The 130188-nt window shown below is 38.0% G+C and overlaps 1 protein-coding gene and 1 pseudogene across 2 annotated transcripts; one reads left to right on the top strand and one right to left on the bottom strand.

Moving 5' to 3' along the window:
- Positions 1 to 6906: 6906 nt before the first annotated feature.
- On the top strand, positions 6907 to 112870 carry ZNF292 (zinc finger protein 292). Of its 2 annotated transcripts, XM_050788053.1 has the most exons (8): positions 6907 to 7111; positions 65987 to 66141; positions 66336 to 66414; positions 68611 to 68746; positions 83581 to 83783; positions 92012 to 92148; positions 94020 to 94161; positions 103296 to 112870. In XM_050788053.1, exons 1-8 carry the CDS (start codon positions 6944 to 6946, stop codon positions 110448 to 110450), a joined length of 8175 nt encoding a protein of 2724 aa, XP_050644010.1. In that variant the 5' UTR covers positions 6907 to 6943; the 3' UTR covers positions 110451 to 112870. The 2 variants fall into 2 exon arrangements, with proteins under 2 accessions (XP_050644010.1, XP_050644011.1); XM_050788054.1 differs by lacking the exons at positions 6907 to 7111; positions 65987 to 66141; positions 66336 to 66414; positions 68611 to 68746 and adding an exon at positions 73067 to 73154.
- LOC126952233 (DNA-directed RNA polymerase I subunit RPA43-like) lies at positions 24942 to 25930 on the bottom strand (annotated as a pseudogene).
- Positions 112871 to 130188: the final 17318 nt, after the last annotated feature.

A 130188-nucleotide genomic window follows, 5' to 3' on the forward strand; every position in this document is an offset into this window, starting at 1 on the left:
ACATAACCACTATGTGCCAGGCATTGAACTAGGGTTTAGGGTCCAAATGATTCACAAAACAAATGCTTGGGATAATTAGGATGATCTGAAGAAATTATGAAGAGTTAGCTCTAATTGTTTTAAAGTTGTGTATGCCCATTGCTGGATGGAGCCAGAAGGAAGCTATTCAGGCATTTTTTATGAAGTTGGTGAAAGAGACATAAGTTGAAGAAAAAAAAGAGAAGACAGAATTAGACAACCACAGGTCTAGAACTGTATAATCTGAAAGGCCCTGGAGTGATAGTTAGAAATGCAGGTTTCCAATGCCCAACCTCAGTCTACTGAATAAGACTTTCTAGAGGTGTGTCCTGAGAATCTGCATTGAAGTCAAATTGTCTAAGTACACTTTATAAAACTAAGTTTGAGAAGCTCTGCTCTAAGGTTATTTCCACTCTGAAGAATAAGTCCTATCTGGAGATACTCTCCTTATGTTTATTTTCTCCTTAGATTTCTAGGAAGGTGTTAGGGCCCATATTAGGGAGTGAGCTAGATGTTAGGGAAAAAACTCAATCTGTGCTTTTTAAAATTTTGCCATCTCTCTTACATTTTGTCACAATATAGATTTTTAAAATCATCTCAAAGGATTCTAAATTTCCATCCAATTGTTTCCTTAACATGATTATTTTCTCAGTAGCTTCATCATGAGTTTTTCCCTTAAGTTTGTGAAAGAGAAAGCTAGAGACCATGTATTTGCAGTTCATCTGTTATAATGTAATAACTGAGCATACATCTTGTCTTCTTTTGATTTTACTTGTGTTATAAATTTGATTATAGATAATTTTGTTGATAAATCACAGGTCTCCTAAAATATTTGAAAGACTATTATGAATAAGGTCCTAAAGTTTAGAAGGCATCTGATCTCTCTGTAGAGTCTAGATTATTTTAGATAACAATGAGGATAAGTATAAATCAATATATGACTGCCAAGTATAAACAGAATTGAATCTAGTTTAATGTGCATTTATCAATTACTTATTATACTGCAATTTGCCAAAGGATATTAGAGGAGGTAAGCTGGTTATAAGATACAGTTCTACCCTCGAAGGGCTTACAGGATGTTGAACAAGGCTCATCCATAGACTAACTTTAATAAAAGGCAAAATGACAGATTCCAAATAAAAATGCAGTAAGTAGTAAATCTAAACAATAGGAACTTTGGAGAGTGACTATTTGTGGTAACCTAAGGAAAAGCAGAACAAATAAGTCAAATCTACTCTGTTTAGAGGTGTTGCATCCAGATTATACTCCACCAGAGCACACCAGAGAAGACTTCACAGAGGAGCCTGGTTACAGAGAAATTCACAAGGATGAGGATTTGACGAGAGGAACAATGAGTAAGATAATATTTTTGTAAGGCTGGGGGCAGTGGCTCACACCTGTAATCCCAGCACTTTGGGAGGCCGAGTGGGGTGGATCACCTGAGTTCAAGAGTTTCAGGCCAGCCTGGTCAACATGGTGAAACCTGATCTCTACTAAAAATACAAAAATTAGCCCGGCTTGGTGGTGGGCTCCTGTAGTCCCAGTTGCTCGGGAGGCTGGGGCAGGAGAATCGCTTGAACCTGGGAGGCAGAGATTGCAGTGAGCCGAGATGGAGCCACTGCACTCCAGCCTGGGTGACAGAGCGAGACTCCGTGTCAAAAAAAAGAAAGAAAGAAAGAAAGAAAGAAAGAAAGAAAGAAAGAAAGAAAGAAAGAAAGAAAGAAAGAAAGAAAGAAAGAAAGAAAGAGGATATTTTTGTAAAGATGTGATAATGTGATAGAGGGTAAGCACTTGGTGGGAACAACAATTCTGGCCCGATACATGAGTAGAATACTACTCAAAATGATATTATTTACATTATTATTATTGTTGTTACATTGAAGAACATGCCTATAAGAATCACAGAAACCAGCAAAACTAAGAAGGTGATGTCCTAAAATGGGAAGAGACCTGGGAATTTCCAAGTTTGTCACATCTGCACAGTATTATTTATTTAAAAAGCCAAATGCCACAAAAGTCGTATCCTCTAATTTTTTTAATAACCTTGAATTTCTGATGAGGTAAATGAGACACAGTGATTAAAGTTTAGAAATATAGGAAAAGAAAGGCACTTTAAAATATTTCTCTTTGAATCTTCGGAGAAATGCTGTGAACCAACTCCAGGATTCTCTACAGAAACAGGCTGGGCATAGTGGCTCATGCCTGTAATCCCAACACTTTGGGAGGCCAAGGCAGGCTGATCATTTGAGATCAGGAGTTTGAAACTAGCCTGGTCAACATGGTGAAACCCTGTCTCTACTAAAAATACAAAAATTAGCCTGGTATGATGGTGGGTGCCTGTAATCCCAGTTACTTGGGAGGCTGAGGCAGGAGAATCGCTTGAGCCCGGGAGATAGAAGTTGCAGTGAGCAGAGATCGGGCCACTGCACTCCAGCCTAGGGAGACAGAGTGAGACTCCATCTCAAAGAAGAAAAAAAAAAAAAAGGAAAAAAAATGTATACCACATTTATGCTTCCAAGATTTTATTTTGCTTTATTTCACAATTATTTTCATCTTGGTTAAATTAGAAGTTAGGATAATTGAGGCTCTATTAAAAGCATTTTCTTTAAATGTTATTCTCCTTATTTGCATTTGGCTTTTCCTCAAATAGAAAGGAAAAAGATATCCAAATAGACAATTTTTAAAAATCCTTCCTTATTTAATTAACTGTTCATATAAATATATATAAATATATATGCTATCCTTTTTTGTTTTCTGGGAAAAACTCAAGGGCTACAACTAATCCTCTTAAATGTGAGTCCCATGTTTTCTCTGCTTTTGGAATCACTTCAACACGTGGCACAGCACCTGCCTTAATGTTTTTAACATTATATTGACTCCTTTTGCTGTTCCTCTGGAAGAAAATGTCTTCCATGGAAAAGTGTGGTGTCTAACCTATCCCAATAGCGCTTTAACCCATGCTCTTTCTTTTTGCATCTGTGGGCACAGCACTGGTTCCCAGACTCTGGGGATGGGGGTGGGGGGTTTCCACTGGACCAAACCCAGGATAGACTCCGTCCCCCACTTCTGAGATCCAGAGGCTGCTTGTCTGTGGCTGGGCTGCCCAGCCCTTTGGAAGAGAGTAGGCTGATGGAGCCTCCTCGAAATCAGGCAGCAGTGCCCGTGCCACGGCCTCTGCAGGACAGACTCCACCATCCCCGGGGTGGGTTTCCGGAGCCCCGCGCCCCGCCGCGCCCGGGAAAGGCTCCAAAATCTCTCGGCCCGGAGGCCCCACGCGGCCTCTGCTCACAAGCGGGGAGTCGCAGCCACGCTACAGCTGGCTTGATCCTCAGTGCTGGGTGGAGAAACCGCGGCGGCAAACGCCGGGCCTGCAGCTGCTGCGTGTCGGCGTTGCTGGCTCGCGGGCGGCGACGGCTCCCGGACAACAGAGGACGCGAGCAACCCGCGCAGCGCCCAGCAGGGCCTTGGCAGGGTGGAGAGGCGCAGGCTGGGTTAGCAGAGCAGAGCGGACCGATCTGGTGCCCTTCGTGGCCCCAGGCCTGCGGACCTTCTGTGCTCCCCGGCCCAGGGCGAGAGCGGGGGAAGAGACAAACAGTGCCCCGATAGTGGCGCGCGCTCTCCGCCATCCCCGGGCCTCACGCTTTCACCTCGCGTGCTGGGGCGAGGGCGGGGCTGCGTGGTGTACTGGGTCGGGGGTAGGGAGGACCTGCCAGGCCTTAGCCCTGAGCTATCGGTCATCCGCTAACGCCGCGCTTCCTGAATCCCTGGCTTGGACCCGAGGCTCTGCGCCGCTTGTCTGTAGCAGACACAACCCAGCTCCCTTACTGTTCTCAGGCCCTGCTATTTCAAGAATTCCAGAAAAAGAGTGCACCGGCGTGTGCGGGCCGGTGCTGCCCGGAAAACCCGTGAAGCAGGCACGCACGGCCCGGATGCAAGCACATCTGTCCCCTCCCCCAAAGGTCTCCCCAGCTTTATTGATCGCGTGGGTGGGGGGTAGGGATCTAAATTTGTCTCCCAGATTTTCTCTGAAATCGAGTCTCTTGGGAGTGAAGGTCCATATGATTATACCACGTCCATAGCAGTCGCGTTGTGTTCAAAATGGGCATGGGTGCTCGCGGCGCGGATACTGAGTTCCCCAGAGACGCGGAGTCTTTTGCCCCAGGGGCTTATTCTTGTTTTCTCAATGGAACAGGTCTTCGAATTTCCCCAGGAACATCTCAGTAAGTAGGGGTGTGCGTGTTTGTGTGTGTCAGTGTGTGTGTGTAAATGGTTCCTATGAGCTGACAGTTTGGTATTTAAAGAACAAATGGACATAGGCACAGAAGTCATGCCTTTTCCATGGATAAGATTGAGGTTTTCTGAGATTTCCAAGACAAGGTTGACCTGTCACGGGATAGTATTTTCAATCCTTCTCATTTAATTAAAAAAAAAAAAAAAAAAAAAAAAAGCCTGCACTTCTGTAGATTTTTGTTGGACATTCGTGTTAGTATCTTAGATTACTATGATTCTAAGTTGAATATAGGCATGAATTTTCATAATAGAACACTTGTTATATCATATGTATTCCCATTGCAGGTCATTTTCCCACCAAACTGTAAGCTTCTTCAAGGCAGGAAGACCTTTTATTCGCCTCTGACTTGTCCCAAACCAAGTAATGCCTGCAAATATCAAGTACCCAATAAATGAGTGTTAATTACACCACTCACCCCCAATCCTTTCATTTCCTGTAGGCTCTAAATATTTCTGTGTGTGCAAAGGAGTAGCAATGGAGGAATGTGGAGATAGGGTTCACAGATACCAAATAAAAGTAAAAGACATGGCCATCAATGTTGATGGATATTTACCAGATAGTAATGGTGCTCAGAATCAGTTTGCTAATCAAGTCTCCTTAGTTTTAGGGTTGTTATGTGGAAGAGGTAGGAATGACCTACAGTATCAGGCAATTCTCTTAAAAATCAATATCTGGATATATGTCTCTCCCACCCCTCAACCACCATTTTTTCTTCCTTTCTATAGATTAGGTGTGGTGTAAACCATTATACTTACAGTGGAAATGAGCTTGCTAACCTGTGATACCTTACCAGTCCTTGGATTTACTGGTATATTTGGCTAATCTCATATTTCCCTTTTTACATTTTTCACTGGAATCCTAAGATAACATAAACTGGTGAAACCTGGTTTAGGTATCTAAAATACTTAACTTGGGAAAGTGAGCTGCAAATATTAAAAATCATTAGCTGCCTTAATTGTTGCTTTTTCAACTCAGTGATACCATTATATCCTCTCTCCTCAGCCTTTGAACGTACTTCCTAGTCTCTTCCATGAGTAAACATTTGAAGATTAAACATTTGAAGATTCTACCTTGTTAATATGTAATATTAACTGATACTGTTTTTCATAAGGGGTTTAGCTGTGCCTGGTCACCTTATATAATGCTGCTTTAAAAACATCACCATCACTGATGCGTTATAAAACATTTATTCTGGACAACATAGTATGCAGAACACTTTCCATTAATTACTAGAAATCTCTTGAAGAGGACACTGCCCACAATGGGAATTATTTTTATTTTAGATGCTTGTACTAGAAAAATATACTTCACTCAGAGTAAATGATAAGACTGGGTGCCTCATCAATATCATGGTTTCTAAATTTCTGTAGACCATTCAGTTGTTACAGGTCTAATGCTCTAACGGTAACAAAATATTAGTTTTATTAAGAACTTTAGGGTTAAGCTCTTGGATTTTTGTAGCACCTCTTCTACTCTTTTGTTCAAGTGCCAAGTATTAATTCCTTTCAGCTTGTAAGTAAAATGTGGTTCAGAATGCTACCTCTATTTGTAGCATTAGGAAAAAATGCTGTATTTATAATAATTCTCCACAACATTGGTTTATTTTAGCATCAATTTCCTCTCCTCCGTTATGATTTTTAATGGAGTCCTTATTGGTGTTTTTTTTCTTGACCTACTTTCTTTTCAATAGCTTTCATATATAGCCTGTTTTCATTGTTGGTGATTTCTGTAGAGTCTAGTAGAGTCTAAATCACGGTGAAACAGAGTAGTTAGTTATTACTTATTGTAGAAATGTTTTCGTGGTTTAAAAATCATCTGGTCTGTTCATATTCTGACTTCTTTTAAACTATGCTTTTCATGAATTTGCTTCATTCTCCAGACTGAGGATTGAACCTCATTCTGCTCTGACCCAATTGTTCTTTTCCTTTGTTGCCTCCACCCCCTAGAGAATGTGTTTCCAGGGGACAGGCGTTCTTGGGGCTGAAGAGGAGGAGAGTCAAGTGAGACGAGATCTGGTACCTCACGCACTAGATCCCTCCTCTCCGGCCTGGTGAGAAGTCAGAGACAATTTTGACAGTTCATAGTCCTGCCTCGGCTCTCACGCTTGCGGTCCATGGGCGGGTTTTACCTTCTCTCTCTTCCTCTGCTTCTGGCCTGCTTACAGGCCAACAGCAAATGCAGCCATTGCCCGAGGCCACTCAGAACTCTCCCTGTGCCATCCTCTTGGGGAACAGGAGGATATGTCCGTAGAAGACTTCGGGGACTGGGGAAAGCCACGCCGGGATCGGGACGCCGGAGAGGGTCGCCCCTCCCTAGGCTTTTTCCCGTCGCGGCGCCCACGTGACCGAGAGCAGGCCTTCACCAGCCCGCCCCTTTCGGCCGCTACTGCCCACTTCCCGCTCGGGGTAAGTAACCGCGGTTTTCCGCACCGCCCCAACCCCGCCCTTCTCCTTTCCCCTTGCCTTCACCTCCCTCGGGCTCTCTCGCGCCACTCTCCCCACCCCCCTATCTTCCCCATCGGGCCCTTTGTACGTGCTCGGCGGCGTGCAAGCGCGCCTGGCACGTGACCCCGCCGAACGTGGCATTGTGTTATCACGTGACCCAGGTGCGTACGCGACGGAGCGGGGTGTGAAGATGGCGGACGAAGAGGCCGAGCAGGAGAGGTTGAGTCGCGGCGAAGGCGGCTGCGTCGCGGAGCTGCAGCGCCTGGGCGAGCAGCTCCAGGAGCTAGAGCGACAGCTGCGGGAGAGCCGGGTACCGGCCGTGGAAGCGGCCACCGACTACTGTCAGCAGCTGTGCCAGGTGAGGGCGCCCGGTGGTCCCCTCCCCCTTTACCCAGCTATAAGGGGAAGAGGGCGAGCGAGCGCCAGGCGGCCGAGAGGTGGTCGCCGCTTCCTTGGCATCATCGGCGCCTCCGCCCGGGTGGGAGCGGTAGTAGAAGGAAGGCGCCTTTGTGTGGCTGCAGTTGTGGCGGTTGTTGTCGTCTGCAGCTCCTGGCTGGGGGAAGGGAGTTGTGGTCAAGGCGGAAAATCCCCCCTCCCCTTTCCTTCCCTGAACTCGGGACTGCGCGGTCCTCGCGGCTGAGGAAATGTAGACGGTGCGGATTGGAGAGAGTAGGAGGAGAATGGAGGCCAGGTTCTCTTCCTCCTCCTCTTATTGTGCACTGGGGATTACCGCGCCTCCCGCCTCTGCGCCTCTCTGCTTCCCACTCCGACGGGCCTCCGCCCCCACTGGTTTGATTCCTTTGCCTTCCCCTGCTTTCATCCGTCCCGCCCCCAGCCCCGGCCCTGTCCTGGCTGTCTCCGGGCCTTTGTTGTTCGAATTTCGCCTTAGGACTGAAGGGGCCTTTGTTGATGTTCGGAGGAGCAGTCCCCGCCGACCCCTTCTAGTTGAGCTAGACGTTCCGGAGGGGGTGCTTGGCGGAGGTTGTCCCCTCCTGCCCATACTTGCTTGCTTGGTGCACCCATGGTAAAGCTTGATCTCCTTAGTGTGGAGGAGCTGTCCCTGTACATCTGTCTCAGATTGAGTGGCCCTTTGGGACGGCTTTTCCAGAGTCCGTTTCTCATTTGCTTCCACCCTTCGAGGAGTATGATTTCCACTATCCTTTCTCTACCGATCACCCCTTCACCCCTGTTTCTTGGAGTTCTCCCTGTTTGGCTTCCTGATGAAGTGGGAGAAGACAGGTTCATGTGGATCTGTGCTTTGGGTAGTTTCAAATCTTTTCTTTGCTTGCCCAAGGACGCTTCTCACCAGTGACTGCATTCTAATCAGAATTTGGAATGTTAATAACACTGTTTGCTAGTGATGAAAATAATTTCATCCTTGATGAAAATCGGAGAGTTTGGGACTACATTTGGACTTCATTACGAGCCTTGCACTTAGGTTTGAAATTTCAAGGTAGTGTTGCTGGCTCTGGTGAAGACTTTGATTGGATTGTCTTGAGGAGGAAAAAGAAGACACAATTTACACAGGTCATATTTAAACTTGTGAATGTATCTTTACAGAGAATTCGTTTTGGAAAAGTATTGATCTTAACGTAGAACAATGGTTGACCATTTTAGCTGAGTAGATTACATTTTCACTTATTTTTTAGCCTCCAAATATTGAAATCTTTCCATTATAATGTCGGGGATACGTGATCATATACAAAAGAATCTCCGCCGCTGTATGCACTTTATTGTCACAAATTATTTGATGGCTGTTCAAAATCTTAAAAACAGAAACTGTGAGATCAAGTGGTGACTTGTCTAGGAGGATGTGCAATTTGAAAGCTCCCTACTTAGGTAAATAGGTCTGGTGAATACCTGTGGCAAAATTAGAGGCTCATTCCTTTGAATTCTAATATTAAAAAATTGTTGAAATTTCTCAGTTTCTTTACCTTGCAGTACCCACTCATTCTTAATTGGTCTTTAAAGATTTATTTTAGAGAGAAAAAGATTTCTCTAAGATACCTATAATAGGAAGTATTTTATTAGTAAGTCGAGTCAGTTTTTATATAATGATCAGTGAGAACTATTAAAGTCTAGCTTTACTGAAGTCTTTCAGTTTTTCCCCTAATAGTGTCCACTGATAGTTTTAAGGCTAATTACTGTAAATTCTCTTTTGTCAGCAGTATTTTTAAGCAGGATTAATAATTCTGGGAAAATAGAATTTCATGCAAGCTAGACCCCCCCCCTTTTTGTGGGTGTGTGAGGTTGTAAAGTTATCACTTAAAGATTATTTATTTATTTATTTTTGAGAGACGGAGTCTTGCACTGTCACCCGGGCTGGAGTGCAGTGGTGCGATCTCAGCTCACTGCAACCTCCGTCTCCCGGGTTCAAGGGATTCTCCTGCCTCAGCTTCCCAAGTAGCTGGGACTACAGGTGTGCGCCACCATGCCCAGCTAATTTTTGTATTTTTATTAGAGATGGGGTTTGGGGTTTCACTATATGTTGGTCAGGTTGGTCTTGAACTTCTGACCTCAAGTGATCCACCTGCCTCCATCTCCGAAAGTGCTGGGATTTCAGGTGTGAGCCATCTCACCCCGCCAGACTTACAAGAGTTTTTTAAATGAGTGAAACAGCATTTTAAAAATCAGAATGAAAATAACTTCCTACATTAGTTTCATTAAATGATTAGTCTTACACATAAATTGTTATTGATGCTACTGACAAAAAACATCAAACAGTAATGAAACGAAGGCTGGATTTGTGGATTTCAAAAATTATAAAATATTTCATACACTGTAATCTCAGAATAATTTAAGTACACTTAAAAGCAATCTCCATTTGAAACGATACGGAGTGTGTCTAATTTCCTCTGGAACGTTTTCTGGGGTGGGGTTTTTTGTTTTGTTTTTCAGGTAACCTATTTATGTTAGTGATCTTGTCAAATGGAGGTAACTTGAAACCATTGTTTTATTTATGTTTATTTACAGGGGTGGAGGTGGCTCACGCCTTGAATCCCAGCAGTTTGGGAGGCCAAGTTGGGCGGATTGCTTGAGGCTGGGCAACATGGTGTGGCCCCTTCTCTACAAAAAATAGAGAAAACAAAACAAAACAATTAGCCAGGCTCCGTGGCGAGTGCCTGTAGTCCCAGCTACTCGGGAGGCTGAGGTGGGAGGATCATTTGAACCAGGGAGGCTGAGGTTGCAGTGTGCAGAGATTGTGCACTGTGCACCTCCAGCCCAGGTGACAGAGCAAAATTCTGGCTCAGAAAAATAAAAAATAAAAATAAAATTGTATCTTAGCAATTACTACCTAGCATTTTGATACGAAGTTGAGTGAAGCAGTGTTTAACAGTTGTAGAATTTATTGGCACAATCTAAATATAGTGAGTGCCAGGGATACTAGGAGCTAGAAATTATCTGTTAGTTTCTAATCTTGAGATTATTGTTTAACTTTTTCTATTTAAGCTTTTCCTGTAAAACTGGGATAGTCACATGCTTCAAGAAGGCAAAGATGAATAAACGTTTGTCAAAGTTAATGGGCTTCAGAATTAATATTCTGCCAGTGTTGATGCTTAGTGCTTGTGTAACCCTTATTTTTGCATTTACTTTAAAAAATGAATTAGTTTACTTTCTATGTAATGTTTATTAACAAAAGTTAAGTTTCTGGAGAATGTGGTGAAACCCACAGAAATAGGAGTTGCTTATGATCCCTAGTTTATAGAGTTTTATTTTTGAGTGAGGTAGGAGATTAATAGATTTTTTAAATTCTGAGTAGCAGAATAGAAACGAAAGGCATTAAATGCTTTTCTTAACAGTGTTGTTTTGCTCTTTCTGGAAATAAGCCCCACTCTTTGCTTATTTAAATGAGAATTTGCTTAAAGCTTAAGTGGGAGGAGGGAAGAGTAAGTGGAGGATGGGCATGGTAGAGCGCCTGTCATAAATCTTAAATTTTCCTTATTTTATTTTATTTTTTGAGAAATGGGGTCTTGCTACATTGCCCAGGTATGATCTCAACCTCAAACTCTTAGGCTCAAGTGATCCTCCTGTCTCAGCCTTCTTTTTTTTTTTTTTTTTTTTTTTTTGAGTTGGAGTTTAACTCTGTCACCCAGGCTGGTATACAATGGCGCAATTTGGGCTCACCACAACCTCTGCCTCTTGGGTTCAAGCAATTCTCCTGCCTCAGCCTCCCGAGTAGTTGGGATTACAGGCATGTGCCATCATGCCCGACTAATTTTGTATTTTTACTAGAGACAGGGTTTCTCCTTCTTGGTCAGGCTGGTTCCGCCCCCCTCAGCCTCCCAAAGTGTGGGATTACAGACATGAACCACCACGCCTGGCCCTTTCTCAGCCTTCTAAGTAGCTGAGACCTCATACACCACCATGCCCAGCTCTTAAATTTCCTTGTATCTTTTCAAAGTTAGCTTTAATATGGATAATATAACCAACTCAATTTCTTAAAATTGACTTAGAATAAGTATATAGAATAACCAGAAGTAATTTCTTGCATTTACTTGTTTTAGGATTATTACTGTATTTATTATATAAAAAATTGGTTATAATTGGAATCTTTTGGACTGGTTAATTGTATTAGACTGGGCCAGTAGTCAGTCATTCAACATTTCTACTGTATACAGGCTAGGCAAGCATGATCATGGTCCCTGGCTTCAAAGAGTTTATAGTCTCTGGAGGAAGGTAGACAGATAATCGTAAACCGTGATTTATATATTTTATTGCAGAGATGAGTACAGTAAAGAGGAAGGTTATTTGGGAGTTTTAAAAGAAGCATTCCAACAGAGGAGTTGTTCTAAAGAGATTTTAAAATAATGGTTGGAAAAATTGGCCATTGTAATAGTTGATTTGTTGGAGTATGATATTTACCGACAGCACTATATACTGGACTGACTGACTGGTTGATTGTAACTGTTATTGACCATTGATCAGTAGTGATCTGGTGGCTGACAGTTGTTTTAAAGGGTTGAATTGCAGTCGTGTGTGTGTGTGTATAATACACACACACATACACATACATGTGTGTGTATATGTATGTGCAAGGACCTAGGTTTAGATGTTGCAGAGGATATAAGATACAAGAGACTCTAATAAAAAAAAGTATGTGTGTGTGGGTGTGTGTGTGTATATACATATGTACGATGTGTGTGTGTATATACATATATATGAAGTGTGTGTATATATATAAAATTTTCTTAGTTCATATAAGCAGTGCTTCTCAACTGGGCATAGTACTTTCCCTACCTCCAGTTATCTCTTCAAGGGCACTTAGAAATATGTGGGATCAGGCTTTTGGATGTTGCTATGACTAGGGATGTGGTACTGGCATTTAGTGCCCATGACCCTGAATGCTAAATTTTCTGAAGTGATCAGGACAGTCCCAACAAATGGAAACATAATCCCTCTGTCTAAATACCTGCAGTGCCCTTTTCAGAAACATTGAATAGAAAGAAAAATAATATATTTAGACGGGTTTTTTTTGTTTTTTGTTTTGTTTTGTTTTTAGTCCTTATACTCTTTTCATATTGAGATAGTTAAGCTCCAGATATATGGTTAATTTGGAACAGGTTCAGGTAAATTATATTCAACTATATTTAAGTATAATTTGTACTGACCATGAGAGGTCAAGAAGCTTTCTACTTTCTTAGCAGAAATTACAAGCAATTACTTAAACAGTTAGTAAAACAACTCTTACTAAGTTAAAGAAGGCAGCAACTTCAGCATAATTATCCTGATTAAAGCAAAGGTTTGACATTTTGGTGTAACAAATTCCGTACTTTTAAGCATTTATATGCAAGGACCTAGATTTAGATGTTACAGGAAATAAAAGATATGGGCGACTAGTGGGATATAAATTAGTAAGATAATATTTAAATATCACTTCAAAATGACAGCTGAAAAGATGTCAAAAGGCAGTGTATTAACTAACAAATTCATTTTGCTTTATTTTTATTTTATTTATTTATTTTTTTTCTGAGACAGGGTCTCCACTCTGTCACCCAGGCAGGAGTGCAGTGACACAGTCACGGCTCACTACATCCTTAACCAGCTGGGCTTAAGTGATCCTCCTGCCTCAGCGTGCCGGGTAGCTGGGACTACAGGTGCACATCAACATGCCTGACTGACTTTAACATTTTTTGTGGAGACAAGATCTCCCTACGTTGCCCAGGTTGATCTCAGACTCCTGGGCTCAGGCAATCCTCCCACCTTGGTCTCCCAAAGTGCTGGGACTATAGGCATGAGCCTCTGCACCCAGCCTGGTTTTGCTTTTTTGTTGTTTGTTTTGTTTTGTTTTAAATTGAAAATGTACTAATTGAAATGGTTTTTAAAAATTCACCCTGAGAAAGGGCATACAATGAAAACTTGATCTTTTTCCCATTCTAGAGTTCTGGTCTCATTTCCATGAAGACAAATCCCCTAATAGTTTCCAGAACTAGTTTGCTCTTTTTAAGAAAATAAAGATAACTACACTGCATCTTGCTTTCCCTCCCCCCAGAGGCATCTTCTAGCTCATTCCATAGCTGCTCATGTAAGTTTATGGCTTTCTGTTGTATAGTGTATAGTAATTCTAGTCTATGACTGTGTCTGATTAATCAGTTCATTATCAGTGGATATTTGGGAGAGTAAGTTAATTTTATGTATAGTAACTTAAAGAGTTCAAAGTAGGTAGTAAGCACTTCAGGCTGGGGTATCAGGGAAGGCTTTACCAAGAAGGTACTATTTGAGCTAGTCTTCATTACCTTTATTAGCCATTAGTGGTGCCTGATTGGTATAAGAAATAAAAACCAAATTAAAACTGTTAGAGCTACAGAATGTGTAGGTTACATATTTAGACATTTCTTTGTATATTTTATGTCTCATCAGTTTGATACAAGTTGATTCTTTTGTTTATATACATGTTTTGCTTAGCTTTAATTATAACTGCAAGAGCTTTGAAACTAAGCATTTTCCTTAAAAATTAGACTTTTTTTTTTTTTTTGAGACTGAGTCTCGCTCTGTCGCCCAGGCTGGAGTGTAGTGGCCAGATCTCAGCTCACTGCAAGCTCCGCCTCCCGGGTTTACGCCATTCTCCTGCCTCAGCCTCCCAAGTAGCTGGGACTACAGGCGCCCGCCACCTCGCCCGGCTAAGTTTTTGTATTTTTTAGTAGAGACGGGGTTTCACCGTGTCAGCCAGGATGGTCTCGATCTCCTGACCTCGTGATCCGCCCGTCTCGGCCTCCCAAAGTGCTGGGATTACAGGCTTGAGCCACCGCGCCCGGAGGCTATCTTAATTTGTAGGACACTTCAAATCAGAAGAAAAGATAGCTTGCTTGTTAATTAGTGATAATTACTTCAGGTATTGAGGGAGCAATAAGTCATTTAAACTTTTAGAAGTTTAGATAATGCTCAGGGGAAATAATGTTTTAAATGTTCATAATTAGTGTGATTGCATGTTAGAGATAATAAATTCTACTTTGCAGAATATGCTTATATCAATTTTAGCAAAGGGGAAAACTTTACTAAGCTGTGCTTGTCCCCTTCTTATCCTTTTTGGTCCTAAATTAAAATGAGGGAAGAGAACATTCATTCTGCAGATGTACTTCATAACATATAATAACCTGCCAAACAGGATTTTCATAGGTTTTTATCTGTAAAACTGCTGCTGTACTTATTTTCTTGAGCTTCTGTCAAAGATGAGAGGTTACATTATTTTTCCCAACTCCTACAGATAAATTCAGTTTATAAAATTAACCAATCAATGTGAGTATCCTCTTATAGTTGTAAAATGGAAAGTTTGCTTTCATTAGTATGTTTGTCAGCATGCACTGCAACTTTTAACAATGTATTGTTTTCCAGGAGACCCTCTTGATTCATTGTTTTTGTTTTGGCATTGGCAGTTGCACAATGTATCTCAAAAGAAAAATGTTACCTTTTCCCCCTTGACTTACATTTTAAAAAGAAAGACTAAAGGTCTCTAAGTAAATATGTTCAGCTAAGAAGATTTGTTAAAATTCAGTTACATACATAAGGCCTGGCACAGTGGCTCACGCCTGTAATCCCAGCACTTTGGGAGGCCGAGGTGGGCGGATAAGGAGGTCAGGAGATCTAGACCATCCTGGCTAACACGGTGAAACCCCGTCTCAACTAAAAATACAAAAAATTAGCCGGGTGTGGTAGTGGGCACCTGTAGTACCAGCTACTCCAGAGGCTGAGGCAGGAGAATGATGTGAACACGGGAGGCAGAGCTTGCAGTGAGCCTAAATCATGCCACTGCACTCCAGCCTGGGCGACAGATCAAGACTCCGCCTTAAAAAAAAAAAAAAAAAAAAAAAAAAACCCACACATACATTTCAGTTATATATATCTTTTCTTGATTTATTCTAATCAGATGTTTAAATTGCTCTTATGTGGGAACACTAAGGTAGCTATGGAGAATTATGGAGTGGACCTCTACCTTAAAGAGCTTACAAAATCAACAGTGTGTATTAACTGTTAAGTGACAGTATTAGATAGTAAGGCATCTAGCGGTGTAATAAGTATGGATTCAAAGAAGTGTAGAGCATCTTGAAATTATTGTAGCCAAAAATTGAGCAGGAAAGGAAAACACTATTTACATTGGATCTTGAAGGATTTTGGATAACCAAAGAGAAGTGGGAGGGTTGAGAATAAAAGCTTAGATAAATGGACCAACTATTCAAACTGGTGTTTTTGGAGAAAAATGTCAAGTGATAGGATTGAAAGAATAGATTAAAACCAGACTAAGAGTTTAGGATGCCAAGCCAAGAAGTTTTGATAAATCTTGTAAGCATAGATTTATGGTTACATGGCCTAAAGACTCATCCTTCTGTGTTTGAGGCATTGAAATAAAAGTTAAATTCAGAATGTTACAACCCTTGTTTCCCCCACCCCGCCCCCCCAAGTATCCTGTATCAGTTACTGTCATGTTACAGACTATCCAAAAACTTACTGCCTTTAAAAGAACAGCCATTTTTATTATTGTTCGCAAGTCAGTGGGTCGGCTGAGTGGTTCTGCTGTCAGCTGTCAGGTTATCTGGGGCTGAATGGTCCCAGATGGTTTCATTCATATGTCTGGTCGTTGTCAGGCTGGTCTAAAGGCTTCACTTGGGCTGGCTTATTTCTCTCTTCTTAGCCTTCTCTAGTAAGGTAGCCTGGATTTCTTTACATGGTATCAAGAGAGTAAGTTCTTTTCCACACATGCTTTACTTTGTATGCCCCTCCTGGTGTCATATTTATACTGATGTCCTGTTGGCTACTGCCAATTAAGTGGTCAAACTCAGCCTCTTTGTGGGAAGGGGACCACACATGCTATGGGTACAGGGAGATGTGATTCTTTAGGGACCATTTCTGTAACACTCTACTACATGTCCCATTTCCCTTTATTCCCTACTGTAGTGTGAGGCACTTTTATAGGACAAATTTAATTTTTTACTCTCAATTGCTATTGCCTCTGCTTCTTGTCACTCATCTTCTCTAACCACATCTGTGTCCATCTGATTGGCAAAAGTCATTCCCATTCCTGCTTTCTGATCTCAGTCTCTAAATAGAAGAGAGGCATCCTCACCCCATCACTGAGACTTTAGAATATTTGTGGAATGACCTCGTTTTTGTTTTTGTTTTGTTTTTGATATGGAGTCTCACTCTGTCGCCCAGGCTGGAGTGCAATGGGGTGATCTCGACTCACTGCAACCTCCGCCTCCCAGGTTCAAGTGATTCTTTTGCCTCCACCTCCCAAGTAGCTGGGACTACAGGCATGTGCCACCATGCCCATCTAATTTTTTTTTTTTTTTTTTTTTTTTTTTGGTATTATTAGAGATGGGGTTTCACCATGTTAGCCAGGCTGGTCTCGATCTCCTGACCTCTTGATCCGCCCTACTCAGCCTCCCAAAGTGCTGGGATTACAGGCGTGAGCCACCTTGCGTGGCTAGAATGACCTCTTTATTTACCATGGTTCTTTACCTTGATATTAAACCTGGTCTGAATTTGTTGTGTTGCATTATCTCTACCTTGTATAGTCTGATAATGACATCCTAGTTCTTGTCCCAATGAACTTGCTTTTAACATTCCTTTCAGTTTGTGAAATTCTCCAAAGTCCTGCTTTTGTCTTTCTCAGTGGCAGACTACTTCTTGTAACAGTGTTTCTCAAACTTCAGTTTGCAGAAATCAAAGAGAGTAAGTCTGTAGATCTCAGAGTTACAAATTATTCACCTCAGCTTATCCAGGTTCAACATTCCAAATCTGAAATGGTAAACACTCTGGTCCCAAGCATTTTCAGATTAGGGATACTCAACCTGGAGTAAGATGTAACTTTATTTTACTTCACTATTTAGTTGTCACACTGAAACAAAATGACCACAAAACAATACTTATCCTTACTATGTGTGACACATTCTGTTTTTACTTATTTTAAAATGTTACTCTTGATTTTATAATCCACCAATAGGTCATAACCCACAGTTTGAAAAATACTCTTTTAGAGGGTTACTGGGATTTAATTCAGTAGTAAGTAAAAAAGTAGGCAGTCCCTATGTTTAAGCTAGTCTTTTAGTCTAGTTGGCCCAGAACATTCTTTTATTTAGAAGCATCAAAATTAAAATACAGTTTCACATTTCTTTTCTTTTCTTTTTTCTTTTTTTTGAGATAGAGTTTCTCTCTTGTCTGCCAGGCTGGAGTGCAATGGCATGATCTCAGCTCACTGCAACCTCTGCCTCCCTGTTTAAGCGAGTCTCCTGCCTCAGCTTCCCGAGTAGCTGGGACTACAGGCAGGCACCACCAAGTCCGGCTAGTTTTTGTATTTTTAGTAGAGACGGGGTTTTGCCATGTTGCCCAGGCTGGTCTCAAACTCCTGACCTCAGGTGATCTGCCTGCCTTGGCCTCCCAAACTGTTGGGATTACAGGCGTGAGCCCCGTCACCTGGCCAGTTTTACATTTCTTAAAGTGAATGCTAGAAACCCAACATTATGTTCACAGAACCCAATTTGAGAAATACTGATGCGTGGGAAAAAACCTACATTTAAGCATGAACCCAGTGCTCTCCCTCCTACTTTTTTCAGCATTACTTTTTATTATTCTACAGGAACTTTCTGCTCCAAGTCTATTAATTCCTCACAAGCATACCTGTTCATTTTACTGCCTTTGTGACTGCTTAGATAACTTTGCAATGTTACAATAGTGGAAAGCCAAATGGCTTTGAGTTCAACTAACAGCTCCCCCACAATCTGGGAGAAATATTCAGCTCCGTAAGTCATGCTTTCTTTGAAAAAATAAGGCTGAGGTAAGGGATGATAAATGCCCACCCATAGAGGGTAGGAGACACTGGTGAAGGCTCCCAGCACAGTGTCTGGCATAAGGAAGACATCATGAACAAGTAGTTTTTGAGTCATTCTCAACTCTACTTGTACCTTAAAGCCCAGGATGATTACGTGTTTTCCGAGTATACCCTTCTCTGGTCTGCACTTGCTCTGAGAGTTACTTCTGACTTCTGTCATTGACTATGTTATGTTGCTTGTATAGCATGGATTTTTCAGTATGATTTAACTTTATTTTCAATGTTTGAAAATTTGTTCTAACTTTTTCAGTTTTGGTTAGGAAAATATACATGAGTCATAAATATGTGTGCATTTGTTGCCTTTTGTTTCTTTGTTGCATGCTCTATGTCCTCAGTAGATTTTGGATTCCTTCATTGGACATACAATGCTTTGATGTAGTAAGTTCTCCGTAAGTATTTCTTTGAGATTTTTTCTCAGAGCTTTACTTGTCCTCAAATATTAACACTTTTGAGTTTTGATTTGCCCAAGGTGCCAGAGTTAGGATATGGTTAGCCCCCAGGTCCAAATTAAATATATTTTGCTGCCTGTGCCTCCCGTGTTCTTTTGTTAAAAGAGTTACTTGACTCTTCCTGAAATAGGTTATACTGTTTTATTGTAGTAGTGTTAAAAAACTACTTTAATAGTAAAAATACTACTATTTATTTCCATAAACTAGGAAATGAACTGCAGGAAGAATCATTTATTTATTCCATTAGCAGTTACTTGGTGCTTAATTCGTGGCAGACACTGTACTATTGGTATAGGAAAAATTTGCTGTCACTTTAGCAAAAAACTTGCAAAAGTTAAACTTCTGAAGTCAATCCTGAAATCTTTTTTCCCTCAGTACATTTCATTTTCAGTTAAAGTAAAACTGACTCTTGAATCTTCTGTTTTAGGCCGGGTGCAGTGGCTCATGCCTGTAATCCCAGCACTTTGGGAGGATGAGATGAGTGGATCACCTCAAGTCAGGAGTTTTAGACCAGCCTGACCAACATGGTGTAACCCTGTCTCTACTAAAACTACACAAATTAGCTGGGCTTGGTGGCACATGCCTGTAATCCCAGCTACTTGGGAGGCTGAGCCGGGAGAATCGCTTGAACTAGGGAGGCAGTGGTTGCAGTGAGCCAAGATCGCACCATTGCATTCCTGCCTGGTCAACAAGAGTGAAGTGAAACGCCATCTCAGAAACAAAAAACAAAAAACTTCTGTTTCAATGACAACCTTGCTGTTTGTACATTTAGTTTTCCTGAAATACTTTTGAGATTATGAGATTGAGGAGAGCTATGTTTGTTAGATATATTTTGCTGCTCTTTATGTGGTTGAGAAAGTAATTTGAACTAAGATTGTGTAGGAATTCTTGGCTAATTCAGAAAATGCCACCTAACTGGCATTCAAAGTTAAACCAAATGTGATTATCCAGAGTGTAGTCCTTTCTTTACCTGTAAAGGCAGAACCAAAAGGACTCTTAGTGAAGCTTCTCCATTGTCTTGGACTAAAGGCACCCATCCTCACTCAGACTGTCATTGTCCAAAATCAGTAACGTTGTTTTACTTACAAGTTAGGAAATTCAATTACCTAATTTCCATAATCTGCAAATGGGTGGAACCTTGGAGTTAGAGGCAAGACCAACCAGATTGAAGAGACAGGGAATCAGTATTCGGAACAGGCACTGTTAGATGCTTTACTAACGATTAATTGTTTAATCTGAAGGCCTATGAGATCATAGGATTCAAGAACCATTTAGTTTGTTTTAGTATCCAAGTTAATTTAAATTGCCTCCTACGACCTCACCATTACTACTATATAATACTTGCTCAGTGTGACCCAGCGTCATCAAAAATTAAGTGATTATTTAGGAAGACTGAGGCATAGGGTTAAATGGCTAAAACTAAGCAGTGCTTTAAAAAATAAAATTTCAAATACCTGGAAAATGTCTTCATGTGGAACATTTGGCATCCTTATTGATGCCTGATATAGGAGGTGATATATTAGCTTCATAATAGTTTTTTTTGTTTGTTTGTTTTTTTTTTTTTTTTTTTTTTTTTTTTTTTAGGTAGAGTTTTGCTCTTGTCACCCAGGCTAGAGTGCAGTGGCACGATCTCAGCTCACTACAACCTCTGCCTCCTGGGTTCAAGTGATTCTCCTGCCTCAGCCTCCCGAGTAACTGGGATTACAGGCACGCACCACCATACCTGGCTAATTTTTCTATCTTTATTAGAGACGGGGTTTCACCATGTTGGCCAGGGTGGTCCCGAACTCCTGACCTCAGGTGATCCGCCCATCTCAGCCTCCCAAATTGCTGGGATTACAGGTGTGAGCCACCGTGCCCGGCTGATTACAGGTTTTATATTTAGAAAGAGGTTATTAAGTTTAAAGATAGTACAATAATCCCTCGGTATTCATAGACAATTGGCTCCAGGACCCCCCTTGGATTCCAAAATCCCCAGATGCTCAAGTCCCTTAAATGAAATGGCATAGTATTTGCATATAACCTAGCATATCCTCCCAAATGCTTTCTCTGTAGATGTATGTACATAAATAGTTGTTATACGGATTTGGTTTTTTATTTGTATTTTTATTGTTGTATTGTTACTTTTTATTGCTTTTTTTAATTTTTATTTTTTTGAGACAAAATCTTGCTCTATCACCCAGGCTGCAGTGCAGTGGCACTATCTCCATTCACTGCAGCCTCCACCTCCTGGGTTCAAGTGATTCTCGTGACTCAGCCTGCCGAGTAGCTGCAGTTACAGGCGTGCCACCATGCCCGGCTAATTTTTGTATTTTTAGTAAAGACAGGGTTTCACCACGTTGGCCGGGCTAGTCTCGAACTCCTGACCCTGAAGTGATTCGCTCACCTCAGCCTCCCAAATTGCTGGGATTACAGATGTGAGCCACTGTGCCCGGTCTCCTTTTTTTTCTTGTTTTTTTTTTTAAATGTATTTTCCAACGAAGATTGTTGAATCTGTGGATATGGAACCCACGGATACTGAGGGCCCCCTGTAATTAACCGTTGGCTTGGCTCCTCATTGCAGACAGTGTTATACAGATATCAGAAAACTATTTGATACAAATAATCTAAATTAAGTCTAGCACTAATTTTGATTTACTAAAGTTAATTGAAGTAGTTATTTGTGATATTGAGAAAATTATTTCCAGTAAATAGGAATGATTATGCTACTTTTAAAAGATGAGCCATTAGCATTTAGTTGTTTTTTGTTTGTTTGTTTGTTTGGTTTTTTGAGACAGGGTCTCACTGTCACCCAGGCTGGAATGCAGTGACGCCATCAGATCTCACTTCAGCGTCCACCTCCCAGGCTCAAGCGATCCTCCCACCTTAGCCGTCTTGGATAGCTGGGACTACAGATGTGCACTACCATGCCCAGCTAATTTTTGGTATTTTTAGTGGAGACAGTGTTTTGCCATGTTGCCCAGGTTTGTCTTGATCTCCTGGGCTCAAGCAGTTTGCCCATCTCAGACTCCCAGAGTGCTGGGGTTACAGGCATGAGCCACCATGCCCAGGCTAGAATTTGTATATACTCAAAATAGTTTACATTTTGCATTTTTCTATATGAACATGTGCATGTATTGCTGATCTTTCCCTACTTTTTGCAAATGTGATAGATTTCACTATATATAAAACTTAAAACATCACTATACGTTAACTCAAAAGCATTAACATTATATTATGGAATAATGCAAATTTTTAGTTTTTAAAAAACAACTTCTACAAGATTATTATATTATTTTAAAAGACTAAAACATAAAAGACTGATACTTAAGTAGTTTGAATCTGGTGATTTATTCCATGACTTAACCTATTCATATTTGTATAATCTTATTTTAAACCTTGGTTTGGGATTTTTTTTAATTGCCTCCCTAAAATAGGATAGTGCACATTGCATAAAATGACATTGTCAATAAAATTTATATCCTCAAACTGACTATGAAGTTCATCAGCATGAAGATATTTTATAGAAAGCATTTCTGAATGCATGTATTATAAAACTGCTTCTTTAGCAATTAAGAATTAACCCTAGTAAGTGAAGTTGAATATGTTGGCAATAAATTGATCAGTATATCCAGTGTTGTGACTCATTTATGAAGTATTTTTGAAAAGGTTACCTGATGTTGCACATTCTGCCTAAGGAGAAATTATCTTCAACACCAAAAGACCTTTGAGGATTTACCTATAATTCAATGAAAATATTTGTGGTGTGAATTTTTTCCTCCATGAAAACCATCCTCTATAGATCTTGTTTCATTTGACCAAAAGAAACTATATCCTAGATTTTGTCTTCCATGTATAGTTTGCTTGACAGCCCATTAGATACTGTGAATTAAAATCTTGGGATTCTAAGGATGTTGGTTTTATACATACTGTTTATTGTGAGCTTGGCATGCCACTTACAGCATTTCTTTGTTTCTTTATCCTTGAAATGGGGACCTTTTGTGATTGTTATTAGAACTGATGAAAGCCATAAATATTTTAAATGATCGTTGTAATATAAAGTAACATTTTCATTTACACTTAGACTCCTTTGGAAACACTTTGGATGTTTTATGTATGATATGACCTAGCATAATTTTAAAACATTAATAATTCCACTGTTTTCAAAGTTATCCATGATTATCAGTTTTAAAAATAATGTTAAATTACTGATTTATTAATTTGTTTAAAGCCTGCGTTTTGAAGAGGGTAGGATTAGACTTTATAGTACTTTATAAAAGATCCTTTTGCTTGTGTGTGGTGGAGGGTTTGGAGTTAGTTGATGGGAGTGAATGTACTGGGAGAAGATTAGTGGCTTTATAGTTGAAACCTTTCCTTTGTCCAAAATTTTAAACTAGAATTTGAGAGGCTGGGGATGAGAGAGAAGCTGGGATTATACAGTAACTAAAAGAATACATTTTGAACTATGATTTGAATTCCAACTCTGGCACTTCCTGAAGGACTTCAGGGTTGTGTGTGTGTGTGTGTGTGTGTGTGTATGTTTAAATCTCTGTTCTTACTTATAGACTGGAGGTAATAATAATAATACCTGCTTAAAGCTGTTGTGATTAAGGCATAACGTTTGCTGAGTGCTTTGCTTATTATGGTGCTAGAATTACAGAGTAATTGTTAGCTATTAATACATTTAAGAGGAGTAGATCCAAAATGTTCCCTCATAAAAGGATATTAGTTTTAAAAAATTATTTAACCCACTATATCAAAAATGTTGTAATTTCACCAACATAAAAATTGACATAGTTTACAGTCTTTTTTTGTACATCTTCAAAGTCTGGTATGTATTTTATACTGATGACATATGTCAGCTTGGACTAGTTACATTTCAAGGGCTGTATGTATACTCACATGAATCTCAATTGTAATGAAATATACTGGTTTGCACCCTTTCGTTGTCGGCACATCTACTTGTAAACCAGTGTGAATGTCTGCCACTCTCCAACCTCTATATCCTATCATCTAGATTTAAATAAAGATATACCACTAGCGGACCATACTTATTGTTGAACATTAAACTATGAGATTAGCACTATGTCTGGTACTAGTTAAATGGCAACAAATATGCCTGACATGGAGAGTTCAATTCAACCATTTATGTGTTTGCAAATACTAACAAAGGTAACTGTGAATAGGTAATTTCTTTTTCTTCATAGCACCTAGCACAGTTACTAATTTTCTGTAATCTTTTATACTGTGTACTATTTCCCCTATGACACCCGATGAGGAAAGGAACTGCATCCACCTTGTTTGCTACATTTTCTCAGTAAAAGCAGTGAACAGCTGTTTTCTCTTTAGAACAATTTATGATAGCCTACCCCAATCATTAAAAAGTAATCAGGAAATTTCCCAGTAGTCAGAATCACATTTATCCTGCCTTCATCCAACTCCTCCTCCAAGACACAGCGGAATCCGAATGGTTGAGGCACAAATGGACAAGTAACAAGAGAACAGCTCTTTTCATCAACCTCTTAGACTTAAAGAAAAAAGAAAACAATATATATGCACCTGGTGGGAAAGAATAGTGAGTATTGTTCCCCAGGAGTCAGTCAGAGGCATGGTTCATTAGCACCCTGGAGACTAATTAAGCATTCTTTAGAATGTTTAACCATTCTGAGTTAAACAATAGAAGTACCATAGTAGTCATGATAAAGGAAAACCTAATACCAATAAATGCCCTGAGTTTTCCAAAATGCAGACTAAAATAGGACCAGGCATGGTGGCTTATACCTGTAATCGCAGCACTTTGGGAGACCAAGGCGGGTGGCTTACTTGAGCCCAGGTGTTTGAGACCAGCCTGGGCAACATGGCAAAACCTCATCTCTATAAAAAATACAAAATATTAGCTGGGCATGGTGGTACACACCTGTAGTCCCGGCTACTCAGGAGGCTGAGATGAGAGGATCACCTGAGCCTGGGAAGTCAAGGTCTCAGTGATCCAAGATTGCACCACTGCATTCTAGCCTGAGTGACAGAATGAGACTCTGTCTCAAAAAAAAAAAAAAGAAAAATTTAAATTAAAAAATGAAATGGCATGTAATGATTAAAGGTGAAATCTGTTACAAATAAAATTAAAAATCTATATTTAACTCATTCTTTAATATGAATAATATCATAATGTCCTTTTGGTAGTCTTAAGGTTATAGAAATAACTTTATGTAGCATAAAACCTGGAAAGATGGAAGACTTGAGAGTCACAGCAGCTCTTTTTCTATATACAATAAAATGGCACTTTAATAATATTGGAATTCTCCAGATTAATTTATTGTCAGTTTTGTAATTTTGGTCCCCCCCAAAAAAATCCAACTCCTTATCAGGCGTTCCGTTTCGTAAACTGCTGATGTACACTGGCATTCCATGTCATTCAAAACATTCATCTATTGTGTAAGTCAAACTGAATCATATTTAAAAGTCCCTAAAGAAGATAACTTTTTTCTTTTCTGTTTAGGCGAGCATTCCAAAAGTGGGGTAAATTTAGCTTCTTCACTGTGTTTTTTTCTTTTTTTTTCTTCTTTTTATGGTCACTTTGATAACCGCTGGAGTCACTACCTTGGAAAACAGGGTCCTAGTTCTGATGCTTTTTCTTTTTCTTCTTCTTTGGCTCATCTTCCCAGAGGTTATTCTCATTAGCAATCATCCTGTAAGTCTAACTCTTCCTTTGGGGTGACATCTGCAAAATTTGCTAGCTTGTGGTACCATCATCCACTTCATTAATCTCTAGGTGTTTCTGGTTTCTCTTTTTCTTCTTTGGAAGTTTTTCAAAAGCTTCTTCAGTGCTGGTTTATCAGAAACTTCAGAGTTCTTGGATTGTCAACTAGTGGTGGTTTTCCCTAAATGCAGAATATTTCAGCAGCATCTTAATCTAGATGAAACACTTCATATTCTGATTCATCACCCACACATATCTCCAGGGCCTGCCACTGGTCAGCTAACATCTCAGGTTTAGGGATGGACATACTAAAATATTTTTGTACAAAATAGCCAGTCTGACTATAAGACACTTTGTTAACTGTACCTTTTGCCCTGGTTCAGGGCAGAAAATAACAAAATCTACTTCAATGTTAAGATTAATGTGTTCTTGATTATCATAAATATCTCCCAGTTCACCACAACTTTGATGTTATATGCAATGGGGACACCCAAAAGGCTCTCAGAATAGTGCAGGAGCTTCACATTGACCTTCTCTGCAATGCCGGTGTATTTCCTGTTAAGGTAGCAGAGTGATGTGCTTTTGGCTGGGCCACCAGGCAGGAATAGCGACTATTCAATTCACCAGCATCCAAGCAGCAGGATAGGTCGGCAGCTCTAGGAGAGGAAGGACATCTTCAGCCACAGCGCCTCTGAGCAGCCTGCAGCCATGTGGCTTGTCCAAGAACATTAATCTTAGTGTTAATAAAATACTGTTTAGTTTCTTGTCATCTAGATAGTGGTTTTACAGTCGGAAAAAAAAATAGGGAAACTCCCTTTTCTCCCCAGTCTTACCTGATACCTTGATGTATAAAATAGAAAAGTTACTGCTGCAGAACAGTTTGACAAGTAGTACTCTAGAATATAACAGCATTATTGGCAGGGGTCGTGAAGGGAGTTAAAGTGTAGTTCTCTTCTGACAGTATTTTCTTCCTAAACTGGTGTTTTTCCCTCCTATTTCCTCTTTCTACTGCTTTCTTCTCTGTACTAACATAGTGAATGTTCTTAGAAACATAAAAAAGCCATTTCTGAAGAGTTTCATACCTTTGATTTAGTTTTTAAAGACTTATGCTGCTTATTCTTGTCTTACCTACTAAGGCACATTAAACTCATTTTTTTAGTACCTAAGATTTTAAATATATTTCTCTGGAATCACGGCACTGATGTGTATATAGTATGAATAGGGGAATTGTACTTTATCAGAGGAACAATAATATCAAACAGTGAAATTTATACAACTATACTCAGTGCTAATGTTTCTAAAAATTTATTGAGAAGACTGAGGTTATCTTACATGTTTCCCCAAGTCGTCGTCTTAAATTTTCTCTGGACTTTTCATTTCCTTCCTTGGAAACCTAAGGAAGAAGCGGCTGTTCCCTTTCCAAAGTACATCTTTTCATATGTGTACTTGATCCCCACCGCTTCAGAGAACCATCCCACTCTTTTGAATCTTAATCACTTTTCACGCTTCTGTCTTTTAGCGTATAGACGTATACATATCTTTCTCATCTTCTTGTTTCACTGGTCATCTCTCTTCAGATTTTGCCCCTTCCTCTGACTTCTTCTCTCCTTATGTGAAACTTCTTCTTCCTAAAAAAGGTTTTCCTTAATTCTTTTTTTCACCTCATCATTATTGCCAGACTTCTTGGAAAGGTATTGTTTTTATTGCCTTCATTTCTTTACCTTTCATTGCAGTTTGGATTTTACTCCTCACCACACAAAAGGAAATGTTCTCTTTTTTTGAGTTGAGGTCTCACTCTTGCCCAGAAGTGCAGTGGTGCAATCATGGCTCCCTGCAGCCTTGAACTCCTGGGCTCAAGTGATTCTCCTGTCTCAGCTTCCTGAGTAGCTAGGACTACGGGCCCACACCACCATGCCTGGCTAATTTTTAATAACTTTTTTGTAGAGACAGTGTCTCACTATGTTGCCCAGGCTGCTGGCCTCAGGTGATCCTCGGATCCTGGCTTCCCGGAGTGCTAGAAGTACAGATGTATTCCCGGAGTGCTAGAAGTACAGATGTGAGCCACCACTCTTGGCCAAGAAAATGTTCTTTTAATGGTCACTCGGCTTGGCATATCTGCAGTACTTGTAGACCTGCATAGCAACCTAGCAGCTCAAAGACTATGTCATATGCCTGTACATGGTTTTAAAGAAATTTTGTCAGGATTTAAAAAATCATAAACTCATATTGAAATGAGGGTTTAGGGCTTTTGGAAAATCAGAAGATCTGGCAATATTGAACTAATGCCTGGCTCTGGACTGAAATGGCTTGCTGGCCAACCCCTCTTGGCTGTTTAAAATGTTTGTGACACCACCTAGACTTACCTTCAGTTTATTTACACTAGGCTCCTGGTTCTACATTTGTGACTGTTTATTGTCTTTACTCACTCTTCCTTTCACCTTCTGGAAGGTAAATGGTAACTATTATTAATATATTTAAGAGGACTAGATCCAAAAGTTTATAGTATGTGTGTGGTGGGGGGGCTTTCCCTCATAGGGAAGAAAAAGTATTTTTTCCTATCTGTCACTAGGTTCATGGCTGAGTCACCTTTAACAGAATACAGATTAACAAGAGAAAAGAACGCACATTTATTTAATAAAAGTTTTACATGACATGGAAGTTTTCAGAAATGAAGACCCAAAGATACAGGGAAACCTGTGTATTTCAATGCTTAGATTTGATGAAGAATAGACAGTGGTGGGGAAATATGATTGGACAAAGCAGGTAGGATCTAATGGTAATAAACTGGAGGGGAACTTAGCAAGGCCTGTTTGTGCAGATCCTTAATGTTCCTGTGTTTTCAGAGATAAGGACATTCCTTTCCTCAGGGAATAGTGAGGACACCTCTGAAATGAGGGTCTTATGACCTAGTTTAGAGGAAGGTCAGAAAATTGTTTTATGGCCTGTTTCAGGGGAGAAGGGTGGGAGGAGATCAGAAACCTTCCTGTTTCTGCTACTTTCTCAAATGCCAAGGTGCCATATTTTGGAGTAGCATTTCCTGAACCCTATCACCCTCAATGTTTTCTTCTTTCACTCTTCACTGGCAACAGTCAAGCATTTTTTCCCAACTTATCATTATGTCTGAGGCAGGACTTTCTCCTCAGAAAGTGGTTCCTGATGGCCCGGTTGATAATCCATGCTTTACATAATCGTCTTCAGTAGTCATCCACTCTGACAGTATCTCCCATCGCTCACTCTGGATGGGATTTCCAGGTGTCCATTATTTTTATAGACTTTTAGCTCTTGGCTTCCATTTTCAGTCACCTGTGGAACTCCTCCTCGTGGATGTTCAGTAAGTACTTCTAATTAAATATGTCTGAAATGGAACTCATCCACTTTCCCCTCCATCCTCCCACCAATAAGAAAGCCTGTTGCTGCTATTCCTAATGCACCGCCTCCCCGCCCCGCACTCCCTCCCTGCCCCACACACACACTTATGTTTTTAATCCTGTTTAATCCTGGCCAGGCACAGTGGCTCACGCCTGCAATCCTAGCACTTTGGGAGGCTGAGGCTGGTGGATCACTTGAGGTCAGGAGTTCGAGACCAGCCTGCCCAACATGGTGAAACCCTGCCTTTACTAAAAATACAGAATTATCAGCACATGCCTATAATCCCAGCTACTCAGGAGGCTGAGACAGGAGAATCTCTTGAACCTGGGAGGCCGAGGTTGGTGTGAGTTGAGATTGCGCCACTGTACTCCTGGGCGACAAGAGCGAAACTCCATCTCAAAAAAAAAAAAAGTTTTGAATCCTTGAGTCATTTTTAGCTCCTCCTCTCATTTCCACAGGCCAGTTAACCAAGTTTTGTCAATTTTATTCCTGTACTATTTCCTGTATCCCTTGCTGCTTAAATTTGATAAGTCATTACTGGCTACGTAGTTTCTTGCCATAGGAAAGTGTAACAAATATTTATTTTTTCATGAAGGTACTTTTCTGTCCTCCATTCACTTCTTTTTAAATCTGTCTTCTATAGTGTCACTAAGATTATTAGTTATCTTTCCAAAGCACAGATACCATATTTGTTCCTTAAAGATTTTAAAAGACTACATTATGTTGAAGAATTCAAATTCTGGGTTGAACACCATGAGTTAAAATCCCAACTTCACCATTTACTAGTTGTGGGCTCATTTGCTTAATTTCTTTAATAAGGATAATAGTCATGTCTACTTCATAGGTTTGTAAGGATTAAGTGAGGCATCAGTACAGTGCACATCACATTAACAAGCACCATGTAAAATGCTGTTGTTCCATGAAAACGAAAATTCAAGCTCATTAACCTTACATTCAGGAATCTTTCATGCTTCCAGTGCCCCATCCTGACTGATTGGCACCATATCTCTAATTTTTTTGTAGTCTTAGGCCTTTGTAGTCTATTCTTATGCTATAGCTTATGTATTCTCCCTCACTTCTGTGCATTTGCCTTAGCTTTCCCCTTTAGTGTTTTCTTTTTTTAATTGACTTGGTTTTTCCACATCTCTTTGCTTTAGTCTATGGTAAGGCTATTCAAATTCTACATTTTTCATTAGGCCTTCCTATGCTACTAAATGGATTTAATTATGTATTCCTCATTCTTTTTATTGAACTGTGTATGTTTTTCATAGTTTCTTTGTATTGTGATTGTGTTTCTTTCTTCTACCTCCCAAGTTGGTGTTCCTTAAAAAGAGGGACCTTGCCTAGTTTGCTGAATTGTAAGTAAGTAAATCTTGTTGAATGGTTTTCTCCTTGGATAGGTGGTTTCAGTTTTTGGAAGAAAGGTGAATTTTGTGCCTTTAAGAAGCTGTTCTTTACTGAAATTATGTTACTTTTGACTATTCTTATTTCATCTCATTTCTGAATTGGATATCTATATTCAGGGCAAGGATTCAGTGTGATCAAACAGTTCTTATAAAGCAAATGTGAGTGTATGAAAAGTAGTAGTACTCTTACTGGCTTACATTTATTAAAGTTATGTGCCAGGAACTGTTACATTTGTGTGTTGTGTATGTCTGCCTGTGTGTATAAGAGAGAGGGAAATAATTCATTTAGTCCTCAGCACCTCTCTGAAATAGGTGATACTATCCCTATTTATTGATGAGACCATTAAGGCACAGAGATGTAAAATAACTTGCCCAAGTCAAGTAACTAGGAGTTTTTAACAATGCAAGAAAATCAGAACCCAAACTAAATAAAACATTTTATTTGTTTTTTTAGGGACAGTGTGTAGGTGTGATTGTTGAATTTTGCTTTAGGGTACTAAAGGAATTTATAAAAGAAAACTTTAATCTTTTGAAACTAAGTTTCAGGAAAGCAGAATGTGAGCATTTTACCCTTGTGGAGTCTGAGTAATACCCTTATTTAACAATGTGCAGGCCGGGCGCGGTGGCTCAAGCCTGTAATCCCAGCACTCTGGGAGGCCGAGGCGGGCGGATCACGAGGTCAGGAGATCGAGACCATCCTGGCTAACACGGTGAAACCCCGTCTCTACTAAAAAAAATACAAAAAACTAGCCGGGCGAGGTGGCGGGCGCCTGTAGTCCCAGCTATTCGGGAGGCTGAGGCAGGAGAATGGCGTAAACCCGGGAGGCGGAGCTTGCAGTGAGCTGAGATCCGGCCACTGCACTCCAGCCCGGGCAACAGAGCGAGACTCCGTCTCAAAAAAAAAACAAAAAAAAAAACAAAAAAAAAAAAAAAAAAAAAAAAAAAAAACAAACAAAAAAACAATGTGCAAATTAGGGTTCTTTGTTCTATAGTAGTGGGAATTTCATTAGTTTTGAATTTGAGTGATGTGTAGGTCCTTGAAGGGTGAACAATACGTATTTATGAACTATAGTGATAGCAATTTGTTGAAGACATTTTTTCCCAATCTTTACATATTAATATACGATTATTTGTTTTATTGGATTAAACAAAAACAAATCTGTATTTGTGATATATGTGGCTTTGTTTTTTTTTGTTTGTTTGTTTGATTTTTGGAGATGGAGTCTCTGTTGCCTGGGCTGGAGTGCCCTGGCGCCATCTCGGCTCACTGCATCCTCCGCCTCCCAGGTTCAAGAGATTTTCCTGCCTGAGCTTCCCGAGTAGCTGGGATTACAGGTGTGCGCCATCATGCCCAGCTAATTTTTGTATTTTTAGTGGAGACAGGGTTTTACCATGTTAGCCAGGTGGGTCTCGAACTCTCAGCTTTAGGTGATCTGCCCACATCAACCTCCCAAAGTGCTGGGATTACAGGAATGAGCCACCATGCCTGGCCAATGTGGACTCTATATGGTGTAAAGGAGTATGTAAAATCTGTAGAGAGAAATAGGGCTATTTTCTACAGTAGTGGTCTTTAAATTTTTTAATTGGGTACCTTACCAGCAAACATTTGAATAGGAAACTTCAATATAAGTATGTCTAATTATAAATTATAAGTATAAATATATATACTATTTCGGCTTATATAGTTTTTCAAGTCTGTTTATAATATAATTTTATGATTTAGAAGAATTTAATAGAATTTTTTTCCTACTGTACTTCAGTGTACGTCCTCTGTTTGTAAATCCCTAGTTTATAGTGCTATGATTAATGAAGTTTTCTAATAATACATTATTAAATAAGTGCCTGATTTATTTGCCGTTTCCTCCATGTACAGAGAAGTTACAGCAACAGCCCATTCAGATTTTTTTATACTATCTTTTAGTCAAATTTAATTTACTGTGTATTTCTAGTTTATTGCTTCTGCCATGTTTTATTCTTTATGAAGATCCCCGAGTATTGAGTGTGCGAGTTATCAGATTCTCTCCCAGCTCTAAATTACCTCTTCATTACTTGATCTGCAATATTGAAGCCTAACCCTTTAGGCCAGGGGTGTCCAATGTCTTGGCTTCCCTGGGCCACATTGAAAGAATTGTCTTGGGCCACACATAACATACACCAACAATAGCTTATGAACTGAATTGCAAAAAAAAAAAAAAAAACAAACAAAAAAACAGAAACCTCATAATGTTTTAAGAAAGTTTTGACAAATTTGCATTGGCCCACATTCACAGCCATCCAGGGCCACATTTTGAACAAGCTTGCCTTAAGCATTTCTTCTTTGTATGTTAATTTTGTGAGTAGAGAGTGCTGGAAGGACAGTGCACAAAGGTGGGCTTATGGTTTTGTTTCTTACTGTGAATGCACGGCTGCCGGTAGTGTGGCTGTGGATATCCAGGGGTCCTCTGCCCCAGGTCTGTGTCAAGAGCAGACAGACCCTTGTCTAGCTCACAGCCCCAGCCTCAGCTTAGTGACCTCCTCTCTGTAGTTTTCCCAGCATGAGGCTGCACACCCCAGACCTCATGCCTGCCTTCTGGAGAACCAGCTGCCAATACTCCAACTTCCCCTGCATGTCTGCTTACACTCAGGAGAGCTTTCCTTTTGCAGGCCCTGCTGGTAATCAGATTCTCAATGTCCCAACTGACTGTGTGTGCTCAACGCCCAGCCCCTTAAGCCTAGCAACCATACTTCCAATAAGGCCTGAACCCTAGTTTTGGGGAGGGGACCCTCTTCTAAGTTTGTTCCTCCCGTGGATACCCTCACTCAGCCCTTGGGTATTCTTCAGAGTTTTCATTACACATTGATAGTTATTTTCCTATTACAGTTAATAGTTGTAACGAGTTCCCTGATTTCCCTTGCAGGATATGTGACGGGTGTGGCTTACCTGCTTGGTTCCCCACAGCTCAGGCCCCTAGGGGGAGCATGCAGACTGGTAGGTGCAGAGACCAGGTTGAATGCTTTGGGCTCTTGGCCCTATGGTAGTGTCTAGGGGTGAGTGCCTGCACCCACACTGTTCCAAAGCTCTTTGTTTCAGCTTTGCCATCTGCAGATGGCTTTGAGTGTTAATGAGCTCAATGGACCCTCTGCCTTATTGCAAGGAAGAAGGCCATTGTGACAGCCTTCTGCATCCCAAGCTCTTCCCCAGTGTCCCAGATCACACGCAGGCTCGAAGGATGAGTGCAGGGTTTTACTGAATGGTGAAGGTGGCTCTCAGCGAAATGGATGGGGAGCCAGAAGATGGAGGGATGGGGGATATAGTCTTCCCCTGGAGTTCAGCTGTGGTCAGCCGAACTCCTTTCAGCATTCAGGTGCTGCTTCCCTCCTTCTCTGCCGTGCCGCCCTGCTGCTCTCTGCCGCTCTCCACTATTCCTGTTGACATTCAGCAGTTTGTGTGTGTGCCCTCTAAGGTCTTGGGTTAAGTGGGGGCAAGATGGGGGAAGTGGTGGGCCAAAAGGCAACTTTCTGGGCGCAAAAACAGGAATGCCTGCCCTGTTTTAGCGCCACTGGTGTTCAGACTTGAGGGTAGGGCATTTGCTGGGGATCTGTTCTCTTCTACCCAGTATTTCCCTGTCTCCTGTTCATATCATGTGTATTAAACTTTCCCTGTTCAAATTAGGGGGTGGTTCTCTTTTTTTTTTTTTTTTTTTTTTTTTTGAGATGAAGTCTCACTCTGTACCCCAGACTGGAGTGCAGTGGCACTGTCTGGGCTCACTGCAACCTCTGTCTCCTGGGTTCAAGCGATTCTCCTGCCTCAGCCTCCCAAGTGGCTGGGATTACAGGCACGCACCACCACACCCAGCTAGTTTTTTGGTATTTTTAGTAGAGATGGGGTTTCACCATGTTGGCCAGGCTGGTCTTGAACTCCTTACCTCAGGTGATCCTCCCGTCTCGGCATCCCCAAGTGCTGAGATTACAGGTGCCCGGTGGTTCTCATTTTTTTAATTGGATCCTACCAGATGCAGTGGGCTAAAGTGAGTTAAATTACATATTATCTTTGTGCTTGAAAACTGAAGATTAGTACGAATGCTTCCTCCTCCCCCACTGCTCATATACAGGGCATATTTGGGTCACTGCTCGTCCATGGTGACTAGCTTTGTTATTAAAAAATACCATGGTTGTAAATGCAGTTATTCACTCTAGTGGGATATTACTATACAGGAGTAGCCCTTAAAAGTCATTTTGATCCCCAAAATGGTTGAGTTGAGAGAATGGAATAATTGTGTGAGTGTGTTGCCATAGTTAAAAGTCTATTATATTTTAATTTAAACAATTAAGAAACGTCAAATGGGAACTTTTCAATTCTATTACTTTATTGTCATGCTTGGTAGCTTAAAAAATTTCCACCTGGTTATTTCCTTTTGAGTAAATTAGCAAATGGCAGTCATGTAAATTATCTTTGAAAAATTTCCCCAAGTAGAAGGCTGGGTTAAAAGAAAAGCACTCCTACACTTTCAGAGGATGTGGGGTTGGTGAGGCAGAGAGACAGAAGATGAGCTATTGTGACTAATTTATTAGTGCTAACTTGTTACTAATAGATGGTTCATTTGTAGACATCTAAATATGATTGTGTTCGTTTTCATATTTGACTTTTCCTTTGAAGTTATATGTGTAAAAATAGTTGGTGATATGTTTCTAGAAATTGAAAGAAGAATAAAAGCAAATTAACAATCATATTATTGATTCCATAGCATCATGTTAAATTTGCTATATCCAGTAGCCTTTACATTAGTATAGAAGTAATGAGCCTGCATTTTATATTAAGTAAATTACATTATTTTTAATAAATGAGTAAAAGAGCAGGACACCAGAATCTTTTTGAGAGATTTTCTACTTCCTAGTCCTACTGCTTTAACTTCACTGTTTGTGACAACTTTGTGTAGAGAGATATTATTGAAGATAAAACTGATGGCCCTGACTCTGTAGGTGATCTTCCCAATGAAACACTCATGGAGATAGTATTTTACATAAATTTTTAAAAGCAGTGATGACTTCTGTGTAGGAGTCAGTTTTTTTAAACTTAGATTATAAATGACTTTGTTTACAGTGAATGTTGCTGAAAAAGAAAAAATGCTTGCAATAAAGTTACAAATAGTCATTTCCCCCTGCAAGTGAAAGAATGATGCCTCATTCCAGTCTTTGACACCTTAGAGTCAGTAAGGGTGTTAAGTACTAGAGGAAGTTTATAATTACAAAGGGCTGCATCTAATAATATTAAAGGCAAACAGAGTGCTTTGCAACAGTTACAGTAACAGGGAGTAAAATAATTTAAAATACATATTGCTATCAAATACTTTCCTCTTGCAGGCTGGCCCCTGCAGGAAAATGTAACATGAAATTCAAGCATGTTGTATCTAAGAAGTTACTGTTTAAAAAAATAAAATGGTCCCTTCAGTTGGGGTTGGATCATAATTCTAAAAGACATAATCCCGAACACCATAATCCCAAATGTTGAAATCCTGAAAGATTGAAATCCCTAATGTCTAAAATCCCAGAGGATTGAAATTCCATTAATTCTGGAAAAAATAATTTTTAAAAACATTTAAAAAGAGTTTATTTACATTTTAAAGGGGATTTGAGAATCATAAATTACCACAGAACATAAACCACTTTACACCATAAAATAGGCAGTAATGACATACATATTTTTGCAAGTTTAAATAGATATACTAAGGATAGTCACATGGGTATAACAGTTATGAGCAGATAAGCCATATTCGTAAAGAAATAGGTCACAAAGTGAAATGTGTAAATACATATCACTATTGTTGGCAACTGTATACACCCAGTATTATAACTTATATAGTATATAAAGTATATAACTTATAATTTAGATGATCACAGTCATCTAAAATACCGTGATGGACAGCTAAGTCTTTTGATGAGGTCAGCAAAAAACCATAATGATTCACCTCCACATATGCAGTTGCCCAGACAGCCAAGATCTCAAGAGATTTTGTCTTTCACAAATACAGATGTAAAAAAAAGGACATCTCTATTTGTTGAGGAAATTTCAACGTTTTCACGTATACACACGGTGCTTACACACAAAGTTAATGTTGTGATAATATACTTTTGTACAAGAGTCATATTTACTAAAATGCATATGACAAATTAAAACTCTCTAAACCTTTATACAATTTATACCTCCAGTATTGGAAATGATGTGAAGATGAAAGATAGCATAGCTAATTGGCACAATGTGTGAAGGGGCAGAAGTAATTCATGATTGAATAATTTGGCATGAGAGATTTCTCCTACTTTTTGCCTGCATTTTCACTTCTGTGAACTTTTGGAGAGTGGTGTATTCTACACATTTTGTAGGTATATGTTGTCCATTTGGAAGTCTGGTTATTGTTTGGCCATTGCAATTAAGCATTTTTCTGCTTTCACATCACCAATAATAATTAGCTTTTAAACTTCTGTCTTTCACCAGTAAGGAGCTTAGTGTGCTCAACTTACCATAGCTTTTCTTTTTTTTTGGTGGGGGAGGGAACAATTCCGTAGGTGTCTTCCATTGTGTTGTAAGAAATACCATAAGAAGGAGGCCGGGCGCGGTGGCTCAAGCCTGTAATCCCAGCACTTTGGGAGGCCGAGACGGGCGGATCACAAGGTCAGGAGATCGAGACCATCCTGGCTAACACAGTGAAACCCCGTCTCTACTAAAAAAATGCAAAAAAACTAGCCGGGTGGGTTGGCGGGCGCCTGTAGTCCTAGCTACTCGGGAGGCTGAGGTAGGAGAATGGCGTAAACCTGGAAAGCGGAGCTTGCAGTGAGCTGAGATCCGGCCTCTGCACCCCAGCCTGGGCGACAGAGCAAGACTCCGTCTCCAAAAAAAAAAAAAAAAGAAGGAATGGTTGGCTTCTCCAATACTAGGTCTGTATTAGTGTTCTCCAGAGGGAGAACCAATAGGATATGTATATAGATATGTGAGATTTATTAGGAGAATTGACTTAAGAGATTCTGATGGCTGAAGAGTTCCACAATAGGACATCTGCAAGCCAGAGACTCTGGGGTTGCAGTAGCAAAGCTCAGTCCAGTTCCTTAGACCTCAACCAAGGAAACTGGTGGTGTGACCCAGTGGGAGGTTGAAAGCTTCAAGGACCCTGAGGGGCTACTAGTGTATGTCCTGGAGTACAAAGGCCAGTGAGCCTGAAGTTCTCATATCCAAGGAAGCAGAAGAAAAGTCTTTTCCTAACTCTCAGAGACCAATCCATTTTCTGTATTTGCTCTCTTGGCTTTTGGCCAATTGATGGTCCTCATCCACAGTGAGGTCAGATCTTCCCTACCTAGCCCACCCAGACTCACACACTAATGTCCTCTGAAAACATCCTCCCAGACACACCCAAAATAGTGCTTTGACAGGTTTTTAGGTATTCCTTAATCCAGTCAAGTTGACATCTAAAATTAAGTCCATAAGTCTACCCCTTGACCATGTGCCCATATGCATTTCCTTGAACTAATACTTAGTTTCCAAATAAAGACATTAACAAAGTAATAGTTCCACCTAACATGATGCAACTTACATGATGCAAATATCCTGTGTACAACCGAAAAATGCACTAAACTTTTCCCCAGAATTCGACTTTCAGGATTTTGACATTTCAAGATTTTAATCTTTCAGAATTACGATTTTCAGGATTTTAGATTTCTGGGATTTTGATGTTTTGGATTTCAACATTTAGGGTTGTGTGTTTTGGGATTCTGATGAGCACTGCTTTAGTTACCAGCGTCACAATTTAATTAATATAGTAATTTAATTCTGTTGGTTTACCATTTGTATTCTAGAACTTTAAGCATACTTTTTTCTTTCTTTGAGATGAAGTCTTGCTCTGTAACCCAGGCTGGAGTGCAGTGGCACAATCTCACTGCAACCTCCACCTCCTGGGCTCAAGTGATTCCTCCTATTTCAGCGGGGACTACAGGTGCATGCCACCACACCCAGCTAATTTCTTGTATTTTTGATAGAGACAGGGTTTCACCATGTTGCCCAGGCTGGTCTTGAACTCCTGAGCTCAAGCGATCTACCCACCCAAGGGTAGATTACAAAGGTGGTGGGATTACAGGCATGAGCCACCACGCCCGGTCCTCTGTATTTTTCTTATGTTAAAAAAATTTTTTTAAACATTTGCTAGTTTATTATAAAGGATTTTACAAAGGATTGACAGGAACAGACATATAGGACAAGATATGGGGGAAAGGGGCTCAGGGACCTTCCACACCCTGCCCGGGTGCACCTCCCTCCAGAAACCTCATGCACATTTGGCTATCCAGAAATTCCTGAACCCAGTCCTTTTGGGTTTTTATGGAGGTTTCATTACCTAGGCATGATCTGTTAAATAATTGGCCATTGGTGATCAACTTAGTCTTCAGCCCCTCTCCCCTCTCCAAAGGTTGGGGGGCAGGTGGGGATAAAAGTCTCAATCCTCTAGTCATGCTTTGGCCTTTCTGGTGTCCAACCCCTGTCCTGAAGTTACCTATGGGCTGCCAGCCATCAGTCAACTCATTAATATACAAGGAAGCCTTCAGGCATATTTTTCTAGGTTATTAATGGAGGTGAAATTCCCAGACTAGTTACAAAAAGTATTTTTAAAATTCACAGTAAAATTGTAATGTTACTTTATATTCTAGGAACAGGATACTGTGCAGGAAAGACCACTGTCAAATTCAGAGTTTTGTTTTGGGAATGCCTTATCACTTCATTTTCATTCCCTGTTCCTTCCCCAGTCCTCTTTCTCAAGTAGCCAATGTTCTCATATTTCTGTGAGTACACTTTGCATCTTCACTCAAACCTATTCCTTCAATATAGGAGAGCTCAGTTAGCTGCTAAAGAAAATAATATGAACTAATTTATGATACTGTATGAACGTGCCTTAAATAGATACGATTTCAGATAGATAATAAGTATGGGAAAATGGCCAGGTACAGTGGCTCATGCCTGTAATCCCGGCATTTTGGAAGACTGAGGTGGGAGGATCACTTGAGCCCAGGAGATTGAGGCTGCAGTGACCCGTAATTATGCCACGGCATTACAGCCTGGGTGACAGAACAAGACCTGGTCTCAAAAAACAGGCAGAGAAGTACAGGTGATTTGGAGGAAGGATAATTTGGAGTGGAAGGATCTCCAAAGAGGGAAGCCTCCCAGTTGCTCCTGTGTCCAGTCTTTTGTTATAGTTGTTCCTGTATTCCAGAACTTAAAGTTTCTCAACGCGTGAACTGAAAATTTTTCTTCCAACTACTTATATTACATTAGCAGCAAAGGTTCATGGGATAAATGAGGAGGGTAAGACTAGAGCCTTTGGTGCGTATGATTTTCTCAGTTCAGGACTATAGTTGTATATCATCATTCTAGTCTTTTTTAGTTATTAATATGTGAGCTAGTAAATTAATTTTTTCCTCACTTCAGTGACATTATGTTTAATTTCTAATTTTAAGACAAATAGTAATCCAAATTTTTAGAAAAAAGAAATTTCTGCAGTAATTAGAAAATATTATCAGTCTTCTCTGATTTAAATGTATATCAAGTACTACTACTTATGGGTCCAGGTCAGTCATGATAAACATCGGCCGGGCGCGGTGGCTCAAGCCTGTAATCCCAGCACTTTGGGAGGCCGAGACGGGTGGATCACGAGGTTAGGAGATCGAGACCATCCTGGCTAATACAGTGAAACCCCGTCTCTACTAAAAAAAAAAAATACAAAAAACTAGCCGGGCGAGGTGGCGGGCGCCTGTAGTCCCAGCTACTCGGGAGGCTGAGGCAGGAGAATGGCGCAAACCCGGGAGGCGGAGCTTGCAGTGAGCTGAGATCCGGCCACTGCACTCCAGCCTGGGTGACAAAGCGAGACTCTGTCTCAACAAAAAAAAAAAAAAAAAAAAAAAAAATCTTGTTCAGTAACTCACTTTACTAAATGTTAAGGCTTGAAAACATACATATTTACAGCCAGATCTTAAACTGGAGAGTGGCTGGATGAACCCATTCTGTGGTCAAATGTTTGATATTTGGCCAGGTACAGTGGCCCACAACTGTAATCCTAGCACTTTGGGAGGCCAAGGTGGGCGGATCACCTGAGGTCAGGAGTTCGAGACCAGCCTGGCCAACATAGTGAAACCCATCTCTACCAAAAATACAAAAATTAGCCAGGTATGGTGGCGCATGCCTGTAGTCCCAGTTACTAAGGAGACTGAGGTGGGAGGATCACTTGAACCCAAGTGTCGGAGGTTGCAGTGAGCCAAGATTGTGCCATTGCATTCCACCTGGGTAACAGAGTGAGACTCTGTCTCAAAAAAAAAAAAAAGTTTGATATTTACTGTTGACTTAATGTAGTTTGATGCTCTTAGATTAAAAGCTGTGTTTACTACTTAGCTGTTTCACTATATGAGTAGTTGCAACATTAAATGCCTATCGACACCAGGCATGCAAATTAATGACTTGGATAGAGAAAGGACAGTGGGGAACAAGAGAGCTCTCACCGTAATTCACCAACTGCTACCTATCTGCTTATTACTGCTGTATAGGAATGCTGGCTGGTGTTTGCTGAGTCTTTTGATTTTTCAGTGAGAACTAGGTCCAGTTGCTTGTGTATAATGTCTCAATTATGAAATATTGGCAATGATTTCAAAATATCTGGGGGAAAAAGACCCTAAAAGACTGAGCCAAATAAAACATGCCTGGGGAATTTATTCTTAGAGATTTTGAGCATTCTGTAGTTTGCCAGTTGTACATGAAAAACAACTCTCCCATAGTGAGTTTTGATTCTTTAATTCTACCGTGGTCTCTGTGCTTTCATCATTATTCACGTACCTGGAAACTGTACGCTCTGAATGCATTTGGAAATAAGTGTACAAATGGTCAGCATGGCTAGGGAAGGGAAACAACTCAGACTGTTTTGATACCTTTAGCAAAGAGAAATCACTAAGGTAAAGATACCCAACTGACAGATAATATAGAAATCCCTTACTGTCTTCCTGGCCTTATATTTCTATTAGAGGCCTCTATGCTTTGTTTAATTTATCCTGAGATCTCAGATTTTTAACCAGTATTCTAAGCTTCCAGAACTATATAAACATTGTATATATCCAAGAGTGATTTTATGAGTATTTCAGTGGAAGGATAGAGGAGAGCAAATCAGATAACACTAGCTTGTAACCATGTTAACTTGAAAATTGCATGATTATTTAAAGTTCTTACAAGATGCTTATGTTAAAATTAGTTTTAGAATGTCAGTTTTCTTATTTAATTTTCTGCATTGTATTAATTGTACTTTTTATTATAATTTTCTATTGTAATTTTTTTATTAAACAGTTTAATTCACTGTTGTTTTGGCTATTTTTACTTGAAAAACAACAGTGAATTAAGCTTTAATAAAAAAATTACTATGGCTGCCTATATATTAATCTAAATAAGACTTTTAAAATACAATGCAGATAAATTATTAGAGGTTTGAAAATGAACATCATAATGAAGGCTTTTAAAAAGTCTTTTTCAGGCCGGGCGCTGTGGCTCATGCCTGTAGTCCTAGCACTTTGGGAGGCCAAGGCGGGCCAGTCACCTAAGGTCCGGAATTTGGGACCAGCCTGGACAACATGGTAAAACCCCGTCTCTACTAAAAATACTAAAATTAGCCAGGTGTGGTGGCGGGCACTTTTGTAATCGCAGCTACTGGGGAGGCTAAGGCATGAGAATTGTTTGAACCTGGGAGACAGAGGTTGCTGAGCTGCGATCTCACCACTGCACTCCAGCCTGGGCAACAGAGTGAAACTCTGACTCAAAAATAAGTAAATATAAATAAAATAAAAAATAAGTCTTTTTCAAAATAAATTTTTTATTAGAATAGTTTTAAATTTGTAGAAGCATGGGGAAGATAGTATAGTGAGTTCACATATAGCCACAGTTTCCAATTAGTCAGATCCTATATTCACATAGTGTGTGTCACAATTAATGATCCAATATTCATAATATATTATTATTGTTAACTAGGTCCATACTTGGTTCAGATCTCATTAGGTTTTTCTTAATTTTTTTTTTTTCTGTTTCAGGATCCCATCTAGGATATACATTACATTTGTAATGTCTACTTAGGCTGCTCTGAGCATGATTATTTTCCAAACTTTACTTTTAGGAGTAATGGCCATGTAGTATGTAGAATATATTGAATTTGTCTAATGTTTTTCTCATTATTAGACTGGGATTATGTTTTTTTTTATAGGGGTGGGGAGAGGGGAAGAAGACCACAGAGATAAAGTGCCATCATCAAAGATGTATATTCGCAACATGACTTAGCACAGTTGATGGGCTGGTTTAATACTGTTTGTCAGAGTCTACACTGTAAAGTTATTCTTCACCCTTCCCCTTCCATACTGCACTTGGAAGGAAGGAAGCCACTATTTGTAGCCCACACTTAAGAGGTTAGGCTCTGTCTCCTCGAGGGCAGAATCTAGGTAAACTATTTGGGATTCTTCTACATGGGAAATTTTTCTTCTACCACATTATATTTATTCAGTCATTTATATATGTCAGTATAGACTCATGGATATTTGTTTTATACTTTGGTTAATAATCCAACACCACTTTATTTTGTTGCTCAAATTGTTCCAACTTTGGCCACAGGAACTCTTTTACTTGTATATCCCTTTGATATATTCCCTAACCTTTGTGTGTGTATGCATGTATGCATATGTGTGTATTAGAGGGATATTCTAGTCTTTTGATTGAGAAGAAAATTTGTAAGACGTAAGTCTGATATACAGACAACCTTCCATTTTTATATCCTTGCTGACCATAATACCATATAACTAACAAAATGTATTATGTTTATGCTTTACTGCTAGCTTTCTTCATTCAAGTACTTCAGAAGCATTAGGGAACGTTGTCTTAGAAGTGAACCTCGTTAAGAAAGATCCTAGGAGATTTTTAAGTTATTAGAGCAGTGAAGATTACCTATGCTTGCTTACAGGGAAATGTATCAGGAAATGGAGTTCTTAGGCCAGTGAATATGTATTTTCATTTTTAATTTTATATTTATATTTATTTATTTATTTTTGAGATGCAGTCTTGCTGTGTCACCCAGGCTGGAGTGCAGTGGTGCGACCGTGGCTCACTGCAACCTCTGCCTCCTGGGTTTAAGTGATTCTCCTGCCTCAGCCTCTCGAGTAGCTGGGACTACAGATGCATGCCACCATGCCCAGCTAAGTTTTGTATTTTTAGTAGAGATGAGGTTTCGTCATGTTGGCCAGGCTGGTCTGGAACTTTTGACCTCAGGTGATTTGCCCGCCTTAGCCTCCCAGAATATGTATTTTCAAGAAGACTGGAGAAAAATTTCTCCAAAGGAATTAAATAGTTAATAAACATCTTTGAAGCTACCTCTCCGGTACAGAGTATTAATAGTCTTTTTCCATTTTTTTCTTTACTATTTCTTCTTTAGTTATGAATGTAACATTCTTCTTTAAAAATGAAGCAATACAAATGTTATCTTCCTTAAATTGTTCCACTCTTCAGAGGTAACTATACAAAACCTGAGTATTCTTTCTAGACAGTTTCCTTTGCATTCACACAGATATAATTCATTTGTATTTATATGTTTATATTTAAATAGTGGGATCATATAATACATAATATTCTATACCATACTTTTTTTTTAACCTAATGATAAATCTTGGTCATGATTCCATGTCAGTGTATTCAAAGCTACTACATTCTTAAATATAATGTTTCATAATACGGACATTCCATAATGTATTAAACCAGGAGTGTTCAATGTTTTGACTTCTTAGGCCCACACTGGAAGAAGAATTGTCTTGGACCACACACAAAATCCACTAACAGTAACGATAGCTGATGAGATTTAAAAAAAAAAAAAAAATCACAAAAAAACTCATAATTTTAAGAAAATTTACAAATTTCTGTTGGGCCACATTCAAAGTCATCCTAGGCCACGGGTTGGACAAGCTTTTATTAAACAGTCTTCTGTTAGTGACACTTAGATTGTTAACAGTGTTTTGGTTAGAGTTTGTGTCAAGATACCCTTATATTAATATCAATATCTTTACATGTATGTGGCAATACTTGGTTAGAATTGTTTTCTGGAACTAGTATTTTGCATTCCCAAATTGACCTCCAAGAGTCTGCACTGATGAACATTCTACAATACTTGTTTTTGAAGCTATATAATTTTTACCATTTTCTAGGGTGAAATCATGTCTCCTTGTTGCTTTTATTTTATTTATTTATTTTGAGACGGAGTCTCGCTTTGTCGCCCAGGCTGGAGTACAGTGGCGCTATCTCGACTCACTGCAACATCTGCCTCCCGGGTTAAGCGATTCTGGCACAACCTCCCAAGTAGCTGGGGTTACAGGAGTGCCCCCCACGCCCAGCTGATTTTTTTATTTTAGTACAGATGGAGTTTGACCATGTTGGCCAGGCTGGTCTCAAACTCCTGACCTCAAATGATTCACCCCTCCTTGGCCTCCCAAAGTGGTGGGATTACAGGTGTGAGCCACCATGCCTGGCACTTTTAATCTTTATGTGCCTGATACTGGGGAGGTTTGAGAATTTGTTTCTCATAGACGTCTGCTTTGTGATGGAAAAGCCTTTCTAAGGGTAACACAAACTTAGAAATGATTGAAGATTCACTGACAGATTTGACTACAAAAACGTTTATAACCTCTTTATGGTGGGAACCACAAAAGGCAAACAACAGACGGGGAGAAAATGCTTTTAACAGAGATCTTTGTTTTTATGGTTCACGGGTTAATTTATCAGAGATTGAGTTGCAATTTCTCATTGGAACTTTTGTTATGTGTAAGAAGGTCCAATAAAATATCTCAACAGTCTTTCTAGAGCTACTGGAACAATTCTATTATTTTAAAAAGTGAATATAAATCTAGATGCACTGTTTAGGGTGAGGGTGGATTTTTATTTTAACCCTAGTGAAAATAACTTTTTTGGTAAGTTTCTTAGAATTCGACCATTATTTGATAAGTCAGTTATTGTGCTTTCATGCATGTTGCACATTCCAATATACACGTTAATTTTGCACAGGAAGGATGATTTTACATGTTTTTTTTTTTTTTTTTTTTTTTTTAAATCATGGACACTCTTCCACATACCCAAACCCCTCTAGGAAACCCTTATTCACTTAGGTTTGTGCCCTTCCATAATGTTTTAAGGCTCTTGTAATTCTGTACACACACATAGATACATGCACACACATAGAAAATGCCTTTGTCAGTCCTGATTTTTCAAAAATGGAATTATATACTTCATTGCATTTAATTATTAAATAATGGCTCATGTGAATGTTTCCATGAGAATCACAGAGTAACTGTATCACAGTTTATTCATTAATTCTCTACTGATGAATGTTCACTTTTTTGTGAGATCTTGACCATCAGGAACAGTATTGCATTGCACGTCCCTGTATTTTAAGTTCATACATACTGGTACTTTTATTTCAGTGGGCTGGATTTCCAGGGATCTTAATGGATAAGGAATAGATTTGACCAGGAATGAGTTCAGTTACTGTTATATAAAGACTCTTGAAGCAAAAAACATTAAATATAAGGAAATTATTTTCTAAAGAAAGGATTTCATTCCTGTTGCCCCAGCTGGAGTGCGATGGCAACATGGCTTACTGCAGCCTCCACCTTTGGGCTCAAGCAGTTCTCCTGCCCTAGTCTCCAAGTATCGGGGATGAGGGTAATTTTAAGTACAGGTTGAGCTTGTCTAATCTGAGAACCCTAAATTAGAAATGCTCCAAAATCTTAAAATTTTTTAACACCGACATCATGCCACAAGTGGAAAACATACCTGAGCTTATGTGACAGGTCTCAGTTAAAATGCGGCCACACAGCAGGGTGTGGTGGTATGCCTGCAATCCTAGCACTTTGGGAGGCAGAGGCAGACAGATCGCTTGAGCTCAGGAGTTTGAGACCAGCCTGGGAAATATAGCGAAAAATATTTCTATCAAAAATGCAAAAGTTAGCCAGGCGGTGGCACGCCTGTAGTTCCAGCTACTCGGGAGGCTGAGATGGGAGGATTACTTGAGCCTGAGAAATTGAGGCTAGAGTGAACCAAGATCGCACCACTGCACTTCAGCCTGAATGACAAAGTGAGAGAGACCCTCCCTCCAAAAAAAAAAAAAAATGCAGGCACAACACAGTTTATTCTGTGTCCCCAAGGTAAAAAACAACCTGCGCCCTTCAACTGTGATGTATCTTTTCTGCACATACATGCTCAGATTCTCACACAAGTGCGCCCTCCAAGAGTAATAAGACAGCTCAGTGTGCACCTTTGTTTCATGCACAAAGTTATTTAAAAACATTATATAAAATTACCTTCAGGCCAAGTGTAGAGTTTACATGGAACATAAATGAATTTCATGTTTAGACTTGGGTCTCATACTGAAGATATCTCGTTAATGTGTATGTAGATATTCCAGAATTTGAAAAAATCTGAAACACTTCTGATCTCAAGCATTTTATATAAAGGATACTCAGCCTGTACTAATTTAACAAAATCTAGGAACTAAGATGAGGAGAGATAGAGGAGGGAGATAAAACATCTTAAAGGTCGAATAGAGGAAAAGGAAAAACAAGAACAGGGGAAATAGAAGTATTCTAACCCTAGAACCTAAAGGTCTCATCCTTTAGATGGGTAACTAGGGAGAATTGGAGCATGGGAAATTCAGTGTGGAAACTTATTCATGTCATATGTCTAGAAAAGGCACAGCATTCATTATCAGAATGAATTTAGAACTTCTAAATAAGTGTGGAAAACAGAATAAAAACAAACTTGGTAGAACAAATAGGGAAAAGGAAAGGGGAGATTAAATGATAAATATGGAAGGAATAAAATTAAATGTGAATAATTTGAGTTCACTCTTAGACATAAAAATGCTGTTTACAAGGACTTTTTAGTTTAAAAGTGTGAAAAATGAAATTAAACATTTATGTTAAATCAGAAAAAAGAAAAAAGTTGAAATTAATGAAGCAAAAAAATAGAATTAAAAATAAATGAATTCTTTGAAAAAGATTACTCTTTTTCACATCTAAGTGAAAAAAAAGACAGCAGAAGTAGACAAAATCAGGAATAAGGAGACAACTGTGGATCTAGGGGGCAAGAACTAAGTTTGCTGCTCTATAGCACCAAATTTGAAAACAAGAAGAAATGGTGGACTTCCATTTAAAATTCAAACTACTGAAACTGAATCAAGAAAAGTCTGAATGAATACAAGTTCTATTGTTAAAACTGTTATAGGCCATAAATTACTCTTTTCCAGTTTAACTGAAAAGAGTAATTTATGGCCTATAAATCGAAAGCTTCCTAATTTATTTTACAAAGTACTTTAATATAAAAACCTAATAAATAATATTTAAAAAGAAAACTGTAGGCCAGTTTCACATATGAAAGAATATATATGCAAAAGTTTAAATAAAATATTAGGAAATAGAATCCAGCAATATATACAAAAAATCCTTTTAACAAAACAGATGGTATTGCAGGAATTCAGTGCTGGTTCTGTACCTGAAAATATCTATATACTATATTAAATTGAAAAGCTCATTTGAGAAAAAAAAAAAAAAACCTGTATTCAGTAGATGCTACAAATGACCTTCATTAAAATCACCATTCCCAATAAAAACTCCGTAAAATAGGAATACACGGAAATTGTTTAATGTAATAGGGACTAAGTTTTAGAAACTAATGACATAATTTTAAGTGATAAAAACAAAAAAATCTTCTCCATTGTAAACAGGTTACAGATAGGAATCCCTTTTAGTACTATTTTTATTTAACATAGTGTTAGTAGTTTAAGAAAAGTAAAATGTTGAAGAATAGATTAAAATAACTGTGCAAAAGATAGTGAAAGGAAGATTTGCCTTTTCACATTTAGATTATAGCAATACGTAAACATTTAAGGAATAGAAAAGTATATTACTAGAACAAGTAGAGAGTGAAAAAATTCTGGTACAAATTGTGAAGTTAGTGTATAATAACACAGTGTTGAATTTAATGAGAAAAGTTTAATATGAGGATTTTGGTATCAACTGGCTGTCCAAAGATAAAAATGGACCCTCACATCAGATACAAAATTGTTTTTTAGATAAAGATTTAAATACAGGTACTCCTTCATTTGCATGGTGCACTTTGAGGTGTTGCAGAAGTGATGATGAGAGCTGAAACTGCAAAGCAATTTTATTTAATACTTTATCAGTTGGAAATTTTATAGTTTTCCTGTAACTGTTAAAATTTTCATTAAACTATTAAAAATACTCATCACTGGTCATAAATGTATTGGGAAATGGAGGAAAAGAATTAAAATAATACACTAAAAATACAAAAAATAGAAAATAATTATTTAAAATTATCTAAAAATTTGAAACATTAGAAAAATCGAGAACTAGGCAGGATGTGGTGGCTCACGCCTGTAATTTCAGCACTTTTGGGAGGCCAAAGCAGGTGGATTGCCTGAGGTCAGGAGTTTGAGACCAGCCTGGCCAACATGGGGAAACCCCGTCTCTACTAAAAATACAAAAATTAACTGGGCATGGTGGCACATGCCTGTAATCCTTGCTACTCGGGAGGCTGAGGCAGGAGAATCGCTTGAACCTGGGAGGTAGAGGTTGCAGTGAGCCAGTATAGCACCACTGCACTCCAGCCTGGGCAACAGAATGAGACTCCGTCTTGGGGAAAAGAAAAGAAAAGAAAAAAAAAATTGAGAGGATGTTCTATTTGTAAAAAGCTTATCGAGAATAGTTTCAATGGTGCTTGCCTTCTAATTGTATAACTTAAGATATGGAGTAAGCATCTCTTCTGTGCCTTGCTGAATTATCATTTTCTTTTCTAAATTTGTATTAATTTTCAACATTTTATATAGTACTTGGCATTTCCAAAGTCATGAAATATTTCAGAGACTTCTTTTAATGTGAAGTTTTTTTCCTCTGGGATAGCTTCATCTTTTGGTCATAACCAGTTTCCAGTTCCACTTTCAGCATTGCCACTTTTTGTTTCCTTGCTGCACTTCCATTTTTGTTGGTCAGTCCCCTCTTTTGACTGTTTCCTTTTGTAAAATGTCAAGTCAGTGTATCACTGGGAGACAGGAAGACAACACAGTTACACACTTTGCTGTTTGTGCATATACTGAGTATACAAACAGGTACCCAGTAACCAGTTGCTGTCAAATTTTGGGAAAAGTTATGTGATTGCTTACTGATCATGATGCACATCTCTTATTTACTTAGTGATTTGTGGACCAGACATCTAGAAACTGTGCACTTACTCAAAGTTGATACACTGTGGTAACTAAGAGTTGAACCAGGTTGTTGGGGACTATTTAAACTGTGATGACTGGTACCTGTGTATTTCAGAACTGTGCAAAAGCAAAGACTGCTTGTGTACATGACACACAGACACAAAAAAAACTTGAAATATAATCTGAGAGACTACGTATTTAGTCCTTCCTAATGAAGACTTTCTAGTCTTTATATTATTCCCAGAAAGTGTAAAAAGATGGACATATTTCATAACATAAAAATGAATTTAAAATAACAAAGCCAACAGGGAAAACAGTAGATCCAGAAAATTATTTCTAAAACTGGTGATGAACAAAAGGTGAATTTCTGTAATATATAAAATTCTTGCGGTGTGACAAGAAAAGAGACCATCAGTGTGATAGAGCAACAGACAAAACAAATCCAAATGGACAACAAATGAGAAAGGAGGTCAGATTCATTATTATTTAAAGAAGTGCAGATTAGAGAAACTGTAGACTTTAATGGGTTGCATATGATTTCTTGCTAGAGGTAATATAGAGAAAGGCACTCTCAAACTTCGGTGGAAATGAGAAAACAACCTTTTGGGAAAGCAATCTGGCCAGTAAATCTGTCATTAAAACAGCATATCTGTTTGCTTTATCCTAGCAGTTGCTCTTCTGGAAATCCATCCCATAGTAGAAAATTTAGTATTTCATTTAATTGCAGTAGGTTAGATAGTACCATAAATGTTTTTGAAACCAGAGTACAATTTTAGAATATCAGATTTTTAACATTTGGGTTTTTTTTAAAAAAAAGCATTAAGTAAGACTGGGCACAGTGGCTCACGCCTATAGTCCCAGCACTCTGGGAGGCCAAGACGGGTGGATTACCTGAGGTCAGGAGTTCGAGACTAGCCTGGCCAACAGGGTGAAACCCCATCTCTACTAAAAACACAAAAAAATTAACTGAGCCTGGTGGTGGACACCTGTAATCCCAGCTACTCAGAAGACTGAGGCAGGAGAATTGCTTGAACCCTAGAGGCGGAGGTCATGCCACTGCACTCCAGCCTGGGGAACAGAGTGAGACTGTTTCAAAAAAATAAGCATTAAGTAGAGCTAGAGTTAGTTTCAGTTTTTTATCTAAGATGTATCCATTTTAGTTGAAAGATGTACCTTCATTTCTAGCTTTCAACAGTATGTGTTTTCAATCTTTGATTCTGGGTTATGAGGGTGCTACAGTTAAAGGGATTTTTAGATCATTTCTGTTTCAAGAGTATTTATGTATCTTAAGAACAGGTCCCTATGAAATGTAGTTAACTTTTCCTGAAGATAAAAGTAATATGATTTGAATCATTGCTGTTTTAAGCAATGTTTAATAGATACTGATTGGTATTTTCTTTTTTATCAGTTTCAAATTGATTCTATAAATTTGATAAGTTGGAGAGAATATGCGGATAGCTAGAGGTCTGTGTAACAATGACACCAATTAGCTTAAAATTTAAATCCTGACATAACCAAGTCACCATTGCATGTTTATGTATTCCATGTTAGTCATTTTAGAAAATATTAACATTAGAACTACTTTGTAGTTGGGAAATGGATGAGACTTAAAATAGGTTTTATAAGATATGAAGTACTTAAATATATTAGACTTGGGGAAGTTATTAATTCTCTGTGAACTTTGCGATCTTTATCTGAAACTTTGAGCCAGATGTGAATCAGAATTCAGAAATGTTCTGCATTCAAAAAAGAATATGGTGCATATACTGTATTACATAATAACTTCAGAGGTCCTTGGGTTGCATCTCATAAACACAGCAGAATACATAAATATTCTCACTAAATGGGACAAAACCTATCAAACATTTCATTCCTTTTTATTGTTGAAAAATATTCAGCCATATGGATTTATTACATTTTGCTCATCCATTCAAACTATTGATGGACATTTGGCTTGTTCCTAGTTTTAGGCTCTTTTGGCCAACATGCTTATATTTGTTTTGGGTGGATTGCTAGGAGTTGAATTGCTGGTTTGAATAGTAAATTTATGTTTAACTTTTTAAGAAACTGACTATCCAAAGTGACTACCATTTTACAGTCTCCTTAGCAATGTATGAGAGTTCCAGTTTCTCTGTATACTCACCAACACTTGGTATTGTCTTTTTAAAATTATAGCCATTCTAGTGGATGTGGTATCTCATAGTTAAATTCATATTTCCCTAATGGTTAGTAATATTGAACATCTTTTCATGTGCATTTTCAGCCATTTGTTATCTTCTCTGGTGAACTGTCCATTTAAGTCTTTTGCCCATTTTTAAAAACAAGGTTGTCTTTTTATTATAGAGTTGTAGTAGTTCTTTCTGTATTCTGGATATGAGCCCTTTGTTAGATATATCATTTGTCAACATTTTTTTCTCAACCTATGGCTTGGCTCTTCATTTTTTAATGGAGTCTTTGGAAGTGCAGAAGTTTTTTATTTTGATGAGTTGAAGTCCAATTTATGAACTTTATAAAAATAGATCATGTTTGGTGTTCTAAGAACTCTTCAAGAAGTTTTTTAGGGTTAGCTCTTCATTTAAGTATGGTCCATTTTGGGTTTTGTGTATGATGTAAGGTAAGCATCTCATTTCATTTTTATGCATGTGGATATTCAGTTGTTTCAGTACCATTTCCTGTGCTGAGAATGGATCACATGCCCTCTGGTTCAGCCTATATTAGCATTTGTTTCTAGGAAAATGTTTTTAATTTCTTTTTTATCAAAGTCACTTATACAATGAGTATAAATTACTAAGGGAAAACCTATTTCTGTTGAATTTTATTTCTATTCAGAGCAGTTACTAGAGAATATAGAAATTAAAGTAATCAATGACCTTTAAAGCTGGGTTTCCTACCATTGTATTTCATGTCCTAAAGTAAGGATGTATTGTATGTGCCAATTGGCCCATGATAGACATGCACAGTAGACTGTGGCACCCTTTCTGGCTTATCCCCAGCAAGTTGAGATTGAGACTCATGCTATAATTATTTATGGCAGCTAGACTCTCTTTCTTTGAATCTGATTGTGTACATACTGAGCTTGTAGGTCTCTGAAGTTACTAGGGGTTACATTCTATGTAAGGGGTTTACGCTTAAGGATTTTGGACCTCCCACATGATATTTAGCTGTATGTTGGGCTAAAGTCTTCACTTCAGATTTGAGCCATGTATTTACCTTCATTATGACTACTTGACTATGGGAGTCAAAATGTAAAGGTACAGATCAACCAGACATACTATGTTAGCATTTTTGGAAAGTAAGTTTAAAGCCAGAAATACTGTGGAGACTAAGCTGAAGTCAGAAGTATCCTTTTTAGAGTGTTTTTTACAGAGAAACAGTTACATAGCATTGTGAGAATTAATTCAGTGGATGAAACCTAAAAACATTCCATTTCTGTATTATGTACTAGACATTAAAAAAAAAAACCTCTTCTCCCATTAATGTCAGGTTTCTTAGGAATTAGGTTAGCATCAAACATGCTCATGTTTTTCCAAGATTGAAACCCTTTGTGCTAAGGCATCGATGTGTTTGCTTCTGTAAGCCTAGCTTATAGCAAAGAATATACAAGAACAGAGAAATTCTGGGGCATGCCATGTCAGGCTAGGGAATAGGGAAGTTTTGGGATTATAATTGGTTCATGCCATCAAAATGCTACAAAGAGAGTAGGCCCTGGAGCCAGAAGTTTTAGAATTCTCAGAAAGTCTGGAGATTGTGTTACAGCATCCATATTGGAGATTATTTAGGGATTCAAAGCTATCAGAAACTCAGTTTTGCGAATGGTTATTTCATATCCTAGCACTGAGTATATAGGAATGTGAATCATGTTAAATTCATAATTGATTTTCTTTGAAAATGCTCAACTACTACTAAAATAACTACTGCAGTGAGCCATTTGCCAGGGATGGTATACTGAGATATGGGGAAACAAGTGTCTCAACCAGAACAATGGGGAAGTAAGATTATTGGATTTCATCACAAGTAAGTGAGAGTCTCCTGAATTCTTACAATTTGGGAGAGAGATGATATAAAGGCAACACACTCAGAAGAAAAAATAGTGGTGGACAAGCTCAACCTTGAGATTCCGAGGTAGACTTATTTTTATGTTATGAAATTTGTGTTATGCATATGGCACTATGTATTATTTGTGAATATGAGATACAAAATGTCTTCCCAGTTTGTAGCCTTTTATTTGATTTTCTATGGGGTTTTGGTGAAAACAAGTTTTTAATTCTGTTGTAGCTGCAGTTATTGTCTTCCGTTATGGTGTGTATTTTCTGTCTTGTTAAGAAAACCTTCTTTGCCCTAAGGTCTTAAGGTGTTCTCCTATGTTTTCATTCTGAAGTTTTTGTTGTTGTTGTTGTTGTTGTTGTTGTTTTTCTCTTGTGATGGAGTTTCATTCTTGTTGCCCAGACTAGAATCCTATGGCGCGATCTCGGCTCACCACAACCTCTGCCTCCCGGGTTCAAGCAATTCTCCTGCCTCAGCTTCCCAAGTAGCTGGGATTACAGGCATGCACCATCACGCTCAGCTAATTTTTGTATTTTTAGTACAGATGGATTTCTCCATGTTGGTCAGGCTGGTCTTGAACTCCCGACCTCAAGTGATCCGCCTACCTCAGCCTCCCAAAGTGCTGGGATTACAGGCGTGAGCCACCGTGCCCAGCCTCATCCTAAAGTTTTAAAGCATTGCTTTTCACATTCAATTACTTGTCCATATAGTATATAGTTTTGTTGTATGCTGGGAATAGTTATAATTTTTCTTTCCCGTTTAGATGGTTGTTTCAGGTTATTTATGGAATAGTCTGTACTTTCCTCACTGGTTTCTAATGGGACTTTTTTGTATACCATGCTCTCATATATATGTAGTTCTATTTTAAAGCTCTTTCGTTTAACATACATCTAATCAAGAGAAAATACTAAAGCCAAATTGAGGGACATTCTACAAAATGAGTGGCCTATAATAATCTCCAGTGGTGCCAGGGTCCTGAGTCTTTCAAGTCTTATTTAGGGTTTAAGGAGACTAGGACATGACAAACGCAAACTGTACTACTACTGTATCTTTTTCTATAAAAGACGTCATTGGGATAATTTGGCATACGTGAATGTCTGCAGATTAAATAGTAGTAATGTATCAGTGTTTATTGCCTGATTCTGATGGTCATACTGTGGTTATGTGGGAGAGTGTACTTCTGTGTAGGAAATACATACTCTTTGAAGGTAATGAGGCATTAGGTTGGCCACTAACTATCAAATAGCTTAGGAAAAAAATTTCTTTGTAGTGTATCTCCAACTTTTCTGTAACTTTGTGATTGTTTCAAAATATTTTTTTAAAAATTTAAAGTTTATTTATTGTAGGATTTGGTTGGTAACATTTAGGATTTTTTTTTTTTTTTTTTAAGACTAAATCTCAGTCTTATCGCCCAGGCTGGAGTGCAATGGCACAATCTTGGTTCACTGCAACCTCCACCTCATGAGTTCAACCGATTCTCCTGCCTCAGCCTCCCGAATAGCTGGGATGATAGGCACCTTCCACCATGCCCAGCTAATTTTTGTATTTTTAGCAGAGACGGGATTTCGCCATGTTGACCAGGCTGCTCTCGAACTCCTGACCTCAGGCGATCTGCCTGCCTTGGCCTCCCAAAGTGTTGGGATTACAGGCCTGAGCCACTGCGCCTGGCCACATTTAGGATTTTTAAATTGCTGTTTATGTCTGAGATTGGCCTGTGATTATTCCTTTCTCATACCATATGTACTGAGTTTTATTCTCAAGTTTATAGTAGCCTCAAACAATGAATTAGTGAATTTTCCCACTCTTCCTTTCATCCAAAAGCTTCTGTAATAAAGAGATTATCTGTTTCCTAAAGGATTGTTTGCTGGGGTTTTTCCCCCCTTCCCACTGGCCCCAGACACAATATATCTCTCTGTCTTCAGGCTGTAGTGCAGTAGCTCACTACAACCTCGAACTCCTGGGCTCGAGTGATCCTCCAGCTTTAGCCTCCCAAGTAGCTGGGATTACAGGCATGCACCACCATAACTGGCTAATTTTTAAAATCATTGGTAGAGATGAAGTCTCACTGTGTTGCTCTGGCTGGTCTCTAACTCTTGGCCTCATATTGCCCCCCCACCTTGGCTTCCCCAAGTGCTGGCATTACAGACAGGAGACACCATGCCCAGCCTGTTTGCTGGACTTTTCTATAAAAATTGTCTGATAATTCTTTTTTTTTTTTTTCTTAACCTGGATTCAGTTTCTTAATAGGTAAAGGACTATTTTTTTCTATTTCTTTGTGAGATCATTTTAGTAATGTTCTAACCATTCCCATTTTATTCAGATTTTTAAGTTATTTTCAGATAACATGATTCTTACTCAATAATCTTATTTCAAATAAGATTATTCAATATATTTTGATTTTAAAACATCTTTATTGCTTCTCTAGTTATGACTCCTTTCTCATTTCCAGTACTGTTGATTTGTGCTCTTTTTTTCTTGACCAGCTTTGCCAGATGACTAGGTTTAGTTTTGTTGACCCTCTCTGTGTGTTTTCTTATTTTTTTCTTTTTTTAAACATCCTCACCACAATCTGTGCCTTTATTTTTTTTGTCATTTATTTCTCATCTTAGTTTTATTACTTTTACGTTTTTATACTCTTTGACTTTATCCTGTTCTTTTTCCAATTTAAGTTGGCTACTTAGTTATTTTCACCAAATTTTGCATAATAAACTGCAAAAACTTTAATAGCGTTTAACATAAGCATTATTGCTTACTCATCTGAGGTCTGGTTAAGTATCTGTTGATCTTGGCTGGACTGATAGACATGTTTCAGATTGGCTGTTACCTGATACGTGTTGGACTCAACTGGAGCAACAGGATGACATCTGCCTCTCATTACCCTGCTGGGAACAGCAGGCTAATCTGGATGTATCTTCTCATTGTGAGGGCAGAAGCATAAGAGAAAGCAAGATGCTTAAACTTACAGCCGTCCTAATATCGCTTCTGCCCCATTCTCTTGGTCAGAACAAGTCACATGGGTTAGGAAAATATTTTCTACCATTATGAGAAGTACTCCAAAGTCATGTGACGAACGACATGGAAATAAGGAGAGGTGCTAAGAATTCAATCTACCACACATCCCACCCTCAATACTTTGCTTTTCCAAACTCTTTATAACAGAAAAGTTACAAGAATAGTACCATGGGCCGGGCGCGGTGGCTCAAGCCTGTAATCCCAGCACTTTGGGAGGCCGAGACGGGCGGATCACAAGGTCAGGAGATCGAGACCATCCTGGCTAACATGGTGAAACCCCGTCTCTACTAAAAAATACAAAAAACTAGCCGGGCGAGGTGGCGGGCGCCTGTAGTCCCAGCTACTCGGGAGGCTGAGGCAGGAGAATGGCGTGAACCCGGGAGGCGGAGCTTGCAGTGAGCTGAGATCCGGCCACTGCACTCCAGCCTGGGCGGCAGAGCGAGACTCTGTCTCAAAAAAAAAAAAAAAAAAGAATAGTACCATGAATACCCCCATAGCTTTCACCAAGATTCCTCCTTCATTCACATTTTGCCGTATTTGCTTTATCTCACACTTTATTTTCTTGTCTGAATCTTTTAAGAGTTAGCCAGTGTTATGACATTGCCGCCCTTATGTACTTTAAGCATGTATTTCCTAAGGCCAAAGACATTTTTCTGTATACTCACAACACAATCATCACACTCAGGAAATGTAATATTGACACACCACTATTATCTAATTATGATATATATTTAAATTTCTCCATTTGTCCCAATAATATCCTCTTTGGCTATTCTTTATTTTCTCTTTTTTAAATGCAGCCATTTATCAAACAAATATCACAAAACAAATGTGATATTTGTTTTATCACAATATATGAATTCCTAACAATCTCTTTGACATATAAAATTGCACATTAAAGATCCCAGGGCTTATTGAAAAAATGTACTTAAGAGACACAGCATGCAAAAACGTCATCTCACACACACAGAACCTTATTGAAACAGTAGCGCAGTTTTATACCTATTAAGTAGTTAAAAAATGCATAGGTACTTTACCTTGAAAAAGATCTGAAGTTTCTTTGTGGAAGTGAGCACCAGAAGGAAAGTGGGTGTCAGAAGGGATGTAGTTTGTGAGTTAATGTGAATTAGCAGAAGGACAGTTCTCTGAAATTGGATGGAAAGTTGTAACACCACGTGTGATTGGTTATCACTAATAACACTTATGGTGAACTGAGGTAGCTGGTACATGTTTGATTTGCGTGCGTGTGTGCATTTTGCGTATTCTAACAGCTCAGTTCATCTGGGTACAATTCTCTGCTTTCACCTAATGTTTCACACCAAGAAATAGTATATAAGCAAATGAGAAATTCATGTTTTGCTAATGTTGTGTCGGAACAAATGTGTATATATGTATTTTTTAAAGCTGTAACAGAAGTGACAGTATAAACATTTGCATCTAAAACTGCCCCTCTTAAGATTGCTTTAGCTGCATCCTACGAATTTTGATAGGTTGTTTTTGCTATAATTCAAGTGTAAGTATTTTTTGATTTCTATTATGGTTTCTTTTACCCCAGACTGAGAAGTACACTTCGAAATTTCAAGTTTGTGGTTTTCTTTGTTAGGGTATTCTTTTGTTAAGTGTTTAACTTTATTGCATTATATTCAAAGAATGTGGAAAAATGTGGAAAAAATATAAAAAATGTGAACATATTCTTTATTTCATGTGACTGTCTATGTGGCCTAGTTTGTGTTCAATTTTTGTAACTGTTTTACTTGTGTTTGTGAAGAGTGTGCATTTTCTAATTGGAGAGTCCTGTTTCTCTAGACGTAAATTATCGTGTTTTTTTCTTAGCTTAATTTTCTGTGTGTTTATCACTAATTCAATCCAAATTCTCCCTCAATTGTTTAAATCTCCTCTTAAGCTTATTCAAGCACATTGGGTTCTCTATCAATTTCATCTTGAAGAAATTTATCCAAAATCCATCTAATATGCTATAATTATTTTCCAGGTCCATTGCACAACTGTCTTCTTGGACTCTTACTTCATTCATCTCTCTCATGTTAGAGCTCCCTTTCTTCTGTGTATCATTCTGACTCCTTTCCTGGTTTATTTTTCATTTTGGTGAAATTCCTTCTTCGGTAACATCCTGAAAAAATGTGCCTAGAAGGTAAAAAATTTTAGACCACATATGTCCAAAAATGACTTTTTTGTTTTAATAGTTACAATCGTTGGATATAAATAGTTTCCCCATAGCTTTCAATGCAGTGCTTCATTTTCTTTTTGCTTCAGTGTTGCTGTTGAGAAGTCTGCTGCCTCGTCCCCTTCCAATCTTATTTTGATCCTATCTTGTTTTTGAGTTCTGAAATTTTATGAGAAAGTACTTTGGTACAGTTCTATTTTCAGTAATTGTGCTGGACATTCAGTGGGCCTTTTCATTCTTAAAATTCATGTTCTTAGGTTCTAGAAAATTAATTTCAATTAAGTATTTTATTTATTCCCCTCAATTTCTCTATTCTGACTTCCTGGAACTCCTGTTGTTAATTATGGGACCTCTAGCATTATTCTTTAAATTTTAAAATCTTTTTTGTCCTATCCGTAATTTTTATTAGTCTTTTTTCCCATAACTATTTCTTATAACATGGTGTTTTTATTCATAGATGTAATGTGTTTTCTCATATATCCAAGAATATCAATGGTAGTTTCTTGAAATTTTATTTTCTCCCTGCATAGTTTCTATTTATTCAAAATTGCTTTTTTCCTCCTTGTTTTAATTTCTCTCAACGTTAGAAGCTTTTTAAAAATGTCTACTGGTCTTTAAATACCGTATTTAAGGGTATACTGCTAAAAACGTGATTGAGAGCTCCAAGTTCATGTATGACGTTTGTTGTGATTTTCACAAATAAGGGGTCTAGTTTGTTTCATTCCCTGATGAAGGCTTGGTGTCAGATTCTTGGATCTTTTCTTTTTGATTTCCCAGAAAAAGACTCAGCTAGGGACCTGGAAGTTCAGGCAGTGAGTTGGAAAAAAGGGGCTTGCTGTCTATAGGGAGTATGTAAAATTGACTTATTGCCCTGAAAAGTAAGATACTTCTTCTCAACTGTGTCCAAACACCTCTTTTTAAACTTCTTTACTGAGGAAGAGTGGCAGTACCTCGCTTGGATTTTCTAGCTGTGGAGAGTGAGGAGGAAATCAGGGAGGCTTAACTCCTAAAATAGACTTTTCAACCAGTTTTCTCTTTTTTAGCCCCACTTTCACCCCCCATTTTCAGAGGCATCTGGTGCTCCCAGTTCCTGAGCCCTTTGGTGATTATGCAGAGTTAGTAGGTTTTGCTTGTTTGTTTGTTTTTGTTGTTTTTACCTAAAGCCTATTTAGGAGTCACTTTTCTTGGAGTGTCAATCTTACATATGCTTTCCAGCTTTTAAGATTTTATTTCTGTTTGTTCCATTCCCATGTTCCTATTCTTATGGGTTTATGCCACTTTAAAAAAATTACTGTAGTTTCAGTGAGGTTTGGGGAGAAGAGAGTAAGGTGCAAAATAAATGTGTCCAGTCTACCATTTCTACACAAAACCTTAAAATACATTTTAATAACTTAGAAATTTTAAAGAGTATTTCACATTCATCAAAGGCTCTTCAGGGTAAAAGGTCAAAACTGTAAGACATTATTTGCTACCTTTCAGTCGTGTACAGGGAGTTTTCCAAAGATACCTAATGTGTGGTATTGCAGCAGATTAAGTGTATAAACCAATATGAGAAACCCACTCTTTTCTCTTGTCGGACTTTGAAGAGATTTGAAAAATGTGAAACAATGCCTCTTTTCACTTTTTTCAGGAAATGCATTTTTATTAAAAATATCTTATGTGATGGGTTTGTTATTTTAAACTTGTTTATAAATATGTAAAAGTCTCAGTTTTCATATTGAATATGGTAAATGTCAGTAGTTGTAACTCACATAAACAACTCTTTGGGTTCCTCAGTCATTTTTAAGAGGGTAAAGAGTCATGAGATCAAAATGTTTGACAACTTCTGTTCTGGAGAACCCTAGATGTAAATTGGAAGTGGAACATGAATGTAATAATATAAACATAACCAACACTCCACTAGTCTTATCTTTATATAGGACAGTAATGTAATTTAATCCCCATGTTTATTAAATGTAACACCCCTGTGGTTTTATTTCTCTTTTATTTTCCTTCCTAGTAATCCTTAGGGCAACTAAAGGAAGCTACCAGAAGTTAATCTATACTGTTTCTCCCTAAAGCATATATGTTCTAGACTCTGCTGATTTAAATAATGAGAAATCAACTTAAGAGCCAAATGTTAAAGTGTGCATTTTTGTTCTCAAGGGAGTAAAAATTGGCTCTTAAAGAAAAAAGTTGTTTTTTAAATTGTTTGTTACATGTAAACAAATATATAGTTTAATCTGTGGTATCAGAATTTCATTGGGGATGATTAACAATTAGGAAAAAAAGTCAAAGGTCTCCTTAAGAGGGGACAACAATGAAAACCACCGCAAGAAACACTGTGTTAGAGATCTTTTAACCTCTTGCTTATTTCTTCTATCCTAGGCTTGCCCCATAACACACACTATAGAGCAGATGCAGTAGCCACAAATAACTTTGTAGGGATCTAGTAGCTCCCTTAAAGGAGGTGAGGCATGTAGCAACCACAGAGCTTGTGTCTGATCTCAGTGGGAGACCTTAGGTCTCACTCAGCTCTAGCTAGTTGCCATGCTGGAATGTGGGCCCAAAGTTGCCAATTTTTTTTTTTTTTTTAAAGAAAAGCCAGAAACCCAAGTTTTTATGTAAAATATATGACTTCTAAATATTAGAAACTAGTTCAAATATTTTTTGAACAATGTGCACATCAAAACATCCATGAGCCACTAGTTTATGAACAGACACACATACTAGTGTAGTCTCTTCTGGTATGGTGGAGTGTGTCTTTAATGTATGACTCCTTTCAGCATCCTCAACTCTGAATCATCTTGCTCCTCTTTGAAAAACTTCAGTTGATGGGCCACCACCTGTCTCAGGAGACCAACTTGTTCTGTTTTTGGTTTACTCTGATGGTTTGGTAGTTCTGTCTTATCAGAAACAGGAGTGTCTCTTTGAAACTTTAACCTAGTGGTCCTAGTATGACCTGTGAGACACACAGAATAAAATTAACTCCTCTCTTATGTGACAAGCCTCTAGATTTGTGAATTTGGCTAATTTAATGTAATTTAATCCAAATTTTAAAAATTGGATTTACAAGTTAATTTTTATTTCTCCAGAAATGTATCACATAGTAGTTAAGAATGAACACTCTGAAGTCAGACTATGAGGGTTTGAATACCTTCTCTGCCTTTTCCTAGCTCTGTGATCTTATGGCTTGTTATTTCACTACTTTATGCCTTGGTTTGTTAATTTTTAATATAAGCATATTACTATAATTTACCTAATTACTGAATAGGTAGTACATGTAAAGCTCTTAGAACAACACCTAGCCATGTGGTAAGTATTCAGTAAATATTATTTAGTATCCAGATTAAGCATCCCTAGTTCCATCAGTCATTCATCAAAAAACAGTTTTAAATTTTCTCACCCTATTTTGCGTACAGGTTACTCATTAATGGAAGCAATATGGTGCATTGCAGGAAGACGTTTAGGTTTTGTTCCCTGTCTTTTCCCCTCTGTGCCATCTCCCCCCAAACTCATCTTCAAACCAGATTACAGTGACTTTTATCTTTGTCTGTTCATATGTGTATAAATATAAATATATGTGTATAGACAAATTCATTCATTCTTGAAAGAGTGTGGGAACAAAAACCATTGGTTTAATGGGGGAAAAAGTGTAGGACTTTGGTCAGATGCCAGTCGCAAGTACCAGGTCCCCAAGTCTGTCCAACTTGGCTACAAAGTTAGGGGTTCTCACAACCCCCTCCTCAGGGTCAGTAATTTGCTGGAATAACTCACAGAATTCAGGAAAATGCTATACTTATTATTATAAGGTATTATAAAGGATACAAATGAACAGCCAGACGAAGAAGTACCTAGGGTGAGATCTGAAAGGGTTCCAAGCACCAGAGCCTGTCTCTGTGGAGTTGCAATGTGCCACCTTCCCAGCACATGGATGTGTTTTGCAACTCAAAAGCTCTTAGACTACTGTTGTTTAGGAGGTCTTGTGGAGTACATAGACATGATTGATCAAATCATTGGCCATTGGCGATTGGGTTCAATCTCTATGACCTTTTATCACCTCCAAGACTGGGGGGTGGGGCTGCAAGCTCCGTCTCTCTAATCATGGCATGGTCTTTCTAGTGACCAGTCCCTATCTTAAAGCTATCTAGAAGCTCCTCAGCCTAATGTTATCTCATTAACATGAAAAAGATACGTATGTAGATTTCAAGGGTTTCAGGAGCTCTGTGCTAGGAACCTAGGACAAAGATCAGTTATTTTTATTATACCATACTTGTATGCCTGCCAGTGGCACAAACTGAATTCAAAGACTGATCATGAATCTTAACATCCCTTTTGATTGAATGGTTGCATCATTGAATTCCAAATTTTCTTTTTCATGTTGATTCCTAGTTCATGTTGGTTCAACCAGGAACTAATCCCAGGTTTTAATTGCTCTAATCAAAATCACGTGTAAGAGAATGTTTTCATTTCTAGTAGTCCGTAGTTCTCTGTCATTGTCCTCTGAATCATCTAGCTGGTCAGAAGATTGGAGAGTATAACCATTTCAGATCTGTAAGAAATATAAGTTCTTCTTTATTTGATGGATATTTAGAAGAAAGTTAATTCTCCTGGGTAGGGGCCTAAAGAAAACTTCCCCTTCATCCTCTGAAGGTTCACTGAAAATCAACTGACGAACAGCAGATTTGAAATGGCATACAAATTTATTAATGAAAGGGAGGTGGAGAAATGTGGATGATTTTAGAGGAGGGTTGTAAATTATTTTTAGGGGAATTCAGTGGGCTTGAAGAAGATACAGTGGCCTGGGACAAAGTCTGTTGAGCCTGCAAAGCACTCAATGGTTTGTGACAAAAGTTTCTACCCTATGAGTTCAGTTAATAAAAACTCAGGGAGGGAACTGTTAGAAATGCTTGTTCCCAATGCCACAAAGAAATAGCACTCAAACATAAATTTAATTTTCACAGTGAGGCAATTTTTACTTTCTGCAGAAAAGGTGCTCCTCACAGATGGAACAATGGTGAGACCACACCTGGACAGGGGAGGGGAAGGAGTTCTTGTTCCTGATGCAGGTAGCCCCTGCTGCTGTGTTGTTCCCGTATTGGCTAGGGTTGTCCCACACAGTCTGAGCTAATTCCGATTGGCTATTTTAAAAAGAGCAGGGGGTATGAGCCATAGTGGTAGGGTGAGTAGTTTGGTGGGAAGGATGGTTAGGAATAGGTAACTAAAGGTGACTTAGGTCAGAGCAGGTCACCAGGGGTGACTCAGATAAAGCAGGTGACCGGGATGAGTCAGGACCGACCAGGAGACCAGGGAACAAATGTGAACTACTGATGAGGACTGGCGAGAAAGTTGTTTACTGAAACTTAGAAGCAAGGGGGTGAAGAGAACCAGGGAGTTGAACTTTAAAATGGAGAATCAAAGAATAAGAGAGGTGAACATACTGACATACTGATTCTTTGAAGAGAAACTTGGGGTTCACTATATTTAACAGGATCAAAGTTAATTTGATTCTTCTTTGGTGGATCTGGACTTTAGACAGATAAGGAAACTTCACAGAACAACTTCAAACTGTGCTTTGGGAGAAAGAAGATCAAGAGATGGGAAGGAACAGGGGAAGGTCAGAGAGACTCTGAGGCTTCTTCCTCAGCATGTCAGAGTGCCGCAGTTTGGGGTATCAGTTTCTGAGCCCCGACACCTGCAAAAGTGAGTCTCTGATTGGGATTATATGTATAATAGTGACATGATTAGGCAAATAAAAGGCTTTAATTTCTGTGTTTACGTCGAAGCTGAATCATCTTGGGTATAATGTAGGCAGCTTCATCTCATGTTCCATGTTGACCAGCTACAATGTCATTTGTTCGTCATTACATTTAACAATGCCAAGAGGGTACAGAAACACGGATTGCCCTCTTCTCCAGCATCTCTATCCCTGCTTGAACTTAAAAGATCAGGAATAGCTTTACCTTTGGGCTTCATGTGGATTGAGCTAGGGAACTTATCTCTGATTGTTTTTATCCTCACATAGAATCTATTTTGTACCATGGAGGTTTGGGATATAATGGGATTGTGAGGTGAGGTGAAAGTGTGGATGAGAGCAGATTTGTTTCAGCGTTCATCTGGGAAAGATTGGGGTGTTTTTTCCTGGATATCTGAGAAATAAGTTTTTCTACCTCAACTTTACTGGGAAATTTTGCTGTGGAGTTGGTTTTGAACCTAGTTGAGTATCCCCTGACACCCCACCCTACATCCTGCACTGTGGCTGCAGGTTTTCTGTCCTTTCTCTCCCTAGGAATTAGTATTTGCCCTCACTTCTTAGGGGGAAAGGAAAGGAAAGGATTAGTGAGAGCCAAGGTCTGTGAATATGTGGCTACTCAGTAGGTGAGTGGTTGTTTTGTTGCCTTTAGTTTACCAGCTTGCTTTTTCTATTGCTTTCGTCTGATCACTTACTAATTCTGTTAGTTGGAAGTTAGTAGAGAGGACAAGGTAGTAAGTGCTTTGGTAGTAGAATACAATCCCCACCCTCTCCCTTCTCCCTCGTCCCTCTCTCCAGTTTTTAAATCTGCTTCTGTATGCCAGAGGATACAGGCCCTCAGGAAATTTTTTTTTCTTCAATGCCCTATTTTCTAGGAAAAGACACCTGAATTTCCATATGTTTGATTAAATGAGTCTTAAACCCTGAAATGTGGAGAGGACCAATTGTGGCTTCTGTGTTATAAAAACATTTATTTAGAATCTCTCTTCATTTAGCATAACTATAGAACCTTTTAGATAAGAGTCTTAACGTGTGTATTTCTGTGTAACTTCTCTTTCCATTATCTCCCATCTTTATTCAGTAAGATAAATAGCATCTTTTAAAGAAATTCTGATGAGGTAAATTTAAAATATTTACTTAATTAAAAGATGAGAAATATTTTTAATTTAAAAACTATTATAGAAATTACTTAATCTTATAATAATTATTTAATATCTTTAATGTTGATTTTATATGTTGAAAGTCTTTGGATGACTTTTTAAATGCTAGCGCTTGTCAAAAAATTATTAATTTGTATGTACTGTTATTTTTTTATGGACTGAAAAAGGACATGTCTTTGCTTACCATACATGATTCATTTTGTTTTTCAGTATTGAATTTTCTGCTGCTTTACGAAAAATAGAAGACAGATATTATTTGAAATTCTTCACTGCATGACTGGTCAAGTATTACTTGCCCAGATGTCTTTTTAAAATAACTTTTAAAACTTACTAGGGAATAGAGGAGCTACTCTTGCACTATTTAAAACTAGCCTTGATGAAATGATGCTATTGCTGGATGAATTAATACTAATATTTTCTCCTACAGAGAGCTGCCAAAAATATGACTATATTTCATTTAATATTTTAATCAATATAAACTTTTTGTTTTTATAAATAAAAGTTTGTATTTTTCAAAATTTTTCAGAAACACAGCTGATGAGTCAATGTATATTTTGATTTACGTTTTGAATACTTTTTATTATTCCTTCCAAAACAGACACTCCTAGAATATGCAGAGAAATGGAAAACTTCAGAAGATCCTTTACCTTTATTGGAGGTATACACAGTGGCTATCCAAAGTTACGTTAAAGCCCGACCTTATCTTACCTCTGAATGTGAAAATGTAGCCTTGGTTCTGGAACGCTTGGCATTGTGAGTAGACCTTTGAGTAAATAAACTAGATTTAGCTTTAAAAAAGAACACAAAAACATTAAATCTCAAGTCTTATAGTTTAATTTTAAATAGATTAGTTATGGGGAGTCTGCTTATGATATTAGAATTACTGGTTCTATTTTCCTTTGAATTTTAATAATTATTCCTCTCCTTACCAATTTTTTGTTTTTTAGAAGCTGTGTTGAACTTTTACTGTGTCTGCCTGTTGAGTTATCAGATAAACAGTGGGAACAATTTCAGTCACTGGTGCAGGTGAGAATCTTTAGATTTAATATAGGTATATCTTATGTCAGTTTTCCTTACTCTTAAAAAAATTGTTCAGTTAAGTTTTAAGACATCTCAATAATGACAGACATTAATTACTGATCTTATTAATACTAGTGTCTTACATATAGTAGATCTCAACAAGTGTTTGCTAAATAAGATAGATTGAATAATCTTTATGATCAGATAATTAGGGCTTTGTAAGAGCAGCAAGGGAACACAAAAGGAAGTGCCCTCATTTGGATTTAGAAACAGTTAAACTGGTTTCTGAAAGTCTTCAATGTGCTTTATAAGAATTTCACATATATCATTTAATCCTCATGAAAATTTGTGTGGGTAGGTATGGTTTCCCCATTTTAAAGGTGAGGAAACTGAGGCTCATACTCTAAAATAATTATCTGCCCAAACTTGTATAGCTAATATCACATAGTAGTTATTCAAACTAAGGTTCTTTATTCCAAAGCCCATGCTTTTTCTCCGGCCTGAAAACACATGCTTTGTCTCTTTTATTTAGTGTTGTTATTCTGCTTACATGCGATACTACACAATTTAGCAGTTAGTTGTCTTGGAGTATTTTCAAGAATGTTAAATTTTGTTTCAAGCACTAGAGCTGGATGTATTATGGCTTCAATTAAATTTTGATTAATTGGTTAGTTAAAAAGAATGCTCCTGCCAGCTAGTTTCAAAGCTATAGCTCTCTTTCTCCCCATTTCTCTATCCAGAGTTCTTAAAATATCTTTAGGCCTTAAGATTTTCTGTAAGAAATTTGTTAAAGAGGTATAGCCTTAAATTTTAGAAGCATGTAGAATAAGCTATAGTTAAGCAGAGAAATAAACTTTTCTATTTTAATATTAAACGTTAAAATCTACATCAAGTGCAACAGGCCCTTGAAGGTGGAATTCATCTTATTTAATGTCATAGGATTCTGCATAATGTCTTACATATAACAAATGCTTCATAACTGTTTGTTGAAATGAAAGTGTCTTGTCCTGTTTGTCACATTGCAACTAACTTTTTGATCATGCATATTCTACTTCAGATATCCGTAACTTGTATCTTAGGTTTTTTTTCCAGAAAGTATTTTTAGGTAAATTATTTTGAAACTTACCGTTTGCCATTCAGATACACCCTACTACAGACTTAATATGCTTAACCAGAATTCTAAATGCTACTGATTTTGTTTGCCAACATAAGATAAAATTTTACACTTTCCTTTTTGAAACAAAAGGACTAGTTAATACCTTTTTAGATGGATTATGAAGGAAATAACTCTTTACATCCCTCTACATTCAGTTACTTAAAACTTAATAAAGCACCTGAACTTGTTGGAATGGGAATATTTGTATGGCTTTGAGGATTAGACTTTTTGTTTGAAAATAGCATGCAGCTTTGAGTTTCTACAACACTTTGTTCCCATTTCTGAGCTTCCTCAAGCTTAGTTTATGCCTAACAGCATTTATTTTCCCTGTGTTTTAACTATTTAAACATTTCTTTACCCCACTAGAGGACAAACGCCGTAAAGTCAGGGACTAGTTGCTCTCTTCTCTAGAACTTTGTTCATAGAAATTTTCAATATACAGTTTCTGAATTGAATAAAAACTGTTAGTCTTCTGTGGACTGAAGACTATGCCCCTTTCATGAACACTTGGAAACAACTAGCAGGCAAGGTTCATCGTCAGCTTTAATGTGAAACTGCCAGAACTATACAATGAATAAATGAAAAAAATCGTGCATTTAGTTATTTTCTTTTTGTAATTCCCTTTTATTGGAATATGCGTAAGTTGTCACTTAGTTCGTTATGTGAATCTTTTTATTAATGGTAGACTTGGGGGAAAACTTTTTTAAACACAGAGGATATAAAATGTGTAAGTTCTTTTATGCGTATGGATATTCTGATTGCTTCCTTGAGGAATAACGTTACTCCTGGCTTAGATTTTGGGGAAAAGAAAATATAGACTTACTCTGTAAATACATTATATTTATTTAAGATTTGTAAATGATTTATTTCTTATCCTTGAAATTCATCTTTAAATATTAGAAGTAAAGGAATTGAGTACTTTTTAATGTGATGTGAAAGTTTTAAGATAAAAGTCTTTTCAGAAGTTTAGTATTATATTTAAAGCCTGATAAGCTTGCTTTTAAAAATCTGTTGTAATTCTTTGGATGTTTATTTAATATTTATAGGTAGCTCATGAAAAGCTGATGGAGAATGGCAGCTGTGAATTGCATTTTTTAGCTACTCTAGCTCAAGAGACTGGGGTGTGGAAAAACCCGGTACTGTGCACTATTCTTTCCCAGGAACCATTGGATAAGGATAAAGGTAAATTTTCGAGAGAGAGAGAGAGAGAAAAAAAAATAATTAGACTAGAAAAAATAAGTGTTAAAGTTGTTTTGATATAATTTATCTCAAGATATTCCAAAGAAGGACCATTTAATTAAATATCTTCTGAGGTGTGCTTGAGGCCCTGCGCCTTTATTTTATTTTGGGGAAGATGTATTTATACGATTATAGAATCATAGAATAACAGATAAAGTAGAATTTTTTCCCAACATCTTTTTAACAGAGGAATTCCTTCTCTAACTTCTGACAGGTGGCAGTCCAGTTTATATTTGATAATTTATTTGATAGTTGGAGAAACAGAAATAGGGTGATTAAATGCCCTTCCTCAAAATAGAATAAGAAATCAGTGCTAGAACTCTTTAAGTCTTTTGTCTCTGAGATTAATATGCTTTCTCAGTTTATTGCTCAGTCTTATTCTATCCCCTGTGTTTTTCTTATATGAGCTCAGCCTGGTATCCTATTGAAAGTAGGTGGCTAAATTACTTATATGTATAGCGCTTAATGTTTTTTAGAGTTTAAAATTTGTATAGACCCTGAAGAAAAGTACAGTTGTCTTCTAGATACTTTTCTTGAGATTATTTAGGAAAGTGTGCCCAAATATCATCCTAACCTTTCCCAAGGTATTTTGGGAAGTAAATTTTTTAGAATAATTGTAATATATCTAATGGAAAAATCTTGTATTTACCACTGTAAGCTTCTTCCGTCATTTATTGCTGCTTTTCTTGTTGATCAGTGGCAAATTCTAGGAATTTTTGCTATGTGATAGCAAGTTATGAAGGCCATGAGAAGGGAGTGTTAAGTCTATTGCTTGTGAGCTCTTCTGGTACTTTGATATTTGCCCAAAGCCTTCCCAGCCAATCTTCAAACTTCTCTTTAGGTTGGTTATTCCTACTTGATTTCCGTCTCCACCATTTTCTCCATGTTTTCTTGATTGTTCTAGTAGTGTACCTGTTTCTTAGCTTTCACAAGAGGTTTATCTTTATCCCCTGTCTTCATGGATATCCAAAAATTAGCTACAGTGTTCTCAAGACCTTGGAAGGAGATCCTTTCATTACTTAATAATAGTAATTCATTTATTTATTTACTTATTTATTGAGACAGGATCTTGCTCTGTGGCCCAGGCTAGAGTTGAGTGGTGTGATCATGGCTCACCGCAGACTCAACCTTCCAGGCTCAAGTGATCCTCTCAGCCTCCCGAGTAGCTGGGACTACAGGCATATGCCACCACACTCAGCTAATTTTTGTAGAGACATGGTCTCCCTGTGTTACCCAGGCTGGTCTCGAACTCCTGGGCTCAAGCCATCCTCCCACCTCAGCCTTTCAAAGTGTTGGGATTATAGGCATGACCGACCATACCCAGCCTAACAATACATTTAAAAGTTGAGAATCGGCGGGGCGCGGTGGCTCACGCCTGTAATCCCAGCACTTTGGGAGGCCGAGACGGGCAGATCACGAGGTTAGGAGATCGAGACCATCCTGGCTAACCTGGTGAAACCCCGTCTCTACTAAAATTACAAAAAAATTAGCCGGGCGTAGTGGCGGGCGCCTGTAGTCCCAGCTACTTGGGAGGCTGAGGCAGGAGAATGGCGTGAACCCGGGAGGCGGAGCTTGCAGTGAGCCGAAATCGCGCCACCGCACTCCAGCCTGGGCGACTGAGCAAGACTCTGTCTCAAAAAAAAAAAAAAAAGTTGAGAATCTTAGATTTTTTTTTTTTTTTTTTTTTGCCTTGCCATATTAACTTTATTCCCAATAGATTAATACCAGCATGCTTTACTTCTGGCACCAACTTATACTTTCTGATCTTGTCAACTTTTAGAAATATTAGATGTGATATATTAGTAATAATATCAAATTACAAGTTCCTCACAGTTTGGAAAGTGCTTTTATATGCATGGTTTCATTTAACCATCATAGTGAATGCTGTGAAAAAGGTAGGATCTTTATTGTCCCTATTTTTCAGATGAGAAAATAGAGGCTCAGAAAGATGAGTATTTTTTCCATACCACATTACCAGTGATGAGAGGCAGAGCCAGGAATTAAAATCAGACCTCAGCCTCTTCCCATTATGCCCTGTTGTCCCATTGTCAATTTCTGAACAGCATTTTGCTAAATTCACATATTATGCTAAAGTGGGAAAAAGGAACCTTTATCCTAGCAGAGATGTCAACTTTATTTGAAAAGATAATGTGCCTGATTTCTTTACTTGTTTAAATGTGCCTAACATTGTATCTGTTAACCAATGTCTCTGCCCATCTCTGTGCTGCTTTATTTCTTGACCTTCATCTGTCATGCCACTGGAATAATTAGGACTATGCAGCCAGGAGGAGTTTCCACAAATTAGATGGATTGTAGGTAGCCAAACTAATACAATACAGCTCATGAAGCAACCAGAGAGATGTTACATGATTGAGAGATTTGCAGCCATAATCTAGCCTGCAGCAAGTTTGAAGAGAAGAATAAGAGCTCAGAAAATGAGTATACCTCTATAGGTTATACTCATTAGTTTGTTTATAGTGAAGCCTTTTGAAGTTTTGATGTAGTATTTGAACAGTGAATAATCTGATTAATTCTGAGTTATTTTAGTTTATTTTTTTCAATTGACTGATTTTGGAGCTACTAAAGCCCAGCTCAACCAAGAAATACTCTTTAATTTGGGAGAGTAAGGGTGGACAGGACTCAGAGATAGTGGTTTCACTTCAACGTTTGAGTATCCTAGAGTGAGGTAGCTCTAATAACTAAACCAATGCAAGTCAAGTAGATGGTTTTGAATATCAAAGGAACTTTAGGCATACTTAAATATTACTTATGCCTCTCTTTGGTCATAATCTTGGGATTGGAAAGGTACTTAATGCTCAATTATTTGTTACTCAATTTTAATTCCCCTCTAAAACATCACTGATAAATTAGCTTTTGCTCAAACACTTCTAGAGTATGGTACTTATGTAGTTCAGTCTATTCTTAGCCTGCAATTAGAAAATCTTCATTGTGAAAATTCTGAAAACTAATTTTTGGAGTTTCCTTCTTTTGGACCTGGTGCTGCCTCTAGCCATAGTAAAGTATAAATCTCTCTTTCACTTGGTAGCAATTGAGATTTTTAAAGATTGCCATCGTGTCTACACTTAGTCTTCTTTTCTTTAATTTTTAATTTTTGTGGATATATAGTAGGTGTATATATTTATGGGAGTCTTCTTTTGTAGACTAAAAACCTTGATGTGGCTTGATTATAAATCTACAATCGTGATTCCTCCTTTTTGAGTGCATTTTATGTTTTTGTAGTTCTCTTAAATGTGTAAATCTCAGCACTTCATCTGTACTCTAAATATGATCTGGCCAGTTTTGAGGTCACAGGTATCCTCTTTCTCTTCATGCTAACAATTTATACTTAAGTTAATGTAACCTAAGATGACATTACCTTTTTGGGCAGCCATGTAATTCTCACAACTCAATGAGGTTACTAAAATCATTTAAAATTTTTAAAAAATAAATGCTAACTTCTAATTATGTCTTCTCAATCTACATTTGTATACTTTTTCTTTTGGTGTACAAGTGTATTACCTTTTTCTTCCTGTTTAATTTTACTGTATTAGATCCATTCTGTCTCCCCAACTTGTCAAGATTCTTTTTAATCCTGATTTTGTTATTCAAGGATTTTGTCCTTCCCAATTTCCTCTCATTTTGTAGACTTCATTTTCATATACCATATTGGCATCCAGGTTCTTCATCATAACCGTAAAAAGGTCATGTCCAGAAATCAAGCTTCTGGGATACTTACAAAAATCTTTCTGCTTGCCTTTAGTTCTTACATCCATATCCGTTGATTATTATTGTTTTATCAAATATACCTATTTTCCCATAATACTGGCCCATGATTCTCCTTTTCTATCTATAAGGATTTGGTGAAAGACCATAACAAGTGTTTGTGACTGTGAAAAACTGGCTGTGACAGGTTTTCAGACTTTCATTGTTTTTGACAAGTGTTTGCCTAAAGTTCTCTTATGTAAGATTATTCAATACTGAGGTTAGTCTGACCTAATTTGTTTTTTACATAAAATTTTTTATTTTAGAATAGTTTTAAATTTATAGAAAAATTGTGAAGTTTCCGTATACCCTACACCCAGTTTTCATTATCATTAATATCTTTCATTAGTTTGGTACGTTTGTCACAATTAATAAACTAGTATTTATACTTTGTTATTAATTAATTAATCCATACTTTACTCACACTTCCTTAGTTTTTACCTAATGTCCTTTTTCTATTCCAGGATCCCATCCAGGATACCACATTACATTTAGTCGTCATGTCTCCTTAGGCTCCTCTTGGCTGTGACAGTTTTTCAGACTTTCCTTGTTTTTGATGACCTTGACAGTTTTGAGGAGTACTGGTCAGGTATTTTGTAGAGTGTCCCTCATTTGAGATTTGTCTGATGTTGTTCTCATGATTAGACTGGGGTTGTGGGTTTTGAGAAGGAAGACCAGAAAGGTAAAGTACCATTGTCATCACATCATATAAAGCGTATATATTGTCAACATGACTTATTACTGTTTTGAGGTTTTTTGGGTTTTTGGGGTTTTTTTTGTTTTTTTAAGAAAGGGTCTCACTCCATCCCTCAGGCTGGAGTGCAGTGGCACAATCCCAGCTCACTGCAACCTCCAATTCCTGGGTTCAAGCGATTCTCACACCTCAGCCTCCCGAGTAGCTGGGACTACAAGCATGTGCCACCATGCCTAGCTAAACTTCTTTGTATTTTTTGGTAGATACGGGGTTTCACCTTGTTGGCCAGGCTGGTCTCAAGTCCCTGACCTCAAGTGATCCACCTGCCTCGGCCTCCCGAAATGCTGGGATTACAGGCATGAGCCACTACACCCAGCCGACTTATCACTGTTTGTGTGAACCTAGACCACCTAGCTATGGTAGCGTGTGTCAGGTTTCTCCACTATGAAGTTATTCTTTCCTCCCTTTCCATGCTGTATTCTTTAGAATGAAATCACTATGTGCAACCCATACTTGAAGTGGAAAGTTATGCTGCACCTCCTTGAGGAAGCAGTATCTACATGTTATTTGGAATTCTACACAGGAGATTTGTCTCCTCCCTATTTATTTTTTTAAAATCAGTCTTTTATATTAGTATGGCCTTATATATATTTATTTTATACTTTGGTCATAATCTGATGCACTTTATTTTGTTGCTCAATTTCTTCCAGCTTTGGCATGGGAGCTCTTTTCCTTTGACTCTTGTGTCCCTTGTCATGGGTTTTGTTTTTTGTGTGACCACTTCCTTGCTTTCTGGCACCATAATATGCTCCAGGTTCATCTGGTGTATTTCCTGCCTGAGTCCTGGAATCACCCATTTCTCTAGAGAGGACTTGCTCCTTTTATTGGAGAATGGTGTTAGAAACCAAGATCTATATTAAACTAAATATGAATTCTTACTAATGTCTCCAAGTCTAATTCATTAACACAAGGATCATTCTAGCCTCCTTCCCTTGCTAATCTGTAATCCCCCACTTCAACAAAATGTCATATAATTGGAATCATACGGTATGTAGCCTTTCAGACTAACTTCTTCCAGCATTGGCCATCCATTTACTTACTCCTGTTATACCCCTATAGGGAAAAGCTTTATTAATTACAGTACAGTGCTTTTGTACAGTTCTTTTTTACTTTATTCTTACATTCTCCACTCATTTCCAAAGTTAGTTAGGTCAGCACCTTATTTCTCCATTCCTTTCAAAGTGAGGTTGTTTTCATACATTTGTAATACAGTTATTTTGTTACATTCTGTATTCCATCTTGGGCTTCCTGAACCTCCTAAATAATTTTTTTTCAATTTGCATACCTTAAGATTCCCTTTTTGTGTTGTATAGCTTTATAGGTTTTGACAAATGAATAGTGTCATGTGTCCACCATTACAGTATTATACATAGTAGTTTCACTCCCTAAAAAAAAAAATCAACTGTGCTTCACCTATCCAGCTTTCTCCCAAACACCTGACAACTACTCATCTGTTTTCCACCTCTATAGTTTTGCCTTTTTCAGAATGTCATGTAATTAAAGCTTTTCATTTAAGCTTCTTTCACATAGCATTGTATATTTAACATTCATCCAGGGCTTTACGTGTCTGTTAAACCAATGAACTGTTAGCTCATTCCTTTTTATCACTAAATAATTCTCCATTATATGGCTGTACCACAGTATCCATTCACCTGTTAAAGGTGAATGGCTAACAAACTGTGGTACAGCCATGTAATGGATGCTAGTTTTTGATGTATGTGCTGCCAGTTTTTGGTGATTTGAATAAAGCCATTATAAACATTTGCATGCAGGTTTTTGTATGAATGTCAGTTTTCAGATCAGTTGGGTGAAAATACCTAGGAGTATGATGGCTATGTCATATGGTAAGACTGTGTTTGACTTTGAAAAAATAACTGTCTTCTAAAGTGCCTGTACCATTTTGTATTCTCATCAGCAATGAATAATTCCTTTTGCCCCATACCCTTACCAGCAATTGGTATTGTCTGTTTTTGGAATTTTAGCCATTCTAATAGGCATGTGGTGATATCATATTGTTATTTTAATTTGCATTTCTGTAATGACAAATGATTCTGAACATCTTTTCATATGCATATTTGCCATCTGTATATCTTGGGTGAGGCATCTGTTCAGATCTCTTGCCTATTTCTTAATTGGGTTGTTTGTTTTCTTATTGTTGAGTTTTAACAGTTCTTTGTATATTTTGGGTACAAGTTCTTTTTCAGATATGTGTTTTGCAAATCTTTTCTTTCCCTCTTGTGAAAGAATTCTCTTGTGGCTTGTCCTTTCTCTTAAGAGCAACTTACAGAGCAGAAGTTTTACATTTTCATAAAGTCCAACTTCCCAGTTTTTTCTTCCATGGATCATGCTTTTGGTATTTTATCTAAAATCTCATCGCCAAATCCAAGGCCATATAGATTTTTCTATGGTCTTTTCTAGAAATTTTATAATTTCCCATTTTACATATGGGTATATGATCCATTTTGAGATGAATTTCTGTGAAAAGTGTAACTTAATTTATGTTTAGTGAATTCGTCTTGGCTCTTACTAGTCACACTTCTTTTTCTGAACAATCACAACCCATCTTTTTAATATAATTAATTTTTAAACTCTTATTCAGGATTACATCTGTTGCTGTTTCTACAGTTTTGCAAGAAGTACCATCAGCCCCGTTTTGAAAATTACATTTTGCCATCTGTTTTCACTTATTCTATGGTTTGTTCTACTCTTAAATCTTAAGCTTATCAAAGAAGGAGTAGAGTAAGAGTAGAGGAAATATGCTTTTCTTTGCTATCATAAATAGTACATAATCAGACCCAAGTAGCAGACTTTCCCAAGAAGGTCCCACCATGCTCGGTTGTATTGTTCTCAGCTTTTTTGGTGAGTTAGGTATCATCTTGGGTTTTAGCTTTATTAACATTTTGCATAGGTTGTTAGCACCAGGTGTCTGACACTCATGGTGCATCCTTGGTCTTAAACCTGTGTTTCCTTCTTTTGTATGTATTATTTTAAAATCTAAGCTCTGAGACAACTCCCTATTATAGTCACACTGAATTTTTTAGGCACTTTCCCTCTACTTCTATATTGGGTTAATTTGCAATTGCGTAAATTGCATTTTTGTCAGCTTGCCAGTCCTTTCTTGCATCTTGAGCACTGCAGTTCTCTTCCCCCCCCCCCCAGAACTCTTTTGTTTTCAAAGGAAGTTTCTAAAGCTTAAGATTTTCCATGATACTCATAAATCATTCATGGTTTTGTCGGAAATAAGCCCTTATTTTAGTAATAAACTTTGCATTTTAAAGTGTACATGGAGAAATTGCTCTTTGCTAGATATTAGCATACCTAAGATGCAGTAATATTTTAGCAGGAGAGGGGATGGGAGGAGAGAGCTAACGATAACTAATGTTGCCCAGGTAAATAGGGTGAGGTCAGATCTGATTACATGCAGATTATACCCTACTATTTTATAATTAAATATAAGTAATTAATTATGTGACGCAAAGTTTTCATTTTTACTAAAAAGGAGTTTTAAACACATTCTTTGGTTTCTTAAACATCCCAGACTAGTACATTATTTTTTAAATACATATATATACATTTTTTTGAGCTAAGAGTCTCCCTCTGTTGCCCAGGCTGGAGTGCAGTGGTGTGATCTTGGCTCACTGCAACCTCTGCCTCCTGGGTTCAAGCGATTCTCCTCCCTCAGCCTCCCGAGTAGCTGGGACTACAGGCATGCGCCACCATGCCCAGCTAATTTTTTATATTTTTAGTAGAGACTGGGTTTCACCATGTTGGCCAGGCTAGTCTCGAACTCCTGACCTCAGGTGATCCACCTGCCTTGGCTTCCCAGAGTGCTGGGATTGCAGGCGTGTGCCACCATGCCCGGCCTTAATGGGTATATTTTATAATGTCATGTGGAAAAATCTGTCAGAATTTAGTTAAATCTGACACTCATAGTTAAATCTCATTTTGTGAAAAAATTGTGGCATACTGACTAGGTTCATCTATGATATGAAATACTTTCTAATCTTTAAAAGTTAATTCTGTTTCCTGAAAATGTGACATCCTTCTTCAGGAAAGGGGAAGAGGTGGGGTCAAGGTTGATTATCCCTAATTGGTCATTTGGAAGTTACCATGAGCAGTAGTTTCAATCCTGGCTATAATTAGAATTAACTGGGGAGGTTTTAGATAGACCAGTGCCAGGGCCCTACCTCATACCAATTAAATTAGACTCTGTGGGCAACCAGTATTGTAGAGCTTGAAGCATTGTGTTTTATTAAATGTCTTAATTTGGATTTTTTTGGATTAATTAAATGTCTTAATTTGGATTCCAACGATGCTGAATTGTGTTTTTTTAATATATTTTTAATTGTGGTAAAAAAACACAAGGTAAAATGTACCATCTTAACTATTCTTAAGTTTGGTGATGTCAAATACATTCACGTTGCTGTAAACATATTTCAAAACTTTTTGATCTTGAACCCCAAGGTGAAAATTATACCCATTAAACAACAACTCCCCTTTTCCCTTACTCCTCAGTCCCTGGTAACCACTATTCTACTTTTTGTTTCTGTAATTTTGAGTACTTTAGATCCCATATATAAATGTTATACCATATTTTTCTCTTTATGACTGACTTTTTTCACTTAGCATAATGTCCTCAAGATTCATCCCTGTGGTAGCATGTGAAAGGATTTCCTTCCTTTTTAGGGCCAAATAATATTCCATTGTATGTTTATACCACATTTTGCTTATTCATTTATCTGCTGTATTTGGACATTTGGATTGCTTCCACCTCTTGGTTATTGTGAGTAGTGCTACTATAAACATGAGTGTACAAACACTTCTGCAAGACCCTGCTTTCAATTCTTTTGGGTTTCTACCCAGAAGTGGGATAGCTGGATCATATGGTAGCTGTATTTTAAATTTTGGGGGGAACTTCTGTACTGTTTTCCACAGAGGGTACATCATTTTACAATCCTAACAGTATTGTATGAAGTTTCCAGTTAATTCACATCTTCACCAACACTTGTTTTCTGTTTTTTTCATAGTAGTCATCCTAATGGGTGTGAGGTGATATCTCATTGTGGTTTTCATTTGCAGTTCTCTGATGATTTGTGATGTTTCATACGCTTGTTGACAATTTGTATGTTATCTTTTGAGAAATATCTATTCAAGTTATTAGTCCATATTTTAATTGGATTGTTTGTTTTTTGTCATTGTTGAGTTAAAGGAGTTCTTTATATATTCTTGATATTAATCCCTCATCAGAGATATGATTTGCAGATATTTTTATATATTCTTGATATTAATCCCTCATCAGAGATATGATTTGCAGATATTTTCTCTCATTCCTTTTCACTCTGGTGAAAAGGTTGCCTTTTTACTCTGTTGATTGTGTCCTTTGCATAAAAGTTTTTTAAGTGTGATGTAGTTTTATTTTTGCTTTTGTTGCCTATGACATGTTTGGTGTCATAGCCAGGAAATCATTGCCAGTCCGTTGTCATGAAGCTTTTCCCTATGGTTTCTTCTGGGAGTTCTGTAATTTTGAATTTTCTCATTTAAGTCTTTAATCCATTTTGAGTTAATGTTTTTATATGGTGCAGGAATAGGGTCCAGCTACATTCTTTTGCATCTAGGTATCTAATGACTGTTCTTTCCCCATTGAGTCACCTTGGCACCCTTGTCAAAGATCATTTGACCATATATGATAGGGTTTATTTCTGGACTCTTTTCTATTGCATTGGTCCACATGTCTGTCTTTATGCCAGTTATCATCAGTGTTTGATTACTTGAGCTCTGTAATATATCTTGAATCAGGAAGTGTGAGACCTTCAACTTTGTTGTTCTTTGTCAGTTATTTTGACTTAAAGATTCTGTATGAATTTTAGGATGCATTTTTCTATTTCTGCCAAAAACAAAAATGCCATTGAGATTTTTATAGAGATTGTGTTAAGTCTGTAGATTGCTTTGCCTAGTTTGGATATCTTAATATTAAGTCTCATCATTCATGAACACAAGATAACTTTCCAGTTATTTATGCATTTCATTTCTTTTAGCAGTGTTTTATAATCTTTAGTCTACAGGTCTTTTGCCTCCTCCTTGGTTAGCTTTATTCCTATTTTATTGTTTTTGTTGGAATTGTAAATGGAATTATTTTCTTAATTTCCTTTTTGAATTGTTCATTGTTAGTGTATAGATGCAGCTGATATTTATGTGAATTTTTACATCTTGCAACTTTGCCAAACTTATTAGTTGCAGTAGTTTTTAAATGGGGTCTTTAGGACTTTCTACATATAAGATCATGTCATCTGCTAACAGATGATTTTACTTCTTTTCAACTTGATGTCTTTTATTTTTCTTGCCTAATTACTGAATTGTTTCTTTTTTTGAGACTGAGTTTTTGCACTTGTTGCCCAGGCTGGAGTGCAATGGCACAATCTCGGCTCACTGCAACCTCCGCTTCCCGGGTTCAAGCAATTCTCCTCCCTCAGCCTCCCAAGTAGCTAGGATTACAGGCATGCGCCTCCACGCCTGGCTAATTTTGTGTTTTTAGCAGAGGCGGGGTTTCTCCATGTTGGTCAGGCTGGTCTCGAACTCTCGACCTCAGGTGATCTGCCCACCTTGGCCTCCCAAAGTGCTGGGATTACAGGCGTGAGCCTCCGTGCCTGGCCTAATTGCTGAATTATTTCTAAGAGAGAATACAGATTAAGTGTTTTTAAAAGGGGTAAGTGATCCTTGCTTTGAAAGCAAGGGAAAGCCACTAGAAGGTTTTAAACAGGGAAGACAATCAAGTGTGTGCTTTAAAGTAATGCCAAAAGCACCCTGGATTCTAGTGAAGTGATGGAGGTGGTAAGAGTAGATGGAGAAGACTAGCAGATTGCTAGGAAATAGTCTGATTAGTGATTTGGGCTGGGTTGCGTTGGGGGAACAGTGTGGAAGTGGAGATGGAGAAGAGTTAATGGAATTGAGTATTTAGGCATTGGAAGTGACAGAACTAGATGATAGATTGACATCTGGGTAGAAAGGAGGTAGGAGAGAGCATTTTTAAGACAGACTCAGGTTTCTGCTTTGAGCACAACTGAATAGATGGAAATGTGGAGATGACACAAACTGTGGTGTAGAGATTTCGTATGCTGAGTTTGAGATGCTTTTCAAACAGCTAAAGATGCTGCAGAGGAAATCCTGTGCAAATCTGAGCATGAGAATAGGAACCCAGTAAATGAGTTGACCCCACTTTAGGGGGAATCTAGGAGCTAGTGTAACCTGTTGTACATAGTACACAGTTAATTCTTGTGTAATTATTTCTCACAGAAAATCAACTCATATTTTGTATTTAATTATCTTTAATGTAGGAATTAGTAGTTTCCTTTTAATATTATGAAAGTGACATGGCCGGGTGCGGTGGCTCATGCCTGTAATCCCAGCACTTTGGGAGGCCAAGGTGGGCGGATCACGAGGTCAGGAGATCAAGACCATCCTGGCAAACACGCTGAAACCCTGTCTCTACTAAAAGTACAAAAAAATTAGCCGGGCGTGGTGGCGGGCGCCTGTAGTCCCAGCTACTTGGGAGGCTGAGGCAGAAGAATGGCATGAACCAGGGAGGCAGAGCTTGCAGTGAGCTGAGATCGTGCCACTGCACTCCAACCTGGGTGACAAAGCGAGACTCCGTACCAAAAAAAAAAAAAAAAAAAGACAGTGGCATAAAGAAGGCTCTTTTACATTTTTAATCAAATTGGCTAAATATCATTTATTTACATTGCCATGTGAAGTAGCGTTATCTGTGTCACATAGCTCTCTTGATAGGCCCAAATATAGTAAAGCCTGCTTTTCTGTTGAAGTCTGTGAATATGGAGAAAACATGAAAAGGTGCCACATCAGTAAAATTACAAATATTTTATACTTTTGTGGGATGCCGGTGGGAAAAGCAGGCTAGGGAGTGAAATTTGATATGCTGGCTACTTAGAGATAAGTCTGAGAAGCATGAAAACAGTCTTTGTTGCAATATTGTAACATTATAAGGAAAAACATCTTGGATTGCAGAGAAATAGAGAAAGATGCAGGGAAGTGGGGGAAAAAGTAGTGAAGAAGTAGAGGGATAGAAGTGAGCTTTCAATAGGACTGAATTGAGTGTAATCACTTTCGATCCATTTGAATCATGAACTTCAGAATATATAATTATCTTCCTTTAAAGGCTGATGCTACTTCAGAGGTTTTTACTGCTGAAAGCTGCCATTCTAATGAGAAGTAGACCCAGTAGTCAAATAGAAAAAAAAAATTTTTTTCGTATCTCACACTGTATAAAGCTAGAAGTTAGAAGACTCATTCTACTCCTAGTTATGTCATTAACTGGCTTTATGTCCCTAGGAAGTCACTTGCCTTCTCTGAGCCTCAGTTTACTCATCTGCCAAATGATGGAGCAGACAAAATGATCTGTAAATTTCCTTCTACTCAAATATTCTGTGTATTTTTGAAATCCATTTTGCCCTAAGTGTGGCAGTGGTTTCCCATCATTAAGAGACAAACAAAAGCCTATGGTTTTGAAATTTGCAATATTAATATTTTTCTACATTGATTTAATGCAGAAATTACACAATTTGTCATTCTAACTTAAATGCTGCTATTTGAGAATGTAGGGCCTATTTGAGATTGGGACCATCAGTTTTGTTAAATACTTCCCACCTTTAAGTTATTTATTCACCATGATCTTTCAGAGTCTGTTGATTATGACTTTTTTGTGGAAATATTTGCAGTAATTCCCATTGCAGTAATTCCCAGACTTTATATCTCTAGAGTTTCCTTTGGAGAAAATTGTTGAATTAGGAAACTAAAGGTGTTTATAGCCAGAATAACTTTATTATAACTTTGTTTTTTTAAATCTTATAGTTAGCATCTTTTGATTTGTCAGTGAACTAAACTGTAACTGCAATATAATTGTCCTAATAGGATAATGCAACTTTAAAAAAGAAAAGTAATGCCCTTTATCTCATAAAGACATAATAGTCAGAGGCACCAGAAACATATGCTTTATTTATCTGTGCTTATGCTTTATGCCTTTTGATTTAGTGTAATGTAAAGAATAGAGGGTAGCTGGTAAAAAGGTCTAGACTTCAAGAAAAGGATTAGATTTGAGATCTTGTATTATATTGCTTATATGTTTATGGTTTTAATACTGAGGAGCCATGATCATAGCATTTTATAGAAGAATCTTTTCATAGTAGAGTGGAGTACAGTTAGATCTAAAAATAAAAGTACTAGAGGGAAACAAAGGATATTACAAGAAGGAAAGAACATCTTTTCTCATTTTCTATCCTCTAACCTGCAAATTACTTACCAGACGTATCTTTCAGTATGTTAACAAGCAGAGAAGATAGTGTGTTTTATTCATAGGGCATTTTAAATTTTATTACTAAAAGCCTTCCCAAGGTTTCAGGCTAGCCATTGCCAAATAAATTTTTAAACATGATTTCTATTCTGGTAAAGAACACTTAGGGAAAAATTTAAACTTGCACTTGTTAAAACTTAAATTCTCCTTCATAAGTACGAAAAATAAAAATATTAATTCTTATTTGTAGATGACCAAACTAGCACTAGGGGATAGTCAGAGGTTTGAACAAAGTAGAATTGTTTTATAAATAAGTGACTGTTTTGAGTTTGTTCATTGACGTTTTAAAAATAACGACATAAAACCCACAGAAGTTTTATCCTTTGGCAAACTTTTCTCCCATCTTATTTATTTTTCTATAGATATTTTGGTTCATTCTAAAACATCTATTTTTAAAAGTTAGATTTCAGCTTTGTAAAATGGAAAATATACCATCAATATTGAACAAAATATTAGTTGAATCTCTTCTTCTGTAATGTTCCAATAGCTTTTTGTGGTTACTCATCATGTAAGGTTGTAATGCCCTAGCATTACAGATTTTAGGGATGCCAGCTGCTGGTGTTGAAGAATAACTGCTGTAGGAAAAAAATTTAGTGTAATTTTAATAACATTGACTATTAGAATTTAACACAGAATTATTTTCATCATCAAGTTTATTCAGCTCATTCTAAATGATCCCTTATGTAAGGGACCAAAAGTATTTAACTTTTCAAAGTTAGCAGTATAATCTCTTCTTGCTTATAAGGTCAAGTCTTTTGTGATAGCCTTACTAGCAATAATAGAAAATTGAAAAAAAGAAGCATTTTAGTTCCTATGTTTAAAAATATTTCTTATAAATGTTTGTATTGCAAACGAGTTATTACCAAATGTTAATAATCTATTATGTCTTGTTTTTTAAAGTGAATGAATTTTTAGCTTTTGAGGGTCCCATCTTGTTGGATATGAGAATTAAACACCTAATCAAAATACATCAGTTAAGTCAAGCAACTGCTCTAGCAAAGCTGTGTTCTGACCATCCAGAGATTGGTACAAAAGGTAGTTTTAAGCAAACTTACCTTGTCTGTCTTTGTACATCATCACCAAATGAAAAGTTAATTGAAGAGGTGAGTATGTTTTCTTTCATTAGTAATTATTTTTTAAGTTGAGAAATTAATTTTTAATTAGAATGTCTTTGATTTCCTTTTCTCTTAGATAGTGAAGAGATCATTGTCAATCTTACATTTTTGGTATGTTCCTGAGTGGTGGCAACATGATTCTAAGCAACTTTTAGAATTATATGTAAACTGATTGCACCTAGTTTCTGTTTTAAATAATATACATCTGTTAAATGCTTTGGCTAAATTGTTGGGAAGATAGTGGTGGCTTAACAGTTTAGTAGAATATCTAGATTTGTCAGCTTTGGGCCTTAACTTCAATCTTGTCTGACTTCAAGATACTTGAAGATCTTTTAAACTGGCTAATTTAAGTAACTTTGTAGAAATTTTATGACTTATCTCTGGGAATACTTGGAGATAAGTCATATAAATTTTATATTGTATATGCACATCTATGCTATATATAATTTTGAGTACATATTTATTTGCATATTTAATGTAAAACCTTATTTTCTCTTAGACATTGTGTTCTCGCTTCTAGTTTGGTATAAAGCATAGTATTCACATATTTGTATAGTTTATGACTACAAAATTCTGAGAGTGGAATCATGATCCAAATGGGAATTTTGCATTTTGGGGGACTCACAATTTCAAAAGGAAGTTGGAGACAGGGTAGGAGAATTAGAAGTTGTTGATCAAGAAACAGGGTGTGTATATTTTAAAAATTTAGATAAAACTATAGTAGATCGGCCGGGTGTTGTGGCAAGCCTGTAATCCCAGCACTTTGGGAGGCCGAGGCAGGCGGATCACGAGGTCAGGAGTTTGAGACCAGCCTAGCCAACATAGTGAAACTCCATCTCTACTAAAAATACAAAAAATTATCTGGGCATGGTGGTGGGCACCTGTAATCCCAGCTATTTGGTAAGCTGAGGCAGGAAAATTGCTTGAACCTGGGAGGCGGAGGTTGCAGTGAGCCAAGATCACGCCACTGCCCTGCAGCCTGGGCAACAATGTGAGACTCTGTCTGAAAAAAACAAAAACATAAAACAAAAACACCTATAGTAGGTTGATCAGTGTTCAGTGGGCACTGATTGTGTACAAGTGTCTTATATCTCTAATATACATACCCTTTGACTCCAGAGCAATAGAGAGGAAAACAAAGCGATTATAGGCAAAACATAAGGATATGTTAAGGGAAAAGTTGAGATATAAGACAGAGGAGTAAACTAATAGAGCTTGCATGATCCTCTTAGACCGAGAGGTATTGTCATCAGTCTCAAAGCAGAATAGCTCATACAGAAAGCTCAGTGCCACATGAGGTTTGTAATGACGATTGTGTAATATTTTTTTCCTTGAGAATAGACAAGTAGGAAGGCAAGTGGTAGGCTTGGACCAAGATTAGAAATAAACCTGTTGGGTTTCTTATGTGAGGATATTGAGGGTACTGGGAAGAGTAATGTCAGACAGTTTGTAGGCTAGATGGAGTAGAATCATGGTCTGTAGCATAGGATATTATATCATTATTAGTTTGGACTTCGACTAGTCTATATATGTTTTTCTTTATTATTTCTTTTATTACAGGTAATTGACCTTTTAATTGATATTATATATGAGAGCAAAATAGAAGACTGACATTTTCTTATTAGTTCAAAATAACTAGATAAGTTAATTTGCAGATGTATAAAATTTATTGAAATCACCTTTGACATGTGTGTAACTTTTTTTAAAAAAATCATTAGTTATTGTGCTGCTACATCTCATATTTTTCAATGCCATGAAAGCTTTTATTATCAGTTCAGTCCCTGCCCTTAAAGTCTATCTGTCCTCCCTTCCACTTCCACAGATTTGTATTAAGTGAATGATTTTTTCTGTATAAGCATTGGTGGGAAGTTGACGGGAGGTGGGATTTAAAGGTGAATAAGGCATAGGCCCTTCACTAAAGAAGCATATCTCCTATTAGGAAACTGACTGTGTAAACATAGAGTGGATGGGTTAGCTTTGAAGTTGAAGACTATGAATTTGTGTCTCAAGTAAAAATCCAGTAAAAAAAAAGAAAATCTGTATTTCCAGCTCTCTGAATAATCCAGTCTTGCAATACTGAGCCTAAGTTCCTTCTTGGTTTAATTATCCAGAGTTGAGTAACAACAGTCCTGTTGTTTCCTGATGTGATGAGGAAAATTCTCTGTGAAGACCCTGGGTACCTCTAATGTCATGTGTAACTATTTCCCTCCCCCCACTTCTCATGTTAAGCAGGTAGAATTAAGACTTTTCATGTTCGTAAGCAGGGTTCACTAAGGCCTGTATACTCCATCCCAGGAAAAAACTAGATCATATACTGCAGAACAGGACAGATAGGTGTAAGTCTACACATATATAGTAACATTACTTTGTTTAAAGTCCCTTGTTACAAAGTAACAACATTACTTTGTTAAAAATCCTTTTTTGCTTAGAGATTGCTTGCTCTTTTATGTTTCTGTTATAAACACATTAGAAACTTGTTCATTGTTCCATATGAGGTGAGTGAATTAAGATTTATTGATTTATTGTCCCCAACCCAGAGACATTCCCCCCTTTAGAAGAGGTATGCACTGTGTCCTGTCTCACTTGCCCACCCTACTCTTTGTCCACTTCATTAATGTACGTTACTTGCCTTACAAGTATTTGAGGTTTGGTTTTGTTTACGTGTTCCTTAAAGGATAGTGGGAATAGACTGTTAGAAGGAGTCAGCAATGGCCTGGGTTGGTAGTGATCTTTCTGAGATCTTTGTCCAAGTGAGGCAAGGGATTGACTGTTCCCCAGGACCCTTTCAGTGTGATAGAAATAGCAGCTAGTTGATACCCCATAGGTTGTTTTAAAAAAGAACCTATGGGGTATCATAGGTTCTTTAAAAAGAAAAGAAATAGCAGCTAGCCTTGGTAGATGGCAGAGGAATGGGGCTGGGAGAGATGAGTGTTTATCTGGCCTTTCTGGAAGGAATGAACTGGATTCTTGGTATAGTAGTAAAAAATAAAGTTAGCAGTGTCTAGTTGAGATCCAATATTTCTATTCATTTTATCATTAAAATAAATATAGAAGTTTAAAAACTAAAACTTTCTATCTTGTATCTCTGTAGCTGTCTCATTTCCCCATTTAACACTCCACTAGGTAATTATTATTAAGATTAAAATTTGATATATAATCTTTCTGACATTTTTCTATGCAGATACATGCATTTTTAATACTTAAAATCACATACACACTCCCTGGTTGTTGGCCACTTTTCCCGCTATTATTGTGGACATGTTTCCATATCATTCCATATAGATCAACCTTATTTCTCATGGCTACATAATTCCATAGTATGGATTTGTAATATCTTTAACCAGATTGGTGGACACTTACTTATATTGTTGCTTTTTGCATACATCTGTGTATCCTTGTGGGGAGTGTACTGGTAGGGTAAATTTCTGGAGGAAATTGCTGGATCAAAGAATCAGCACATTTTAAATTGATAGGTTTAAACTATCCTCCAGAAACGATTATGGCAATTTATGTTTCCAAAAACAATATGTGAAATATCTTCTTAGAGATTATTAGTCTTAAATATTTGTTAGCCCAAAAGTTAATTTTGATTAACTCTTGATTTTATATTTTCTTAGTTATGACAGGTTTAACATTTATTTTCTATATGGAAAGCAATATTATTTTGATAAGCAAATCAGTTATTTTTTAAACCTTTTGTTTGTTTGTTTGTTTGTTTGGGGGGACAGAGTCTTGCTCTGTTGCCCAGGCTGGAGTGCAGTGGTGTGATCTCAGCTCATGGCATCCTCTGCCTCCTGGGTTCAATTAATTTTGCCTCAGCCTCCCAAGTAGCTGGGACTACAGGCACACGCTGCCATGCCTGGCTAATTTTTTGTATTTTAGTAGAGACAGGGTTTCACTGTGTTTCCCAGGCTGGTCTCAAACTCCTGGGTTCAGGCAATCCTCCCGCCTTGGCCTACCAAAGTTGCTAGGATTATACACGAAACTGTTTTTGAAATGTGATTACAGCCAATACTTTTTAAAAGCATGCTTTGTAAATTCATATAAAATGTTGATAGTGTTCTATGTTTTTTGAATGTTTGGCATAAAGAGCCGTGTTAAAACATACAAATTATTATTTACATCTTTGAAATAATTGTTATGCTTTATAAAGGGACTTTATTCAGCATAATGTGTCTTTAGCAAACAGATCATCCTAATTGGTTTTAAGTATTTTATTAAGAGTTCTAAATTTGCTGGTATTTAAATTTTTGCTCATTTGTCAAAGCAATAGAGAATAGTCCCTCTATAGGTAATATACTGATAATCTCTGAACTTTGCTTCTTTGGATTTTTAAATAATTCTTGTTCATTGGTGGCTATGCTTCACTTTTCATAATTTTAATTCAGTCATTTACTACTTTATATATGACTTCCTTATTCCTACATTCTACTTAATGTCATATTTTTTCAAGACAGCCATCTAGTGGCAAATCAGAGAAATGAAGGATCCCAAGTACACCATAAAAATTGTTTCATTAGTATGCCTATGAAAAATGAAGTTTGCTGTGTTAGTAAATATAGCAAATGTTTCCATTGGTACGTTGCATGTATATGAAAAAATACAGGCAATCACACATTTATATTTTTAAATATTAAGAGTAAGCCGGGCGGGTGCAGTGGCTCACACCTGTAATCCCAGCACTTTGGGAGGCCGAAGCAGGTGTATCACCTGAGGTCAGGAGTTTGAGACCAGCCTGGGCAACATGGTGAAACCCCGTCTCTACCAAAATACAAAAATTAGCCAGGCGTGGTGGCACTTGCCTGTAATCCCAGCTACTCGGAAGGCTGAGGCATGAAAATCGCTTCAACCTGGGAGGCAGAGGTTGCAGTGAACCGAGATCACACCATTGCCCTCCAGCCTGGGTGATTGAGTGAGTCTCCGTCTCAAAAAAAAAAAAGAGTAAGCTAATGATAGTAATAACATTGGGGAAGTAAATTTCTTTCCTTATACATAATAGATAAATTTGGTACCATATGAGCACTCAGCAAGAGTGGCTTAGGTTTTATTTTTTATTTTATTTTATTTTTTATATTTTACTTTTCTTGAGACAGAGTTTCGCTCTTACTGCCCAGCCTGGAATGCAGTGGCACCATCTCAGCTTACTGCAACCTCCACCTCCCAAGTTCAGGCAATTCTCCTGCCTCAGCCTCCCAAGTAGCTGAGATTACAGGCACCTGCTACCACGCCTGGCTAATTTTACATTTTTAGTAGAGACAGGGTTTCACTATGTTGGTTAGGCTGGTCTCGAACTCCTGACCTCAGGTAATCCACACCCCTTGACCTCCCAAAGAGCTGGGATTTCAGGTGTGAGCCACCGGGCCCAGCCTAAGGGTGGCTTAGGTTTTAGAAGAACAACAAAAATGATAAGATTAAAAATAAATCAGACTTTCAAGAAATAAGGATTTTTATTAAACCTGAACAAGTAAAAATCCATATTTAGCAGCATACGAATATATGGCCTTAGTATGCCTGTGCACGTGGAATTCTGGAAAGAGCACAGACTCTGAAGCTAAACTTAGGTTGACATCTTGACTTTGCCACTAAGTGCGTAACTTTGAGCAAGCAACTTAATGTCTTAGGCCTTCTTTCTTTAAAAGAAGTATTAGCATTGGCTGAGCATGGTGGCTCATGCCTGTAATCCCAGCACATTGGGAGGCCGAGGCAGGTGGATCAAGATCAGGAGATCGGGAGATCGAGACCATCCTGGCTAACACGGTGAAACCCCATCTCTACTAAAAATACAAAACGTTAGCTGGGCGTGGTGGCACGCACCTGTAGTCCCAGCTACTCGAGAGGCCGAGGCAGGAGAGTCGCTTGAACCTGGGAGGCAGAGGTTGCAGTGAGCCGAGATCACACCACTGCACCCCAGTCTGGACAACAGAGTAAGACTCCGTCTCACAAATAAATAAATAAATAATAAAGTAGTAGGTAGCATCTACCAGGCAAGCTGTTTGTCTGGAGGCAATGCAGTTTGTCTGCATGAGTGTGACAGGGTAATTGTTTAAAACTAACATAATTTTGAATAAAATATATTGTGATGAAGTGGAAAGAACTTTTTTTTTTGGTTTTTTGGGGGGTTTTTTTGTTGTTGTTGTTGTTTTTCTTGAGACCAAGTCTTGCTCTGTCACCCAGGCTGGAGTGCAGTGGTGCAATTTCAGCTTACTGCTGCCACCTCCGCCTCCCAGATTTAAGCGATTCTCCCACCTCAGCCTCTTGAGTAGCTGGGACTACAGACATGCATCACCATGTCCAGGTAGTTTTGGTATGTTTTAGTAGAGATGGGATTTCACCATGTTGGCAAGGCTGGTCTCGTACTCCTGACCTCAGGTGATCCACCCACCTTGGCCTTCCAAAGTGCTTGGATTACAGGGGTGAGCCATCGTGTCTGGCCAGAGCTTGGATCTTTGATGTCAGCCAGACATGATTTGATTTGTGGCTCAACCACTCAACTAGCACATTCATCATACAGATAGTCCCCCAGTTTATGATGGTTCAACTTAGTATTTTTCAGCTCTACAATGGTGTGAAAGTGATACACATTCAGTAAGTTTCTGGACATATGATGGGGGTTACATCTAGTTAAACTTACTCTGAATTGAAAATATCTTAAGTCAAAAATGCACTTTCAACTTAGGATAGGTGTATTGGGATGTAGCCCCATCGTAAGTCACAGAGCATCTGTATATAGAATGTTAGTGATAATACCTACCTAGTGGGAAAGTTATGGTTAATAATATACATAAAATGTCTGACCGTGTGTTTAACATATTGTAGATATTTTTAAATCTTTACTTTATAAATATATATCCTTCAGTCTTTTTTTAATTTGCTTAAATCAAGCTGCTTATAAAGATTTGTTGAAAAAGAGTCAGACAGAGGAGTAGTGGAAAGAGCACTGTACCGGGTAGTACAAGACTAGATTTCAGTCTTAACTCTTCCACTAACTTCATAATTGCTTTAGGTAGTCATTTATGTTTGAACACACGATTTTTTTTTGTTTGTTTCTCCCTTAGTGTTTTCTAAAAAGGCCTGATTTAATGTGTAAAATAGAACCTGTGAATCTACTGCCCCACAGCGTTTATCCTCATTATCAAAGATTGACCTCAGGATTACCCCCATTCTCCATTTACATAATTATTGACTCCTAAACACATTACATTTTACACATATGCACATTTTTGCTTACTCAATATTATATGAAAGAGAGAAAATCAACTAGGAGAGGCATAGTCTCCTCTGTGGTACGTGAGTGCTAATGGTCTGTTTTGTCTTCAGTTCTTTTTGCCATCTGTCAGTTGTACCATGTTGGAATTAATCTTTCTATTCTTTGGAACACTGGTAATTTGTGATTGTATGCTGTTTGTCACATCCCTTGTCTTATAGCAGATGCTTGTAGCAATTACAGGTAAAGTCTCTTCGTTTTATATAGTACATCATTGTGATGAAGTAATAAATTTTAATTTTTAAAAAAAGAATCATAGGTGTAAGTGCATCATTAAATGAAGCAAGTTGCCTTCATCTAGGTTATATGTACACATGCATGACTTTTGGCAAGCTTTGAGATGGAGTATATTTATATGAAAAGAAAAATAGTGGAGATTTATAGAAAGTTGAGGTGAGCTAATTTTAAAAGTCGTAGTTACATAAAATGCTTAACACTATATTTTTCCCTCATGAATAGATACATATTTTATCAGTCTATACGCAGTGTACCTCTCTGTGTCTCTCTGTTGATTCTAATGCTTGTTTAAATCAGTGGATAAAAGGGGAAAAAATAAAAGTACTGTAGTTTTTTTTTCATGATCAGATCTGATTGAATGGGTAGAGAGTGCTTATAGTTATCATCAGTTAGTTACATATAAATGCTTGTAAATTCTTAAATAGTGTTTCTTAATATTCCTAATATTTCTCAGGTGTTTCTTAATATTCTCAGAATTACTATGTAAATTTCTACTGGCTATAAAGAAAGGTGTTTTGTTTTTTTTTTTTTTTTTAACTGCAGCCAGTCTTTGTCCCATAATGACAAATTATGACTGACTTGATAGTGTATGAAGTAATGGTATTTTATTCATGAAAACAATCTGTAAATATCTAATGAAAAAACCAAAGGTATATTGCTCTGTATCCTAATATAAAACCGTTTCGTGGAATATTTCTGTTGGCTTTTTCTTTAGATTTCAGAAGTTGATTGCAAAGATGCACTGGAAATGATCTGTAACTTAGAATCTGAGGGTGATGAAAAAAGCGCTCTTGTCTTATGTACTGCATTTTTGTCACGTCAGCTCCAACAAGGAGATATGTACTGCGCTTGGTGAGTTGATTTTATTTTTTAAGAAATCTTTGTTAAATAAGAATACAAAATAGGCTGTGAGAATTCATATGACTTAGGAACATAATTTAAAATCTTTTTAAGACAAAAGGCTTATATTTAGATATTACATGCTGGGCAAACTTATTATCAAGTAGTTGTTACAACTCTAAAAACTTTGTGTATTAAAGGCCACACAATTCCTTAGCATGCATACCAGTAATTATCTTTGGTCAGGAAAATTTTAAGTGTTAGAAAGCGAAAGAAAGACTTGTTTTGTCCAATGCCACCGTAACATTTTTTAGATATGTAAGCAGTACATTTCTTCTTATGGTACATTTTCAGCTGGGCATAGCTTGTTATATGTAATCCTTTGGAAGGCTACAAGAAACAGAGATGTTGGTTTCAGTTAATGAAAAAACTGAAGATCATCTGCCTTAAATTAGCTTTCGCTAACACTGACAATTTATCTGGTCAGTCAACAGCACTATAATTCTTCAGTGTTGTGTTCATATTATGGGAACACATAAGAAAACTTGGTTTATAAAATTCCAACATTTAAGAATATTTACCAAATGACAGCATACAAATGAATAATAGAACAGCAAGGTAAATCAATGATTGTGTAATCAATAAAGATTGAAGCTTATAAAAGATTTCTAAGCATTGAGCCTTGTTATGAAGGCAAAGTAGTATATGCAATACAGAGGATTGGTATGAGAGGCAGAAAGATTCTGAAGGGAGAATAAGTAAGATATATTTATCCAGGACAAGTGTAATAGGTTTTCTAGTTATACTACCAGAAAATCAGTGATGACTAAAAAATTAGTATGTTATGTTGGTTTTTACAAAGGCATCAAAAGCTAAGTTTCATATGCTAAGCAAAAGCAGTCCATTATAAGCTCTTGAAGGGCAACATAGAAGTTTATGTTCAAGAAACACTGTTTAAGATAAGCAGTTGTGAGTTGATTGACGACTCAATAGTGAGGGCAGAGTTGGACAAGGAAGTAGCAGTACAGAGTTCAGACAGAAAATCAACTGGAAAGCCAGTAAATCAACTGGGAAATTACTGTGACATAGATTAGTGTCTTCTGGGTTTTTTGTCAGCATTGGTTTTTATATTCATCTAATAATAATAACCGTATTATCAATTTTAAATTTGTTAGGAGATAAAAGAGAAATGCTGTTTAAAAATCATGTCATTGATATGTTTTATATATATACACACACATACACGTATGTACACACACGTATCTTGAGCTTTCTTATTACATAAAGTTCACACGTCGCTCAAAGTTATCATCTGTATAACTCGTTTAAATGTTAAATGCTGGCTGGGCACGGTGGCTCATGCCTGTAATCCCAGTACTTTGGCAGGCTGAGGTGGGTGGATCACCTGAGGTCAGGAGTTTGAGACCAGCCTGGCCAACATGGTGAAACCCCATCTCTACTAAAAATAAAAAATTGGCCAGGCATGGTGGTGCGCACCTGTAATCCCAGCTACTCAGGAGCCTGAGGCACAAGAATCGCTTGAACCTGGGAGGCAGAGGTTGCAGTGAGTGGAGATTGCGCCACTGCACTCCAGCCTGGGTGACAGTGAGACTGCCTCCAAAAAAAAAATGTTAGATGCTTTCCTAGTAAAAGGTAATGCTTCTCTGGGACTGAAAAATATTAATAAAATGATTAATCATATCCTGATTTTATTTGGTATTTAGATAGTTGGGATCTATTTTCTTGCATTTAAACTTAAGCATGCATGTAGGATTGGAATATAAAACCAGTTTTAATTTCAAATGTAAAGACTGGACTAATGTGGTCCATGATTATTACATTACTGCTCCAACTTTTCTTACTGTAACTTTTTTTTTTTTAAGGGAACTTACTCTCTTTTGGAGTAAATTACAACAAAGAGTAGAACCATCTATACAAGTGTACCTTGAGAGGTGTCGTCAACTTTCTTTGTTAACGAAAACAGTATATCACATTTTCTTCCTGATTAAAGTTATTAATTCAGAGGTAAGAATAATCAGAATATTTTTAAGGTTAAAATGTATACATTATCATTAATAAAAGACTATAACTTTTATGATTTTGGCACCCTTTTCAGTGATTTTTAAAATGTTTCATTTAATCCTTTGAACATTTTCTTGTTAGTCCTTTAAGATACTTGATACAGAAAGACTTAAAAATGCAGTTGAGATCCAGGGGCTTGTTCTTACTTACCCAAAAGAAAAGTAATATATGTAATACTTAAATTATATCATTCTTTGTTTTGGTTCTAGGTGTTACACTACTTTAATAATTTGACTATAGAAATTTAAAAAGTAGGCTGGGCACAGTGGCTCACACCTGTAATCCCAACACTTTGGGTGGCCGAGGTGGGCAGATCACAAGGTCAGGAGTTCGAGACTAACCTGACCAATATGGTGAAACCCTGTCTCTACTAAAAATACAAAAATTAGCCAGGTGTGGTGGCGTGCACCTGTAATCCCAGCTACTCAGGAGGCTGAGGCAGTAGAATTGCTTGAACCCAGGAGGTGGAGGTTGCAGTGAGCCGAGATCACGCCACTGCACTCGAGCCTGGGCAACAGAGCGAGACTCCATCTCAAACAAACTAACAAAAAGAAACTTAAAAAGTATAAAGAAGAATATATAGTGCTAGGTTCCTTTGCTAGCAGAAGGGAAGATTACATTATCTAAAACTCTACAAACAGCCACAAATACGTGATAAAATAAAACAAACATCTCTTTTATTGTGTAGCAGCTGAGATTGCAGGAATATTTGGGCTCAAAAGGTGAAACCTAAAAACAGGAACAGAAAGCTTGAACTGATACTGAGCCTCACCTAACCTGGAGATTGGGATAAGTTGCTACTTGCAGTAACTAAGTAGTTGGAAGTTTGATATTTACACACGGACAGGAGATAGCTATATGGAGATAAGATCTTGGGCCAGGCCAGGGTGCTCATGCCCATAGTCCCAGTACTTTGGGAGGCCAAGGTGGGTGGATCACCTGAGGTCAGAAGTTTGAGGTCAGTCTGGCCAACATGATGAAACCCCATCTCTACTAAAGTAAGTGGCACCTGCCTGTAGTCCCTGCTGAGGTGGGAGGATAGCTTGAGCCTGAGAGACAGAGGTTGCAGTGAGCCGAGATTGCACCACTGCACTCCAGCCTGGGCGACAAGCAAGACCCTGTCTCAAAAACAAAAAGTAGTCCGGACATGGTGGCTCACGCCTGTAATCCCAGCATTTTGGGAGGCCAAGCTGGGTGGATCACTTAAGCCCAGAAGTTTAAGACCAGCCTGGCCAACATGGCAAAACCATGCTCTACTAAAATTACAGAAAATTAGCTGGGCATGGCGGCAGGTGCCTGTAGTCCCAGCTACTCTGGAAGTTGAGACACAAGAATCGCTTGAGCCTAGGAGGCAGAGGTTACAGTGAGCCGAGATGGCACCACTGCACTCCAGCCTGGGAGACAGAGTGAGACTTGGTCTTTAAAAAAAAAAAAAAAATCTTGGGCCAGCTCTACTTGTCTGCTTGGGTAGGTAGATCTGAAACAACCACCCCCTCACCACATATACACACACGTGCGCACGCATGCATACATGAGCACTACACAAAGCTGGAAACTGTGAAGTTCTATAATTTTATTGAAAAGGTAGACTAGAAAAATAATACTGTCTAACACAGATGGATGGTAGGGAATTTTAGGTATGTCCAACTGGACTCTGGGTCAGAGGAAGAAATTCTTTAGGAAGTTATAACTACAAGTCTACCCTCGTACAGATTTGGGAGCCACATTTACCCTAGCTGTATAGTTCAGAAATCCCTATGCCAAGTAAGTTAATGTTTAAGAAGGTGAGGATGAATACCTAAGATTCCTGCAGAAGGAAATGCCGAACTGCTTTGGGAGGGACATATTGTCAACACAGGTGTTTCATAAAGCCCTGCTTAACATGAGTTCACCATTAAGATTTATAAAGATACAAAACTATCTGACCTGAGTGATTTTCAGCAAAGGAATAATAGGATTACTTGCCTAATACTTTAAATAATATAATTATGGAAAAATCTGGGAAGTGTATATATTTAAACACTTAAAATAAGGAATTAAAGTATGAGAAAGACAGTATCAAAATGACCAAGCATTGTAAAAAGAGTCAAAAGAACGTTTGGAAATAAACATACATAGTTATTGAAATGAAAATTTTAACAGGTGGATTATACAGATTAGACACAACTGAAGAGTGAGTTGATGAGTAGAGGTTGCATATGTGTTTCCATTTATTTATTACTATTAAATATTAATAAATCAGAATTCCAGTTTCGTAAAGTTAGTGATTTTCTTATAGTAACCTTTGTAGAAATGCAGTTGGTTTCCATTTAAATGTACACAGAAAACACCTTCCAAAGGTGCTACCATTGTGTAGAATCTAAAAACTGAGATGCAGCATGATTAAGAAGTATTTTTAAATGAATGTATAATTGTTTTTGAAAGGAAGGACCAAAAGATACTCTCCTATTCCTCTTTATAAGTACCTTTTAAAATCTGTCATTGGTCAGTAAGTCTTAGATGTATCTTCATTTTTCTCTCCTAAAAATAATTTCTCTTCATTTTCAGGAGGAAAGAATATGAATGAATCCTGCTTTCCAGTTTTTCCTCTGTCACCCTTGTTAACTTGTCCTGATTTTTCATTTATATATTGCGGTGCTGCAGTTAAAAGATAAAGTAGCTGGGCATGATCACTTGAGCCCCAGATTTCAAGACCAGCCTGGGCAACATAGCAAGACCCTGTCTCCAAAACAAAACAAACAAAAACCTGAAAGGGACCAATAATAAATTTCTTATGAAACTACTATGCAGTTTTAAATTATAGATTGTGCCACTAACTTAAAAAACAGCACGACAGAGTAGAGTAGAAAGAAGTTGAAACTAGAATCCAAACTGGGTATAAATCTTGACTTGGAATTGACCTTAATCACTGTAGGTTTCATTACTACTAAATCAGATAAATTGAGGAGGTTAGGTAAAAGTGACCATCCTTCTTCAGTCTTACTCCCTACTCATAAAGAGACTATGGTGGGCCAGAGAATGGGGTGTAAAATACTAGACAAGAGCTGCGCTGTCCATTATGGTAGTCACATTTTAGTTGCTGAGTAGCTCCATGTTGCTAGTGGCTATGCCAGATATAGAACTGTGCTAGTGGACAGCACAGATATAGAACATTCCCGTTATCACTAATAGTTCTGTCGGGTAACACTATTGTAGAGAATTTGGGTTCAGAATTAGAGTATATAAAAAAGCAGTTAAAAGTATGAATAGCTTTGGAAGTTGGCAGTGGCAGCAGCTGCCTTTTCTGTTGTTGCTTTTGTTGGTTGGTTGGTTTTTGAGAGAGTCTTCCTCTGTCATCCAGACTGGAGTGCAGTGCTGCAAATCACAGCTCACTGCAGCCCCAACTTCCCAGGCTTGAGCAGTGCTCTCACCTAGCCCCCTAAGTAGCTGGGACTGCAGGTGTGTACCATCACACTTGGCTAATTTTTTTATTTTTTGTAGAGATGGGGTCTCACGATATTGCCCAGATTTATCTCCAACTCCTGGGCTCAAGCAATTCTCCCTGCCTTGGCCTTCCAAAGTGGTAGGATTACAGATACGAGCCACCACACGTGACCTTCGCAGCAGCCTTCTTGACAGGGATAGTATGCACCATGGTAATTGCTCTTTGCCCAAAAACCTTGCTGCTTGTTGCAAGAAATTTTTTTCCCTTTGTTTTTTTACTTTCTGAAATCTGATCAAGCAGAGGTTTTATCTTAAAACTAGAATCATAGATTATTATTATTTTAGGACTGAAGAGACCTTAAAGTTAAGCTATAGTGATTAGATTTTGGTGTAATAACTCTCTTCATTTTCCACATAGAGGTTAACCTCGATGTAGTGATTTGGATTAACTGGTAACCCCTTTTTTTCTCTTTTTGATATGGACCCTCCCTCTGTTGCCCAGGCTGGAGTGCAGTGGTGCAATCTCGGCTCACTGCAACCTCCATCTCCTAGGTTCAGGCGATTCTCGTGCCTCAGCCTCTTGAGTAGCCGGGATTACAGGTGGACACCACCATGCCCAGCTAATTTTTGTATTTTTAGTAAAGACCGGGTTTTACCATGTTGGCCAGGCTGGTCTCGAACTCCTGACCTCAGGTGATCTGCCCACCTCAGCCTCCCAAAGTGCTAGGATTAGAGGCGTGAGCCGCTACACCCAGCCAACTGGTAACCCTTAAAAAAAAAAAAAAAAAAACTCCAGGAATTGAAGACTATCAGCCAGCTACTCATATGTTAATTTAAAATACAGTTGGCCCTCCACATTCATGGGTTCCACATCAGTGGATTCAACCACCTACAGATTGAAAATATTTAGGGGTCAGGTGTGATGGCTCACATGTAATCCCAGCACTTTGGAAGACTTAAACCCAGGAGTTTGAGGCCAGCCTGGGTAAAACAGTGAAACCTGATCTCTACCAAAAAAAAAAAATTAGCCAAACATAGTGGTGTGCCTGTAATCCCAGCTACTCAGGAGGCTGAGATGGGAGGATCACGTGAGCCTGGGAGGCAGAAATTGCAGCGAGCCAAGATCATGCCACTGAACCAGGTTCACTCCACTGCACTCCAGCCTGGGTGACAAAGTGAGACCCTGTGTCAAAAAAGAAAAGGAAACAAAAATTCTATAGAGTTCCAAAAAGCAAAACCTGAATTTGCCACAAGCGTACTATGTTGAATCTATGCAAATGAAGTAATATGTAGCCATTTATTAGGTATTATAAGTAATACATAGATGATTTAAATTATGTGAGAGGATGTCCATAGTTTGTATGCAAATACTATGCCATTTTATATAAGGGACTTGAGCATTGTGGATTTTGGTATCCACAGGAATCCTGGAACCAGTGCCCCCAGATTCTGAAGGACAACTGTAATTAACATCTTAAATCCTAATTGAGATCTGCAAAGGAATTGGAGCAGATAGCTTGGGATCTTTTTGTTCATATAGTATACTCTTCCCTAGACTCCTTGAGGTTTAAGAGTTAAAAAAATACATCCCTGCCTTTAAGGATTTTGTAGTCTGTTGATGGAAACTCAAAACCAATAGCAATATTATATGAGTCTTTCTACTAGAGTGGAATCTTGATCTGGTGAGGGTACATTACTTAGTGCAGTTCCTGGTATAAAAGTAGATTCTGAATGAATAAAAGAAGTGGGCCATAATAACCCACTTGTCTATTTTCGCTACTCAATTAGTAATGACTAAAGAGGGAGGAGAGAGTGTTCCTAGTCACAGAAAAAACACATAAAGTAATATCAAGATAAATGAGAGAATCGAATATTTGGGTAACTACAGGTAGCTCAGTTGTTTGAGTGGAGGGAAAGATAAAAGAGGAAACTAGAACAGATGAGGCAGTGGTCAGACTGTGAAGTCCTTTTTGTATTCCACACTAAGGTTTGTATTTTATTCTGAAATATGTGGTAATTATTCAAAGAGTTTTAAAACCGGGTAAAACGTGATGTTAAGAGTGGGTAGGGAAGGACTGGATAGGATGTTGTGGGAAACTAAAAGCAACATGTAAGCCTTGGATAGCTTTAGGTCAAGGATACTAGGCAGCCAGAGGAAAGGAACAGAAGGCAATGGGAAGAAGGTACAAAAGACAAACCTTTCTGTTTTCCGGAACTTGTCTGGTGCTGTTCTTTTCCTGGAAAGGGGTTGAGTGTCTGTTCCTCCTCTGAATTCATGTCACTTAGCTTTCTGTTCTTGTGACTCATAAATTTAAGCTTGTGCTATTAGTATTTATGATTAACTTATGAATTAAGTAGATTTTTCTGGGCAAATCACTTAATTCCATTGTCTTTATAGAAAATTATTGTGAATTCAAATTCAACTTTTAAAACTTACCTGCTGTATAGCCAGTTTATGATTTGAATGTTGCCTGTTCACTTATTTTCAAGTACACACATGAAAGGTCAGAAGAAAAAAAATTGTAAAATATAGTTTATTTTGTTTCTTTGACATTATGTAAAGGTTTCAGGTTTAATTACAACATGAAAATGTTTTTAAAGCAAATTTATTGAGGCGCCTCACCGTTAATGAATCGAAATAACCCTTCGAATTTAGTCGCAGACTGGATTAGAATAGAATGTCAGTGGAATTCCCCTTTTAAATAGTTTAGGTGTGTCTTGTGAGCAATAAGTAGAATTCTTTTTTGTTGTTTTTGTTTTTGTTTTTGTTTTGAGATGGAGTCTTGCTCTGTTGCCCAGGCTGGAGTGCAGTGGCGCAATCTCGGCTCACTGCAAGCTCCGCCTCCTGGGTTCACGCCATTCTCCTGCCTCAGCCTCCTGAGTAGCTGGGACTACAGGCGCCCACCACCATGCCCGGCTAATTTTTTTGTATTTTTAGTAGTCACCGGGTTTCACCGTGTTAGCCAGGATGGTCTCGATCTCCTGACCTCATGATCCGCCCGTCTCGGCCTCCCAAAGTGCTGGGATTACAGACGTGAGCCACTGCACCCGGCCAATAAGTAGAATTCTTATCAGCTTTTGCCATTCCTGGAGAAGAGGCTCAACATTCATATGATACAAATAGTTATCTTCTGCAAGACAGATACCCTTCATCCAGAAATCCTTCATTCTCTGAATCTTTTTTTTTTTTTTTTGAGACCCAGTTTCACTATTGTTGCCCAGGCTGGAGTGCAGTGGCGCAGTCTCAGCTCACAGCAGCCTCCACCTTCTGTGTTCAAGTGATTCTCCTGCCTTAGCCTCCTCAGTAGCTGGGATTACAGGTGCCCGCCACCACACCCAGCTAATTTTTTGTATTTTTAGTAGAGACTGGGTTTCATCATGTTGGCCAGGCTGGCCAGGCTGGTCTTGAACTTCTGACATCAGGTGATCCACCTGTCTCAGCCTCCCAAAGTGCAGGGATTACAGGCATGAGCCACAATGCCGGGCCTCTCTGAATCCTTTTTTAAATTCATTTATTTCTCCATCATTTCCTGAATTTCTGAAGAATCACACCCCTTCTCAGAACTTTCACCAGTAAGAACTTGTACCAGTTCTTCTGACATTATTATATGTGCCTTCAGTATTACTTTTAATCATCTTTATGGTTTACTTGGCCATTAAGTCCTCCCAGACTTATTTGTGCCTTTCCATGTGTAGAATGCAGCTTCACAGACCACCGGTAATTTTTTTCTTTCTTGCATATCGTAATAGAGGAGTGACCTAATTGTTCACCCTTAGCAGCCCCGTAAGGCATGTAACAGAGATGCAGATGTTTTACTGTACAAGTTTTAAGGCACAGATCTATCTAGGAATAGTATAATATATACAAGTTTATATGAAATCTAGAGACACCCATATGGTCCCACTTCGTTCCCAGTTTTCATCTTCCCTGTCATTTTTTAAAAATTATTATTCTTTTTAAGAGACAGGGTCTTGCTCTGTTGCCCAGGCTGGAGTGCAGTGTGCAATCCTAGCTTACTGCAGCCTCAAATTCCCAATTTCAAACAATCCTCCTGCCTCAGCCTTCTGAGTAACTAGGATTACAGGCACATGCTACCATGCCCAGCTAATTGTTTGTTTGTTTGTTTTGGTAGAGATGGGGTCTTTCTGTATTGCCCAGGCTGATCTCAAACTCTTGGCCTCAATCAGTCCTTCCCACCTTGCCTTCCCAAAGCACTGGGATTACAGGCATAAGCCATGAGCCACCATGCCCAGCCTTTTTGTTTTTTTGGAGACAGGGTCTCACTTTGTCACCCAGGCTGGATTGCAGTGGTGCGATCTCTGCTCACTGCAGCCTCAGCCTTCCAGGTTCAAGTGATCCTCCTTTCTCACCCCCACAGGTAGCTGAGACTACAGCTGCATACCACCACACCTGGCTAATTTTTGTACTTTTTGTAGAGATGGGGTCTCCCTGTGTTGCCCAGGCTGGTCTCGAACTCCTGAGCTCAAGTGATCCTCCTGCCTCAAAGCCTTCCAAAGTGTTTGGATTATAAGCATGTGCCACCGCCCCCAGCCTAGCCTATCATTTTAAAAATAGGTCTCATCATGCTATTCTTTCTATTCATTTTCTTTTTGGTCATTGTGCTCTTGCTGTTTCTAAAATCAAGGCCAATTCAGTATCCCAGGCTCCTTTTCCTTTTAAGTAAAAATACGTTTGCCCTACAAGTTTAAGCTTGTTTTGGTATAATATTTACTTCTTAACTTATGATAATACAGGCCCTATCAGTTCTCTCTACCTATTTTCTTTGTTGCCTTTTGATCCTGTATCATACATATTTTATTCCAATGAATGTGGCCACATCCTGTGGCTATCTTATTTCTCATTTATCTTTGTTCCCTTCTTGTCTTTAAAACCTATTTTTATCTCTTTACCCTATGTGTCTTTCAAATGACTCTTACCTTTGTTATTGCTATCTAATAATAATAGTTTAAGATGCTAATTCAAAAGAAAAAGTATGTTGGGCTATGTCTACCCCTACTTCTAATTCTTAAGCTGGTCCCGCTATGAGGTAGGTAATTTGACATTCGCTTTTATGATAGCACTAGAATCTCCACTATTAGGGATTAGTACCTTATTTTATAGAAGCAAACTATTTCAGTACTGATAAGTTTGGAAATATGGGGATGTTCTCAGTTTTATAATTAGATTAGGAGGGTTTTGTTTCAGAAAGATTGCTTATGCAAACAGGAAGAGTTACAATAAGGATGACATTTATCGATCATTTACTATGTGCCAGACATTATACTAAACTATAACACATACTTAATCTCCTTTAATACAGCAATTTAATGAAGTTTAAGTGCTGTTTTGACCTCTGTTTTATAAGTGGGATATGAAAGGTCAAAAAAGTTAAATTAACTTCCAAGTTTGCCTAGACATTAAATAATTTCATACCCAGGTCTTAGCTTCTAATATTTATGCGTTTTCTGCCATTCTATGCAGTTCATTTTACATACACACATAACAGCCTAAGCTGCAGTGCTTTAGAAGGGGAATCCTTTCATAAGCTGCTATTGCAAGATTTGAGAAAAATCTCAATCTTAACTAAATTCTGAAATAAATTAGTGTTGATTAGTGTAGCTTAAATTAACATTTCCTGTTTGCTTTTTCACAGACTGAAGGAGCTGGACTTGCTACCTGTATAGAACTGTGTGTAAAAGCTCTTCGCTTGGAGTCTACAGAAAATACTGAAGTGAAAATATCTATTTGCAAGACCATTTCATGTTTGTTGCCTGATGATCTGGAAGTAAAACGTGCTTGTCAACTGAGTGAATTTCTTATTGAGCCTACAGTAGATGCGTATTATGCTGTGGAAATGTTGTATAATCAGCCAGACCAGAAATATGATGAAGAGAATCTTCCAATACCAAATTCTCTACGCTGTGAGCTGTTACTTGTATTGAAAACTCAGTGGCCCTTTGATCCAGAATTCTGGGATTGGAAAACCTTGAAACGACAATGCCTTGCATTAATGGGGGAAGAAGCATCCATTGTGTCTTCAATAGATGAACTGAATGACAGTGAAGTATATGAAAAAGTAGACTACCAAGAAGAGAGTAAAGAAACTTCTATGAATGGACTTTCTGGTGGAGTTGGTGCTAATTCTGGCCTTCTTAAAGACATTGGTGATGAAAAGCAGAAGAAGAGAGAGATAAAACAGTTAAGAGAGAGGGGATTTATATCTGCTAGGTTTAGGAATTGGCAAGCCTACATGCAGTATTGTGTGTTGTGTGACAAAGAATTCCTTGGTCACAGAATAGTACGACATGCTCAGAAACATTACAAAGATGGAATTTATAGTTGCCCCATATGTGCAAAGAACTTTAATTCTAAAGAAACTTTTGTCCCTCATGTCACACTGCATGTTAAACAATCTAGTAAAGAGAGACTAGCAGCTATGAAACCATTAAGAAGATTGGGAAGGCCTCCAAAGATCACAACTGCCAATGAAAATCAGAAGACTAATACTGTGGCTAAACAAGAGCAGCGACCTATAAAAAAGAATAGTCTCTATTCAACAGATTTTATAGTGTTTAATGACAATGATGGTTCAGACGATGAGAATGATGACAAAGATAAATCCTATGAGCCAGAAGTGATTCCAGTCCAGAAACCAGTACCTGTTAATGAATTTAATTGCCCTGTAACTTTTTGTAAAAAGGGCTTTAAGTACTTTAAAAATTTAATTGCTCATGTAAAGGGGCATAAAGATAATGAAGATGCTAAGCGCTTTCTTGAAATGCAGAGCAAAAAAGTTATTTGCCAGTACTGTAGGCGGCATTTTGTGAGTGTTACTCATCTCAATGATCACTTACAGATGCACTGTGGCAGTAAACCATATATCTGTATACAGATGAAATGTAAAGCTGGTTTTAATAGTTATGCCGAGCTTTTAACCCACCGAAAGGAGCATCAAGTCTTTAGAGCAAAATGTATGTTTCCTAAATGTGGAAGAATTTTTTCAGAAGCTTATTTACTGTATGATCATGAAGCACAACATTATAATACGTACACTTGCAAGTTCACAGGTTGTGGCAAAGTTTATCGTTCTCAGGGTGAGCTGGAAAAGCATCTGGATGATCACAGCACTCCTCCTGAAAAAGTGCTGCCTCCTGAAGCCCAACTTAATTCATCTGGAGATTCCATTCAGCCTTCTGAAGTGAATCAGAACACAGCAGAGAATACTGAGAAAGAAAGATCTGTGCTTCCTTCAGAAAATAACATTGAAAACAGCTTACTAGCAGATAGAAGTGATGCTTGGGATAAAAGCAAAGCAGAATCAACTGTGACCAAACAAGACCAGATTTCTGCCTCTGAGCTCAGGCAAGTTAATGGACCGTTGTCAAATGGTTTGGAAAACTCTGCTACTACTCCTCTGCTTCAATCCAGTGAAGTAGCTGTGTCCATTAAGGTGTCTCTCAATCAGGGGATTGAGGATAACTTTGGAAAGCAAGAAAACTCAACTGTGGAAGGCAATGGTGAATCTCTGGTTACAGACTTACATACACCAGTTGAAGATACTTGTAATGATTTATGTCATCCAGGTTTCCAGGAGAGAAAAGAACAAGATTGCTTTAATGAAGCCCAGGTTACTCAGAATTCTTTAGTAAATTCAGAAACTCTCAAAATAGGTGACCTTACCCCACAAAACTTAGAAAGACAAGTGAACAACTTGATGACATTTTCTGTGCAAAATCAGGCAGGATTTCAAAACAATTTACCAACTTCCAAATTTGAATGTGGAGATAATGTTAAAACATCATCCAATCTTTATAATTTGCCTCTTAAGACATTAGAAAGTATTGCGTTTGTTCCGCCACAGCCCAATCTAAGTAATTCATTAGGAACCCCATCAGTGCCTCCAAAAGCTCCAGTTCAGAAATTCAGCTGCCAGGTCGAGGGATGTACTCGAACCTATAACTCTTCACAGAGTATTGGGAAACACATGAAGACAGCACACCCTGACCAATATGCTGCATTTAAAATGCAGCGCAAAAATAAAAAAGGTCAGAAAGCTAACAACTTAAATACACCAAATAATGGAAAGTTTGTTTATTTTTTGCCATCACCGGTGAACAGCTCAAATAATGCATTTTTTACATCACAGACCAAAGCCAATGGGAATCCTACTTGTTCGGCCCAGTTGCAGCATGTCTCGCCTCCCATTTTTCCAGCTCATTTAGCAAGTGTGTCAACTCCATTGTTGTCCTCAATGGAAAGTGTCATAAATCCAAATATAACTTCTCAGGATAAAAATGAACAAGGTGGTATGTTATGTTCCCAAATGGAAAATTTACCTAATACTGCCTTGCCAGCACAAATGGAAGATCTAACCAAAACAGTTCTGCCTTTGAATATTGACAGTGGCTCAGATCCTTTCCTTCCTTTACCTGCAGAAAGTAGTTCAATGTCTCTCTTCCCTTCACCAGCAGATAGTGGGACTAATTCTGTTTTTTCCCAACTGGAAAATAATACAAATCATTATTCCTCACAGATGGAAGGAAACACTAATTCCTCCTTTCTAAAGGGGGGTAATGGTGAAAATGCAGTTTTTCCTTCACAAGTGAATGTTGCAGATAACTTCAGTAGCACCAATGACCAACAGTCTGCACCTGAAAAAGTTAAAAAAGACCGTGGGCGGGGCCCAAATGGGAAGGAAAGAAAACCTAAGCACAACAAAAGGGCTAAATGGCCTGCAATTATCAGAGATGGGAAATTTATCTGTAGCAGATGTTACAGGGCTTTTACTAATCCCAGATCACTGGGTGGGCACTTATCCAAGCGATCTTACTGTAAACCACTGGATGGAGCCGAAATTGCTCAAGAACTTCTACAGAGTAATGGACAGCCTTCTCTTCTTGCCAGCATGATTCTCTCCACAAATGCAGTAAATTTGCAGCAGCCACAACAATCTACCTTCAATCCAGAAGCATGCTTTAAAGATCCATCATTTCTACAGCTGCTTGCTGCTGAAAATCGCTCGCCAACATTTTTACCAAATACATTTCCTCGACCTGGCGTGACTAACTTTAATACCAGTGTCAGTCAAGAAGGTAGTGAAATTATTAAACAGGCTTTGGAAACTGCTGGCATTCCCAGTACATTTGAGGGTGCCGAGATGCTTTCTCATGTTTCAACAGGTTGTGTCTCTGATACACCACAAGTAAATGCAACAGTGATGCCAAATCCAACTGTGCCACCCCTGTTGCAGACTGTATGCCATCCAAACACCTTGCTGACCAACCAGAATAGGACATCAAACTCCAAAACTTCCTCCATTGAGGAATGTAGCAGCTTGCCTGTTTTTCCAACGAATGACTTACTACTGAAGACTGTTGAAAATGGTTTGTGCTCTAGTTCATTTCCTAATTCTGGTGGGCCATCACAAAATTTTACCAGTAACAGTTCTCGTGTTTCTGTTATAAGTGGTCCTCAGAACACAAGATCCAGTCATTTAAATAAAAAGGGAAACAGTGCTTCTAAGAGAAGAAAGAAAGTTGCTCCTCCACTAATTGCACCTAATTCTTCCCAAAACTTGGTAACAAGTGACTTAACAACAATCGGACTCATAGCAAAGAGTGTTGAAATCCCAACTACTAACCTTCACTCAAATGTAATTCCAAGTTGTGAACCTCAGAGTTTGGTGGAAAATCTAACACAGAAGTTAAATAATGTTAACAATCAGTTATTTATGACTGATGTAAAAGAGAATTTTAAAACCAGTATTGAGTCCCATACAGTGTTAGCCCCTTTAACATTAAAAACTGAAAATGGTGATTCCCAAATGATGGCTTTGAATTCATGCACAACTTCAATAAATTCTGATTTGCAGATTTCTGAAGACAATGTTATACAAAACTTTGAGAAGACTCTTGAAATTATTAAAACTGCTATGAATTCTCAAATACTTGAGGTAAAAAGTGGATCTCAGGGTGCTGGTGAAACATCACAAAATGCTCAAATAAATTATAACATTCAGCTTCCTTCAGTAAACACTGTGCAAAATAACAAATTACCTGATTCTTCTGAGTTTTCCTCCTTTATAAGCGTCATACCAACAAAAAGTAACATTCCTCAGTCTGACGTATCACATAAGGAGGATCAAATACAGGAAATTTTAGAAGGCTTACAGAAACTAAAATTAGAAAATGACCTGTCCCCTCCAGCATCCCAGTGTGTACTGATAAATACATCAGTGACACTGACTCCCACGCCTGTTAAATCAACTGCAGATGTCACAGTTGTTCAGCCAGTTTCTGAAATGATAAACATTCAATTTAATGACAAAGTTAATAAACCCTTTGTGTGTCAAAACCAAGGCTGTAACTACAGTGCTATGACAAAGGATGCACTATTTAAGCACTATGGTAAAATTCATCAGTACACTCCAGAAATGATTCTTGAAATTAAGAAGAATCAATTGAAATTTGCTCCCTTTAAATGTGTAGTACCTACATGTACAAAAACATTTACAAGAAATTCTAACCTCCGGGCACACTGTCAATTGGTGCATCATTTTACAACTGAAGAAATGGTAAAGTTAAAAATTAAAAGGCCTTATGGAAGAAAATCTCAGAGTGAAAATTTGTCGGCCCCACGAAGTACACAAGTGAAAAAACAGCTAGCTATGACAGAGGAAAATAAAAAGGAATCTCAGCCTGCTTTAGAATTGAGAGCAGAGACCCAAACTACCCACAGTAATGTAGCAGTGATCCCAGAAAAACAACTTGTAGAAAAAAAAAGCCCTGACAAAACAGAAAGTTCTTTACAGGTGATTACAGTTACTTCAGAACAATGTAATACAAATGCACTCACAAACATACAAACCAAAGGACGGAAAATTAGGAGGCATAAAAAAGAAAAGGAGGAGAAAAAACGAAAGAAGCCAGTTTCCCAATCCCTTGAGTTTCCGACAAGATACAATCCTTACAGACCTTATCGATGTGTTCACCAGGGATGCTTTGCTGCCTTTACGATACAGCAAAACTTGATTCTCCATTACCAGGCTGTACACAAATCAGATCTACCTGCATTTTCAGCAGAGGTCGAAGAGGAAAGTGAAGCTGGTAAAGAAAGTGAAGAAACTGAAACTAAACAAACTTTGAAAGAATTTCGATGTCAGGTAAGTGACTGTTCTCGAATTTTCCAAGCAATTACTGGCCTAATACAACACTACATGAAACTTCATGAAATGACTCCTGAAGAAATTGAAAGTATGACTGCTTCAGTGGATGTTGGGAAATTTCCGTGTGACCAGTTAGAGTGTAAATCTTCATTTACTACATATTTGAACTATGTTGTTCATCTAGAGGCAGACCATGGAATTGGACTAAGGGCAAGTAAAACCGAAGAAGATGGTGTATACAAATGTGATTGTGAAGGCTGTGACCGTATATATGCAACCCGGTCAAATCTCCTCCGACACATTTTTAATAAGCATAATGACAAACATAAGGCTCATTTGATTCGCCCAAGAAGATTAACACCTGGCCAGGAAAATATGTCAAGCAAGGCAAACCAGGAAAAATCAAAGTCTAAACATCGGGGGACGAAACACAGCAGATGTGGAAAGGAAGGAATAAAAATGCCCAAGACCAAACGAAAGAAAAAAAATAATTTAGAAAACAAGAATGCAAAGATTGTGCAGATTGAAGAAAATAAGCCTTATTCTCTGAAACGTGGGAAGCATGTATATTCTATAAAGGCTAGAAATGATGCCCTGTCTGAGTGTACAAGCAGATTTGTAACCCAGTATCCATGTATGATAAAGGGATGTACTTCGGTTGTTACAAGTGAAAGCAATATAATTAGACATTATAAGTGCCATAAATTATCTAAGGCATTTACATCGCAACACCGAAATCTTCTTATTGTATTCAAACGGTGTTGCAACTCACAAGTAAAGGAAACGTCTGAGCAAGAAGGTGCTAAGAATGACGTGAAAGATTCTGACACGTGTGTATCAGAGAGCAATGATAATTCAGGAACAACAGCTACAGTTTCACAAAAGGAAGTTGAAAAAAATGAAAAAGATGAAATGGATGAACTAACAGAATTGTTTATTACAAAATTAATAAATGAAGATAGCACAAGTGTAGAGACCCAGGCTATTACTTCTTCAAATGTGAGTAACGATTTTCAGGAAGATAACCCCTGCCAGTCAGAAAGACAAAAAGCAAGTAATTTGAAGAGAGTTAATAAAGAAAAAAATGTCTCACAAAATAAAAAAAGGAAAGTTGAAAAAGCTGAACCAGCATCGGCAGCTGAGTTAAGTAGCGTGCGTAAAGAAGAAGAAACTGCTGTTGCCATTCAAACCACTGAGGAGCGTCCTGCATCTTTTGACTGGAGCTCTTTTAAGCCAATGGGATTTGAAGTATCATTTCTGAAGTTTCTTGAGGAGTCTGCAGTGAAGCAGAAGAAAAATATTGACAAAGACCATCCAAATACTGGAAACAAAAAAGGATCCCATTCAAATTCAAGGAAAAATACTGATAAGACTGCTGTGACTAGTGGAAATCATGTATGTCCTTGTAAAGAAAGCGAAACGTTTGTACAGTTTGCCAATCCATCACAGCTTCAGTGCAGTGATAATGTAAAAATTGTTTTAGACAAGAATCTTAAAGATTGCACTGAGCTTGTCTTAAAGCAGCTTCAGGAAATGAAACCTACCGTCAGTCTGAAAAAACTTGAAGTACATTCAAATGATCCAGATATGTCTGTTGTGAAAGATATCAGTATAGGTAAAGCCACAGGCAGAGGTCAGTACTGATAATTAATGTAGTATAAATACATCATTTACCATTTTATTTTAAATAGGAAGCCATCAAGCATGCTAGAATTGTGGAACTTTCATTATATTTTTTGTTGTTGTCATGAATTAACCTGGCCAAAAAACAAAAACAAAAAAAAAAAAAAACATGACATTGTCATGTAAAACTTTTTTTTTTATCCCTATGGGACTTGAGGAACAGAATCAGTACTTCAGTTATTGTAAATAGCTAAACCTCAAATTTCTATCACCCAATTGCCCTTTTCATGAACTAAACAATTATCTGTGTGATTGGTATGTTTCACCAGGTCACTGCTCATGTATAACAGTACTCTTTATTTGTAGATACCTTTTTTGTATATATTTATTATTGTAAATCATGTGCTGCCACCAGCAGTCTGTAAGTCTAAACTATTAAATGACACATTTATATTTGGAATTTTAATTTTTAACTAAGCGATCAAGTTTTTTAAATTGTTCTTTTATTGTTTTAAATTAAGAACTTTTTGAACTAAAACCAGAAACTCTGCCATAGTTCATTGATTTTTACATGAAACATTTATTTACAAGATGATATCAAGATTACTTTTCACAAAATAGGGACATTATATCAACACTTTGCTCTGCTTTGTGAATTTGCCATCCAGGATTTTGGGGTGGTATTCATGTGAAATTAAAGCAGATTCTTTAGCAGTTTCCTATAGCTACAGTTTTGGTTTTTTTTTTTTTTTCCTCATTGCTTCTAATTGGATATAGTTACTATGAGTCCATGAAATATAATGGAAATGTGAATAAAGAATTTACTACATTGAAGATTTTAAACATTTGGTATTAAAAAAAAAAATCCTTTGTGAATGTGATAGAAAACTAGTAGTGTGGAGCAGTGTAAATATTTGAGGTGGTGATTTGTGAAGTAGCCCAGTATTGCCTTAAATAAAATCACATTTCATTTCTTGTTTTATACATGTGATCTTATAAAGATTTTTTGTTTTGTTTTCCATTTTCTGAGATTTATAGATTGGTGTATAGCTTTAAACTGTATAAAGTTTTGTGGAAAGATTTTTTTAAACATTTTTATAAATCTTAAAATTGATATCATCAAAGTGAGCCCATCTTGTGTTTATAAAATACAAGAGTCCTTAACATTTATAATTACATAGATAAAACACTTTCTATAAGGAAGTTGGATGTTTTGATTTTACTGTTTATAGATGTTAGATTGTACAGATTTGTCTGTATTTCTCACCATATCTAATGATACTTTTTTCATTAGATTGGTCTTCAAGAGCAGTATTAGTTACAATTATTTTGGTTATTCAGTATATAGTTAGCTCTTACAGTTTAGCTTTATTCACCATATTTATACTGTGGATTCACAGCCAGAGGTAGAGGTTATTCCAGGAGAGTTGATGACCTTCATTTAAAGTCCAACTAAAATCAGTACTAGAAACAAAAGAAAACATCCTTGCAATATTTACTTTTGTTTCTGTTTGCCATAAATAGTAACATTGGTTTTTTTATTTTGTGTTTGTTATAAAACAGTTGCATTCACAATATTATTGGCCTGAGATATTGATGATATTGTGATGGTATGAAAATGTGTACATTCCCTGTGCAACATCAGATTTGCAGGAAAAATGAAGCACTTACTGAAATCGCTGGTACTCTGAATAAATAAGCATGGTCAAGGAGTGAACTATTTTCTTTTGGAAATTTCTTTTTAATTTTTATTATTAAAGTATAATTTTATTTTTAGGGCCTTTTGGGTTTTATTGACTAGTTCATTTCACCTCTTTAAGACTTACTAGCAATAAGCATAAAACTTGACACGTTAAAATCCCTGCCCTTTGGTAAGCCCACTGTTATTTATTAAAATAAAAGTTATTTTATGGGTGATTAATACATGGGTTTTCTTTTTCCTAAATTAACAATAATTTAAATAACTGAGTAATTTTAATATTAAATTTTTGTTAACAACTGAATGTTTCCATACAGTTTTCTTAGAAGTTGACCTAGCTCTTAAAGGTGGGCACTTGGCAAAACTACTCATATAGCACAGTAGCAAGTAGGTTTATTTCTGATCATTGTAACTATGAGCCACTGTTAAGTGAAAATGCCAGTGTATTGGGGCTTTTCTTTTGCTCATTAGCTTAAGAAAATTTATAACTAGACATTTCTGTAATTGTTCTACATGTCATAGGGAAGAGTTTGCCAACATTTAATGAAATTTTTATATTCCAGGTAATGTATGCTAAAGGTAGTTATGAGAGAGTGGGCTTTTTAGCATGAAACAGAAAAATCAAATTATGGTTAAAAAAAAAAAGATATGAATTTAAAGAACAGCATGTTGGTAAATTTTGATATGGAATGTAATGTCTAAGTATTAAAAAAGAATCATAAAATATATTTTTTTCATGGTATACTTTTCCCCACCTATTGTCTTGAGATATCTTCTGCAGCCTAAATTTGCTAAAGTTTTGTCATTAAAAAGTAGGAGTTTTTCCTCTTCTGAACCCCCAAAGTTTGCATATTACAGGTCAGAATTGTGTTATTCAAAATACATCGTCTTAAGTGAAATGTAACGGTTTTTGAAATTTTCAACAGTGTTAAATTTAACATACATATGTTATTATTTTAAAGGGCTAGACAGATTTTTAAGGCAAATTTTTATCAAGCAGTCACAGTGGCTATAGATAATAAGATGAAAGGACAACAATACAATACCTAGGGACATCAGAAAGAATGCCCTATTTTTCTGGAAAAGGAGGTAGGTAGGTAGGTGTGAAAGTCTTTGTAAAAAATATGAGTTTTGAAAGATGAGTGAATGCTCATTGGTTCAGGGGGACAAGAGAATTTCAGGCTTGGAGGTAAAGCATAATTGCAGTATTGCCAGTGGGCCACTTGTTAAGATAGGAAGTTGAAGAAGGTGAAGCTGAGGAGGCAGATGGGTGGTGGGATCAGGAATGTTCTTGTGTGCTGTATGAAGTCTTTATTTTCGTTTTTGAAAATCGTTATTGGATGCATGCAGATTGAACAATTTAATCAGTATCAATTTTAGATAATTGTCATGGTATAGTGGATAAATTGAGTAACTTGGAGATTACTTAGGGGAACCTAAAATAGTCCAGGAAAAAAATGATGGGAGCCAGAAGAAAGGCCAATGAAGTTGGGAAAGAGACTAATGGATAAGAGAAATACTAATAAGTAATGGCTAAGGCAGCCTGTTTCAGCATGTTTATTATAGTGAGAGTATTGCTGTGATGAAGTTTTCTAAGTTGTGTTCTGTAGTTTTCTCTCTCTCTCTCTCTCTCTCTCTCTCTGTCTCTTTTCTTTTTTTGGAGACAGAGTCGCGCTGTGTTGCCCAGGCTTGGTGCAGTGTGGCGTGATCTCGGCTCACTGCAACCTCTGCCTCCCTGGTTCAAGTGATTCTCCTGCCTCAGCCTCCCCAGTAGCTGGGACTACAGATACATGCCACCACACCCAGCTAATTTTGTAGTTTGGGCACAATCTCTGCTCAATGCAACTTCCACCTCCCAGGTTCAAGTGATTCTCCTACCTCAGCCACCCCCAAGTGGGTGCACACCACCACACCCGGCCAATTTTTGTATTTTTACTGGAGACGGTCTCACCATGTTGGCCAGGCTGGACTTGAACTCCTGACCTCAAGTGATCCACCTGCCCCCACCTCCCAAAGTGTGGGTATCACAAGCATGAGCCACCACACCTGGCCTCTCTTAAAGAATTTAATGCGTGTTTGCATATTAAAGACAAAAGTTCTGTAAATATGTAAAAAGTTAAAAGTCAGACTTAATTGACTGTGAGAGCATTTTTCTTCTTTTAATGTTAATACTTAGTTATATCCCACTGAACTGGCATTCTAAAGAACACACTTTGAGAAATGCTGATCTTAAACAGCGTTTATTCAACCAGAACTGATAAATCAACATGTCTACACCAATTCAATTGTATCAGCTGTTTGCAAATGGTGATTTTTCTGATTGTTAATTTATATGTCCCAATTGGTTGATTCCTTTGCTGTTTTGGTTGTTAATGTTTTGAATATTTCCCGGTATTCAAGTAATAATCATTGAGTTTCAAGTAATTGTGATAAACGGGTATTCAAGTAATATTCATTGAATTTCAAGTAATTGTGATTAAACGTTGATTAAAATCCAGTTGTCATACTTACCAGAAGCCCCTGCCTCTAAACATTCTTATCCTACTTCCCATTTCCCACTCTTCTCATTTCATTGAACACAGTAACCTTCCTTCCTCACTTCAAAGCCTATCTGGAATGCTTATTCCTCTTAATTCTATGGCTGACTTCATATACATCAGTTCACAGCTTAAATGTCACCTCATCGGAGGGACACCCGGATCATAAAGTTTCACATGCCCATTCTTTACAACAGATTTTTAAAAAATACTTTGTATCTTCAACACTACCAGTCAATGAAGAAAATAATACCTGTGTTCTTCAATGACTTTGCAACAATCAAACCCCATATCACTTCCAAATCTTGAATTCAATTAATTTTTCTAGCCACAAACTTGTAGCTCACCTGCTCAAGATATCTCCGCTAAAAAAATACTTCTACCTTTTACTACCACTTGCTGGCTATTCATCAGCTCACTCCTGTCCTCAACTTGTTCAGCTTAGAAACTAGATCCCATTGTTACAAGCACTCCTTTGCAAATATCCTCAGACCATACACCTCTCCCTCTGTCATGATCTGGAAGAATCCCCAAACATTCTGTCTACTCTTGAGCAGTGGAATGGAAGAAAATTATTCCGGGAGATAGGTTGGTAATCTCAAAACTTAAGTAGACTCAGCACTACCTGGCAGTTTTTCTGTAGTTTTCTGGTAACTTGCTTCCACAAGCTTAAATGACATACAGCCCTCATTTTGTGATCATTTAACCACATTTTGCTGAGGAAAAAGAAAAATGACATGAACTTTTTAAACTTTTCACCACCAAATCAATAAACCTGCTTGTATTTGCACTCTTCTATTTAGCAAAAACCAGTTTCCTCTTCTGGATTCCACCCCCCGCCCACCCCCCATCTCCTTAAGAACTTTCTGTTGCTCTCTTGTTTGATCAGTATTTCTTTTACTTGGTCCTTTCCAACAGTTTATGAATAGACTCTAGTAACTACTATTCTTGAAAACATAGGCGGGAGACAGTTTATTTCATCCAGCTATAACCCTATTTGGTCCCAGTTACAGCCAGTGTGACTTGTCTGCTCATATATGCTCCATTTCCTCACTTCTCACTTAACTGCCACTTTCTGTGTTCCCACAACTCTCCTAAAATTTTTTCTTGTCAGGATCACCACTGTCTTCCATGCTGCTGTATGTATTGTTTGGTTTTCTGCCCCCACTCACTGCCTCAGGAGCATGCAGAAAGGTTGATGACTCCTTGAAATATTCTGTTGGTTTTCTCCTTACCTATTCTGGATGCTCCATTTCTGATTCCATCCCTAGCTCCACTTCGAGTACCTGACCTCTGGGTCACTGTTTCTCTCTACACTCTCTTTGCATTGTTCTGTGGAGTTCAGTATCATCAATGTATCTATCCTACCCGTATTTATACCTCTGAAGACCAGAGTTTTCATAATTCTCTGCTTGTATGTTGAACTGCCTACTTCATAGTTAAGTATATCATGTCCAAACCATTATGTCCTTCACCCTACTTTCAATCTGTTCCTCTCCCGATATTTCTTATCTTGATAAGGGAAGTCACTACCTGGTTTTCTGAAGTTAGGATTTTAGATGATGTCATCGTACTAATTCATGTTCTTTCTCTTTGTTTAGTCACAATTGTCATTTTTATCTTCTGATTTTTTTTTTTTTTTTTTTTTTTTTTTTTTTAGACAGAGTCTTGCTCTGTCACCAGTCTGGAGTGCAGTGGCATGATCTTGACCCACTGCAACCTCTGCCTCCCGAGTTCAAGCGATTCTTCTGCCTCAGCCTCCTGTATAGCTGGGACTACAGGTGCACACCACCACACCCAGCTAATTTTTGTATTTTTTAGTACAGATGGGGTTTCACCACTTTGGCCAGGATGGTCTTGATCTCCTGACCTCGTGATCCACCCGCCTTGGCCTCCCAAAATGCTGGGATTACAGACATGAGCCACCACACCCAGCCATCATTTCTACCTTCTAAGTAGGAAGGAACCTTTCTTGTCATCATAACTAATCCAAATCACCATCATACTTTGCCTAAATTGCTCTAACAGCCTCCCTACTGGCTTGCTTTCAGAATATTCCCCACCAAGCAGATAGATTGGTTTTTGGTTTTTGGTTTTTTTTTTTTTTTTTTTTCAAGTAATTTCAAAGGGAGGAAAACTCATGATTTTCCCACAGCACTTTGAATAAAATATGTTTATTTTTTACTAAGTTCTATAAAGGAATAAGGGTATTCTAAGGATATATAGGGTGAGAATATGATCCTATATACTCTGGTGAGGGACAGCAATAAAGACTTACCTATAAAAGTAATAATTAGCCAGGCACAGTGCCTCATGCCTGTAATCCCAGCACTTGGGGAGGCTGAGGCAGGCAGATCGCCCAACGTCGGGAGTTCAAAACCAGCCTGACCAACGTGGTGAAACCCCGTATCTACTAAAAATGCAGAAATTAGCTGGACCTGTTGGCAGGCGCCTGTAATCCCAGCTACTCGGGAGGCTGAGGTAGTAGAATTGCTTGAACCCAGGAGACGGAGGTTGCAGTGAGCCGAGATCATGCCCCTGCACTCCAGCATGGGTGACACAGCAAGACTTCGTCTCAAATAAATAAATAAAAATTAGGGGAGAGAAGGCAGTGAAAACTCGGGCTAAGGGAAAAACGTGTAAAAAGCTCTGATAAGAATAGCTTTTGGGGAAATGATAGAAAGTTGCTAAGGATAAATTTAAAGTGAAGAAAGATAAGCAAGGGCCAGATCACTTAGTGTCTTAGACCTAATTGTATTGGACTTTATCCTAAGTAATGAGTTCACATTTCGTTTTTAAGTGGAGGAATGAGATTTCTTATACTTGAAGTTTTAAAAGTTTACTCTGGAGGGGAAGCATTCCAATGGGGAATTGAAGAAGACTGGTTAGGAAGCCTGTCCAAGTCATCCAGGAAAGAAGATACCGACTTAAAGTAGATTGGTGTTGGCAGAGGGGGAAAAGTTGATGGACTTGAGAGATCTAAAATATTGGACAGGACCTGACCATTAAGGATTATGGGAAAGGAGGGAGAGGAAAGAAATGTGAGGTTTTTCGTTTAAATAAATGGTTGAAGACATACCATTTCTTCAGGTAGCTAAGATGAAGAGGAGCAGTTTTATGAATGGATGGTTGCTTAGGGAAAGAATATAGAAAATGGCTGAATTCAGAAGAACTCAGTACTTAGAAGTAGATTAATAGCAAAATAGGAGAATCATGGCAACAGTAGGATGGAAGTATTTAAAGGAGGCATGTTCAGCTCTGTTACATTCTGTCAGTGTAAGAATTTAAAGTATCCTTTGGATTCAGTGGTAAGAAAATAACCAGTGACTTTGCAATTACTTAGTTTTAGTGGAAGCCAGAAGAAGGTTGAGACTTATAGGAAGCAAGTTTAAACACCTATTTTTGGAAAGTTTGTGAAGGGGAAGGAAAGATGGACTGGTGGCTGAAAGATGTCGTGGAATTTAATCAAAGTTCTTAAAATGATGGACAAAATAGAATAGATTGAAGTGCCAATGGAAAGGATTTGGTAGAGGTTATGATGTGAGGAATAGCATATCTTATAAAATTCATAAGTTTCTGTCTTTAGTATTTGTTAATGTTGATGCTGTTTACCAAGATAATAATAGAAGGAACTGGATTCGAAGAAAGGATAATGTTGAGTTTGAGATTCATGTAGGTCATCCATGCAGAGATATATAGTGATCAGTTCTGTTTTGCTTTAAGTTCAGAGGTACGTGTGCAGGTTTGTTACATAGGTAAACTTGTGTCATGGGGGTTTGTTTCACAGATTATTTAATAATCACCCAAATATTAAACCTAGTACCCATTAGTTATTATTACTGATCTGTTCCTCGTACCTTCCCCTTCAGTAGGCCACAGTGTCTGTTGTTCCCCTCCCCGCCCCCCGTGTCCATGTGTTCTCATAATTTAGCTCCCACTTATAAGTGAGAACATGCAGTATTTGGTTTTCTGTTCCTGTATTTATTTGCTAAGGCTCATGGCCTCCATCTCCATCTGTGTTCCTGTAAAGGACATGATCTCATTCTTTTTGTGGCTGCATAATATTCCATGGTGTGTATGTACCACATATTCTTTATCCAGTCTGCCATTGGTGGGCATTTAAGTTGATTCCATGTCTTTGCTATTGTGAATAGTGCTGTAGTGAACATACACATGCACGTATCTTTGTCACAGAATGATTTATACTCCTTTGGGTATATACCCAGTAATGGGATTGCTGGGTTGAATGGCATTTCTGTTTTTAGGTCTTTGAGGAATTGCCCCACTGTCTTCCACAATGGTTGAACTAATTTACACTTCCATCAACAGTGTATAAGTGTTCCTTTTTCTCAGCAACCTTGCCATCACCTATTATTTTTGACTTTTTGTAGCCATTCTGACTGGTGTGAGATGGTATTGCATTGTGGTTCGGTTTTCATTTCTCTAATGGTCAGTGATACTGAACTTTTTTTCATAGGTTTGTTGGCTGCATGTATGTCTTTTGAAAACTGTTCATATCCTTTGCCCATTTTTTTTAGGAGTTTTTTTTTTTTTTTCTTGTAAATTTGCTTAAGTTCCTTATAGATGCTAGACATTAGACCTTTGTTAGATGCAAAGTTTTTAAGAATTTTCTCCCCTTTTGTAGGTTGTCTGTTTACCCTGTTGATAGTTTCCTTTGCAATGCAGAAGCTCTTTAATTAGATCCCATTTATCCATTTTTGCTTTTGTTGCAATTGCTTTTGGAGTCTTTGTTACAAAATCTTTGCCCATGCCTATGTCCTCAATGATATTGTGTAAGTTGCCCTCCCAGAGTTTTTATAGTTTGGGGTTTGACGTTTAAGTCTTTAATCCATCTTGAGTTAAGGAAGGGGTCCCATTTTAATCTTCTGCATGTGGCCATCCACTTATCCCAGCACCATTTATTGAATGGTGTCCTTCCCCCATTAGCTTGTTTTTGTCAGCTTTGTCAAAGATCACATAGTTTTGGTGTGTGCCCTTATTTCTGGGCTCTCTATTCTATTCCATTGGTCTGTGTGCCTGTTTTTGTGCCAGTACCATGCTGTTTTGATTACTGTAGCCCTATTGTCTAGTTTGAAGTTGGGTCGCATGATGCCTCCAACTTTATTCTTTTTGCTTAGGATTGCCATGGCTATTTGAGCTCTTTTTTGTTTCCATATGAATTTTAAAATAGTTTTTTCAAGTACTGTGAAGAAAGTCATTGGTAGTTTAATAGGGATTGCATTGAATCTATAAATTGCTTTGGGCAGTATGGCCATTTCAACGATGTTGATTCTTCTTATCCGTGAACATGGACTATTTTTCCATTTGTATCATCTCTGATTTCTTTCCTTTTTTTTTTCTTTTTTTTTTCTCTTTTGAGGTGGAGTTTCCCTTTCGTTGCCCAGGCTGGAGTGCAATGGCGCAATCTCAGTTCACGACAACCTCCGCCTCCCGGGTTCAAAGGATTCTCCTGTCTCAGCCTCCCGAGTAGCTGGGATTACAGGCATGCACCACCATGCCCAGCTAATTTTGTATTTTTAGTAGAGACAGGGTTTCTCCATGTTGGTCAGGCTGGTCTCGAACTCCCAACCTCAGGTGATCTGCTTGCCTTGGCCTCCCAAAGTGCTGAGATTACAGTTGTGAGCCACTGCGCCCAGCCCAATCATCTCTTTGGGCAATCATTTCTTTGGGCAGTGTTTTGTAGTTCTCTTTGTAGCAATCTTTCACCTCCCTGGTTAGCTGTATTTCTAGATATTGTATTATTTTTGTGGCAGTTGTGAATGGGATTGTGTCCTGATTTGGCTTTCGGCTTGTTGATGTATAGGAATGCTAGTGACTCTTCTACATTGATTTTGTATCCTGAGAGTATGTCAAAGTTGTTTATCAGCTTAAGGAGCTTTTGGGCCCGGACTGTGGAGTTTTCTAGATATCGGATCATGTCTGCAAACAGGAATAGTTTGACTTCCTCTCTTCCTGTTTGGATGCCCTTTCTTTCTTTCTCTTGCCTGATTGCTCTGGCGAGGACTTCTAATACTATACTATCTAATACTCTAATACAGGAGTGGTGAGAGAGGAGATCCTTGTCTTGTGCCAGTTTTCAAGTGGAATGCTTCCGGCCTTTGACCATTGAGTATGATGTTGGCTGTGGGTTTATCATAGATGGTTCTTATTATTTTGTGGTATGTTCCTTCAATGCCTAGTTTATTGAGAGTTTTTTTAACATGAAAGTGGTGTTAAATTTTATTGAATGCATTTTCTGCATCTGTTGAGATAATCATGTGGTTTTTGCCTTTAGTTCTGTTTATGTGATCAGTCACATTTTTGGTTTTCAAATGTTGAAGCAACCTTGCATCCCAGGGCTAAAGCCTAATTAGTGATCAGTACTTTATGTGAGACTCTGAAACTACAGTTCTGGATTTTAAATTTCTTGAGGGCAAGTGGCCTGCCTTATCTCCAAAGCATTTAGCTCAGGATCTGGGGTATAGTTAGCGTTTATTACATTTTACTGGAACTGAAGGAAGAAGCAAAATCAGTCTTTAAATCTAATGTACAAGTCTGAGAGTTAGCCATTTTTAACCTTAGTTTGAGGAAAAAGACAGCATGCCCAGAAAGGACATGGGAAAATACAGCCAAGGCGAAAGTCTTGAGGAACACCAACAGTTGGTATGCAGAAGAAACCAGCAAAGATGACTTGGGAAGGAAGAGTCAGGTGAGAACTAGGAAGGGGGTGAGTGTACAGAGCATTATGGAAGCCAGAGGAGGGAGAATGGTAAAGTGTCAATGGTCATGCCAAATGCCATTGAGAGATCAATTAAGAGTAAGATAAAGACTCTACCAGAATTAACTGTTGGTGGTCATTGATCTTTAGAGAAGTTTTAAATAATGCCAAATACTGTTTATTTTCTGGTTTAATTGAATGAGCCAACTAAGGAAGTAAAAGCAAGTAGTTGTTACTTAGGTAGGTAGGTAAGTCGTGGATGGAACCTGGTCCCAAAAACACAGGTTGGGAGTATTAGCATTACAAAGTAGGAAGGATACCTCTTAGGCTAAGTCTGTTAAGTAGAAATGTTGAGCTCTTTGTCAGGAAGGAAAGAAACAACATTGCTGCTCAACAGCAAGCCTTAGGAAAGTAGAAAATGAAGGTTTGAATGGTGAAAATTTGAAACAAAAGGAGGAAGAGCTGAGTAGGGGATATGAAAGGATTACTGATCAGCTAATATATGCTGTTTCTCACATTCAAGGCCCAGCTGATTTAGGAAAGCATAATATTTTAGTAGCACCCTCTGCATGATTACATGGTATATCTGATAGTGTTCCTCAGTTGGATGGAAGAGGGAGGTGGTTGTGTAGTCCTGGTAGAAGTAACATGTTGATGAATTGAGTCTGGATAGGGGAGGAAACAGCCAAGAGGACACATGAAAAGGGAGTGGTCAAGGAACTGGAGGTCTTAATGGTGACAAAGAGGGGATAGTGGGAATAAGGCTAAAAATTAGGTATGAAAGACTGGGACATTGAAATTTATGATTTTAGGAGTAATACAGCTCACAGTGTCTGGAAATGGCCATACAAATAGATTCCTGAATTCGATGTAGATTAACTTTGGTCCATTTTATTGGATGGACTGTACGCAGAAGATGCCCGTAGTAGAAACCAGTGTAAGAAGTACTGAAGTCCTAAATTTGTTTCAGCAGGGCTAGGCCTGATGGATCATCCCTGTAATTCCAATGACTTAGGACGCTGAGGTGGGAGAATTGCTTGAGCCCAGGGGTTCAGGCCTGCAGTGGATTGTGATCACACCACTGCACTCCAGGGTAGGTGGCAGAATGAGACCCTGTCTCAAAAAATAAAAATAAAAATAAAATAATTGATTAAGAGCATACCTATAGGCTGTGTGGTACAGGTAAGGAGTTTGGGAAAGCAGCTTCATGAGAGTATCATCTTGGTAGATCCAGGTTCAGTTAAGATGAAATTGCAGTATATAAGTCTGTGAAGCAGTAAAGAACAAGAGTTCTAGAGAGGATAGAGGGAACCCTAGGGAGCATAATGAACAATGTTGGCAGGCATATTTCGAGGAAGTCAGAGAAGAAGAATTGGAATAGTAGGAATGGGAGGATAGGTAACAAAAACTGTGGGTATTTGTGGCCAAAAGAAAAGATAAACTTTACAATTATTCAAGTCCAGGGAATCTGGCCTGCCTAGACCCTGTGCATTGGATCTGCTAGTGATAGTTAACATTTGTTGACTGCTACTATTTGCTAGGCACTGCACTAAGAACTTTTCTTGTATTTCTGCTTATTCTTATACCAACTCTTAAGAGTTAAGTGCTGTTATCCTATTTTAAGATGAGGAAATTGAGTAATATGAGGAAAGGCTACAGGTATTACCTAAGGGTTATACAGATAGTATGTGGCAGAGCTGAGAGTTGAAACCAGGCAAACAGTCCAGAGCTTAGCCAAATGAGATAGGTTGCTCAGTGTTTTTAGCTGTGAGGTTCCATAAAAATTATCCTAGTATCAGAAAAGAATTATCTCTAGGTGATTAGGAAGCAGTGTCAGGAGCTGATTAATAAGTGATTTTTATTTTTTTAAGACCCACAGTTTTATATATATATATAGAGAGAGAGAGAGATTATTTGAAAACTTCAAAACTATCCTTAATAACAAGTATTTACTAATATGTATGTGTGCATGTATATATATGTATACCTATTCACCTTCGCTTATGGTTTAGTTAACATTGGTTCCAAAGATAAAAAAGAATAAACTTCTGGAGCCATGAAGGAGGTGGCTGTGTTGATGAAGGTAGGGAGCATAAAACAAAGGGGCTGCACTACTGAAGATCTGCACTGCAGTGTGTACTCTTAAACCAGAGAAGCCAAGAGAGAAATGGAAATGAGAAGCAAGTATGCAGGAGTTTAATGGATTCTGACTAGAGTAGAATTCTCTAGTCAGTTTGTATTTGGAGGGTTATAATTGAAACTTGTAGTCAGAGGTTTTGTTTGCTACCAGATTGTTTTTTTCCCCAATATAGCTATGAACATGGCAAAAGAATGTTCACTGTGCAAGCTGCACTTACACTGTCTTTAGTGCTACCACCCATAGGTCTCCTGGATCCCCCTGTTCCTCTGGGTAAGTTGGAGAAAAGAAGTGGACACAAGGATGATAATGGCCCTCATGTCCCAAGGTCCCTCTGTAGCAGTGAGGTGTTCAAGAAGCCACTGGGCTTTTAAAGACACAAGTGTGTTTCAAACTATTCAGGAGCAGATCACACCAGGCAGTTCTTCACTGGAAACAGATGTCTGTGAGTCATCCTCACAAGAGGAATGCCCCCTTCTTGCCAAGTCAGATTTGCTGCTTTTATATGGAAGCTTTAAGATGTTTTCTTTTTTGTTTTGTTTACAGAAAGAGTCTCGCTCTGTCGCCCAGGCTGGAGTGCAGTGGCGCGATCTTGGCTCACTGCAAGCTCTGCCTCCTAGGTTCATGCCATTCTCCTGCCTCAGCCTCCCGAGCAGCTGGGACTACAGGCAGCCGCCATCATGCCCGGCTGATTTTTTTGTGTGTTTTAGTACAGATGGGGTTTCACAGTGTTAGCCAGGATGGTCTCGATCTCCTGACCTCGTGATCCTCCCGCCTCGGCCTCCCAAAGTGTTGGGTGGCGTGAGCCACCGCACCCAGCCAGCTTTAAGATGTTAACCAACACCTTAACACTTAAGATTTGGATGGGAGAAGGATATACAGAGAATCTTTTATGTTTTTTCAGTACACTTTTACATTATCCAAATGCTTAAGTCATTCTTGGCAATCCTTGTTTGCTACTTCCAACCCTGTTAAAACTGATCAGCTCATTAGATTTACTTATTTGAAGATTTTAAAACCTCAGCTGCAGCATTACAAAATTTTCTCTCAAGCGTGTATACTCTCAAAAGAGAATTTCTGATCAAGTATGGCAGGTGGGTGTTCATTTATGCAGTTTAAAATTTGATCGTCACAACCACCCCTGCCCCATAAGAAGAGGAAAATTAGCAACCCCATTTTATAAAGACAGTAACATGGCAAAATTTAAAGACTTTTAACAGCAAACCTATAAAATAGGTCTCTGGCCCCTAGTTCAGAATGTTTTCTCCATTGTCCTGGTTGATAACTGTATTGCCATTTATTTCAAGGCAGAAGAATAAAGCTTGAGATTGTCAGAAATATATAGAGAAGGTTCTTAGGTTTTCATTGTAAATACAGGAAGTAGTGCAATGCAGTTCTCATTTCAGTAAATATGGCAAAATTAGAAGTTATGTCATGTCATACATTGATGTCTTCAGTTTAAAAAGTCTACCACTATAAAATGAGAAACTGAAGTAATTCTAGTTTCTTTCCACAAAATCTTGTTCCCATAGCAGCTCCCAGCCAAGGCAGACGAGACTGGTATGAAAGGCAACATCTGCTCTGCCAGAAGTGAAAAGACTAGAAATCTAGAATGCTCTGTGTGATAATGATGTGCCCTTAGCAGCACAAAATAGAGGCTGGTTGGTTCTGTGTAATCCTTGAGCTTTAGGTGTGTGTTGTTCGGCCTGCCTTTCTCTAAGCTGATACCCCTGACAATGAGAGAAAAACTGAATTTTGATTTTAAAACTATAACCTGGAACCCGGCATTCCTGTGGCCTAGCTACATTGTTTTTTTCTTCTTCTTCTTTTTATTTTTACTGACCAAGCTATAACCTAGGTAGGCAGCTTTCCTCAGAAATGCAACATTGAAGCAAAGGGCAGACATGCTCTCTCAGAGTTTTCAAGTCTCATACACAGAATTGGGCCCTCGATTACAAAGTGCTAAGCTCAAAGATCCTGGAAGAGAAGCTTGGGAAGCCCAAGGCTGAGAACTGGCTCTATCTAGATAGAACAATAGGTAATATTTAATAAATCATTATGTGTCAGCAACTGTTCTGAGCTCTTTGTATGGCAATTCATTTCTCATAACTAAGAAAGGAATTAGCTACCACTGGAGGTAACTCAGTCTTATTTGTATTATCACCATCTGACTATTCCAAGAGACCAGTGTTTTCTTGCTGAGTCAGGTTAACAATCCTAGATACTGCTTGAAGGAAAATGTGTATAGTAGTCAATAGCGTGTGTGTGTATATACACACTATATACACACACCTTCAACAAAGCAAACATTGTGGTAGATTTTACAATCCTGTCAGGTTAGTGAGAAAGACCATATCACCATTTGGCAAAATTTACATTCAAATCCTGTTATTACCTTGCTTTCTCTTCTTTATCAGAGGCCATGTTTGTATTGGCTTCGTCAAAAAAGTTAGATACACTCCTTTTCAGCAAACATGTATGCATAATCAATAAATATTCAGATGTTCTTTGAGCATTTTTCTCAGAATATTTTTTAATTAGGTGATTTGCTTCACTTGTAGCTGGAGTTGGTCTGGAGTGAAATTGGAAGTGCAGTAGCTTACATGGCTGCATATGAAGTAGGTTTAAAAGTGGAGGTGTGTGATGAGCCTATAAAGCTCATCAGTTTCATAGGCTAACTTAGTTACTGAATTGCACAGGATTAAGAGGCCACAAGATGGCAAACTGACACTGGGAAGGAGTATGTACAGTTAAGGTCTGAAAATTGAACCAGAAATTACCGTCCCATTATTTTTTATTTATACTTTACAGGGGACACGGGCTAATATGTGGTAGTTTATATTTTTGGGTACTTATAAATTAAACAATTATAGTTTTTTTTAATTGGGAGATGACTATGACACATTAGCTATTGGTCCATTTTAGGATGAATAGATCAGCCTTCATAATGAAAACAGGCTAAATCCATCATGCTTTGATTATACATATTTAGTTATCTAATAAGGTTTAAAGAAAAGTAACACAGTTGGTCATTATGTGGATATGCCAGTATTCCAAAGATCTTTGAAAAAATGTTTTACAGGAAACTTCTGAAAGACTGAATTTGGAGCTTTTAAAAAACTGAATTCTTGCTCAGTGGCTTCAGGTAACTGGGCAAGTCACTGTATCACTCTAGGTTGTAGTCTGATTTGTAAGTATTTTTAAGATTTCTTCCAATTCCAGAATATTGTTATTTTTTTTACTTCATACAACACAGTTATGCTGAAAAATTCGGAAATGTGTTCATTGTTTTTGAGCAATTACTGTGGGTTAACCCCTGAAGGTAAAATGATGAAGGACATAGTTCTTCCCTGCATTCAAAATGCTCACCATTTAGAGGGAGATACAAACATATAAGCAAATAACATAGAGATAAGTGATATGATAAAGCCACGTATTGTTAATTACAATACCTAACATTTTAAAATAATCTCTACATGCCATGCTTGGCATGAGTCATATAATCTGTACAGTGGCCCTGTGAGATATGTATTTTACTTATCCTCATTTTACATCACATTTTGCTCTCTGATGAAATATTTGATCCAAGCCTTACAATTTCTCAAGGTGAAGAAAAGAAGAATTAAATTACACAAAATATTAAGTACCTCACAGTTACTAACTATAAAGCCATGATTTTAAAGATGAATCCTATTACAACCAGTTCTTTGGGACTACCTAAATTGTCTATTGTAATGAGCTGTCCTGTCATTACACGTGAAATTTGTTTTTTAAAGATGATTCTGTTCATCAGAGATCTTTCTGTGAACTCAGGTTTATATAGTGATACCGCCAATACAAAGTCTTATTTTGCCATTGCCCAATATTTAGTTACTAGAACCATAGGATCTTGAAGAGTTTAAAAGAACTTTGGAGATCATCTAGCTATACCTTCTATATAATCCAGAAATAATATTGAACACCTCGTTCAATGTTAGGGAATCTCACCACTTTATTTGGCAACCATTTTATTGAGGCAGTTCAAATTAATACAACTTTCCAATATTAGTTAAAAATCTTTTTCTCTTATTTTCAGCCATTGGTCCTGGTTCTACAACTTTGAAACACAAAATAAGCTATTTGTCTTTGAAGCATTGGGAAAATAATTCACTGTAGTCTGGACACAAACCTTTGTTAATACAGGTATAAATGAACTTTAAAAAAAAGTCTCATACTATACTTTGCTCATGTTAAGGTGGTGGACAGCTGAAATTCCAAGGTATTTAAGTTGTGAACTAATATCATCTCGGTCTCATATTAAAATCTTAAATCTTGGTGCAGAATGATTGCTTGTTCCATTTCACCTGACTTAAATTCTGCACAAAATTCTCCCCTGCTGAGGTTTTATAAATGTTTCAGTTTTAAATGTTTCAATTCAATTTTTTAAATGTTTCAAATACTAGGCATTTCTTTTGTCTTCAGTTGATACAGGCATGCCTTCTGTGTCTTCATCCTAGTCACTAATGTGAATGTACTCTGGAACTGTTTGGAGCAGTAAGTAAAAGAAATTAACGAGGCCGGGCGCGGTGGCTCAAGCCTGTAATCCCAGCACTTTGGGAGGCCGAGACGGGCGGATCACGAGGTCAGGAGATCGAGGCCATCCTGGCTAACACGGTGAAACCCCGTCTCTACTAAAAAATACAAAAAACTAGCCGGGCGAGGTGGCGGGCGCCTGTAGTCCCAGCTACTCGGGAGGCTGAGGCAGGAGAATGGCGTAAACCCGGGAGGCGGAGCTTGCAGTGAGCTGAGATCCGGCCACTGCACTCCAGCCTGGGCGACAGAGCGAGACTCCGTCTCAAAAAAAAAAAAAAAAAAGAAATTAACGAGTTAGTGACTTACATCGGGTAGGAGTTAAGTTGTCTCTCACATAATAACAAGCAGACAGTAGGAGAATAGGCAGTTCGAGGCTGATAAGGCAATTTCATAATGGCATCAGTGGCCCAGAAGCCTGCCTGTCTTCTTCAGAAGGTTTCACATCCATCCTCAGAGTCACCTCATGGCAGAAAGATGTTCCCGGCAACATTAAGCTATGATGTTTCGGGCAGGAAGGGGTGGGCGTGGGGAAAAAGATGCGTGCAAACTAGGTCAGCACACTTTTTACGCAACTTTCCCCAAAGCACCCTGTTGCTTTGACAAGAAGATAGTCACACAGCTATCTCTACATGCAGAGGAGAATTTAAAATATACCTTTTTAGCTGGGCACATTGACATCCCCAACAAAATCAGGGTTAAGTGGAGAGGGAAGAGGAACACAACGTTTTTTTCCAAGAAACTTTTGAGTTCCTAAGCACAAAGGAACCTAACCTATGGGGATATAGGGGTATAAAGAGATGAATAAGACAAAGTCGATCGTAGTCACAGTCATTTTAAGTATCAAATTAATGTAATTAGGAGCAATCTCTAAGAGGATTGGTTTATCAGGTTTGCTTATCTTCCACAGAAAGTCAGATCTCAAGTTACTGCACTTTTCTTTGAGATAAACATGAATGAAAACTCTTGGCTAACCTAGTGATTAATACCTCTTTTAATCACAGGAGATTACTTATCTATTTCGTTAACATTTTTATACCAACAATATGGTAGTTGTATTGCTTAATATTTGTCTGCTCTGGCCCCAATCCACAGCACGGAGTTTAATGGTGACCTTTTCCAAAAGAAGAGGAATCAAGTCCACTTTTTCAGTGTCCTGTGATTGATTCATCCCCAATTCTACACAACAACCATTCTCTCTCTTTACTTTGACAGGAGGCATTACTATCTGAAGGTTTTTTGAGATAAAGTATTAACAGAAATTACATATTTCTTCTGAACAACATTTTTCTTTTTTTTTTTTTTCTTGCTCTGTCGCCCAGGCTGGAGTGCAGTGGCACAATCTTCGCTCACTGCAAGCTCCGCCTCCTGGGTTCACGCCATTCTCCTGCCTCAGCCTCCTGAGTAGCTGGGACTACAAGCGCCCGCCGCCACGCCCTGCTAATTTTTTGTATTTTTAGTAGAGACAGGGTTTTACTGTGTTAGCCAGGATGGTCTCAATCGCCTGACCTCGTGATCTGCCCGCCTCAGCCCCCCAGAGTGCTGGAATTACAAGCGTGAGCCACTGCGTCCAGCCCATTTTTCCTTTTTAATAGAAAAAAAATTAAAAATTCTTTGTAGACGGGGAAGGATTTGATACTTCACCTTTAAATAGATGGGAATATTGACCTATGTCAGTAAAATCCAGAACTCATTTTACTTTGCTTTCAAACAATATTTGGGAACATTATAGAATTTTTAAAAGATATCTCAGAAAGTTGTTAGTTAGACTGTCTAACACTGGGGAAACAAGATGGGTCTGTGGAAAATTCTCAGAGCTCCTCACAGTCACCAATATCTTTTACAGCCAAAGGAAGATTTGCTTTGTGAAAAGAAGCCCGATTTATATTAAAGAAAGTGCTTCTGGCAGATATTTCTAGACCTAGAACACCTTCCTTGGGCTTTTGTCATAAAAATTGAATTGAATTCTGACACGTTTTGCCTCTACGTGCTCCACCACTGCTGCTTTCTTTCCTCATTAGTTTTTGTTTTGTTTAATACAGGGTCTTGTCCAGGCATGGTGGCTCAGGCCTGTAATCCCAGTACTTTGGGAGGCTGAG

This window comes from Macaca thibetana, chromosome 4 (genome assembly GCF_024542745.1).
Source record: "Macaca thibetana thibetana isolate TM-01 chromosome 4, ASM2454274v1, whole genome shotgun sequence".
Classification (NCBI taxonomy): Eukaryota; Metazoa; Chordata; class Mammalia; order Primates; family Cercopithecidae; genus Macaca; species Macaca thibetana.

Bases quoted from the DNA above. Each gene is read 5' to 3' on its own strand.
- ZNF292 (XM_050788053.1), top strand. From the start codon at position 6,944: ATGGCGGACGAAGAGGCCGAGCAGGAGAGGTTGAGTCGCGGCGAAGGC. The intron at 83,784-92,011 runs GTGAGTATGTTT...CTTTTTCTTTAG, and splicing joins ATGAAAAGTTAATTGAAGAG to ATTTCAGAAGTTGATTGCAA. The intron at 94,162-103,295 runs GTAAGAATAATC...GCTTTTTCACAG, and splicing joins TTAAAGTTATTAATTCAGAG to ACTGAAGGAGCTGGACTTGC.